The following is a 144,179-nucleotide window of genomic DNA, read 5'->3' on the forward strand; positions in this document are numbered from 1 at the left end:
TTATTAGCGGCAAAATATGTTCCCCTCGCCTAGGAACTCATCTGCGAAAAAAAGCGACGTTTGCTGCGCTCATTATTCTTTATTTTTGTAAAAAAATTAATCTGTATAATATAAAAAACCACCTTGTAGAGGGAAATTATAATGCAGTTGCAACACAAGATGCCACGCCACAGCAAAAAAGGAACAAAATGTCCCGAAAACGCCGCTCGAAATAAATTAGTCAGCTCGAAAGGGACAAGCAAGCATAAAGTAACTTGCTTGACAGCCGAGGTAACTGTCCTATGACTGAATGCTAGCTAGAGTTTCGTGGCAGTGGTCGACGTCAGTGTTGTTTACTAATTCAGCAGGCAAGTGATCTCATTCGCAGCATGTTTTCGGTACGAATCAAGTGGAATACGTAACTGTGCTACGACATCGTATATCGACCTAGCGGCGACCCGCCGTGGTTGCTCAGCGGCTATGGTGTTAGGCTGCTGAGCACGAGGTCGCGGGATCGAATCCCGGCCTCGGCGGCCGCATTTCGATGGGGGCGAAATGCGAAAACACCCGTGTACTTAGATTTAGGTGCACGTTAAAGAGCCCCAGGTAGTCGAAATTTCCGGAGTCCCCCACTACGGCGTGCCTCATAATCAGAAAGTGGTTTTGGCACGTAAAACCCCATAATTTAATCGACCTAGCGGCGGTTCATCTATTCGCCCTTTCCAGATAGGCTGGCGCCACCGCGCGGATTTTCACAGCGGTGACGCGTTCCCTCCACATGCCGTTTTCGCAACCTTTCAGCGATATTCAGAATCGCGAACTGCGGTGTCAACGGGCAAGAAATAACCGCATGTTGTCAGGATTGGGGGCTCAATCCCGTCGCTCGTGATCCGTTGTCAAGATTGGAGTCCGGCATGAATTAGAAGGTAGCTGGCCCATGCCGTCGTACAACTTATCCACGCTGAGGACGTTGATGAAGGGAAGAACTGCTTCTCATCGAGAACGAGGAATATGGGTTTATTTACAGTATTTATATCAATATAACATGACTGCTTCAGAGAGAGTGTCAGTCCAACATGACTGCTTAAGAAAAAGTGTGTCGAGCATCCGCACAACAGCAGTTTTTAAACACTCGGTCCTCCGGCGATACAAGGCGGCGAACGTTCGTTTCGTCAACGCTACCTAGCCGCCTCCCGCAGGACGGCCTACGCACACAAAGGCACACACGTTCCAATGTCCGGAGCCGACGTCAGAGGGGCCCCGTAGCACTCGGAGCCGTTCCGGGTAGCGCGTTGGGGAGTTTGGGAACAATAGTTGGCCCGCCGAACTCATTCCGGCACAAAGTCGATTTAGTCACGCTGTGGCTAGAAGTTGGCGGCGAAGCTCCCGGTATCTTGCCCTCATAGTCGTTAGCGGTTGGCAATCTTGCAGTGCAGCTGGCCATTCTTAACAGCGCCGGGAGGTTGCCTTCATGTCGTAAGTGGGTGGCAATCCTGCACTGCAGGTGGCCATTCTTAACAATGTGCGAAAATAACAGTGCGAAAATCATGCAAAACAGGTCAAAATAACTTTGCATCATTTTTCGAAGAGAAGCGAAGTTGTGGTCGACAATTCTCCACATTGGAAGACTGGGAAAAGTCAAAACACTTAATGACAAATTACCGGCCGATATCTGTTCTACTCGTTATATCAAAGGTGTTCTAGAGTGCCCTGAATATTAGATAACAAAACTTTTTCAATAAATATGATGTAATCAGCGCCATGCAATATGGTTTCGAAAAACTAAATCTTGCGAAGTAGCTATTATTAATATGAAACATAAATTAATAACAAATATTGAAAATAGAATGCACACGTTAGGTTTATTTGTAGACCCCAGGAAAGCCTTTGATTCAGTACGCCACAATTTACTAATCAGCAAATTGGAACGGTGTGGTGTATGAGGTATCGTACTGGAACATTTACGACATTACTTAACAAATCCTTATCAATAGGTGAGCATACATGATGATGTTTCATCGTATGCGGAAATAATAATGGGTGTTTCACAAGGATCGATACTTGGACCTCTTTTCTTTATAACTTATATTAATGACCTGTGTGACATCCCCGAGTCTCCTCAATTAGTGACGTTTTCAAACGATACTAACATATTCTTTAAAGCTGCTACTGTTACAGAGCTAAAACTGAAAGTTAATTATTTGTTAACTTTCAGTTTCAGGTAACAATTACGTGATGCAACTCTCTTATTGGTTACAACAGAACAAGTTATATACAAATTATATGATCTTTGCTCCTACTAATAAACCACGTAACTGCAACATAGCTATTCTTTTTGAAGATAGGACGATAGAAGATGTACAATGACAACTTTCTCGGAGTCTGGTTCCAGGAAGATTTCGCCTGAAATATGCACGTCCAGCAAATTGCTATGGAACTAAGTAGAACTGTCGGTTGCTTATATAGACCGAGCACCCTCGTTCTTCCGCGGTTGCAACATTCCTTGTACTACGCACTTTTGTATTCTCGATTAACCTATTGCATATTAATTTGGTGCACTACTTCGCAAAAAAATTATAAATTGATAGTACTGCTAAAAGGAGCATTACGTGCATTCGAGGGATATGGTGGCCTTGTACAAAACTTTAGACCCCAAGCCATCTTTTACAAAAAATTCTATGTTAAACGCAAACCAGGTCTATTACTGCAAGTTGATGCCTTCCAGTGCAATAAACAAAACAAATCACAGTATATCCTGAATGTACCCACCAATCTGCATTGCAGCTTACGGCAACATAATATAACAACACCTAAAATAAAAAGAACAGTTACGGAAAACAACTAGACAGTTGCCAGGCGCGCCTACACTGCTAAATTGTCTACATGATTTCCATAATGAAATTATTGTAGGTTCGAATAAATCATACAAAACCTTTCTCATTGCGAACAATGTTGAGTTTGTCTGATTAGAACCATAGTATAAATTATCAGTCTTTTGTTTCATTTGTTTTCGGGTTATAGCTATAGTTTGAAACAAAATACCTGAAAATGTACCTTAAGTGTATTTCTTGAAGTCACGTTCTTTTTTATCTTTTTTTTTACGGAAATACTATTTTGTATTCCGACACTCCAGTTGATTTCCGTATATCTATATGATTTATATGCTGCGTACGGCCTGTGTGCCTAATTGTTGTATAGGAGCAGAAGCCTTTGTCAGGCCGCGGGGCCTTTAGCTTCTGTTTCCTTTCTGTTGTAAACAGGAGCAATAAATCCAAATCCAAAATGGATTAGACATACACGGCAGCATTGGCGGCCGCCAATCGGGTAGCACGGAGGGCAAAGGCATGCCGCTTTTACGACGAGGTGTTGCTTCAGATATGCGACTGTGCGCCTCGCACGGGTCACAATGAGTTGCGGCTTGCAGCAGCAGCAGCCACATTTACTAGGCATGTGAAACTACCCTCCCAACATCAAGGTGCCGGTGAGCGGGCTGCTTGCGAAAGAGCGCTCACTATTTCGACGCAGCAGAAGAAAAATCGAATAAGCACTTCCTTATATCCCAAATCATATTTTTCGTTGGAACGCCCTAAACACTATGCAGAGAATGCACGCATACTTGAGGCCGGCGTTGACGTCACTTGTTGGCCACCTCTCCGCAATTCACGGTGGGCGCATGGTGCGCGACTGCCTCGACAGGCGGACCACCGGAAGCAGCAGCAGTGGCCGGGCCGGTGCCGGGGTCCTTGCGGGACAACTGAGATGAACCAAAATGAAGCCGAACACACTTTCTTCAGACAATTTGTATCCGGGCTGACTACAGACGCTAGTGCTCATGTAGTGTCTTGTGTGCCGTTCTCGTGGTAAAAGCGTTGAGAGGCGTCATCCTAATAGCTAAAAAAATGATCCACCTACAATCTGACGGTTAGCTTCTGTGAGTCTGTCCGGGTTGGCAGGTACTGGGTGATTTAACTCCACCAGCGTCCATTGTGCAGATAGCTTATAATAATTGCTCAGTATGGTCTCAAGAAATTTCGTTCGAGATTCCGAATACACGAACAACAAAGTACCGCTAGAAAGCTCCCTCTGAGTTGTCAAGACTCTGTCTGCAATTTGGTGGTGTACGTGTGCCTTACCCTAGGCGCTATGTGAATGCGAGAATTAAGAAAAAATAAACCGTCGCACTTTCGCCCGAAAGGCGAAACGTTGATTGAGACGGCAAGTTAGCGGACAGCTATACGAAGCAAGAATGGTAGTTTTATCGGCCGTATAAACTTGTAAACAGAGGCGCACCAACTAAACTAACAAGCATATGGCATCACGTGCACACAAGCAAACATGAACACGTCTCACTCGATGACTGCAGAAACTCGCCGTCAAAAACGCTGGAGCGAGGAGGCGCGGCAGCAGCACCGAGCGAATGGACCTTCGTGCTGTTTCCCGCAGCCCCCCCCCCCCCAACGCAAACTAAGCCGCGAAAACAAAGCGCATGGCGGGACTCTGTCCCCGTTGCAGATGGCTTTCAAGATACAGCGGCGCTGGTGGGTGCGCGTTGGCGCCCCAGCCGCCCGTAGTTGAACTGTGTATTGCATTTACCGCACATACATGAATGCCAGAAAGATACCGCATATTTGCTGCCAGCTGTTTGGGATCGGACCGCTGGTACGATCTGTTGGGAACTCGGCGCTGACGCCCGTGGTTGTACCTGGGTCGCAAGCCCCAAGGGTAGCGTTGGCCTGGCGGCCTGGGGTACAACTCGAAGCATCCGAAGGTCCCGGCAAAGCATGAGTCGACTGGTAACAACAAAACAACTTGTTTATTTTAACATCGCAAAGAGTTGGCGGTCAGGTTTGACCGTAGTAGAGAGACGGGAGAGCACTTCACTCAACAGAAGAAATCGGAGCCCTCCTTTTGGCGTCCGGGGGCAGCTGTTTTTATACTCTCGCAGTTGAGGGCAAGAAGGAACCCCTCAAAAGACGAGCACGTGAATGTACAATGGGCTAATGGTGACGCACACTGTCGTAGCGATGCCGTAGCACCATGTCGAGCACGATCTCGTAGCACCCTGTCGTGGCGCTGCCGGTCGGACACAATGACTGTAATGAGAGGATGGTCCCTGCTTTGGCATCGCCTGTTTCGGGCACAATGACTGGAACGAGATCCCTGCTTTGGCATCGCCTGTTTCGGGCACAATGACTGGAATGAGATCCCTGCTTTGGCATCGCCTGTTTCGGGCACAATGACTGGAATGCGAGGATGATCCCTAGGCGGTCGCATCGCCGCAGTCGCGCCTGGAAACACCTGGCGATGAGTGTTGCGGCGACGACGATCGGGCCAAAATGTCTGCCGCCCCGCCGCAGTCGCGCCGGCAAAACCACGTGTCGCAGGCGAAACGCAACAGACCGCCCCGCCGGGGGAAGGAGATCCCGATGGACAGGGGACTGCATCCGCTGTCCGGAGGGATGTCGCTCGATGATGCTCATAACCGAAGTCGGGCGTCCCTCGACGTTTCTTGAGCGCAGCGCACAGAGAACGCCTCGTTCTCTTGTTCAGGTTCGCACGGGACACTGCAAAGTGACTTCGGGAGAGTTCACATTTTTGTTCTCGTTCCCGGCAAGCGTTAGAACTACGCTGAAACTCAACCGCTCAGTCAGCAAGCACGGCACAACCCTCACTAAGCCCTGCCAGGCTCTTTCCCCTTTTTATACCACTGCCTAGTTCCTTACAGTAGTCTAGCATCACTCAGAACGCGTCCACAAATTGAAAAATTGCACTAGAAAGCATATCATCACTTTGAAACACTAAACAAAAGCAATATGTTAAAAAAAATCCTGCCTCAGGAAGAAAACATCAGTAACAAACAATTTTGAGGCTGATTCCTACGTTAGGGGCTTCGACTTAAGCCATCGGCGTTACCGTTGAGACTCCCCTTTTTGTAACGCACCTCAAAGGAATATTGTTGTAAAGCGAGGCTCCAGCGCAGGAGGCGGCCATTTTTGGGAGAGATGGTCTGCAGCCATTGGAGAGGGCAGTGATCCGTCTCAATGATAAACCTCGAGCCGGCTAGATAGCATGACAATTTCTGAACGGCCCACACGAGACATGCACACTCTTTCTCGGTGGCGCTATACGCCTGCTCACGACTGGTCAGCTTACGACTAGCATACAGGACGGGGTGTTCTACTTCTCCATTTTCCCGTTGGCACAGTACAACGCCCATGCCTCGCTCACTAGCATCGCACTGAACAATGAACCCTTTTGTATAGTCTGGCGATCGTAGCACAGGCTGGCTTGTTAGGGCACTCTTTAGGGCGCTAAAAGCTCTTTCCTTGGTCTCGTCCCAGACGACTGTTTGAGGCTCTGTCTTTCTTAGAGCATCCGTCAGGGGAGCCGCGATATCAGAGTACCTAGGGATGTACCTCTGATAGTAGCCGGCGACACCCAAGAACGACCGAATATCGGTCTTGGTGCGCGGTTGCGGAAAGTCTCGCACAGCGGCCACTTTTATTTCAGAGGGGCGGCGACGACCCTGACCAATCACGTGACCGAGGTAGACAACCTCGGCCTGTGCTAACTGGCACTTAGGAGCCTTGACTGTCAAGCCCGCTTCGCGCAGGCGGGTTAGCACTGCCCGCAAGTGTGCCATATGCTCAGACCAGGATGCGGAGAATATCGCGACGTCGTCTAGATACGGTAAAGCGAATTCTTGCTGTCCCCGCAACACTTTATCCATGAGACTTGAAAAACAGTATGGCGCGTTCTTCAAACCAAAACTCAACACTTTAGGACGGAATGTTCCCATTGGTGAAATGAACGCCGCATACCTACTAGCCTCTTCTGTAAGTGGAACCTGCCAATAACCCCTGACAAGATCTAGGGTGGAAATAAACTGAGCGCTACTAACTTTGTCAAGGCGCTCCTCGATGTTAGGGATCGGATAAATTTGATCCTTAGTGATGGAATTAAGCCTGCGGTAGTCGACGCAAGGACGAGGTTCCTTGCCCGGTACCTCAACTAAAATCAAAGGGGAGGTATAATCACTCTCACCTGCCTCAATAACACCGAGCTGTAGCATTTTCTTTACCTCAGCCTCCATAATATCGCTCTGGCGGGGTGACACCCGATACGCCTTGGATCGTACTGGCTCTGTGGAGGTAAGTTCTATATCATGAGTAAGTACAGAAGTCCTACCAGGCCTCTCAGAGAACAGACCTTGAAACTCTTGTAATAGCTGGTGTAGTTCGGTTTTCTGCTCGGGCGACAGCGGTGCTTTACTGATAAGGTCACTAATGACTTGACCGGTGTCTTTCCTGTTCGTCACTGAGCCTAGTCCCGGAAGCTCGACCGGAAGCTCTTCAGGAACGTTTATCATCATGCACACCACTGCTTCCCGTTGTCTATAAGGTTTGAGCAGATTACAGTGGTAAACTTGCTGTGCTTTCCGCTTTCCTGGCAGACTTACCACGTAGTTAACGTCCGACAGTTTCTGAACAATTCGTGCTGGGCCCTCCCACTGCACGTCTAGTTTGTTGTTTAGCGATGTGCGCAATATCATGACCTCATCGCCAACCTCAAAACGACGGGCCCTGGCTGTCCGATCATAATAAACCTTGGCCCTCTGCTGGGCCTTTGTCATTGCTTCACCTGACAACTCCTGTGCCCTTCTTAAGCGTTCGAGGAGCTTAAGTACGTACTCCACCACGACTGGGTCGTCGCCCCTACCTTCCCATGATTCTCGAAGCATGCGAAGCGGAGATCGAAGCGAGCGACCGTACACCAGTTCAGCTGGCGAAAACCCCGTAGCCGCATGCGGCGCGGTCCTTAAAGCAAACATCACCCCAGGCAGACACAGCTCCCAGTCAGTTCGATGTTCAAAACACAACGCTCTCAACACGCGCTTCATGACGGAGTGGAGCTTCTCAACGGAATTCGACTGTGGGTGGTACACGGAGCTGTGTAGCAGCTTTACCCCACACCTTTCGAGAAAAGTTGTCGTCAAAGCGCTAGTAAACACTGTGCCCTGATCTGATTGAATTTCTGCAGGAAAACCAACTCGCGCAAATATGGACAGTAGTGCATTAACTATCTCAACTGAGCTGAGTTCTTTAAGCGGCACTGCTTCAGGGAACTTTGTCGCTGGGCAGATCACAGTCAAAATGTGTCTGTACCCCGTGGCTGTTACCGGCAGAGGTCCCACAGTATCAATAACGAGCCGTCTAAAAGGCTCCGTAATGATAGGTACCAATTTCAACGGCGCCCTCGATTTGTCCCCTGGTTTGCCCACCCGCTGACAAGTGTCACATGTCCTCACGAAATGGTCTGCGTCCCGAAAACACCCTGGCCAATAGTACTCTTGCAAGAGACGGTCCTTAGTTTTCTTAACTCCTAGGTGTCCGGACCACGAACCCCCGTGTGACAAGCGCAACAGATCCTGACGATAGCATTGAGGCACGACCAGCTGATCGAACTCCACTCCTCGGCGGTCTAGATACTTCCGGTACAGGACTCCACCTCTTTCCACAAAACGCGCAGTTTTCCTGGCGATACCTTCTTTGACATTGCAGCGCACGTTTTCCAGGCTGCCATCCTTTTTTTGCTCGGCTATCAAAGCCGACCGGCTGACTTTTAGCAACCTATCAAGTCCGTCTGACGTAGGCGCGATGAGCAAATCAGTAGATAGCTCTTCTAACTTTCCCGTGTCGGGCGTTTCCTCTCCAGTATCTGGCGCCTTTAACGTTACAGACTCAAGTTTATTCAGTTCGGGCGTGCTCGGAATATCAGCTTGCTGCGCCTCTGACCCTTTTTCGTTGTTTGATAACGTCGGCCCCGCAACTACCGCCTTTGCAGCGAGCTCCCGAACCTTCGATCTGGTTAAGGCCTGAACACTAGCTTCACCAAACAAAAGCCCCTTCTCGCGCAGGAGGTGATCGGACCTGTTTGAAAATAGGTACGGGTACTGGGGTGGCAGCATAGATGACACTGCCGCCTCCGTCTCAAGCGCTCCGAAAGGTCCTTCAATAAGCACCTTTGCTACTGGCAGACACACGCTATGAGCTTCCACGGCTTGCTTGATCCATGCGCACTCGCCCGTGAACATATGGGGTTCTACGTAAGACGGGTGAACTACATCCATCGTAGCTGCGGAATCGCGAAGCACTCGGCACTCTTTCCCGTTCACGAGGAGGTCTCGCATGTAAGGCTCGAGAAGCTTCATGTTCTCGTCAGTGCTGCCTATTGAAAAAAACACAACTTTTGGTGTTGTTTCCGGACACTGCGCCGAAAAGTGACCCGGCTTCTGGCACGTATAACAAACGCCCGCTCGCCTCATCTCGAACCGCTTTCTGCGTTCGGCCTCGGCTGCCGCCGTCTCCTTAGGTTCGGTCGCACTGCTTCCACTCGCATCCGCACTACGCGTGTTCCCCTTTGCTCTCATGGGTGTGAACTTCGGCCTCTCGAACTTCGAGCCAAATTCACCCTTTTGACCGTCCTTAGCTCCGCGAGCCCGACGCGTCACAAACTCCTCGGCTAGCTCAGCGGCTTTAGCCACCGTACAAACGTCTGGCCTATCCAAGACCCAGTATCGCACGTTCTCCGGTAACCGATTATAAAACTGTTCTAGCCCGAAACACTGCAGAACTTTATCGTGGTCACCAAACGCTTTCTCTTCTTTGAGCCACTCCTGCATGTTCGACATAAGCCTATACGCAAACTCTGTATATGACTCACTTTTGCCTTTCTCATTTTCCCGAAACTTCCGACGGAACGCCTCCGCAGACAGCCGGTACTTTTTTAGAAGACTCGATTTCACTATGTCGAAATCCTCTGCCTCCTCTCTATCCAAGCGAGCGACTACGTCGGCCGCCTCGCCGGGTAACAAAGTGAGCAAGCGCTGTGGCCACGTTTCCCGAGAGAACCCCTGCTTCTCGCACGTTCGCTCAAAGTTAACCAGGAACAAACCAATGTCCTCTCCAAGCTTAAACGGCCGCATCAGGTCAGTCATTTTGAACAATACGCGTTCTCCTGCACCGTGTGCCTGACTTCCATTACGAGCGCGTTCGATCTCTATCTCGAGACGCTTCATTTCCAAAGCGTGTTGACGGTCGCGCTCTTGTTGCTCTCGCTCTTTCTGTTCTTTACGTTCACGCTCTTCTTTTTCTTTCTGTTCTTTTCGTTCACGCTCATCTTTCTCTTTCTGTTCTTTAATTTCGCGCTCCTGTCTTTTTGACCTCTCCTCCATAGTCTCAAGGCATTCCGACAGCTCGTCATCCTCAGCCTCTAACTCAAGAATAGCCTTTAGCAGTTCAGGTTTTCTGAGTTTGTCTGAGACATCCAGACCCAACTCTCTTGCAAGCTCCAACAATTTCGGTTTGCGCAACGACTTCAAATTCATGGCTGCTCTGAATGCTGCTTTCTCTACTGCTTACTATTGTCTTGCCGCAACTAACCCGGCAGCAACGACAACCACAATTACCAGCTCTGTTTCTAACACTAACAAAAGCCTGGCAAAGCTCAGAAGAAGAAAGTCCCGCACTCACCAAACCTCGCAGGCAGGAATTCCGCGCAGTCGTTCCGCTGCAGGCAACCAGTCGTCACACAGGGCTCGTTGCACTGCTCCCGGATCGTCGTTGAGCTGCTCAGCATACAGTCAACTGCATCTCTTCGCTGCTGGCCTCCGTTGTCGCGATCTCACCGCTGGCAGACAGTTGTTTGAATCGGAGGCGATCTCACCGCTGCCAACCAGATGTTTGGATCGCGACGCTGGTACGATCTGTTGGGAACTCGGCGCTGACGCCCGTGGTTGTACCTGGGTCGCAAGCCCCAAGGGTAGCGTTGGCCTGGCGGCCTGGGGTACAACTCGAAGCATCCGAAGGTCCCGGCAAAGCATGAGTCGACTGGTAACAACAAAACAACTTGTTTATTTTAACATCGCAAAGAGTTGGCGGTCAGGTTTGACCGTAGTAGAGAGACGGGAGAGCACTTCACTCAACAGAAGAAATCGGAGCCCTCCTTTTGGCGTCCGGGGGCAGCTGTTTTTATACTCTCGCAGTTGAGGGCAAGAAGGAACCCCTCAAAAGACGAGCACGTGAATGTACAATGGGCTAATGGTGACGCACACTGTCGTAGCGATGCCGTAGCACCATGTCGAGCACGATCTCGTAGCACCCTGTCGTGGCGCTGCCGGTCGGACACAATGACTGTAATGAGAGGATGGTCCCTGCTTTGGCATCGCCTGTTTCGGGCACAATGACTGGAACGAGATCCCTGCTTTGGCATCGCCTGTTTCGGGCACAATGACTGGAATGAGATCCCTGCTTTGGCATCGCCTGTTTCGGGCACAATGACTGGAATGCGAGGATGATCCCTAGGCGGTCGCATCGCCGCAGTCGCGCCTGGAAACACCTGGCGATGAGTGTTGCGGCGACGACGATCGGGCCAAAATGTCTGCCGCCCCGCCGCAGTCGCGCCGGCAAAACCACGTGTCGCAGGCGAAACGCAACACAGCGGTCTTTCACGATGCTTCCCGCCGATGCAGTGAAACGGGTGCGCTATCTTCAAGGTCGCCCTCAGAGACTCACACTGTGTAACAAAGTCAATCGGATTATATTTATGCACAATATAGCGTTTATTCCACAGTTTGGAACATTAGCTTTCAGCAAGTCTTATCTGGTTATTTTCTTGTACAAGCCTGGAAGTGGGAAGTGTGGGGTGTCTTTTGTGCAATCTTTCCGCTTCGCACCAGGTCTAGGACATTGTTATAAACTCCCCAGTATTGCATCTTATCAAAAGAAACGATTTAAAACATTCCCATTACTATTGGACATTATAGATATTGTTAGGCGCAATACATTAACGTATGCAAGTGCTACATAAAATTGGACTTTCTAACTGCTCCTCAGTTTGTATTCCTGTCAGCATTTTCTACAGGCACCACCGTCGCATGTTTCACTGACATGAAGTTCTATATTCATAATGGTGATATGGCAGTTTCTGTATATATAGTTTATATTCACCATAATAATTTTTTTTGAAGTTCAAGTGTTATGCTTTTGTTGGGGACCAGCGCTATGACTGCTAAAAAGTTTCCTACCCAATAAATGCTGGCTTGTTGCCGATGGCTTTTCCAATCGTTGATAAGGTAATAAAGCTTTCCAATGATCTATTTTACGCCTGTTTTAGTAGTAACATACATGAATAATTTGCATTGTTTCCTTGCCCACTCAATCTTGTTTGCAGACGCTACCCCTATCTTTGCTCACAGCAGTGGTCATGTTTTATTTTCTATTTTTTCAATCAAAATTGAATTCCCGTGTGCAGCCGCGTGCTCCCCAAATATCAGTTAACCCTCCTAAATTATATTCCGTGCTTTTTTTCATTTTGCTACTTTCTTCGCCTTCACTACTACGTGACAATATATATGTAGTGACGGCTTTATACGAGTATTTGCAAGACATGGTAGGAGGCAGTTAAATTTCACAGCCTGAACGAGTCCTCTCGCACCAAAAAGAATCTGGTGTCTCTCGGTGGTGCAATCTTCCTTCGTCTAATTGTGTTACGCGGGTGTCACACGGCGCATTTTTCGATCGCGATCAAGCCCGATGCGGATCGAATTTCTCGGTCGCGATTGGTTCCTTAGTGCAAGCTAAGCATTAGCCTTAGCGCAAGCCAATCGCGGACGAGAATTACGACGTGCATCCAGTAGTCTGGCGAAGCCGCACAAAATCATGACGAAGGAACAGGTCGAAATTTTCTCGTTTATTGCACTACTTTGTCGATCTTAACAACTGGCCAATTAAAGAAAAAGAACTGAATTGTTATAATTAAAAGAAGAAAGTCAAAATTTCTTGACTATTGGAAACGCATTTCTTCAAAATAAAACTTGTCTGACACTCCTTAACCTTTTACTGCACAATTTCTTTCCCTCAAAATATTACTCATGGAGTTGTAGGGAAGCATAACAGTAGCTGTACTCCCATGGAAACTAACGTTAGCGAATTTCTGTGGTTTGAACTTGCAGAAAAATGGTATGTTGCGTATTTGCAACAATATGCAAATAAAGAAGAAGTTGAAAGCAAAAGATATACTTGGTGCGATTCGTACTCAGATGCTTATTTGCACGTGACAATCATTGGTGCACCTACGACTCAGTGTGGAGCAAAAAGAAGCACTTGTACTTGCTTGTGCACTGCAGGTGGTTCCCACACTTCGTGCAGCACGTCATGCAGATTCCTGTGCAGCCAGGAAACAGTGCAGTGTTTTCGCGTTATTGTCAAAATTTCGAACACAGAACCACAGACGTGAGGCTGTGCCCTTCACGACGCGACACGACAACGTGCGGATGCACCGCACATCCTTCTGACAAAAAAAAAAAAAAAAAAAAAAGAGAGAAAGGAAATTCGAGCAGAAAACATCTTGCACACATATTGAATCGAAACGGACTTACACTCGCCGTTGTCGTGTTTCCTGCAAAGGTCGCTGCCTTCACTATCAGGAGGAATTGCTCGGCCATCCATAAAGCGTTTGGGAGCCATTTCACTTTCCCGAAGAAAATAAGCCATGTACACGTTGTTGCATTTGCGCAACATAGCAACGTTCCGTCGCCAGGAACAAACTATTACGAGATAACAATGTTTTTTTTTTTTAATCCACAGAATCAGGAGGATGTGGAGCTGAGCGTAAGAATTTTTTAATTTTTTTTTTGCGCTTTGTCGTATGGGAAAATACATATACAATTGTCAAAACTTACCTGCATCACTTACTGCTCGCAGGTGCGCCCAGCCTCCGCCACGTTTGTTTTGGTAGAAGATGCGAAGGATGACCACAGATGGCAGCACAAGGCGGCGCGTTTTTTAGGCGAATGTTGCGGAAATGCAACAACGTGTACAGGCAGCTCCAAACGGCCTTTGCTTCTGTTTTTAACGCCGTTCATCGCAATGTTGCGCAAATGCAGCAAGGTGCAATAAAGGGTCAATTCAAGCAAACTTAACAATCAAGTTTACAACTCTTAACTCTGCAATGAGAAAGGATATCGCAATTCTCTAAACTGAATCTAATTGTAAATCTAAAGAAGATCGATTGGGTGTAAGGTACACGGCTCTCCAATACACCACAAATAAGTGAAAAGCACTTTGGCATAGAACTGGGATATTTGTTCTAGTTCCTAAGCGGCAGATTTGTAAATCTTCGTGCTTCTAATATTTCTACAAGCTTGCCAAGTTTTGGCATTTTTTCTAAAGACTTAAATCTATAAATCTCAATTACGCTTCCAGCAGTGACACGAATTTACCGTTTTCTCTCAAAGGCCGCCATTCCTGCACCCATATATATCTCTCTCTCTCTTTGTAGCCTCATATTAATGCAAATATTGAACCATTTAGTGAAGCACACGACGATCATATTGGCGATAATGCACGCTTCAATAAATATGAGAAAACTGAAAAGTTATACAATCCGTAAGTTCCCTTAAAACAGTGCCAGGGGAAATCTCTGAAAAGCACCTCTGCGTTTACATGTATTGGTATAGGCGGCGTTGGAGTTGGAGCCCAGCTAAAGCTTTTTTAATATCAAATGAGAAATTTGGAGGTAGGACACTCGTGCCAGGGTACCTTCTCAGCACCGGCCGCAACGGCTGTGATGAGTGCGAAGACAATGACAAAAAGAAAATCAGACGAATTAAAGATAGTGATATTTCTCTAGCTGCATGGATCTCGTAGTATGGAATATATATATATATATATATATATATATATATATATATATGCAGTAGACGTTAGACAACGTGTGTTCGACAGTTTTTTTCGTAAAATTATACAGCATATTCAACGAACGCGTTGGTACAATGTTCTATGAACCATTATGGACGCTTGTGTCTGCTGTGTGTAGATACAGGAAACCACTTTTCTTCATGCTGTTTTACCTTGATTAATGTGCACTCTCCACACACTTGCTTTCACATTAGCACTCAGTTCTGCTGGCATTAGTACTGCAAGCAACTGTTCAGAGTGCAGTTTACATGAGGCGAAAGTGGTATTTAAGGGGGGACGCGGGTTTTAAATCGCGAAAAATGGCAAAAAAACCGATTTTTTGAAAATCACATTTTCAGTTTCTATGACCCCTTTTCTATCTGATACCCAAGTATCATCACTGTAAACCACTTAGAAGTGCTCTAAAAAATTCGTTTTGTCAGCCAAGGTGACGAAAAATCTCGCGGAAATCAAGAACAGCGTTTTTCACGCCACGATATCTCCGGAACGGCGCGACCGAGCGCCGCCATCTTGGTCTCGTTGGAAAGCGCATTTCTCCGTCTTCAAATTTGCCGCTTCAGCGATCTCCTCCATACAGAAACAAGCGCACAAAAAGCAAATGATTGAAGGTCATGCCGGAGTCTGCGATTGGCCGCGCCTGCCACGTGACTCCAGCGCGGTTCGCCATTGGTCTAGCGCGGTTCGCCATTGGTCCGGCGCTCGCGTCGTCTGCTCGGCTCTTTGCACCTCGCGAGTTTGATGTCTCCACTCGCCGTAATTTCGACGTGTCAAAACGGGCATCGCAGTAGCGTGGCCGATCCCTGCACTTGTGGACGTTTCAGACTCGCGGCTAAGCATTCCGAGCATCGGCGACGCGGACTTCGCAACCAACATTCACGCGCGGAATCCGCGGACATGCGGCTAAGCCTTTCAGCACTCGGTGTTTCGAATTCGTGACAAATACGTATCGCGCACGCAATCCTCGGAAACGCGGCTAAACATTTCGCGCATAGGGAGTCTCCGACTCGGCGATCATGCACATCGCGCGCGGACTTCTCGGAGCGTCACCTAATCATTTTGTGCACCGGCGCCTCCGACTACGCGAATAAGCGCATCGAGTGTCGACTTCTCGGAGCGTCACCTAATCATTTTGTGCACCGGCGCCTCCGACTACGCGAATAAGCGCATCGAGTGTCGACTCCTCGAGCCCTCGACTAGGCATTGCGTGCGTCGGCACCTCGGACTGCCCGAATAAGCGCGTCGAGGGTCGACTCCTCGAGCCCGCGACTAGGCATTTAGCGCGTCGGCACCTTGAACTGCGCGACTAAGCACATCGCGCGTCGGCTCCTTGTATCTGCGGCTGTGCATTTCGCACATCGGCACTTCGGACTCGCAACCAAGCACATTGCGCGTTCACTCTATTATCAGATTGTCACGATAGCTCGTAACAATATCTATCATACCACTCCTTCATAAAGAGAACCTCATCATGAGCTCTGTTCACTAGGCCCCTTGGGCTGGCACACACCTGGCTGCAGAAGTCATCGAGGCATCATACAAAAGTAAAATTCTGGAAAGCACCTAGCAGCTGCATATCTATCACTGGCTCTCTGATCCTAAGTTCCACAGCCACTGTCAGGTGAAGATGACTTGGAAGGCTACTTACACTCAGAGCCTTCATTCAGTAACATGGTCAATTATACCAAATGAAAAAATGCCTCACTGATTGTAATGGAGACTGCTATCAATCAGACAGCCTGCATGTACAACACTGGAACTATATTCATGCCCACACAGAGTTCTACACTTCGGTTTGAAACCCAGGCACCATGCTCTTTAGAGCATGGTGCCTAATAAAGTTTCTTGTGCTAGTTCAGTGGCCAGTGTACTATTATTTTGAGAGTGTGCAGTCACACATTTAGTATGGCCATTCTTACAAAGCATAGAGCTTCAAAAGGGTGCCATTTGTATTGCTGTAGATTCACTTCAGCAAAAGCTACATTTGTTTGAAACTTCAAATGCGTTTATTTCAGTTCGATGTTTTTGCAAACTGTACTCCGCCTTACGGGTGTTTTTTCTGGGTTGTCTTTGGCCAAAAATGACAAGGGTGGTGTCATTTTATTCGTATTGAAATGATCTGGGGGGTGATGCTATTTTTATTACTCTTGCACCGTCATGAAAATTACATTCAGGTATAGTACTCGCTGCTAATTAGAAAAGAATGTTCATAATAAATGGAAGATTGTTTTCTTGTCCGCAAAATGCTTCCAAATGAATAAAAATAGCATCACCCCCTACAGTAGGTCTTTAGCAATGGTGTCATGCATTTAGTTTTTGATTTAGCAAGACGGAATCATCAAAAAACCCCGTAACGAGTTTGAAATTAATTTGACTTCAGACCTCAATATTTTTTGAACTGCTACAGCTATCAAAAATCTAATTACAGATCTGAAATCAGCACGAAAAATTACCCCAGACAGTGGAGTTTATGAAAGATTCACCCAAAAATAAGAAAAACTTTTTAAGACCCACTTCCCCCCTTAAAGTGGCCGTGAAGATGCCTCCATCTCGCAGTTAAAGGGCTTCACGCGTGCTTCATCGTGTGCTTCACGGCGGCTTTCAAGTCGATCAAGGGTGAAAACGTGCTATTTCGCTTCTACAAAGCTTGGGTGATTGCCCTCGCCATGTTTACAACATGCGGCCGAGCGCGTTACATATAACCTAGTTCTGCTACCACAAACTTCGATAAGCACAAGAAATTTAGGGAGAATATCAGACTAAATGCATTTTCATGTTAGGAAAACTACGTTGCCTGCGTAATTTTAATCGTGCTCTACTTGTAGCCTTCTTATGTGAAGGTAATGAAAATTTTTAAGCTGTCCTAATCCAGTATGTAAATATTAGAAGTTGGCGATCGAATATCGACTTTTCGAATGCGAATCCAATACGAATGGTAAGCATACCGAATAGAAAAACGCAGACGTACATAGTTACAGCAGGGATATTTATTTCAATTTAATTAGGAACACACTTGTACTCAATAGACAATCAGCTATCACGCGCAATTAAGATCGTTTTAAACGCAATTTCACAACAGTAATAAAAATAACTGCACGAACAGCCGCTTCATACCTTTAAGCCTGGTGGCAAACAAGCTTTCTAAGAATGACAGGCATTTCAACAACGCAGAATAAATAGTTTAAAAGATATCAAGTTTTGGAAAAAGAAAATCGCTAACGAGGTGTTTGTGTGCCTTAGGCAGAATAAAGACCCTGTTACAAGAAGAAGCATCATAGGTTGTAACGTAAAACAAAGCTCCTACATGACCAGGCTGCAAGAAAGACTAATTGGCTGGCCATAAGCACAATATAGCCGATTATCACGCATTGGACGATAAGAAGGGGAGGCGAGGGGCCCGGTTTTATAAGGGCACCGTTTTTGTAAGAATGCCCGCACGTATTTGTTATTCAGAACCATATGAAACGAACATATAATGAAGAAAAGGATATCATAGGAAATATTATTTGTTATTTCTAATTGAAGTGCAAAAATGCGAAGGTAATGCGAAATGGAGGAAAACTCAACTTGTGTACGGTGAGAACCCAATCCACAACCTCTGCATTATGCGCTCGTTGCATTAGAAATGTTGCTATGGCGACGGCAGTTCGCACGTCTATGCATTCTAGGTTATTAATGCATTTGTACAACACACAACCCAAGCAGTGTTGGCCGGCGCCACACTTTCCCCGCAGAACCGAAAACAAAGTTGGCATTACCGGTTTTGTTTCTGCATTGATTCGAAAATTTTGTCGCTGTTTTACTTATGATAAATAAAATTTGCGATACTTTGTTCGGCAGATAGAGAAAGGCACCCGATTTGAACAATCGGTTGCTCCGAAATATTTGGTATAGTTCTCATATTCGAAAATACCGTATAGTTAATTTTCTAATGCGCATATTATATCGCACCGACTATTCATATTCGAAGCTTGAAATATTCGTTCGCCTATGTTACAGTAAATACATTAGAAAAGCTAAAGCCCTCTATACCCCTCTGGCAAATTCACTGTTTTCCTTCAGCTTCCAGGTCATTACACCAGCGGGAAACGTCTATGTAAATTATTTGCTTCGCTCTTGCTTATATAAGAGTGTTTCAATATACCTACGTTGTTGAAATCCACTTCACTGTCATAGGAACAATATTAGTGACTTCTTTGTCTCACTTCAGTGACACGCTTGAGAAATGACAACACCAGGCTGTAATGGTTCATAATGTGCGTTGGAAAACCAGATCTGTCAGTGACAACGATAACTTTCACTTACGCATTTTTAGCGTGGTTTATTGCAATGCCAAACGGGTTATCCGCAAGGGAGGCGATCTTTACAGTAGGTGCCAGATTATGGGGTTTTACGTGCCAAAACAACGATCTCATTACGACGCACGCCGCAGTGGTGGACTCCGGAAATTTGGGCCGCCTAGGCTTCTTTAACGCGCACCTAAATCTAAGTACACGGGTGTCTTGCACTTTTCGATAAATCTGAGAAAACTAAAGAGATGATACAATCCGTAAATTCCCTTAAAATTCTCCCAGGGGAAATCTCTGAACAGCGTCTCTTCGTTTACATGTATTGGAATAGGCGGCGTTGGAGCTGGAGCGGAGCGAAAGCCTCCTTTATATTAATAGGTAAAGTTGGAGGTGGGACACTCGTGCCCGGGTACTTACCCTTCTCAGCCCCGGCCGCAACGGCTGTGATGAGTGCGAAGACAACGACAAAAAGAAAATCAGACGAACAAAAGATAGGGATATTTCCGAGTCGAACAACTTCAGCATTTTGTGCACTCTATCTGTATGGATCTCGTTGCATGGAATTAGAGTGGTCGTGATGACGCCTCGTTCATTTCGCAGTTATAGGGCTTGGGCGTAGTACTTCGAAGTTAAGAGAAAGCTGGCTGTTTTGAGCGAGAAGAGGAACATTAGTCTAAATTTTACACCTTCTCGGGCCGTTGGGACGCCGCGTTCGTTCATTAGTGGTGTGGGAGAATGTTTGTGGAAATTTTGATAAGACGAACAGCTTTCGCTGTGTCCTCTGGAGTGCGTCAATGTTCCACTTTTTGTAAGGGTCCCAAATGACGCACGCGTATCCACGTCTGATGACGCATGAATAACCTACATGTTCAGTTTTGCGGGAGCATGCTTTAGTTTATGCATTAGAAAAGAAAGTTTACAAAACGCCGAGCTACAAATGCTAGACATATGAGAGTTCGAACTTGGGTTTCTTGTTATAGTTATGCCTTGATACTTGTATTCGCCATGCTGATTGAGTTCAAGAGACGGAAGGTTTTACAAAATGTAACAGATCATTGGCGATAGTGACTGCAGACAAAAAACAAAATGCAATCAACCGCAAAGAGCTTGACTTGAACTTGGTGTGGTCCAACTACGCAGGCAATGTTAACAAAAAAATTTAAAATAATATAAAGCTCCTAGAAACCTTCCTTGAGGGACGCCAGGTGAAACAGGTAATGGCTTAGACGCGAAACTGTCAATAACAACAAACTACGCGTGGTGAGTTAAAAAGAAATTGACTCGCCATCCCGACCCAGCTAAACTGGATGTCCAGCGAAGCTTTTACGAAACCACCACAACTGCTTATGGAGGCCTTCAATGCTTGATTTATGGTCCGGACGCTCTTCTTGAGCGGTTTCGTTATTGAAACGTGCGCTGTTCTGTACGTTGTATGCGTGATTCCAATGAATGCATGCACTGTTCGCTTCACTTTGCCGAGTTCTTGTAGCCTCTGCATTACGAGGGACGTGAGTCATTGCAGCCGTTGCTGATAATTTCTGCTCACTGACGGACACGAAAAATATCAACCACCGAGGGGCTAACAACTCTGCTCTAATATGCTCTAACCTAATTAACTAGGAACGGGGGAAGGCCTATATTTCTTCTGAACTAGCTTATTATGTGAAACGAGGCCGAAAGTTTCACTAAAATGTATGTAAATAAAGCTGTCCTGCTTTATCTAGGATGCTCGAAAAAGATTGAACAGCCGTTGTAAACATTGTGACTGCCGAAAATGCTTTCGCAAAACCATGCTACCAAGAAGAAAACATACCTTTGTCCTTTAAATACTGAGTTAAAAAGTTTGCGACTGTGTACTCAAGCATCTTACAATGAACGTATAAAGATAAATTTGCACATAGGGCATTCGACTAATGTACGCAGCTGTCGCGAGAGGGGCCCGAGCGGCTATGATGAGTGCGAAGACAACGACAAAAACAATGAAGCGAATTAAAAAGAATATCAGTGGTGATTCTTGCATACCTTAATTTCTGAGTCGAACGTCTAACATATCGTGCCTCTTCATACCGTTCTACTCCTACCAGTGATCGCTGTAATCACATGGAGAACGGTTGATATTGCAGTCACTTATGACACAACGAACTGTGCAAGATACCTGAATATTTAAATAAGAGAGCGGCTGCGTTGTTCCTTCTCGATGTCGCCTGTTAACCAAGTCCACAACACAGGCCATTCTCTTCAACTTTTAGTTTTCTTGAAAGCCTAAGGCCCAAAGAATGAAACGTTCCTTTCCTTCGAGCGCTTGCTAACCTTACGTGAGGCCTCCTTACAGCGAAGGACCGATGGAGGAAGCAAGCGTACTCTGAAAGCTCCCTTCACCCATGCTCACGTAAGGAGCGGTTGCCGCATGCCTGGGTTCGAGATTATCTCTTATAGTCTTTACGCGAACACCATTATTCTATTAAAAATTGATCGTCGCACAATCTTTAAATTGAAGAGCTAATATAGAGAAGCGCGGACGCTTTCTTCTAGTTTTGTTTACTAAAGTTAAAAAAATGAGCGCATTAAAGTACAAAACTTGATGTGCTCCATCAACGCTGGCACGCCGGCGTCGTGCAACGCCTAGCAACGCCTAGCAACGCCTAGCAATGCTTTCATGCCGCACGCGTGACTGAAACGAACATGCCTGGCAAGACGTACCGTGCTCGCGCTTTTCCGCAGGTGGACGACAGCGCGCATGCGCAAGCTAACGTCATGTGGTTAAGAAGTGAGGTGAAGCGCTCGTTCAGGGCCAGTAGCGGCGTAAGGACGCATGAAGGTAGCTTTGCAGCTACCTTATGCTGAGGAAGCACCAAGGAAGCCTTCACCGAGGGCCCCTCAGTAAGGAAGCTTTCAGAGTGACGTAAGGTAGCCTCACCGCAATGAAGGCTTCGGTGAGGAAGATTTCACTGTTTGGCCCTAATAGATTTATACGAATTCGATCACAATACATAAAAACTCACAAAAATACATAAAACCACACATCAAAGTCACCGTCCATAATAATAATAATAATAATAATAATAATAATAATAATAATAATAATAATAATAATAATAATAATAATAATAATAATTATTCATACTACAGGGCGCAAAGCAATTTGAAGCTTTGTGAACATGTAGCAACCTATTAATTCTTAGGCATAGGCTATACATACTATTAGAATTAATTGTTACTTTGTTATGTGTACATACTTAAATACATTGAGTCTGTGCACGGTGTTTATAGTGGGAATTTATAAAAAATGAACTGTGAAAATAGGGATCATGTAGCTGTCGCTGGTGCTTCTGATGCGCTTGCCCTCCTATTGTCAGGATTTGTAGAAATAAAGCGAAACTATGAATTAAAAGACGTACACGTGCGCGCCAACAATGACGCAGTAAGCGTTTAAGCTTTTAGCCATTGTTTTAGCCATTTCATTGTTTTCCCTTGAAAATGTGCGATCTTTAGTTTCGGCCAGACATGGATAAAGCAACCTCACCTTTCTAACGAAATGCTTGGTTGCGATATTACGAACCATAATGAGCCCATGAACATTACAGGAGAAGGTATATTTTGCCAAAGGGCAGGAAACATTTCAATTCCCAAAAACTTGCCAAAACAAACACCAAAAGACCACTTAAACATTAAGACGTATTCCTTTAAAAAATGGGCTGTACTTTACACAGGTCCAGCTGCCACAGGTATTAAATTTGATGGTATCATCCTTGTTTCAATAGTAAATAAATGCCGGATCACTGATACACATTGGTTTTATGTTATTTTGACTTTGCGTTATATCTAGAAGTTTGATGCAAGCGAATTAAATCTTCCTTCTTTTCGGATAGTTTGTTGTTAAGTGCGGCTTTCATTTTCTCTTGGAACGCGGCATGTCCCGCGCTACCTTCTTCGTAAGCGCTGTTGGCATTTACTATGTATTACCTATTCTACATCAATAATGTCGCAGGGAAAAGAGTGTAGCACGTACAAGCATATTCTGCCACCAAAGTCATCCTTTTGCGAGCAAACCAATGAATAGCCTCCTCCACAAAACAACCCACGACAGCATGCTGTATCTATCTGATACAGCAATCGATGCTTGCCTCACCGAATCAGTGTATTTCTCAATCAAAGCATCACATTATGGTAATAAACACCCATTTTTTTTCGTTACTTCATAAAATTCGTTTATTTAAAAACCTTTTTTTTAACATTTGTACCTTTTTGTGTCGAGCTTCCTCCATACATAGAGTTGGGGAGACTCCGTCAGAAAACCACCTTTTCATGTAGATAACCAATCCAAGAACCGGAAATAGGCCTCAGAGGATGCAGGTCATGGATGCAGCCTGCCAGAACCTGTTCCTGCACAAGCATTTGGACAACACAATTAGGTCAATGTATGAACACATTGCTATTGACATTGTACCGGGAAATATGACACCTTAGCGCGTCCTCATTTCTCAAGCAGGCATCGTATATTGTAAATGTTCTTTAATTATTTAGTTTTTGATAAACAGCTGATCATGTGTATCGAGTTCATAATATTGTTACGTTGCAGAAGTCGCGTATAAAGATGTATTTAAGATATTTAGAAGAGCGACAACGATGCATAAACAAGATGGCTGTCGTGACCGATTCCAACTCCACACGTCAAATCGTCTTCTGACTGGCGCCACTCTTGGTTGCGTCGTAACATAACCCTCGCCTGCAAAGGCGCCGTCTCGGCACAAACTGTAAGTGAGGTTAATTAACTCCCGGCAAAGTAAGGCTTCAGCTGGGACACATGCGCAACGCCCGTGCGGACACATCGCCAACTTGACGCAATGTAGTGTAGGGCCCTGTGTGGCACGGCAGCAGCTTTTCAGACAAGCCCACGCGGCGACAAGGCGTCCATAGGAGGACAACGGAGCCAGCAGAAATCGAACGTCCCAACGACGGCTGTCGTACCGGATCTTCTGTACGGCAACCTGGCGCGCCGTGCGAGCCCGGGCGAAGACGTCTGGAGCATATTCAGTGGGACTGTTCGTCGACGAAGGAAGCACTGTGTGAAAGGGCAAAGAAGGGTGGCGGCCGAACAGAAGGATGAAAAGTCAGCAGTCCCGTGACAAGACGATAGATAGGCGAAGGTCACGAAGGGTAACGTGTTATCCCAATCACTGCGGTCGTCAGAAACGTACATAGACAGATTTATGTCAGCAGCAATTGAGCCGCTCCACCAGTCCGTTTGTCTGCGGGCGGTATAGCGGTGAAAAGCTTGTGCTCGGCAGAGCAGCAGCGAAGTAGGTCTTCAGTTACTCGGCACAAGGTGCGGCCGCGATAGGTGAGGAGCTGCCAGGGTGCGCCGTGATGGAGGATGACGTCATGTAAAAGGTGTAAAAGGAAATCTGTCACCTCAGTTGCAGAGCTTGCGCGCAAAGCTCGCGTGATCGCGTACCGGGTCGCGTAATCAGTCGCGACAAGTGCCCACTTATTGCCAGGTTTCGACGTCGGAAAAGGGCCGAGAAGATCGAGACTGACGCGAATAAATGGTTCTGAGGGAACATCGACGGGGTGAAAGCGTCCAGCGGGCAGCACAGCAGTTTTTTTGCAGCGCTGATAGAGCGCACATGCTGCAACGTAGCGGGGCATAGAGCGACACAGGCCTGGCCAGTACAGAAGCGGCGCCGTACGCGGTCGTAAGCAAGCGAAACGCCGAGGTGGCCTGCAGCAGGGGCGTCATGCAACTTCTCAAGAACTGTCGTCCTGAGGTGGCGAGGCACAACGAGTAAAAATTCTGGTCCTTCAGGGCGTAGGCTGCGACGGCAGATAACGTCGTCGCGCAGCACGAACATGCGCAGCGTGGGCTCCGAAAGTCCAGAACTGAGACGATCGATGAGAACACGTAAGCAGTCGTCACGCCATTGTTCAGTGGGAATATCGTGGAGATCAGAAATGGCCAGGACGCAAAGGTCGGTGTCATGCGCATCATATTCAGGGCGGTCGACAGGATGACGGCAAGGAAGTCGGCGTCCTAATTGTGAAAACGACCTGACTTGTATAAAACAGCAAATAAATATTCTTGGAGCCGTAGCGCCCATTTACCCAATTGTCCAGTGGGGTCTTTAAGTTAGGAGAGCCAGCAGAAGGCGTGGTGATCGGTAACCACCGGAAAATGTGCGGACGTACAAGTCGGGGCGGAATTTGGCGACTGCGCTAACTAACGCCAGGCGCTCCCGCTCGGTCTTCGAAAAATTTCTCTCGGCGGGTGACAGGAGGCGCCTGGCGTATGCGAATTACGCGCTCCGCGTCACGCTGCCATTGAACAAGTACAGCCCAAATTCCATGGCCACTGGCATCCATGTGAAGTTCAGTGGTGGCAGATGGATCATTATGAGCCAGCCGTGGGCCATGAGAAAGCGTACGAGGGCGGAAGGTGACGTAACCTTTACATTGACCCGGACGTTAAGCTTAGTATAACGTAACCCTTACGTTATACTGTTCGAATCAAAAGCCCACGATACCCGCAGGCTTATACGGAGGTTGACAGGATGATTAAAGCTGCGAAGAATATGGTAAAGATAGCTGGTGACCCCTATACGTTATACTGCTCGATTACAGGTATACCACTAAGATAGGAGCCGTTGATGCGCTTCAAATTTGAGAATGTGCCAAGAAGACAGCAATGTTCCGGCAGGTTCGTCACGTGTTTTCTTTCCTCGTGCCTGCCTCGCTAATCGGGAGATCGCGAGAGGCAGCGCGTGGGTGCGATTCACAGCAGTCGCCGCAGACCTCCGCTCCTGCAGCCCTTTGTTTCCATATATGGTACTGGTAGACGCGCTCGTCACATGCCATCGGTGAACAGACAATGACGCGCTACTCTGGCGCCCCCTCTCGTAGCGGTCGTAGCCACAGAGCCCGACTTGCGCGGCACAACACTTCACGCTTTCGCCATGCCTTCCTCCTCCGCTTTCCTCCCCATGGTTCCGCTGCACCCTCCTCGCGCACTCTCTTCCCTGTCGCCGTCTTTTATGCCCCGCTGTGCTCCTTCGCTCGGTTACGTCGAGGGACGCCGCCGACGCTAAGCGCAGCAAGAGACGCCTAAGAGCTGAGCTCTAAAAAACTAAAGACGCAATACGGCTCATTTATTGCCTTCTGTTCTTCCTTTTCACGTCCGCCTTGAAAGCTTTCTATCTTAATTGCCCAGTCCATCTGCAGTAAAACTCCGTTGCAAAAAAAATTTGCCCCGAGTTATCGAGACCCATGCATTGGAAGTGCTACTAGTAGTCTTCACCCTTGCGAAAGCTTCGAACGGTATTGCCCCCAATAATGATTAGGATTCGCATAAGTGCAAGACGCAGCCGGGTAACAGCATTGGTATTGTCACGTAGTGACGGCGAAGAACCATAGTGGAAAAAGTTCTGAATCACGAAACTAACTCTTTACTGGGCGAACCTGTGGCCACAGAAGCAAGTTACACTCAAAGCACTATGATAGGGGCGAGCACAGTCGGCGATCACCGAAATCTGATCAGCGGGTCAAGCGCGCCGGCTTTTATACATGACTCCCGAAAGGTAGCAGCGTAAACGCTGGTGCCCGCTCGCCTTCTGAGAGTACTACGCAATTCGCATCGCGTTTACATTCAGATTACACAAGGTTCGATGACCGCACACAATGGACAGAACCAGCCATAACATTCAAGAAACTTCCGATACATGCAGGCACGTCCTGCGCCGAGCGATATTTGCTAGCCGGTGAAAAGCGGTCACTGGAGAATATGAACTGGTATGCACGCATAGCTACAACAAAACTCCGTTGCAACAAATTCGCCTCGAGTTACAGACGCCCGTGCATTGGAAGCGGTACTACTTGTTTGAATTAAATTATGGGCTTTTTAAGTGCCAAATCCACGATCTGATCATGAGGCACGTAGTAGTGGGGTACTCCGGAAGAATTTGGACTACCTGGGATTCTTTAACGAACACCTAAATCTAAGTACACGAGTGTTTTCGCACTTCGTCCCCATCGGAATGCGGCCGCCGTGGCCGCGATTCGATCCCGCGACCTCGTGCTGCGGTAGTAGTAGTAGTAGTAGTAGCAGTAGTCACTCTTGCGAGAGCTTCAGACGTCATTGCCACCAGTAATGGTTTGGTTTCACATCCCAGCAATATGCAGCGACGCAACACCATTCGTATATTGACGCTGAAATGTTTACATGAAGACAAAGGAATTAATGAACTGTACGTTATAACGAGCATTTGCATCGTGTGCTACGAAGACACGCGATTACCGGAAACTGGTTTGTTGAAATCAATATTGCAGGGCGCAATGTCAAGAGCCATACCTACGATATAATAAGGTTACTTGATTCGTAACTTGGGGCTTATACATTTTACGAAAGATTTTCTCCTAACACCGTTTGAAATGCGTAAGTTCACTCGAAGCGATAACTTGATTAGAGCTGGCCTGCTATCTTAAGTATCCCGTCTGCTTGGTGCTTGGTTCTGGCCAAACACTTGGGAGACAGAGAAACCAATTCCATGGAGCGTAGCGAAAAAACTCACGCAAACGATTCACGACAAGATCACAAGAATGGCATAGGCAGAAGGATTTATCACGCAACTGAATTACATGTGGCTTGAAATGGTCGTCTTGACAATGGAAAGTGGTGCTACCCTGTTTTTTTTTTTAAATTTTTAATAGCAAGGGTCTTTGTCTAAATTGCCACATTGAAATGAACAAACACGACACTTATGCGCACTGCCTCTCTGTGGTTGAGATGAACGCAGTTTCACCAAACAAAATTTCGTCCTCATTTCTGTGACTCCTTAAGACTTTATGGTTGACATTAATACTGAATTGTAAAGGGAATCGTAACAAAAGTCTGCTTTTCTACTTCTCAACAGGTTTCTCATTTTCAACATTATCACGTGGACCGAAATAACTGGCAGCAAATTATCACCTCAATTTTCCACCCCCATAACGCACGCGGCTTCACGAAGCGTGGCTTGCCGTCGAACACCTTTTCAGCGTAGAAAGCGTGGCGGAAAATGACGCTGGCGCCGCAGATCCCCCGTACCCACACTGCATAAGCCGATTTACACCCTTCAGACTCCCTAAAAGTGCGAGTCGGCCTCTCACATCGTTAGACCCTCACGGGTGTAAATGTGCATGTAATGGAGAGAAGACACGTTCACGCGTGTAAATCGGTTCATAGTGCACGAGCCGATTTTGTTTAGAGCTTTGCTCAATTACCGGCTGGACGCATAATCACTTCAGCGGCAGGGGTGAGACTGCTTCATTGCGCATTGTGGAGAAGCTCTGTCTTACGCCACCTTACTACGCCACAAGGGGGTGCCGCTTGCGTAATCGGGCGAGTTCAACGAAAACCGGTTCCCAAAGCGCGTGGGATCTGCAATGTATTTTTCTTTCCGGTTACCTCAGAGCTTCTTTGTGGCGCACTATAGGGCTATAAGAATTAGGTTGTAACACAAATTGCCACACACTGCGCAATATAAAATAATAAACTTGGACGAAACAAAGCATAAATCGGCTTGCTTGAGAGCAGAGGTAAGTGTACCGTGACTTAACGCTAGCTAGAGCTTAGTGGCCCTGGTCGGCATCAGTACGGTTTGCAGATTCGGCAGGCAAGGTGTCTTTGGTTGTGGTACGTGTCTTTGGAAGCAGGTAACGTGTCTTTAGTGAGAGTGAAATGGAATACGTAACTGTGTTACGATATCGTATGTCGACCTGGTTGCATTTTATCTAATCGCTCTTTCAAAATGTGCTGGCGTACCACGTGGATTCTTTCCGAAGCCTTATGACAGCCCATGCCGTTTCTGCAAAGTTTCAGCGCTCTTCAGAATCGCGACAAACTATTCACGGGCAAGAAATAACAGCATTTTCAGTGGGCCACTTGCATCATTTTTTGAAGGAGACAAGCGAAATAAGTTGTGGTCGATAATGCTCCGTATTGGAAGACTGGAAAAAAGTCCAAAGCGCGCAATATTGCCCTGTGAGGTGGGTAAACAATTATCGTAGGCAACGACGGCAGAACTAGTGCGGCACATCTGGTCATTACACGCGTGTTTTCTTACGCGGCCAAACTGAACTGGACGCTGTTACGATCGGCCTGCAAGTGTACTGCTCTGCAAAGATATTTCAGCCCGCAGCACGTGCTTCGATCGACCCGCGGTGGTGGCGCCCTTCAGAGAACCGGCGAGGACGACAGCGCTAGCCGACCATGAGCTTCCTTCGGAGAACTGGGGACTACGGCAGCGTTAATCCACCGTGCGCCTCGTTCGGAGAATCGGCGACGGCAGCAGGGCTTGCCACGTTTGGCGCTCCGTGTATTGTTGGTTGATTTGCCGGTTATTCATGGTCTCTCTGCAGCAACAAGAGCTTCCCTATCAAAAGGGCGCTTTGCGGTACGTGGGCGCCAGGATTCGTCGCAGTCTGGTGACACTCGTGGCGACTACAGGAGAAAGGCAGCTCTGGAATTTAGAGGTGCCGGCTGGGGTCAGGTGTGACCACCTGGCTACGAGGACGCGCTCAACTCGGGTTCTGGGAATCCAAAGTGCGTACGTGTGTGTGTGTGAGCCCTCCTCCTCCTTCAAAAAGGCGGGTCAACTTCGACGACGTTGGACGCTACGAATTGGCGGTGAACTGCCGTTTCTCTCACCTATTGATCTAGGGAGCACGGAGTGTTTATAAGCAGCCGTTTGTCGCTGCTAGGGCGTGATCGTCAGCGTGCTCCGTGATCGTACTCGTGAGCTGTGTGCTCGTGCTCGACCAGCAGTGTGCTGGGTGTGTTGGGAGCTTCGTGCTCGTATGCTGTATGCTTCGTCTCGCGTGCTTCATTTGGGAGTCACGCTAGATTGTCGAATGTATCCCTTGTTCTAAGTAAAAAGATGTAAATAAATCCTGCTCGCCTAGTCCAGAAGCGTACGGTGAGGGGCTAGTTGGTATGGCATTATGAGAACAAAGAAAAACTGCGCAAAAAAGAACAAGACAGATAGGAAGGAGGCGGAGCATTAAACCAGTTGTTAGTCTGCGCCTGTGTCGTGTGGTTCTTTCTCTGTCTTGTTCTTTTTTGCGCAGTTTTTCTTTGTTCTCATAATCGCCTAGTCCTGTCCCCCCCCAAGTTCCTCCCTACGACCTACAACCCTTACAACTGGCGGCAGCGGTGAGATCATCCTCCAACTCTGACAACGCCTAGTTATAATACTGACTGCTTGCGTTAGAACTGCTCGTAGGAACAAAAATCGACAAAAAGACATGTCGGTCATATCACCAGGACAGGCTGCCGGCCAGCAGTAGCCAGCTCTCGTATAAATGAAAAGCTGAATGAATTCGGCCTCTGTTTCCCTGTAACTAACATTCCGAGCAAGCGTAGTACAACTAAACTGACACAGTAAGACATGCTGGTCCTTTGTCGTGATAGTGACGTTTGTTTTAGGTGGCAGGATTTTAGTTGGCGTCTTGCTTAGCGTTGCATTACATGCAGCATGTCTACCTCACGCCGAAGACAGAGATATCCGAAAATGTTATAACAAGCAAACAAGAGTATGCGTAATGGGATCAGGTATCTTTAGCTGTATTCAAAGATCTCGCATTTGATAACTGCTCGCTACGTCATGTGATGTGGCACGGGTGCGCACTGCGCAGTGAGTTACAGAAACTGTGTGCAACACATTAATGGGGCACTAAAAAAAAAAAAACCGTAGGTCAGTTTACTCTGGAAACACTCTTTCAGCCTCCCAAATCCGTTAATATGCTGCATTACACCGATTAAAAGAAAATGAAAATGATAACCGTAAATCCATATTTTAATTTCGCGCGACACACACGGGCCGCTACGCCACTGTGATGTCATGCACATCGAAGTGCATCTCTTTCTTTAGTATTTGTAGCGTCTAAAGGAGCCAAGCTCCGCATTTGACTCCTCCCAGGTACAACGTTGTATTTTGACACCAGTATTATTTGAACTAGGCCGGAGCAAGACGGCCGTCAAAATTCATGATGCGAAGGCGAGATGTTCTGGAAGTTTCGAGGCTGCTCGCTTTAGTTCTTTCGCCTTTTTTGACTGTCATTACTCCTCAAACGATAAGAGTAACTTTCTTTCATAGGGAATAAGCCCAACTCGTAGCCCTACTTTCTGCATTGCCCTTTTAAAATGTGTCATGCGCAAGGAGCCCTTCATAAACCGCTGAAATACTTGTTTCCCCATCCTGTGGCGCTTACAAGGCGCAGCTGGGACACTTACTTTTTCGGTGTAGGTAAACAATTCGAGGAAGAATTCCAAGAGGACGCACGTCGTCAACGCGTTCATCCGGTCATTGTCCCTGCACAAGCAGTTGGGTAATGCCAGCGAGCAACCAGACATTTACTCGCGAAATGCACAAGAAAACACGATATTTATTGCGCGACTGCATCCTACATAGTTTCGTATTGCACACGCTTTTTAACTACTCGGTTACCTGGTGAATGTACCGCGTCTTTTTCTTTATACTATACGGCTTGCAACAATGCCTCGTTCGTAGCGTGACTCTTCGCAGAGGAGTTCTTAAGTGAGGCGGCCATGCTCTGTTGCATATAGACAAATCTTGCAAGAAGAATTACCCCAAATTCATAAAAACGACCTCTATTATTACAACCTAGGGGTGTGTGTTCACATGTGTTTTCATTTCAGTAAATATTGTGCAAGATACGTGCAGAGATAAACACTCGCAGGTTGTGAAATTAAGCACATTATTTATTCTCCCCGAAAGGAGAATACCGCTTTCTTTACTGAGCTGAAAATGTTCCAAGACAATTAGATCCCGACATATTCTGTGGCCGTGTGAATGAATGAATGATGAGGTTTTACGTGCCAAAGCCACGGTTTCACTATGGGACACGCCGTATTGGGTGATTCCGCATTAATTTTGACAACCAGGGGATCTCTGACCTGCCCCCAATGCACGGGACATGGGCGGTCGCACTCCATAGCACCACCCTGGTTTCCATTCTCCAACGCAATCCCAATGAGGGTTTTAAATTAAAAAAAAGTTTATTTCAATTGTTGCTCAGCCCACTGCCTTTCACAATTTCGTGCTCTCTACTAGCGAAAATAGCGCAAATAAATGATCAAACTACAAAGATGGAACTACGAAAACATTTCGCATCCTAATGTTAGTTTTACCAAAGCGGAAGTTAATGATAAACATGACACTTTGTTAATGTAGTGCTTTATTTAGTTCTTCTAAATATAGAGAACATTTTGACGCGCAGAGATCAATGTGTGCCACTATCAAAGAAATGTATGTTCTGCCTGTAGACAGCCTCGCAAAGCGGTACACTGTAACATTTACACCCTTACAAGGGAATAACGGCGTAGGCGTAAATCGACCTATGGCTCATTTACACCCTTATGACCCGATTTACACCCTTATTCACTTGTAAGAGTGTAAATAATTTTACAGTGGCGTACGCCGGTCCAGTAAATGAATCAGACACACACGGCAGCATTGGCGGTCGCCCATCGGTCAGGACAAAGACATGCGGCCTTTACGATCAGGGGTTGCTCCCCCTATCCGTCTGTGCACACTTAGTAGAGAGTTTTAGAATTGGGGGCCCAAGCGGCTTGGGCACCCAAGAAAATTGCGGGCCGGAAGTGCGCATGCGCCGAGCCCAAGCCAGTCTTGGGTTGTTCGCGTTAACACAAGACCCAAAAATCGACAACTATCGCGCCAGGCAGTCTTGGAACAGCGAGGGCGTACAGCAGATGGTCGCAGGGCAAACTTGCTGTACTCCGACTGACTTTTGCCATTTCGCGCGGTTGAACTCGCAGTTTCGCAGTTCGTCACGAGAAAACACCAAGAGCACTTGGTTTCGATTGGCTTCGCTTGGCTTAGAATTGCACACTTAATTATTAATACAAACCGGTATACTAACGCAGTGATTACGTTTCTTACGTTTTATTGTTCGCTCCTTTTGCTCAAAAGTGCATTCTGTTCGTCTTTTGTAATTATTTTTTTCTTTTTTGCTTTCGAGCACCTTTCTGTTGTCCGCACTGAGGCGCAACGGGCGCTCAACCCAACGCTGCTCGACCCAATCCTCAAACTCTGTTGCTCCTCTAAACCCAAGAGCAACCGACGCAACGCGGCTTGAGGGCCCAGAGCCTTGGGCCTCCAAATCTAAACCTCTCTACTATCACGGATCGCAGCGAGCTGCTATACTTGTACCTGAAGCGATACACGGCACGTGAAAAACGCCCACCGAAGATCAAGGCGAGTGGGCTGCTTGCGAAAGAGTGCCCACTCATTTCGACGCAGCAAATGGCAAATGTAAGCGGCAGCATCAGTATGGTGCTGAGACGGTTGTTCGTGCTGGCTTATTGGCAAATCAACCAGTTGTTTTCCCCACTACTGCGTGCATTACTCTGTTTAGCTGATAATTCGTAAACTCGTTCAAGGTACCGCGCCAATTTTTCGAGAACGGCGCCTACGTATACGTCCGCGTGTCTCCGAGGCAATGAGCGCATATATATGTCTACGAGAAAAGCTGGTTGCCTATAGCGACAGCCGCCACTTTCGCACATAGCCCTTCCTATCGCGGCGATGATACGTTTGTGCGGGTGTACATATACTCGTTTCCTCCTTGCACTGGTTATCCGCAGATTTGTCTCAAGCGGCCGCACTTGCGAGTTCATGTCACCTTTGCGGCTACCATCACGCCTCCGTTCTTTTTCTTTCTTTTCTTTTTGTCTACAGACTTTATTAATGAAAGACGGCTAACAGAAAGCTCCAGTAAACACTTTCGTTATACCTCAAATCAGACATGCTTTTCGTTGGAACGCCGTAAACACTATACACGCGTTGAAAACGTACCTGAGAACGGCGTTCACGCCCCTTGTTGGCCACCACTCCGCCGTTGTGGGCGACTGCATCGACAGGCGGACCACTGGAAGCAGCAGCGGCCAGGCTGTTGCCGGTGCCGGGGCCCTCCCTGGAAGACAGTACGAAATAAAAAAAGTGAGATGAACAAATACGAAGCCGAAAAGCCTTTCTCGAGATTATTTGCACCGGGATATACTACTGAAGCCATTACTGATGTAGCGTCTTGCGTGCTATTCTCGGGGTAAAAGTGCTGCGAAAAGCGAAAGACTCGTTCGATACATCGCGTTATCCTAACAGCCGAAGAATGAACCAGCTTTTATAAGGCCGCGAGCTTCCGTGATTCTGTCCGCGAGGGAAGGCGCGCATGTGGGAATATTACCTGCAGTATAGTGTCGATTGTGCGGGCAGCCTTTAAAAACTGCTCAGTGGCGTCAACTTCAGTGAGACGCTAAGCACAGGCAAACAATGCACGGCAGGCAAGCGCCATCTATAGTTTTCATGATAATGCACGCAATTTGTAGTGCACGTGTGCGTTGATCTTAAAAGCTATCTGAATGCCAGCATATAGAAAAAGAAACGCAAATATTGTCCTTGCATTTATTTGAAGTGCATGCATTCCAGCAAAAAATCACACATCTTTTATGCCAATTGCCTTTCGCGATCTTTTATGCCAATTGCCTTTCGCGATCCTCGTCGCCAATGGAGAGATGCAAGTGCCTTAAAGAGAGGCACCTCAGAGATCCACCTTAAGTCAAGGGGATGAAATTTATGCATGTTGTAGCGTTCATTCCCCAGTTTCTGAATACAGTTACAGTGTCAGATTCCCAAAGTCTTATCTCGTTATATTTCTGTACCACCTGGAATCGGGAAAAGTTGGCTCTCTTTCTTGAGCAATCTTTCCCCTTGACACAGGTTTAGAAGAGTTATAAGCAGCTTTTATTGCACCCTAAAAACGTAATTTCAAGTAGGCTAAAGAGATCTTTAAAGTTTAACATTTAAAGAAAAAAAAATCATCTTGACTACAGTTAAGAACATTCCTGTTAGGTTTCGTAACAAAAATTAAGTCGCTTAGCTATCCTTACCCGATTTGAATGCGAAAGCATAATGCCTTTCTAAGTTATCACCTTATATTAAAGTTACCTTAATCCACCTTGCTCTAATCTGCAACCAACATTATTCCAACGTTATCCACCTTAATTCTCTTTAATCGAACTTAATTCACCTTAGTCCACTTCAATACACCTTAATCCACCATAATCCAGTTTATACCATCTTAACTTTAATTCACCTTAACCCACATTAACTTTCATCACCTTAATCCGCTTTAATCTACCTTAATTCAATTTTGGGAGTGGGCCAGGTCTGTTTTTGTGTGTGGGCCGCCTCGGCGTCCGTCCGACGCAATTCACCGTAGGATTTCGCACTGCAAGCCGCAGCAGGTCCAGCGCCGAGGACGTGGCGGCATCACTTGGTCACGTGGGTTTTCTTGCCATCGGATGTTAGACGCCGGACGCTCGGCGGATGTTTCGCTTCATGGGGCATATAAGGCTTTCGCCTTAAAATAACTTGACCGAGATTCGGGCAAATCGCAGTAAACTTGCAAACTTGCACATTCCAACTCGTTGCGCAGTGCAAGCAAAATTCATTCGAGATCAAATCGCATTAAGTCGAAAATTTTACATGCGGAAATAGTCAAAAAGGCGAAAGATAAACAAGCTATAGACAGCGGCTGAATGATAGGTGTCGAGCGCCGACAGACAAGTAAAGCTTTTGCTTGGGCTAGTTGGTTCATGCTTGAATTAGTAAAGGCAAGACGCAGAAGACCAGGACTCAAGAAGAAGAACACAAACGACAGGACCAGACAAGGGAAGGACCGCCTAAGTAAAGACTGCGTCGGTACAATACACCGCCCTGGAAAACGAGCCACTGTAATGACGGGTCAGTAGACGTAGTTTCGATGCCCTCAATGAAGGTCCCAAAGGTGGCGTACCGGCGTTGCACATTGGCCGCATGCAGAAGTTTGGAGATGAAAAAAAAAAAAAAAACGCAGGCGGATACTACCTCCGTGTCACTCATGTCGGACGTGCCTGCTGTGTAACGGGACAAACAGTCGGTGCGCACCCACCCAGACCTGTAGACCAACGAATAGGAATACTCCCACAGTCGGTAAGCCCGTCGTCCAAGCCTTTCACTGCAGTCTTGAAAAGGTCAAAAGTCGGCCGAGGGCGTGATGGTTGGTGACGATATAAAAGAACTGATGGTAAGTGTAGGGTTCAATTTCATAACCACTCCGACTGGAGCCAGACATTAGCGCTCAGAAAAGTAGTTTTACTCCGAAGGCGACAAATGCGGCTGGGGGAACAAAATGGCGCGGCCATGAAATGAACACGCCGGAGTGGCTCCAAGGCAGCACCGACTCGATGGATCGAAGGTCCCGCGGATAGGTGGAGGGGTCAGTAGGGTCGTTAGACGAGAGAGAGCGACCGTCGCGGCTGGAAAGAAGGCCCATGAAAAAGTCACACTCTGTTGAGGAAGTCTGTGCGAGGCCTCTGAGAGAGGTCTATGGCGGCAAAGTTTTTCACAATGCAGTGAAAGTAAGAGGAACTTTCACGCGAAGCCGGGGACACCTTTTGCTCACTGCGGCACAGGAAATATCTGACGGCGCGAATTTTCCCCTAATGAAGTCGTATTCAAAGAAATGTCGACGAGATGTCCAGGCACAGTTATTTGACGGCATTTATTCCCAGTTGAGCTGCACGCCAGAGTTGCGAGAAACACCAAGAACGGCAGTGAGGCGTTGAAGGTATGAGTCCAGTGTTGCCCACTTAAACCCTTGAAGGGTACATCATGCACTCCAAAGTCGTCGGAGTGTTACATAAGGCAAAAAGGCTTTCAATTGACACCTTAAACCTTATGCTAAAGTTCAGTGCGCGCTATAAAGGCTATATTTCCCGATCCAGACTACACAGGGCGCATTGCCAATACCCGGAACGAAGGTCGATGGACAAAAAGCACTGGGCACTATGGAGATAATCAAGGGCGTTGTCTACACGAGGTAGTGGGTAGACGTCCTTCTTTTTGATGTGAATGAGGTGGTGTTAGTCAACGCAGAATCTCCACGTACCATCTTTCTATTTCACAAACACGACATGTGACGCCCACAGACTTGACGATGGGTAAATTATGTCTTCGGCGGGCACCTTGTCCACTTCTGCTTTGATTGCCTGTTTCCCTTGACGTTGAAATTTACTCGCTAAAACTCCATCTCACCGTAACAGTAACCACTTAATGCATCAATATTAATTTTCTTGTGAAACTATTACGCAAGCCTTTGTTTATTCCAGATGTGGATAAACAGGGTGTCTACCAAGTTGACATTTCCAAATTCCCTGAGTTTTCCAGGTTTTACCTGAGCACCTTTGCGAAATTCCCTGAATGAGCCAGAACTTTGTTTTATGTCAAGGCAGGCTGACACCACGTTGCCCGATGCTGTCACTCTCTAGTAAGCATGCTGAAACAAAGAAATGACTTAATCCAGTTTGAATAGTAAGGAGTAATATCTATTTTATTTAAAAAGAAAACAGAAGGAAGGTGTTAGTAAAATGCACAGCGAAAGAAATGATAAAGCCCATTCCAAATTGAGTCGAACATTTTGAAATACGAATGAAAAGGAGATGCATACATAAGTAAATATTTTTTAATATCAGCTATTTCTATCAACTGATAGCAAGCTCATATGTATGAGGTCCTGAACTTTGTCACAACTAAGGTTCTCTCTCAGCAGCTCGGAAGTCAACCTTAACTGTCCTGACATACTCTCAGCCCATACACAACATCTCAGTGTTGGGTTTCACTGCTTAAACAATTTATTTTGGTTTGGATGAGGGACACCTGTGTCTCAGCGTCAGCCAACACTTAGTTTTTTTGCTCAAGCTCCTTCAAAAAGGCGGCGGCACCCTTCCTTTCCCATTAATTCCTCAGTGCGTCGGTCCTTTCTCTTCTCATCCTCCTTCTACCACGCTTTCACCACATGGATCATCTGAAGCATCCTCTTGGTCAGTTGTACAGCCAACATTTGATTTTTCGGACTTCCGTGGGGCCGCAAAAAGAATTGAAAAAAAAAAAAACGGGCAGTCTGAAAAAAATTAATGCAAGTCTTTAACTGCCTTTAAGGGCTAAAATTACCACAGGCACGTCTGAAAAAGCTCTGAAGGCCTTCCAGTACGCTTATTAGGCATATCAGGGCTTGTACTGTGACAGGAGACGGGGTGCACGCATGTGTAATTAAGGAACACATACTGTCCCGTGACAATTGCCCCCTTCCCACGCTTGTTATGCTTCACCGCCTAACAAAAGTGTACTGAGGCGAAGTTAACTTTTGGAGACTGGCATTACGCAACGCGCTGTGCTCTACGAGCTTCAACGCCAATCGCGAGGATTACAAAGGCGGAGTCGGTGCCATTGGTGATAGCGGCGAATTCTTTCAATGAAAAACACGGCACTGCACGGCAAGAAGCTTAATAGCGAACATAGAAGCAGCTAGGCCTAACGTTGCCGCGGTGGTGGTTACGGCTGCCAGCGGATCTGCCTGCGAGAGTGCCGGTTCGAGGCGGCGAGATAATCAAAATAGCGGCGGTGGCGGCTTTAATGCCATTTCAGACCTGCAGTCAGGGCGATATACATTGACTATATGGAGTACGTGGTGATGCCGCAAAACCGTGCAAATTATCGGGCATGTCCGAAAAATCGGGCGTCTAGAAAATCGGTCGTTAACTACTCTGGCAATACATCGTGCCGATGACACGGCGTCAATGACGATTCGTTGCCATTCCTCTGTTACTGGAGCCAGCATTAACACGACTTTCGTTCCCTTTCAATAAAGTTACAGCTAATTTTCCCTGATGGAAGCACAAATTCCCTGAGTTTTCCCTGAGTTTTTCCAGACTGTTCAAATTCCCTGAGAATTCCCGGTTTTCCCGGTTTTCCCGGTTGGTAGACACCCTGATAAAGTAATTTCGCCTTTCTAAGGAAATGCTTGTTTGCGGTTTGACGAGCGAGAATTATCGCACATCACTAGGATGAAACATTACAGTGAAGGGAATATTTTGCGAACAAGTCGAAACATACGTTTCAATTCCACAGAACTAGAAAAAATCGAAGTACCATTGAAAAGTATTTATGCATGACTAAGAAATGGGCAGCTTTTTTCGCTGGTCAAGCTACTCAGGCTTCATTAAAAAGTGATGATGTCAGCCTTGTTTTACAAACGGATAGCTTCAGTCTATATAAGCTGGGCTTATTGACACATTGGCTTCGTGGTATTTTTCATTTCCATAGTAATTGCAAGTATCATGGAATTACAAAGGAAACCTTCCTTTTCTTCCGAGAGTTAATTTTTACTGCTGCTGTCATTATGCCTTGGAACGTGGCAAGCCCCATGCTACCTTCATGGTAAACGCTGATAAAATTTACTATTTCTTACCTATTCTACACCAATAATGGTTTAAAAAGGAGTATAGCACACGCAAACTTTATTTCATGCCACTAAATGTATCCTTCTGCGAGAAAACCAGTCTCTAGTTCCGCCACAAAGCAATCCATAACAGCATGCTGTATCACATCTGGTACAATTAATGCTTGCCTCACAGCGCCGCGCGAACGTATTTCTCGACCTGAATACGTTATGGTAACAAGCACTCCCTGTGTGTTTATGGACAGTTGTTTGCTTTTTGACGAGCTGCCGCCATTCAATTGAAGGTGCTCAGTTAAGAAAATTACCTATTGATGTAGACAACCAATCCAAGAACCCGAAAAAGTCCTCAAAAGATGCAGGTCGTGAATGCAGCCCGTCAGAATCTATTCCTGCACAAGAATTTAGACAGCACAACTAAGTCAACGTGAGAGCACATCACAAGCGACGTTGTGCCAGGAAATATCCGACTTGTCGAGCGCCCTCCCCCCCAAGCAGGTATCGTACTGTTTTTTGTTTTTCGTTGGTTTGGTTTCAGATAAACGGCATATTATACCACGTGGCCCGTGTAACGCGCGCCAAAATTCAACAAGATACCCAAGTGACATGTAGCTGTACAGAACCGACGTAGTATTTGCCGTTGCTGGGAGTCAGATGTATATTTTTTTGTATTTCACCTAGCTAATTACGTAATTAGTAATAAATTTTTCAATTGCTTAGAAATTGCGCTCACAAGAAGCAGTGTCCAACAGGAAACCGTAGACCATCCCGAATAATTCCCGAACGAGCTTTCTGTTGCTCAATACGTGCTGCGGAAAATTTTTTTTCTGGGCCTGAAAGAAAACCCACGAAATATGGAAAAGTTCCACGCAACTATGGTGGCAGTTTGTATTTTTTGTATTCTTGTCTTGTCCGGCGGCATGATATTCTATTTCAACACGAATGTGTTGTTCACTGCCGATCGAGCTCCAGGAAAATCTGCACCATGCAAATTCGAAAGCAAAATTTAGGGAACCACAGGTGCCGCTAATTTATTTTCTTCGCAGCCTATAGGAATAAAGGCTGAAATCAAGTAGCACTACCTAGGTGTGCATGTTTGACCAGCGTCACGCATTAGGACAATTTAACGTTGCATGCCCGTGCAAGAAAATAATTTTATTGCGATAGCAATTATGTGGACACTCCAAGCGCATTTCTGCCGTCGGCGTCGGCGTTATGTTCCGTATAAAGTCCAAAAGCGATGACATCGTCGCCGCGCACCGTATGCTGTGTGTGGGAGCTAAACGTGCGAGGATGAGCCGACAATGGCGGCTCAATCTCACTCTCGCAACGGAGGAAAGCAGGGAGGATGCGCGCCGTCTTCCTTCTCGCGCAAGGCACCGGCGGGAGGGGAGGCTGGGGGGGAGGGGCGTTCTACGCCGGCGGCTGCTGCATATGGCGTGGCCGCGACGGCCTTATTTTGAAAGTGATTTGCAATGGGAAGAGTATGCGCCGAATGCTGATAGCTTCGTGGGCGCTGTATTTTCGCCGCTAAGTTCGCGTTGCAGCGAGAGACAGCACGAAAGTCAATTCGCTCGCTGCTGCGGCCGCGCTTACTCAGTCCAGCGTTCTGACAGCAAGTTTCCGCGGTCATCGAGCGAGATGTGTTCACGTGTGCTTTAGCGCGCGGGAAAATTTCCTGGCATCCCTGCGAAATGGCGCTACATTGCAGCTTTGTGAGGCGGAGCGAATTGAAAGCGGGATGGTCGGTGGACGCCATCGGATGGTGCTGCCATACGTGCATCTCGGCGGAACACCTCTACAGGAAGGCGTTGGGCGCTTTGTGGTTTGCATGCATGCGTATCGTGTAAACTTTGTTTTCTATTGTCGCAGATATATGCACACACACACACACACACACACACACACACACACACACACACACACACACACACACACACACACACACACACACACACACACACACACACACACACACATATATATATATATATATATATATATATATATATATATATATATATATATATATATATCAGCCTCGCTATGTAGCTTTCATAGATTACAAAAAGGCATTTGATTCAGTAGAGATATCAGCATATATGGAGGCATTGTGTAATCGACTAAAATAGAAAGCACACGTAAATATCTTAGCAAATATATATAAACACTCCACAGCTATCATAATTCCCCACAGGAAAAGCGTGAACACACCGGTCAACAAAGGGGTCGGCAAGGAGACACAACCTCTCCAATATTTTCACTGCATGCTTCGAAGTATTCAAGCTGTTCGACTGGAAAGGATTAGAAGAGAATTAAGATAAACGGTGAACATCTCAGCAACCTAGGCTAGCAAATGACATCGTCCGGTTCAGAAACGCTGGTGATGAATTGCAAGAAATGATTGAGTCCAAGGCGAGAAAGTGTAAGAAGAGTATTGCTGAAGAATAATATGCATAAAACTACAGTAATGCTCGATACGTAGCAAGGTAACAAAATTCATGATTGGCAGTCTGCTTCTATAGAAACTGCGCAAGCGTACGTTTATCTAGATCAATTACACGCAGGAGGCCATGAACATGAGAAGGAAATTTACAGAAGGATAAAACTGAGTTGGAGCTCATATGGCAGGCTTTCCTAGATCATGAGCGGCAACTTACCGCTATTCTTAAAAATAAAGGTGAACAACATTGCATTCTACAAGTGCTAACATATAACGATGAAGCTCGAGAATATGGATCGCACAACTAATGTTGGAACGAAATATTTCAGGCATAAGGTAATTAAACAGGAAGACAGCGGTGTATATCAAACGGGGGTATCCGATATTATAGTTGACATTAAGGGGGGGAAATTGAGCTGGGCAGGCCATGTAATGCGTAGGGCAGGTAACCGGTGGACCATTAGGGTTACAGAATGGGTGCCAAGAGAAAGGAAGCGCAGTCGAGGACAGCAGAGATTAGGTGGCGAGACGTAATTAGGAAATTTGTAGGCTGTTAGATACAGACCCTTTTCCTGGCATCACTCGAGTTCACCAGACCACATCGGATCGCAGTCGCACCCAATTAAGTTACGCAGAAGCGCGTCTAACACGTGTTCCCGTACCTGTCAGACGAGTTGGCGACCCCCACCTCGTGCGCCGCACGTCGAGCTATTTTTCCCCTGCTTTACTCTTCCCGAAAGTGCAACGGGAGCCTGGCACGGTTCCAGGTAATCTCGATCCCGATCGAAGTTGTTTTGCAGCTCTGAAAGGTCGCTCGAAAACAACCCGTCTCCTCCAGCTGAGCGCTGGCAAACCAGGAGGCAAGGCCATGACAAGGCGCTTCCTCGGACAATGGAGCCCTTGGAGCGACCCCATGTGCCGCTTGTAACGGCACTTGCAGGCCAGGAGGCAACACCGGTGGCAAGTCATCCCTCCGACAGTGGAGACCTTGGAGCGTCCCCATTGGCCGAATGTGACTGCACTTACACGGGCGCGTATACCATTGGAGGAATAAGACGACACCTGAGCGGGCTCAACGATTTTTCTCGCCACGGGCGTCAGCGTCCGATTTGCTTCCGGCCATCAATGACTTTGTGACTGTTAACTACTTTATGCGATCACTGTAAATAATATAAATAAACCTTGAGTTTCATCTCAAAATCCTCCTCAACGTCGGCCAACTCCCGCACTCAACGGCAAGATCCAACAAGGCGTAACTTGCAATCACCTAGCACAAGAAAGTGGTAATTCGAGACCACTGGAAGAGGCCGTCGTCTTATAGGGGACATAAAATAAGCTGATGATAACGGTGATGACATCTCAAAGCATAATTGTTGATACATCTCAAGGCATAATTGCATAACGCCCTGCTCCTGAGCGCTTCGGGGGACCTTAAAATAGCCAGTAACCAGTCTTGACTCTACAAACAAAACGTTTATGAGAACCAACCCCAGTTGCTATCCAAGAACGGCTTTTGTATGCTTTCAGAGGTAGTTATTTGTGGCACTATGTTGCACTATGTGTTATGCGTGGTGCATCCCTCACAACAGTGCCGTACCCGAACACTGGAGCCAATCGTAACTTCGAACGCGACTTCCTCAAGGACAGATTAGAACCGGGTGCAGCGGCCGTCTTTGATAGCACACGTTGGGACCAGAGGTGCAGCATCTAAACCGACCGCGTCCGCGCCTTCGCTCAGAGGCCCAGTGTCTCAGCAGCAGCGTCTGAACAGGCTTTAAAAACGCTCTCTTTAGCAACGTACGCGGTGGTACCGTGCCGCCATGAAGTTTTAAATACGTGAGCATTAAAACGAGCTGTCAGCATTCGCCGCACTTTGCCTCCATCGCAGATCGCTTTTAACATAAGGCCTGCGCGGCAGTGCCATACGCGGCCGCCGCCGGAGTAGAACGCCCCTCCCCTACGTCCCCCACCCGGAGCCTTGCACGCGATGGAGCAAGACGGCATGCTATCTCCCCGCTTTCCTCCCTTGCGCGGCCGCGCCATACGCAACCACCGACGCAGTATGGTTCATCACGGTTGATAGTGTTTCGACGAGGATGGATAAGGCGCTAAAGAGCGATAACGGCTTATAATGATCGGCGGTACTTCCAGAAGAGTTGACTGTTGGGCTAGTTGGTCGTCCATATTTGAAGTAGTAGCTTAGCGCAAGAAAGCCACGGACACAAGGAAGACAGACAAGGACAAGCTCTACTCACAGTTGTGAGTCGTGAGTAGCGCTTGTCCTTGTCTGTCTTCCTTGTGTCCGTGGTTTTTTTGCGCTAAGCTACTACTTCAAATAGGGGGTACTTCCGCTTGATGTAAACGGTTGCTGCTCAATCGTACGGGGGCGAGAACCCACCAAGATACCTTATAGGCACCTTTTTTTACCCCTCCATGCAGATTGACACAAATAAAATGATTAATTGATTGATTGATTGATTGGAAAGCTATCCCTGCGCCTGGTACCGCCACCTGCAGTAATTTTCTTGCGTCATCAATTCACTTTGCGCCGCCGTCCACAGCAGCTCGTGTCGCCGCAGCGCTGTCGTTTATACTGGTCGGATCAAGTTTCATAACACTGATAATGCCACCGGGCTGTGTGGAGGCGAGCAAGTGGCACAATACTTACGCATGCTTAGACAACCTACAGAAGAGTTTCTGCGCGAGTTTTTCTTTTTCTGCTGTATTAGGCTGCACTATATTCGGTATCGACCCGCGAAAACACTTCGGCAGTCTCGATAAAACGTTGCTAGTTCCCAAAGAAGGCTAAACATGTTCAAAGCAAGACCAGAACTATGCACCGCTAAGTCTCAAAGCATGCGATAGCTTACTTAAATTGTGATGACTGTGACGTCCCACCAGCTGCGTGCGCGTGCTACCTTGCACGTGCAAAACTAGATTGAGCAGCACTATGTATTTTTACTGCAAGCTAGGTAATAGAATGCCATTATTATTTAACCACCCTTTAAAGTATTGATGTAAACGCAACATCTTCAATGTAGAGGCTGTACAACTTACTGAGGAATACCCAAAGAATGTTTTTTTTCTGTGTTTTTTTTTCTGAAGTACCACGTGACTAACGCTTAGACGCAGCGAGATTAACGCCCTCCGGCATGCCACGAACAAATCATCGATGATGCACGTAGACAGGCCTATTCAGCCAAAACGAAATTTCGTTACAGTTGGCTTTTAGGCTTCTGCTATGCCGTTTTTTTTAATGTCTAAATAGGTACTACTACAGCGCTATAACATTACTACACTGTGCCCATGCTGACCAACCATTGGGAAAGGTCAATAAACAGCAACGCCGAGAAAATGCACAGACTCGAGAAGATGCGAGTCGCACGTTCGGTCGATGCATCTCCTCCGCTAGACGACGTTAGTGCAACCATGTGAAACAGTGCTTGTTGAAGTCGCATCGGCGATTACGAACATTGAAGTTTCTGACGATGCATAACGGGATGAAACTGTCTTGCGAGTGGTGGCTGTGGCATACAGTACAAAACGCCAAAGGACACGTGTGCGTTGCATCCAATAAGGTTACTGCGCCCTTGCGTCACATTGAAACAGACGCCTCGTGTACCTATTCCTAAACATTTCCGTCATTGCGTTGCGCCTGCCTAATTGCACTACATTTGCATGAATAATGTATTTTGAGTCCCCACTGGCATTCCATTTTTTTTCCAATATTCGCGTATACACATCGGAGAGAGAGCTTCGCCATTCCTAAACATGCGTGGCATACGCCGAATTTTTTTTTCTTGCGACGCCTTTTCGTATCTTTTTTTAATGTCCCTAACTTGCTAGCCTGCTTAAATGCGGACTTCATTAGCAATTACTTTCCTATACGGGGATTTTCTTTGCAAAAAAAAGAGGAAAGATGAGGTGAAGTCTAGCGTTGCGAAGGGTAAAAGTGTTTCCGCCGAAGTACCCAAATTGGATTTACAGGACTTTACCGAGCCTTTGCCGTAACAACAGACTTAGGACCATCTTTGCGTCCTTAATTAGGAACCGCGGCTTCCGGGCGAGTCAGAGTTACCTTTCATTACGGTAATACGCATTGAGAAGATCCACAGCAGTTTTCGGGCGGTGACGGCTGCAACGCCGAGCGGAGCTCGCCGTGGACACGGCGAGTCACAGAGCAACAAGTACCAGGCATAGGGCAGAGCGTGGAAGTACTAAGGCCCGTTTTTTCATACTTTGCTAAAGTACTTTCTTGAAGTGTGCAATGATTCTTCATGTATAACAAACAATGAAGTACACTTAATATGGTTAAACGTTCTACCAATACGTAGGGGAAAGCAAATTAGTGGAGCAATCAGCAGTGCGGATTCGCAGCAACATAGCATGCGTAAAATATAGCGGAAAGCAAAGAAGCACTAATTTCGGTTATAATGACGCGCATGAAAATACCTGAGCTACAATGAAGGATGGGGTTTGGAGAAACGTTTACAAATACCAGTACATCACGGGTAATTACACCCTTTGGGCATGAGGACGTTAACACTGTTATAGAGATTCGAAGCCATTCATGTACCACATTCTTTGATTTTCATACATCTCAAGTTTTTTTTCTTATACACATTTATCGGAGTTGCTTGTGATTCATGAATTCGGTTACCACACTGCCATGTACTAGAGAGTTTCAATTCGTCCGTAAAGTGTTACCCTTTGAGCAATACCTGGTTACCGGGGAGGATTAAGACAGCATCACCGCTTGTAGGGACATATTGTGAGGCAGAGTTAAACCGTACAGCATCAGAGAAGCTGCTATTGCAGGTATATTCTGCTTTCTTTACAGCTGCACGAACTAAGGACAGTAGTTTTATCGGCCGTCTATACTTGCAAACATAGACGTACTAAATAAATTAACGAGCATGGCCTCACGCCCGCACAAGCCAACATGAACACATTTCGCTAGACGACCGCGGAAACTCGCTCTCAATACGCTGAAGTGAGGAAACGCGGCAGCAGCAGCGAGCGAATTGACCTTCGTGCAGCCACTCGCATGAACACGAACTATGCCGCGAAAATGCAGCGCCGGACTCTGTGCCCGTTGCGGGTGCTTTCGAGATGCAGCGGCCCGGCCGAGCGCGCGAGCTCGCTCGGAGCAGTACGCGCCACCCCTACCTACCCTCCCCCCCCCCCACCCCGAAGCCTTGCGCGCGACGGAAAGCGGCGCGCTTCCATCCACCGCGCTTTCCACCGCTGCGTGCGCGAGATTGAGCCGCGATTGCCGGCTCGCCCTCGCACGATTTCACTCGCACATACAGCATACGGTGCGCGGCCACGGTTTCATCGCCCTTACGGAACCTCACGGCGACGTCGACGACAGTAGTGCGCTTGGAGTGTCCATACAATTGCTATCGCAATAAGATTGCAGCTGCGCTCACCATCGACGTTGCAGCAGCGGCAATGGCATGCAGTTTCCTCACTTCTGGTGTGCACCCGGCTTTGCAGGGCTGGGTATGGTTACGTTGAGAAATCGTGCAGGCTGCGCACAAGGAGCAAGAAGTCGGAGCGTGCACACCGTGAACGAGAGGGCGCAGCCACATCAAGAAAATATCGCACTGACAGTACAGAATATGTACAGCGCGCGTGCGTGCGTGTGTGTGTGCGTGTGTTTAGCTGCACCAGCTTTTTAAAAATTGCCTGCGCCAGATAGCGCAATTCTATAATCGTTTATCTAAATAGCACAATTATATAACCCTTTAAGGAATTTACTCAGTGACGCGGCCATTACTTCTACCATGAATAAAAATGATTAATTGAATAATCAATAAAACTACGACAATTACATTTTGAATTCATTACACTACGAAACATTTCAACCTAAGAATTGTAGATGGTGAGTATGCAAGACATATAGACTGAGAACGAATTCGGAGGATTACACAGATTTCTAAATATGTGCCGTCAGACTTGCGGCAAAAACAAACTGTTCTTCCACTTACTTTTTTTTATGAAAGCTCTCTCCTATGCGTTGAAGCACAAAAGTCACTGGAGCGCCAACGCATTTCGTGGTACACTTTAAAAGTCCCTATGAAGAAACTGGCGTAGTTCTGAGAATTCGTTCCAAATGGATACGCCTTGCGAACCGAACTCACCGGCTACAATTGGTAATCTGAAATATGTGCCGTAAAGCGTGCAAAAAAAAAAGGGGGGAACCTGCGTTATTGAAATCTAATCAATTAATAGTTTTGACTTCTTCTAGTGTTGCCGGCCTAAAGCGAGTAATTTCGTTCAAGGGTGATTTTCACAAATTTAGTGCAACTAAAAAAATTCAAGGTAATTCCGCCCTGCGAAGGTGAATGACCGGCGGAGCTGTAAACATGATGGTGGGAGAACTTGTGGTAAAGACTTTACAGCATCACTTGTTGTCACTTAAGTAACGACGGTCACAATGGCTTTGTGGTCGCTATGATATACACTGATCGGAATACTCGTAACTGCAGTCACATTCTTTGATGACGTCAAATCGATACACGTACGCCTCTAGGTGGTCGGTTGGGCCGGATTGATGTGGCACCGCAAAGGATATGTCTGCAACAGGAAACGCGTAACGCGCTCCCGACGCATCCACATTGAAATCACCGACAACGACCACAGGGGCAGTGTCATTGCAACTAACCCCCGCAAAGTGAGTAGCCATGAACCTTACACGGCTGTGAGTCTTTGATGATGATAGTTTGTGCGTGCGGACACGCAAATTCTATGTTACTCTCGCCATATACAACTCCGCTGTAAAAGAAATTATAATAAATAAATAAATAAATAAATAAATAAATAAATAAATAAATAAATAAATAGATAAATAAATAAATAAATATGGAGTACGGGTATGCTTCGCCTTTAAGAGTGGAACGTGATAGCATTCAAAGATCCCTGACTACTTCTCACGCTTCCCGGCAACTGCAGCTTGTGTAATCGTTATGTTTATCGAGAAACGCTGGCTGCGAACGCTATGCTTTGTGTATGCACGCGACTTCAGAAAGGGGCCACCCTGGGTTTCTGAAGAGTGACAGCTGCTGCAAGCGACCATATCGCCGACGTCACCCTGTCAGCTATTTCTTTTTTTAGTTTTCGCGTGACAGAATTGTTTTCTCGTATATTCGAATTACAATTCGACGCTATCATGTCTGTATAGTCGTACCTTAAGATGTTTCTACGTATTTTACCTTGATAAATTCAATTAGTTCAGCAACTTCTTTGTGCCGCATGGAGGGCCTGCGTGTTGGGTATTCGTGTATCGAAATCATCTTTGCCGAAACGACGAGGGACGCGGGACGCCGAAGCCGGATTTTTTGCGACAGGGGGTCCTTATTTAACGCTTTCGCGTTAAAACACCTGGCATATCTGCGCCTTGTTTCTGTACTAATTGGGGTAGCTTTGCCTTGGAGCACACGTTGCCAAACGGTAAGGTCAAAAGTATACTTAGCTTCAAGTACTGCAGCGAAGATGGCCGACAGGGCCGCGTTTGTGTTTGTGTCGATCGCAGACACACTCCAGGTGCACATTCGAATCATGCTAGACGCCTAAATTTCCACCGTTTAAAGGGAACAACCGTAGTCGTGCACAAAATATCCCTGAAGCCTAACTCACTACAAAAAAACGAAAACAAGAAACATTATGGGGCTTAATGTCCAGGGAACTGCTAAGTGGTTTAGCAAAGACGCCGCAGAGGAGCGCTGGCGATTAACGTTGACCAGCTAGTGTTCTTGACGTGCATCTATGCATGCGCGAGCATATCTTTTTGTCATCATCATCATCATCATCATCATCATCATCATCATCATCATCATCATCAGCCTGGTTACGCCCACTGCAGGGCAAAGGCCTATACCATATTTCTCCAACAACCCCGGTCATGCACTAATTGTGGCCATGCCGTCCCTGCAAACTTCTTAATCTCATCCGCCCACCTAACTTTCTGCCGCCCCCTGCTACGCTTCCCTTCCCTTGGAATCCAGTCCGTAACCCTTAATGACCATCGGTTATCTTCCCTCCTCATTACATCTCCTGCCCATGCCTATTTCTTTTTCTTGATTTCAACTAAGATATCATTAACTCGCGTTTGTTCCCTCACCCAATCCGCTTTTTTCTTATCCCTCAACGTTACACCTATCATTCTTCTTTCCATAGCTCGTTGCGTCGTCCTCAGTTTAAGCAGAACCCTTTTCGTAAGCCTCCAGCTTTCTGCCCCGTAGGTGAGTACTGGTAAGACACAGCTATTATACACTGTTCTCTTGGGGGATAATGGCAACCTGCTGTTCATGATCTGAGAATGCCTGCCAAACGCACCCCAGCCCATTCTTATTCTTCTGATTATTTCAGTCTCGTGATCCGGATCCGCAGTCACTACCTGTCCTAGGTAGATGTATTCCCTTACCACTTCCAGTGCCTCACTACCTATCGTAAACTGCTGTTCTCTTCCGAGACTGTTAAACATTACTTTAGTTTTCTGCAGATTAATTTTTAGACCCACTCTTCTGCTTTGCCTCTCCAGGTCAGTGAGCATGCATTGCAGTTGGTCCCCTGAGTTACTAAGCAAGGCAATATCATCAGCGAATCGCAAGTTACTAAGGTATTCTCCATTACATTTATCGCCATTTCTTCCCAATCCAGGTCTCTGAATACCTCCTGTAAACACACGCTGTGAATAGCATTGGAGAGATCGTATCTCCCTGCCTGAAGCCTTTCTTTATTGGGATTTTGTTGCTTTCTTTATGGAGGACTACGGTGGCTGTGGAGCCGCTATAGATATCTTTCAGTATTTTTACATACGGCTCGTCTACACCCTGATTCCGTAATGCCTCCATGAATGCTGAGGTTTCGACAGAATCAAATGCTTTCTCGTAATCAATGAAAGCTATATATAAGGGCTGGTTATATTCCGAACATTTCTCTATCACCTGATTGATAGTGTGAATATGATCTATTGTTGAGTAGCTTTTACGGAATCCTGCCTGGTCCTTTGCTTGACAGAGGTCTAAGGTGTTCCTGATTCTATTTGCGATTACCTTAGTAAATAGTTTGTAGGCAACGGACAGTAAGCTGATCGGTCTATAATTTTTCAAGTCTTTGGCGTCCCCTTTCTTATGGACTAGGATTATGTTGGCGTTTTTCCAAGATTCCGGTACGCTCGAGGTCATGAGGCATTGCGTATACAGGGTGGCCAGTTTCTCTAGAACAATCTGTCCACCATCCTTCAACAAATCTGCTGTTACCTAATCCTCCCCAGCTGCCTTCCCCCTTTGCATATCTCCTAAGGCTTTCTTTACTTCTTCCGGCGTTACCTGTGGGATTTCGAATTCCTCTAGACTATTTTCTCTTCCATTATCGTCGTGGGTGCCACTGGTACTGTATAAATCTCTATAGAACTCCTCAGCCACTTGAACTATCTCATCCATATTAGTAATGATATTGCCGGCTTTGTCTCTTAACGCATACATCTGATTCTTGCCAATTCTTAGTTTATTCTTCACTGTTTTTAGGCTTCCTCCGTTCCTGAGAGCATGTTCAATTCTATCCATATTATACTTCCTTATGTCAGCTGTCTTACGCTTGTTGATTAACTTCGAAAGTTCTGCCAGTTCGATTCTAGCTGTAGGGTTAGATGCTTTCATACATTGGCGTTTCTTGATCAGATCTTTCGTCTCCTGCGATAGTTTACTGGTCTCCTGCCTAACGGAGTTACCACCGACTTCCATTGCACACTCCTTAATGATGCTCACAAGAGTGTCGTTCATTGCCTCAACACTAAGGTCCTCTTCCTGAGTTAAAGCCGAATACCTGTTCTGTAGCTTGATCTGGAATTCCTCTATTTTCCCTCTTACCGCTAACTCATTGATCGGCTTCTTATGTACCAGTTTCTTCCGTTCCCTTCTCAGGTCTAGGCTAATTCGAGTTCTTACCATCCTGTGGTCACTGCAGCGCACTTTGCCGAGCACGCCCACATCTTGTATGATGCCAGGGTTAGCGCAGAGTATGAAGTCTATTTCATTTCTAGTCTCGCCGTTCGGGCTCCTCCACGTCCACTTTCGGCTATCCCGCTTGCGGAAGAAGGTATTCATTATCCTCATATTATTCTGTTCCGCAAGCTCTACTAATAACTCTCCCCTGATATTCCTAGTGCCTATGCCATATTCCCCCACTGCCTTGTCACCAGCCTGCTTCTTACCTACCTTGGCATTAAAGTCGCCCATTAGTATAGTGTATTTAGTTTTCACTCTACCCATCGCCGATTCCACGTCTTCATAGAAGCTTTCGACTTCCTGGTCATCATGACTGGTTGTAGGGGCGTATACCTGTACAATCTTCATTTTGTACCTCTTATTAAGTTTCACAACAAGACCTGCCACCCCCTCTCGTTAATGCTATAGAATTCCTGTATGTTACCAGCTATATTCTTATTAATCAGGAATCCGACGCTTAGTTCTCTTCTCACCGCTAAGCCCCGGTAGCACAGGAAGTGCCCGCTTTTTAGCACTGTATATGCTTCTTTTGGCCTCCTAACTTCACTGAGCCCTATTATATCCCATTTACTGCCCTCTAATTCCTCCAATAGCACTGCTAGACTCGCCTCACTAGATAACGTTCTAGCGTTAAACGTTGCCAGGTTCATATTCCAATGGCGGCCTGTCCGGAGCCAGTGATTCTTTTTGTATTTTTTTCCTAATTTAAATGCGGCCGCCGTGGCCGCGAATGCTACCCGCGACCACGTACATGCCCCGCAGCAGAACGTCATTGCCACTGCAGCCATGCACCGCGGCGGGCCAGTAGCTCATTCTAATTTCTCCGTCATCCATTACAAGAACAATAATCAAGGTCGATCGAACTATAATCCCCAACAGTTATACTATTGGCTAAATGATCGACGGAATCGCGGGGTTTTGCGTCCCAAAAGCAACGCAGGGGTCACGCTTAACGGCGCAATAAAACAGAGTCGGAGAGACACACGCAAGAACAACGAGACACACGCAAGAACAACTAGGAATAACGCGCTGAACCAGCGTCACTAAGAAGCACAATCTTGCCGGGTTTACCGTTCCCCTAAAAGCAGGGACACAGAAGCGCCTTAAATGTAGGGCTCCGAAACAATTTTGACGACCATGGCCACCTTTCATGTGAACCCATAGGAAATCCTTATTTTGGAATGTGTCCCCACGTGAATGGAGCTGCCATTACCGGTAAGCAAGCCGGTGACTTCGTGCCAAGTATATACCGTTACATATCCCGTGAACCAGAAATATCTATTCATCTCTATTCCTGTTATACATGCGTGCCTTCCGGGTGGACATGCAAATTACATGACTCCTGGAATCGTCAAATTAATAGGCCGACACCTATGAATTTTCCGGCGATTGATGTTGCCTTTGCATTTCTACAGAAATAGTTTGGGAAAATGACGTGGAGAATGAATCATGAAAGGAAACACTTGGCGATCCGGAAGCTACACAGCGGAAACCCGTACGGCGTTTTCTCGAAAAGAAGGCTGCGCAGTGGAAGAAAAGTTCGTCCTGGTCCGGTTATCGAACGCCGGACCAACGTGGGTTCTATGACCAAGGTATATGACCTTGCTCAGTTGCCGATTCATGCTGCCTCGCCCTACGATCGCCTAGTCTCCTGTTTATGTGAGATGGTAGAGGGGCCACCTGGGAAAGGTACTGGTTCGAGTTCCGATGCCGTGAACCAGGACAAATGTTACGTAAAGTGCGAAGCTTTCTGAGAAACGTGCCCTGCTTTCGGTTGCACCTTCGATCGGCTTCTGTCGGGTAGATGACAACTGTATTTCCTTTCGGAAAGTTTGGACATCAAGAGATAGCTTTAGCTCGGGCCCAACTCCGATGCCGCCCGTTCAAATACATTTAAAACAGAGAAATGTTTTTATGGGGCTACCTCTAAACCAATTTGAATTAGCTTGTTGCATTTAAGGGATAAAGTTTAATTCTAGTGACCGTGGGAAGCATAACCTTTATGCTTCAAATTCTTTTTTCAGAAATTATAAAAAATGGTAAGTTTCAATAATATAGAAGCACGAGAGTTAAAATTCCATAAATATGCACCGAGATCATATTGCAGTTCTCCAAACTTCATCCGTTAGAACATCTAAAGCGGACATCTAAAGCGGAATGCATGATGGTCTCGTCCAATTGTTCGCTTACCTCGCGCTACCACTATCCCCCGGTAATCATGACAAACAAACTTTATAACCTCAAACCGCTACTCTGTAAACTTTTTATTTCGAATGCAACAAACCTCATCAAGTTTAGTGCAGTGCCTGCCGAGAAATACGATTTTTCCGTTCCCGTGTATTTAGATAGGAGCATCCTAATTAAAGCGTTCTCTTAAAGGAACCCTGAAACGATTTTGACGATTTTCTACGAACGTACTGAGTCGTTAGAGTAGGTCCTTCTGATCATTAATTTACGCATCTAAGTGTTCCACATAGCGCGTGTAATTTATTATAAGGTTTTAAGAATGCACATCGCTGCCGATCGCAGCACACTGCTCGGCGGAATTTTAAGCCGCCCCTGCCCATATGACGCAAATCACCCACATGACTTCAGTCGGGGGAGCTATCCGATTTACGGTAAACAAATGATGTTTGTAATAGTTGGAATGTTAGTTAATTTGTTTTTATAAAAAGAAAGTATCATAAAGCGAATGCACCAGAACAATTTTGCAGTACACTTAAGCACTTCCGGCACACAGCAAGTGTCGTCTGCTTATGTTACAACGTGCTCCGTCTTTGACGAGAGCTCCGCCGTCAGTGTCGGTCTGTCTTTTCGCGAGCATTATGATTCGACTTTGTTGCGTTGTGGACTGCAAACGTAGCGATTGGCAATATGTCAAGATGCGACATCGTGTCCCTCTGCAAGCCAGTAGACGAGCGGACTGGATGCAGCGCATCGGACTGCTGCTATCCGATCGGCGCCAAGATTTGCGCGATTGCGGCCGTCATTTTACACCGGAAGATTACTAACGCAATAGCGTTTCGCGAGTCCGGTGTTAGGGTAAACGCAAGCGCAAGGGGACAGGGCCTGGTCGTGTCACCTTGTGTGTCGTACGCGGGATGAACAGAAACGCAAATGTGAATGGTCTGCATGGTGCAGCCACTTGGTGGCATAGAGCTCAACCACACACAGTAGCAGTAACAAATGTATTCTTTGTTGCTGGTGTAAATTTTACGCAGGAATGTAATCGTTAACACGTTGCTTTTTTAAATGTTTAAAATGTTTTACACTTGGTTAGAGCAATATTAGCTCTTTCTTTGGCTGGTTAAGCTTTGCGCCAACGGGTGGCTGGACCGTAACCGATCAGGCAGCTCACATACGTCTACGCTAAAGTTCCTTCATCAGCTTGAGTTCCTGCCTCCACTGTTCAGCCGAAACGTTCAGATAGTGTGTGGTTACCGGAATAACAGACACGTTCGGCGCTGCAACAGACTTCTCCCAGAGCAAGCTGCTTCGATAGCTCTTGCTTGGGGGACGACGGCCAAGCGGCTAGCGAAGAGGTTTCGCGCGGGCGGCTCCAAAACAACCGGAAGTGGACGATGTGACGTCGCATCGTGACGCAGAACCAGTGAAGGCGGAGCCCCGGTCGCTCGGCGAACGAGTTGATGAGGAAAAGCATGGCTAGTGAGGAGGGTAACCTGTAATCGCTGGTAGCTCCATTAATATGTAACGCTTCATTTAAATTATGGTGCGAATGTTCGACTTAAGCTGTACCCTACGCGTCTACAAAATTTGTCCGAACCGTTTCAGGGGCCCTTTAATTAAGTAGGACTGCCGCGCTACTCACACGGTAGATCCGCGGCTGCAGTATACACTTAAAGGGACACTAAAGGTTACCAGAAACTCAAGTTAAAGTGGTAGAGCAATGTTCTAGAACGTCTAAGGCGTCAATATAAACGCGAACAGAGCTTTAGTAACCGAGAAATTGAGGTAAATGCATGACACGATTTGAGACCCCCCAGCGACATTCCGGTACTAGCCCGATGACGAAAGGACTCCTCATAATTTGTGTTACTAATACTCAACTACTCGTATTAAAAATATCATTTCATTCGATTATAAGACGGAAAAAAATGCTACTTGTCTACGTCTATTCGATTCTAAGAAAAAATAACATTTTGACGTTACCCTTCAGTAATATGAGTGTTCGAAAGGTTTCGTTTTCGCTCGACTCTGCGCGCTCGACTCTGCGCCGCGCACGCTTTGGAGTTTCAGTAGTTTCGTTATCGCGTCGTGCTGTGAGGGTTCTGCTGGCTCGCGAAACTTTCATTTGGAACAAGCAGCGAAAATGCCACGTCCATGTGATGTCGCGGGAAGCCCTCGTTGCTTTCCAGCTCCGGAGAGCCGGTGTCGAGGCCGCCGTCGTAGTACGCAACGACGCCGGCAGTGCGAGCCCTCAGCAGCAGGTCGCGCTCGTCGGTGCTCAAATCGCTGAAGTTGAGCCCACCATCGTGAGCCAATCTGTAGGTGTATCAAACTCCAGCGCCTTGCGCTGGAGTTTGAGGTATAGTAGCGGCACCTGGTGGCGGTGCGGGAAACGACATCTGGGTCGTGCCAGCTTGGGTCGTATTGAGCCCTGGCTGTGCCGAAGCACGTTTCTAGGCAGAGTTTTGCGTCGATTCGCACATTTTTATGCCCTGTTGCGAGTGCGAAAAGGCTCGTCGCTTCTCATAGACCACGCCGACCACGCTGCGAGCTCGCCGCAGCCTATAGTTTAACGAAAACGGACTCTCCGTGTGCCGTGGGACGTAATGTGGGACGTAATTCGTTTCTCCTTCTGCTAGCCACCATACTCCCGCTTTCGCTCTGCTGTCGGCTCTGTCTTGGCTCTGTTTCTGGCCGCGCGTTTGCGTTTTGCACAGAAAAGCCGTAGCGCCGTCTGCGGACGCCGTTCTACTCACCGATGGCGCAACGTCACTATGAGACCATGATGTCAGTACTCCTCGATCGGAGGGCGGGCGATTTGAACTGCGCTAGAGGTACGCGGACGTTTCAGAACGCATTTTCTCTTAAAATAAGTCTCTCCTTGGCACGAAACAAGCGTTTCGAGGTTTCTGTGATGGTATTTCAACAGTTTACTTTGACTTAATAGTAACCTTTAGTGTCCCTTTAAAACGTCACTAAAGTTCGTGTTGCGATGCCTGACAACAGTGAAAAGCGAAGTACGGTTTTAAAAATCCCATGAAACCTAAGCGCTTCTGACGAGTTGCGAATGCGGAAGAATCGATGTCCAATTGAACGCCGCTAGCTGAGCGGTCCATCGATCTCGTCGCGGGCAAGCGAACGCGTCGAGACGCTTGGTGCGTTTTTATTTGCGCTTACCGATGCGCAGTTAGAGCGCGGGCGAGAGTTCGCACGGACAAGGAACGCGCGGATAACACGGGCTTCCGAGAGCGAGCTGCGAAGTCATTTGGCGTCGCGGCGATGCCCTCTCCCCTCACGCAACACCTGGCGCACTACTGCGGCAGCAGGTGTTCCCTTTCGCCCGCTATGCTCCGTTGAGACGCGCTCGTAACGTGGCGTAGCAGCCAATGGGAATTTAGGTGCTGCTACAGACGCGGCCGGGAAGCCGGCTTTTTTCGCTCAATGAGCCATTTGACGCTTTCGCATCAAAAAAAAATATATATATATATATATATATATATATATATATATATATATATATATATATATATATATATATATATATATATATTTAACGGTATCTCTCATCGATGTCTATTCAGAATCGGCGGCACACAGAGCGCATAGAAGTGTGCACAAGCGGACGGTGTTCGTGCAATATGCAGGGGGGCGACATATGTTGGCGCGACGCTACTGAATTGACGCGAACGGTGGCTGTTGCGCGGCAAGAACATCGCCGGTGTGAGATAAGCACCGCCAGCGGCGTCGCAAGGTTGAATTGGCATGGCTCCATGGCCTCAAAAGGTCTGAGGCCCCGATCTCGGAGGACCTCTGCGCGAACTCGCTTTATCAATGCACGTAACACGAGGATTTTTATTGATCCAACTGATGCAGATAGGCCTGCGTAAAGCCGCGATTGATATTTCACACCGCTTGCCAAGCAACCCCACTAACGATCGCGACCAAACGCGCCTCCCTAACGCACGGCACAACGATAGGCTTTTTATCCGCCTCAGATGGTATACGGATAAACCTGCACGTATAGCCGCGACCGAAAGTATATTTGACGACGCATTCACGGTTAATATTTCGTGACTGTACCAAACTCACCTTATTAACAGTCGATACTGTACGCATGGTTTCTTTGCCGTCATCAGGACCGCCGTGGTGGGGACACAGGCACGGTGACAAGCTGCGTAAACAAGAAACGCATGACAAGGCTGGTATTATGTAGCGATTATTTCCGCTCGATTATTGCCACTCTTATCGTCCACCGCTCGCGGCCGGCTGATCCCGCTGATAACGCGGGCACCGCGCCACCCTGACATGCGCTCTGACTATACTGACAGATGGGCTGGAAGCTATATAGCCACGACTAATGAAAATACTTCGTGCGGGACGTCTCATGTTTAGCGCTTAACCAGCGCTGTTACGGGGAGCAAAAGACTTAAAACTTATTAAAAACCGGAAGTGTAAACGCGTCATCCGCGATACCGTTGAGGATATGCGCAACCTCTTCCGTTTGCGACGTCGTGTCACCGGCTTCGCGACAAAGCGTGAGCACGCCCTGGATGTACGTCACATAGGACTCGGTGCAAGTCCGAGCTCGGCGTGCAAGTTCTTTCTGCGCGGCACGACGGCGTCCGACGGGCTTGACGAACAGATCGATCAGGTTTTGCTTACATACCTCGCAGCTCGTAAGTTCCTGTTCGTGGTTCAGAAACCACACTTGTGCCGTGCCCGCCGGGTAAAATACGATGTTCGCTAGCGTCAGAGCCGGGTCCCAGTTGTTGCTAGTGCTCACCCGTTCATACAGTTGAAGCCAGTCTTCGACGTCGGTGTTGTCAGAGCCGGAAAAGGTACCTGGGTCACACGGGCCGTTTGGCGGCAGATTTTGAGGCACGGTTAGTGACCTGCTCGAAGCATTCTCGTCCCCGCCTTGCGCTGGCATTGTAGATGCCGCCAAGGAGCGTCCGCGGCGCAAATCCGTCCTGAAACTTGAAGGAACCCGCATGCACTCTCCACCAAAATGTTACGCGGAGAAAAGACTCTTGACAATATATTTACACGATATATATGCAACGGACAGAAGACAGCCATACAAGATGGAGCCCGTGCGCACGATTATGGGCGATCGTCGTCTTCGTCAGTCCCCTCATGATCGTTCGCTACTGGAGCGCCTCGTAGCAGTACTAATAAAACACCAGAGGCACACGGCTAATTTTAGCTGAAACCTCATTTTCTATTTCGCACGCAACAGATCTTGATGTGCTTCCATTGATACCAACGAACCTGTGTCTAGGCGTGACAGAAAACATACTCGACGCATTAAAGGCCAAACTTTAATGCAGATCCCTGGATAGATCCCTGGAACGCTGTATATGTAGGATTGCTTCAACCGGCACAGATAAGCCGGTACTTCGCCACGGCTGATAAAATACTTCACGCGGGTTGGCCAACCTTTTAGAGACGCCTACAGGCTCGCCTTATCGCATGCATCTCATGATGGCATTTCTATATGCTTCAGCTCATAACGGCTTCAGCTCATCATAAGGGCTAAATTTTAACGACGCGTATACTCCACTCCAGCCAATGGGCGGCATATAATTTCGGTTCACTCGCACTGATACTGATAAATGTATACCCGTGACAGATCAGATGCGCTAAACTGGCTAACCTTTAGCGACGGCCTATGTGTATACAAACAACACGCAATAGGATTTCTGTTTCAACAGGTACAGTGATCGGCCGATGCAGGCGGAACAGACAAAATGCCAAGTGTACTCGTCATGTAAGGCATCTCCAGCATTTATATATTATTAGTTAAATAGCGTCTGGTACCCGCTTCGTCCGACGCGCTTGTGCGTGCTTCCCAGCGCATGCGTAGTTCTGTTGCTCGTATACAGGAAGGTTTCAACAAATCCTCAATCGCTAGCGAGCGTCTATACTGCCCACGAGGCCTCTCTCTTCCCGACATTCTTTTTTTTTTTTTTTTGCACTCAGCACAACGATCAAAAGCGTGACACAGCAGTGTATACTGTCGAATTATATTTAGCGACGCCCGAACTCGCCTTACTACAGCAGACGGAAAGCGATAGGATTTCACTGAGCTTGATGCACACTCAAACAAAAAACACCCTTTGCGACTTGTACCTCAGATATAATCATCTGTACTGTGTGTAACTCCTTTCTCTGCACTGCGTGCCACTCCTTTCTTTGAAGTTGACAGTAGCTTGGAATCAGGGAACGACATACGCGTATACCATGCCAGGCATTGACCATACAAGGCATAGCGTTCCATACAGGAAGGCCTACCATTGCAACAGCAGGGGGTTAAGGGAAACGCAAGATCGATGAAGGCTACTGTTGAGGACGAGCTTAAGTCCCAAAGCGTGTGGAAATATTTTAGCAGGGCGGCCCCAATCATCCGGCGTCTATAGCGCTGAACCCCAGGTCGCGAGCAAACAGCGAATACGCGCTACATAAGCCTATATAACGCGAAACGCGGCAAAATAGCGGCACGCTATTCCGACGCTACACTTTCTGCATCGCAAAACGATGCCGGGAGGCTCTTTGGTCCCTTACCAAACACGGCAGGAAGCTAAAAATTCTAACCTGAAAGGTGCAGAAGGAGTCCGCGTGCTTACCGAATGCTGCCGGAGAACGGGAGTGCGAGCAATGCGCGTGCTATGTATAGGTGTTCTGTGGTGCTATCGGCTCGACAGCACGGGGAGAGAGAGACTGGGGCTGCTGCTGCCGCCGCGCTGCCGCTGACCTCGAAATATCGCCGAGCACCCACCACGGGGTATCAGCGAAGAAGTCGGTATACGAGGAGGCAAGAGTAAACTACAGAAGTGCTGCGAAATTATTAAATTCAATATTTTTTAAAAAGAAATTCTGCGCTATCACGTGCCAAAACCTTGACCTGATTACGAGGCATGCCGAAATGCGGGGCTCCGAATTCATCTCCGTCACCTGGCGTTCCTTAACGTTAGGTGACGCACGATAACGATAAAGCACGATACACGATGGCTCTAATGCGAAACATTATATATCTCAGCAAGGTCACGCAAGCTCATTTTAATTTTTTTCGGTTCACCTTAAGAAAATTATTTCGCTTATAAATTCGCCAAGATACTGCTACAAAATTAAGCTGCACCTAATAATGTCTACAATGTACAATACCGACGTGGTTGTATATATGGATTATAGTCACAACGAAACAAACTTAAAACTCAATTTCCTGATTTTGTGGAGAGTGTGGATTTATTGATGAGCTAACTTTTATGAGTTGGAAAATGCGCACTCTGTATTATCCATGTAGTAAAGGTTAATTCAACGTGAGTCGCGTGAGCGTGCGATAATTCGGGAGTCCTGACGTCCTACCGCGTGACTGGCGTGCAGCTAGAGCGGAGTTGCGCGTTCATTGGTGCAGTGATCGGTCACGTGACGGGCGCTGACCGCCGCTCTTCACAGCTGCTGCTGCTATCGGACTGCAAACACGTCTCAGCCGAAGAAAGCGAGCGTTGGTCCTCATGCGCCAGAACAGCCAGATGCAGGCAGAACCACCCTAAGAAGAGAACCAAGAACGTTCAGCTCACGAACCCGCATACTGCACTCACCATACAGGATGTTTCAGCGAACACTTAAAAAAAAAATTATTTGGTGGCCTGTGGCAGATACCCCAATTACTTTTGTGCTTGAATGCATAAAACGTCGTTCTGTTAAGAAAGTAGCTGGAACGCCGATGCATTTATCCGCAGTGTTCGGGAATTAATCTCTCGAAACAGCTGCCCTCCTGAGAATTCAACGGCTAGAACTTGTAAATTGCAATATGAGCCATTAGGTAATTAGTCCAAAACATAATTGGCGGATCTTTTGTTGGTTAGTCGACTATGTATTTCAATTATTTGCGCAGGTAATGTCCACCGCTTCGATTAGACCACCTCGAGAACTAGAATTGGGCTATCTGACACAGGCAACCTTTAAGAATTCTTGAGAGTGTTCGCTGAAGCACCCTGTATAATGCTTTTGCACCATTTAATGGGCCGTATTTCTTGCGTTCCGCCCCCATCGATATGCGGTCCAGATTCGAACCCACGACGTCAGGCTAGCTCTGCAACGCCATAGCTACCGTATACCGCGGCGGGTGTTGTTAAATATTGAATCCCCGAGCTTAATGGGAAGAATAAAGCCCGTGAAAGTGTACTTTTGAACCCCTGGCTCAATTTCGGTAAAAATTGAAAGGCAAGTTTTAAGCAATAGAATAGGGCCGACTGCCAAATGTTAACATTAGAGAATGATTAGTCACAGAGCTGCGGTTCTTAAAATGTTTAAGTCGCAAAACTATACCGACCGTAAATGACAAAGTTCAGCCTTTTCGTGCTTTATGTAATACTACTGTGGCGCCATTTGTTTTGAGCCAATACTTTTCACAGAAAAGGAGCAGATATATAATTGGTACCGCTACAAGCGCACTTACACCCTACGTGCAAGATTTTAATGTGTCTATATGAAGGATATGGCAGGTCAGAAATCTGAGTACCCAGTAGCATCCTGTATGCAGTATCTAACCCCTGAAGACTCGCCAAAACGAAGTCTGCGTAATGTGATGTAAACACGATACTTTTTTCTTGTGAAAACTCAGGAACTGTTAAAAGTATGCAAAATGAGTAAAATGAATTCAAAAGTTTGGAACTGCGATACACTTTACTTCTGCTTCACATGTGGCCTCTAGAACCCCCGACGGGTATACGGAGCCTTCTTGCATACTGCGTCCTGTGAAAATTGACTTCGATTCGCCGCATGTTTTTTGGGCGCTTTATAACTAACTCTGTTGCGTTCACTGCCAATCGGCGTGGATGCGCATTCTTCGAAGCTGCTTACTAAATGGTATGGCACGGGTGTGTGCCAAAAACAATGCCCGATTTCTCCAGCGCACTCATAATCTTTCTGTCCAAGATCTGTAATCTTGGATCTGTTAAATATATTTGTTTGTTCTATATATATCGCACGGTACAAGCATGCGGCATGACCATGCGAGGTCTTATTTCAGCGTTAGCCAGCATTTATATTTCGCGACAGACTAGGATGAAAACATTTTTGTTTTGTTTTAGTTACTGATCGACCCGTCCTCTACGACGAACTCACCCGTTTTACGGAAATTGCGTCCTCACAGACTAGCCGTCCGATCCCTTTTATGCGATCCCCTTTGGATACTATTGCTTAAAGTTTACAGGGCAGAAAAGGCAATGCGGAAGCTTATATATATCATGCTCGTTTACCAACTGCAGGGCTCGCTGTGCTGAGCAACGCCATCGCACTCATACGGGAGGCTGACGTAGACATAGCGTAGTGATTTTAAGTCTACTAGACTTGAAATGCTTAAGAAAGCGATGCCTGTGGCTGACGCAAAAGCTCTATAACGATTGGTGCTTTGGTGTTTCGGGATTGCGCTGAGCTGGCCGTACACCATCGCCACTCTTGTGTATTGTAGTTCCCACCGTTCAATCTCGCATGCGCGAGCGAGGAACGCGGTTGGGATGCCTGCCCTCTCCTGTGGCGCGCGAGCCGGGGGGGGGGGGCGACGAGGGAGGAGGGGCGTTCTTCTCCGGCGGCTGCTACGGTGCCTCGATGTCCTCCTCGCCCGCCGCTCCGTACAGAGTGGAGACAACCGCGGCGGGATCTTCATTCTGTGCTACGGCGTTGGCCACGCGAATCGCGGACGCCGCAGTAGACGCTGTGGCGGACGCCGTAGGGACGCGTTGCTGGCACTCGTGTGGCCTCATCTTCAAAGCGATTTGCGATGTTTGCAGATTGCGCGCAGTGCCGGTAGCTTTGTATTGTGAGTGACGCGATGGGGCTTGGCCAGTTGGTGTGGGCTGCTACAGATGGCGCAACGTGACCTGCGCAACAAGTAGCCGCACCGACATCGTCACCTACCTAGTCCTGCTTCCGTTTCCGGGAGCCTCGCTTGTTTTCGCTGTTTGCCCGCGATGGGCGTCAGTCAAGCCATTGCCGCTGGAGTGATCAGTCGGTGTGTTCAATGTAACCTTAACCCGCATTAAACCGTTACCCTACTATGCGAGTCTTCCTGCGTTCAGCCCAAGCCTCACATCTGGCGCAGTCGACCCCGAACCTCTGCCAAGCCATTCAGCCACGGCAGCGCAAGAACGACGGTCAGTACGCCTCTTCAGCCGCATTCGGCATTGTAGTCGCGCCCTCACGCCGCCGAAGACTCACGCCTGAAGATACTTCAGCCATTTTACCGCTCGTCTCTGTTCACTCTGCATCAGAAGAAAAGCACGGCCGTTAGATGAATACTGCCGTGAATGTTCACAACTAGCCCGGAACTAACTTGAATCCCGCGCACAACCTGTGGCTTAGCGCTCACTCGCCTAGTCTCCCGTGCGCCCAGCCTCGCTTTGCGGTGCATCATGCCAGGAATTATTTGGGAGGAGCTTGACTCAACGACCATGTCGCGGCTCGGAGTCGACCTTATCCGCGATGAATTGGCCCGGCGCGAGTTAGAGAGCACCGGCTCTAAAGAAGAGCTCATTCAGCGCCTCGAAGCTGACATTCACCAACGTCGCGAGGCAACGCCACGGTCAAGCGTGGAGAGGGCGTTTACCGCCGGCAACTCAGGTTTGACCCTTGATACCGCGACGCTCGAAAGTCTGGCACTTCTACTTCAGCAGATGCCACGCCCCTCGACTACAGTTACCACTCTGCCAGACCTATCGTCATCGATTGCTTACTTCGATCAGTCTCCAGCACAAAATGTTAATGTCTGGCTCAATGACGTCCGCCGGGTACAGCAGCTTGCCGCATGGGACGACGCCACCACCCGTCTCATTGCCGCAAGTAAACTGAAAGGCACAGCTCGTAATTGGCACCTCGCTTTTGGAAATCACCATTCAACTTGGGAAACATGGAGCGCCGCCCTGAGGGAAACATTTTCATCGGAGCTGACCCTCATCGAATGGCAGGAACGCGTCATAAAGATCAGACAGGGCCCAGGCGAGAGCCTACAAGAGTACGCTTACGCAAAGCTGCGTGTAGTTGAAAGCTGCCCCGTCACCCTTACCGACGCCCAGAAGATTGATTACCTCCTACAAGGTCTTCAAGAACCACATGTCATTGCTGCCATCGCGGCTAATAGGCCGTTAACAGTGCGTGACTTCATGTCCACGTGCACAAGCCTAGACAAGTGCACTCAACGTGCCCATGACAGGGCAAGCGTAAAGCAACCGCTGCTTCCACAGAAGCCACCCCCTCGTTCATCTCAAAGTGGCAATTCAGGACGTCAGCAATATAACTTCCAGCCACCAGCTACGCCAACAGCTACAACAGCCCAGCCAAGACAGCGCATTTCCGAGTTGCCCAAGGAACAACAGGAACGAAGATACGAAGCCATTTCTGCACAGTATGGGGCCCCAGCATTCCGGAGCGGCCAAGACATCGCACAAGCAACTTGTTACAAGTGCAAAGAGTTAGGGCATTTGGCGTCGGCATGTCCCTCGCGTAGCAACAGGGCACCACCGTCAACCATCCCTGATGCCCAACAGCCACGGGCCTTTCACAGTATGCCTGAAAAACTTGAAGGCTCCCAACATCAATGTCCATTTTTCACGGCGGCTATTGCAGGAGTCGGAGAACATGAAGCATATCCGGACTCTGGCTCGAACGTGACATTGATTTCTAAAGCCATCCTACCTTCCGCAATGATCTTGCCATGGACTAATTTCCCTCTTGCCGTCGTTGGAGGTGGTACAGCGCTACCAGTTGGGTCCGCCCTCCTTAAGATAACTATTGGCCCTATCACTGGTGTGGTTGAGGCAGCAGTTTTGGAGAACAACGTCCTACCCCTTATTCTGGGTGAAGACTGGTTTTTGGCAGCGCGAGCCCGCTTGATCTTCCAGCCACCAGAGCCCACTCAGCTACAACATCCAGCCACGGGTGTAATGATTCTAGCCACTCAGCGTCTGGTCCCGCGAATGGCCAATGCCGTCATTTTAGCCCGCTCAAAACTTTTTGCACCGGCAGAAGCAACGTTACAAGACTGTCTACAACGAGAACCCTTACCTTCGCCAGAAGAGCCTCCCTGGCAAGTTCTGGCGGCGAAGACAGTGCCGCTGGAAAGCAGCGCTGCCACACAAGTCTGCACTACGGTGCCTGTGACCATCCACCCCGAACTTCCACCAGCCAGCCTAGGCAGCCAGCTCTCGCCTGAACAGCAGTCTGTCATTGCTGACATACTGGCCAAGAACAATGCCGTCTTTTCTCGGCATGAAGATGACATTGGTCACTTTACTGACACTCAACATCGCATTGATTTGCTGCCCAATACCGTGCCGTACAGCCGCAGCCCTTACAGATATACGCTAGAAGACAGGCAGTTCCTCGAAAGGCAAATTAAAAAGCTTCTTGCTCAAAATATCATCCTCCCTGCATCTGGCCCGTGGGCATTCCCAGTCGTTGTGGTGTCTCGCAGTGGAAAGAAACGCTTGTGTGTGAATTACATTCCACTTAATGAACGTACGATCAAGGTTGTGCACCCCCTACCTCTGGTGGATGACATCATTCAGGACATCGCTGGCTGCGCCCACTTCGCCACAATGGACATTAAGTGCGCCTACTGGCAAGTCAGCCTGAGACCCCAGGACTATGAGAAAACCGCATTCATCACCCACCACGGAACTTACATGTGGACCCGAATGCCATTCGGATTAAAGAATGCACCGTCCACATTTCAGCGAGCCATGCAACTGGTATTCCAAGACCTTCAGCCTCGCCCGGATAAAAGCGGCATACGAGTATACCTCGATGACATCCTTATCTATGCAGAGTCATTCGCCACATTCGCAGACTTGATGGAAGAGGCCCTCCAGTTGCTGCATACCAGTGGACTTAAGGCCTCACTTGAGAAATGTTCCTTCGGTCTCGCTTGCATCAAATTTCTTGGGTTCATCATTTCAAGCGAAGGCCATCGCCCGGATCCAGAAAGAGCAGCTGCCATGTACCGTATCGCAACTCCCCGAAACCAAAAGGAAGTCCTTTCCTGGATACAGACAGCCAGCTTTTACCGTCGATTCATCAAGGGCTTCGCTAAAGTGGTAGCCCCTCTTCAAGCCCTTGTCAAGTCGTCCACATTTCTGTGGTCCCCAGAATGCGAAAGTGCCTTCCAAGCTATTCGCTTAGCCCTTACAAAGCCACCGCTACTTGCTCATTTCAATCAATATGCAGCAACAACAGTAACCACTGATGCTTCTGGTGAAGCCATAGGAGCAGTGTTGTCACAATTTCAGGATGGCAAAGAACGTGTTATTGCCTATGCTAGCCGATCCCTGACGCTAGACGAACGCAAGCTTCACAGTAACGTGTGGGAAGGCATCGCAGTACATTGGGCAATAACAGTGAAATTTCGTCAGTATCTAATCGGAATCAAGTTCGTCCTAGTTACAGATAACTGGACTGTTGCTTGCTTGACGAAGTGTGTGAAACCATCTCGCAGATTTACTTCCATGCTCATGGACTTGGTTGAATTTGACTTCTCGGTCAGACATTTGCCTGGACGGCAGAATGTTGTAGCTGACCATTTGTCTAGACTTTCGTGTGCAGTCACACACTCCGCTCAAGCGCTGGTTACCGCTCAAGAAAAAGACCCCGAATGCAGTGCAATTCTTCAAAGCCTTGCTAATGGAGATGCCCCGGCCGAGTTCAACCTAATCGACAACGTGCTATACCATCGGACACCTTCAGGAACATATGCTGTTGTAGCGCCATCGTCATTGCGTCCCGCCATTCTCCAGGCACTACATGATGGTGCAGGTCACTTCGACGTCAAGCGGACTTTACACAAAGTGCAAGACCGCTACTGGTGGCCAGGTATGGAAAAGACAGTCAAGAGCTACGTGTCATCCTGCCAATGCTGCCAGCAGTATAACCGTCCAACCTCAAGAAGTGTTGGTTTTCTTGGCAAAATGCCAACTTCAGATGTTCCATTCTCGAGCATTGCTATCGACCACATAACTATGCCTCCCAGCAACTCATCACGGTACATACTGAATGTGATTGATTTTGCAACTCGCTTTATTGCTCCAGGAGCCGTTCCGTCAACCTCGGCACGCGAAGTTATTCAGACTTTGCATAAAGTATTTTATTGCTATGGTGCACCTGACCACTGTCTCTCAGACCATGGGTCGGCCTTTGAGTCGACAGAGTTCAAGCGGTTCATGCATTTACATAACGTTGAGCTGCACTATTCAACAGCCTACCGACCTGAAGGGAATGGCCTCATTGAACGAAGCAATGGAACATTACTTACAGTATTACGGAAAATATGTGCTTTGGAACCTTTATCATGGCCTGCAAAGCTCCATGAAGCAGCCTTTGCGGTTAACACTTCGGTGAATTCGAGCACCAGCTTTTCGCCATTCCAGTTACTCTTCAGCTACGTGCCTAAGGTTCCTCTCCAGCAACAACGGTCGCTCCAACAAACCGGCCTTGTTGAGCGCGTCCTTGATGTAACAGCGCAACGTTCAGAGGCATCTGCCAATTCAGAAGCAGCTCAAGCCACCCGCAAACGCCACTATGATAGTACCCATCGCTCTCATAGCTTCACAGTAGGTGACCTAGCATGGATCAAACGTCAAGCGCCAGCGCCCCACGAGAAAATGGCACCGCGCTTTAGAGGGCTCTACCGTCTCACTGAGCAGTTGACTGCATCCACATTCAAGGCTTTGCGTGTGTCAGGAATGACAGCTCGCCTGCTTAACCAGCCAAGAACTGTGCATGTTTCGCAAATTAAGTTGTATGTGCCTCCGTCATCTCCTGTGGCACACCTTTCGTCCAGCCTTGAAGGGGAAACATCCGCCACTACAGTCCCTGATGACGAAACTGCCATCCACCAAACACAGCCTCAGCGCCAACAGCGTGTGCGCCACCTTCCCCGTCACTTGCGAGACTTCGTGCTTGAGTGACTATATGGACGCCAAGTTAGACCAAGGGACTTGGTCATCCGGACGGGGGTGGAATGTGAGTGACGCGATGGGGCTTGGCCAGTTGGTGTGGGCTGCTACAGATGGCGCAACGTGACCTGCGCAACAAGTAGCCGCACCGACATCGTCACCTACCTAGTCCTGCTTCCGTTTCCGGGAGCCTCGCTTGTTTTCGCTGTTTGCCCGCGATGGGCGTCAGTCAAGCCATTGCCGCTGGAGTGATCAGTCGGTGTGTTCAATGTAACCTTAACCCGCATTAAACCGTTACCCTACTATGCGAGTCTTCCTGCGTTCAGCCCAAGCCTCACAGTATATGCGCTGCGCTTTCCATGTTTCGTTCGCGCTGAAGCAAGACATGCATGAAGGTAAATTCGCTTGCTGCCGCCGCGATTCCTCACTCCAGAATTTTCGCAGCGAGTTTCCGCGCCCATCGAGCGAGGTGTATTCATGTTTACCTGTGCGCGCGTGACACCTTGGGGGTTAATTTAGTTAAAGCAGAGATCTACAGAATATCCACAGCCACCTTAATTCTACAAAAGAAAAGTAGGAAGGTGCCTATAAAGAAAGGGGTCAGACAACGAGACACAATTACTCCATTGCTATTCACTGCGTGCTTGGCAGAAGTATTCAAGCTATTAAACTGAGAAGGTTTAGGCGTAAGGATCGACGGCGAATACCTCAGCAACTTTCGGTTAGCCGATGACATTGTTCTATTCAGCAACACTGCGGACGAGCTACAACAAATGATTGAGGACGTTAACAGGGAGGGTGTAAGAGTGGGGTTGAAGATTAATATGCAGAAGACAATGATAAATAACCGGGCAAGGGAACAAGAGTTCAGAATCACAAGTCAGCCTCTAGAGCCTGTGAAGGAGTACGTTTACCTAGGTCAACTAATCACAGGGAACCCCGATCATGAGAAGGAAATTCACAGAAGAATAAAAATTGGTTGGATCGCATACGGCAGACATCGTGAGCTCCTGACTGGGAGCATACCGTTATCATTGAAAAGGAAAGTATACAATGAGTGCATTTTACCGGTGCTGACATATGGGGCAGAGACTTGGAGACTGACAAAGAAGCTTGAGAACAGGTTAAGGACCGCGCAAAGAGCGATGGAACGAAGAATGCTAGGCATAATTTTAAGAGACAGAAAGAGAGCGGTTTGGATCAGCGAGCAAACGGGGTATAGACGATATTCTAATATGCCTTAAGAGAAAAAAATGTCGCTGGGCAGGTCATGTATTGCGCAGATTAGATAACCGTTGGGCCATTAGGGTGACAGAATGGGTACAAAGAGAAGGGAAGCGCAGTAGAGGACGGCAGAAGACTAGCTGGTGCGCTGAAAATTTGCGGGTGCTAGTTTGAATCGGTTAGCGCAGGACAGGGGTAATTCGAGATCACAGGGACACATAAAATAGGCTGATGATGATTATGATGATGATGGTGACGTTGACGGGCTAGTTGGTCTGAATCCATGATAGAATGTGTAGGCGCGACTGAACAAGGACGCAGAAAGAAGCAGACAGCAGTGGCGTAGCTAGGTCGTCTGGCACCCGGGGCCCATAGGTCTTCTGCCACCCCCCTCCCCGGGTGTAGCCGGCGGAAAGAGGGGTGTCTTCAGATGTATATTACACCCCCCCGCCCCACTGGCCCCTTGCACCCGGAGCCCACGACCCCCCGGCCCCCCCTGTTGCTACGAGGGGTGTCTTCACATGTATATGACACCCCCCCCACTGGCCCCTGGCACCCGGGGCCCACGGCCCCCCGGCCCCCCCTGTTGCTACGCCACTGGCAGACAGAAAAAGACAGCACGGTCTCTGTGCATGTGTTTCTTTCTACGTCCTCGTTGAGTCACGCTTACACGTTCTATCATTGTTAATTTAGTTAGCAAGCGAATGTTTGCAAGTTTATACGGCTGATAAAACTACTATCCCTACTCGTACAGCTATCTACTACTTTGGTATCGCAATCGGTGCTTCGCCTTTCGGGCGGAACTGCTAATTTTTATAGCGCCTTCAAATGTTGTCAAGCAGACACACCCAAGGAGGGAAAGCCTCACCGCTTAATCAGAACCACAGCGCAGGGGGTACTTTAAACTTTCGTTTCCAGCTCGCTTCGGCGCTTCCGAAGCAGCCTACGCGGCCGCTGTGTCCACGTGATCCCTCATGCCACGTCACGCCGACGGTGGCGCCAGATTTTCCAGTGGTGGAGCTCGACCCTAGTGCTGACGTTAAAGGCCCCCTCAACAGGCCCCATAGCAAATTTCGGTTATACGCTGGACGTTGTTACGTGTCCTCCAGGGAGCGTTCTGCCGCAAAAATTTTTCAAACCGGCTCGTTAATAGCCGAGATAGAAATATTTCAGTGCCGCGAACTCATGATTTCAGTACGCGGGCTCCACTGCCAAGCAAGACGCTCTCTACACTCGCCCCGTCTAGCCTACGCAACATGCTACGCAATCGAAATTCCTTCCCTGCGTTCTCCCATACCGGACCTCAAGGATCGCGTGACGCATACGTCACAGGCCCCGCCTTCATTCTTTTTCTCGCTTTTTTTTTTCGGCGTACGCTCTTCCGCCAACGGCGTCGCGCGCGAGGTGTTGTCTCGATCGCACAGCGCACGATTTTCAATTCAATTCAATTCAGTTTATTTTTCATTGATAATAATTTGTACAAAGGAACTGTTGGATCTGTAGCCAAAGGCTAGTGCTCGCTGCTATTCCCTGCAGCCCACTCGTCCATCGTGAAGCACGCTCTTTCGGCACTGCTGGACTACTGCAATGCGACGCACTTGAGAGCGCGGCTCTGAGCCCCGCACTCACATTTTTTCCCCCTTGCCACGTTCGGCCTGTCTTTCTCTCCTTCTTCTTTTTCTTCCCATTCACCCCTTCCCCGTGCAGTGCTGTTGAGGTGTCCTCCTGTGAGACACGCGCCTTCCTCCTCGCCCTTCGGACCGGTTCTGTGTGGCCGGCCGAGCGGCGGCATGGAGCGGCGACTGCGTGGAGCCCCCTCTCCCCTTTGCGGCGACTGCGGCGCGATCGAGACACTCCAGCTGCTATGTGAGTGCCCCAACTTTTCGCTCGCGCGCGCGTCTCTCGCCCGTGTTTACCGTGGGCACGGCCTGCCGTGCGACACCGTGACTGATGTTGAATTCCAATGGCGGAGTCGGAGCAAGTTTTTCTGCTCGTTTCGGATCAAGTTTGTTCCAATGGCAGAGTGAGGGCAGGAGTAAGGTGTTCCAATGAGAGAGTCGGAGGGGATTCAGAGCGGGAGTCGGTCCGTGGAGCAGAAAAAGATGCTCCGCCAAAATCGGCGGAGTGGACCGGAACTCTGCGTGACGTATTTCCTTTACCACGTTTGTCTGCTGGGAGGCGCCACCGCTCACGACTCGCGAGGAAGCAAAAGCTGCTGCACGCTTGGCGAGATATCCATTCCGCACTTTTAAAAAAACAACAGATGAACGGCGCTAAAGAGACAAGTGACCGGTGCGGCGGTGCTGGGAGCAAATAGCGGAAGGAAATGACAACACGCAAGGTATCCTGGGTAATTCGTCGATAGAAGTTCCGGTTCCGCCTTGCTCCGGCGGCGCAGGTTGTGTTCCACTCGCGGATCTGGAGGCGTTGCTCTGCGCCAGAGTCGAGTGCTCGCTCGCGGAGTCCGTCGGCTGCTCCGACTCCGCCATTGGAATTCAACATGAACTCCTGCACCCCTCGGGCTGCCCTTCACGACACAGGACACTACTATATATGTGCGCTCCTGACATTCGCCGAGGCTGTCGGCCTCGCCGACCGCCTTTGGCTCCATCACATTTCCGCGGCGTGCTGCTGTTTCTGATGTACTTTCTCTCCCCCTACTTTCATTCCCTACCCCCTGTGCAGCGCGGTTGAGGTGTACTCTGCTGAGAGACAGTTACTGCGCTGCTCTTTACCCCAGCCTTTCCTTCCCATCATCAAGAATCTCCTTCTCTCTCCTGTGAGAGACAGTTACGGCGCTGCACTCATCTCTTCCGTCTCCTTTTCTAAAATCACTTCACACACACAGGCCCATAGTCATATATGTAGTAGCAGCTACAATGTCATGCGCATATCTAGTTTTTAATGATACAACCTAATACAGTTAGGTGGATACATACAATTAAAACCATTAAAAAAGAAAAACAGTGCATATGAATCAAGGGTACAGAACTGTCAGGAGAATACATGCATATACACAAAAAAACGAAATAGCATATTATACGTAGAAGTAACATATTTGCAAGGGTCTGTGCTGAAGTGTTTAGGCTTTCTGAATAGATCCATGAGGAATAATCTTGCACAGTATGAAACAAGTGGAGAACCAGACTGACGGAAATCACGTACTTTTTGATAGGTATAGCTTTTTAACAGCAGACACGAAATTGTTGGCCATTTCTACCTCAAGAGGTACTGTGTTCCAAATTTTAGCCCCATGAAACTCAAGTAGTCGTTGGCCATACGTGTTACGAGTGATTGGTAGGTTGAAATTTATATTTGTTGCACCCCTTGTATTGCGATTAGGTGTAATAAACAGGCTTGGTGATAATGAGTGATTCCCACGTAAAATATTGTTAATCAAAATGGCAACTTTAATTTCGCATGCCAGAAATAATGGTAATATACCGAGACGACAGAACAGCATGTCAGTATTATCATGTGGGCTTGTGTATGTCATAATGCGCAAGGCCCTTTTCTGTAACCGAAAGACGGGATCTATGTATGTTTTATCTGTGCTAGACCATGATTCAGAACAGTATGTGATGTGACAGTGAAATACGGAAAAGTAAACAACTTTAAGTACGCTAAGGTCAAGATATTCCCTGCATTTTATCAATAAATAGCAAGCCGAAGCTAATTTCGCGCATATACTACATATATGTGGTCTCCAGTTCAATTTGCAGTCCAATAATACCCTTAAATATTTTATGTGGTCGAGCTGTTCTATTGTTCCACCTAGAAGGTGAATTTGCATGTCAATTGTGTCAGCCCTGGAATAACGGGAGTTGAATACTATGTATTTTGTCTTATGTCTGTTTAGTGTTATTTATTACATGCAAACCAAGTTGATATGTTGGATAACTCGCTGTTTATAGTGTTCTGCAATACGCCAGGAGATTTACCCGAAAATAATAGCGTGGTATCGTCAGCGTACATGATACATTTTGATGACTTTAGTATTGTTGGGAGGTCATTTACATATAGCGAGAACAGTATGGGCCCCAAAACTGATCCTTGCGGAACTCCTGTGACTACAGTAGTATTATACTGGGAAACAAAAGAGCCAAATTTTACATATTGTTTTCGACCATTTAGGTAGCTTGAAAAGAGGTCCATTGTAATTTCGCTAAAACCATAAGTTCGTAATTTTTTTAGAAGTATGGAATGACAGACCGTGTCAAATGCTTTCTTTAAATCTAAAAATAATCCTACGGCAATCTCGTTTTTGTGTAGAGCTGTGTATATACTCTGGGTTAGTTCTAACACTGCTGATGACGTTGATCGATTGGCTCTAAATCCATGTTGGGAATCTGTTAGAAGCTTGTTTTCGTTTAGGTAGTGCTTCAGTTGAGCCGCGATGACCTTTTCAAATACAGTATTTATCATGCTAAGCACAGAGATAGGCCGATAGCTTCCAGGGTCATTGACGTCACCATTTCTATATATAGGAGAAACTCTTGCGATCTTTAAGATGTCAGGGTATGTGCCTCGCCTTATACAGTTATTAATTATTTTAGTGAGTACTGGCACAAGAATATCCATGTTGTCTTTCAATGCTTTTACGGTAATGCCATCGTGGCCAGTAGCTTTGTAGCAAGGCATGCCTGATATTATTGAGGTTATGGTATGCTCGTCCACTTGATCCAAGGAAAAGCATGCATGGATGATGGGGCAATCGACATTGCTTTCAGTAACTGGAATACGCTCCGCTAGCTTTGGGCCATAGCTAGTAAAGTACGCATTAAAGGTGTCATGTTTTTGGTATTGCCTTCTCCTTGTTTTATTAAGAATGCGTTGTATTCTTTTTTCCGCCTCCGGATAACAGCTACTACGTGGTTACGAGATATTCGATAATTTTGCAAATAATAGGTGTTATCTCTATGTTTTTTTCCATTTTTTGTACCACCAGTCCTTTTCTTTTATTGCTGTAAGTATGGTGTTATTCATCCACGGGCACAAAGGTTCCTCGTATTTGTTTTGTTTATATGTGGTACACTGAGATATCATGTGGGCTAATGCATTTGCAAAGTTTGCGCATTCGATATGAGCGTCACTGCTAAATTCATCTTGAAATTCCTTTTCCTTAATTTTTTGCCGCGGTATTTTGTAATTAATCCTGCGATTTGCCAAGATTGTCTTTTTTGCAATGGTATTATTTGCGCTGTGTAATAACACAAAAATAGGACAGTGGTCAGTGAGACTCGTATCGTATACGCCAGAATGTATGTTATCACTTACACAATACGTGGTCTATAGTTGTAGATGCACTTGGTGATAATCTAGTAGATTCTTGGATTGTATTCTTAAAGTTGTATGACTCCAGTAGGTGCGTGTATTCACAATTTGTGTCTTTGCTGATATCAATGTCAAAGTCGCCAACAATAGGGATGGTACCATAGCTCTTACTGCTTAGGGTGGAAAGGATAGATTCCAACGATTGATAAAAAACGGGCAGACTCGAGTTTGGTGGCCGGTATATTGCACCAACAACTATGCGTGAATCTAAAAGAACAAAGAGAGATTCAACCGTACTGTTACTAATCTCAGTATCGGCGATTATCCTAAAGGGTACCGTCTGCTTGATTAGTAGAGCCACTCCACCGCCGCGCGATACTGCATTCCTGGGATTGCTAACAAGACCGTATCCCGGAATGGAGATGTGCTCACCTTCTTTTAACCAAGTTTCCGTTAAGCCAATTACATCAAAGGTAAAATTATGCTGTACCAAAAAGGAACACAATGTATCTTTGTTTCTACGAAAACTTCGAATGTTACAGTGAAGTATCGATATACCCTGGGTTTTGTGGAATTCCCGTTGAACATCACGGATTGAGAACGCCATGATTGGTGTGGCAAACAAGACTTAGCACTAGAGGCTCTAAACTACCTTTTTCAGGTCGTCTTCAGAAATGATGTGCAGTACACGAGAATTCTCGGTTTTCCGCATTAGAATTTTGGCCTGCGATACCCATACATACTTCCAATTTTTCTCTCTTCTCGATTGGCGAGCTTTTGCGAGAAGAATCTTATTATCTTGGCAGAGGTGTTCATTAATGAATATGGGCTCATTCTTTTGGAAGCCAAGGGCCGATGTAGACAATCTCTCTTTCTTGGCATTCTTTATCATTTTGTCTCGGACTGCAATGGAGGTAAACCCTACCAAAATGTTCTGTTGAGCCTTGTTTTTGGTCGGAACTCTATGCACTACATCGATATCTTCGGTACGAAGTTCCATCTTCAAGAAAGTCGCTATGTTTTGCATCGTGTCTGGCAGCGATTCGTCTGCCGACACAGGAACATTTCTTATTTCCAAGTTGTTCCGACAGCTGTATATTGCTTGAGCTCGATTATTTCCTGTCGCATTTCTCTCACTTTCCCCTGCAACTGGCGCACATCGCCAATAATGCTAGCCTGCTGGTGTTTCACTTCTGATAGTTCACGGTGCACGTTGTGCACGTCAGTCCTTAGTTGCTCAAATGTCCTATTCATGTTATGTTCAGGTTATGTCAAGCAAGACTATAGCTAGTTCTTTAATGGTACCCGGCTGTTTGTCGCAAGAACCTGGCCAAATGATTTCACCGGATTTTCACCCATTACAATTTTCCTACAACAGAGCAACTTTGCAGAGCGATCCAGCAGCTATAATTTGAACCCGAGATGAACCTTTGAACGCTTACGTACCTGCAAAGATGCAAGGTCCGGGTTTAGTACATGGCAGGTGCTACTTGCTGCCTGGATCGCTCTGAAGTGATGCTGGCTCCATCCAGACAGGGCTCTTATAGCAAAGCCAAGGTGCGTCGTTTGCCAGAATAGCCGCTGCGCGCATCAGCCGCTGTAGTGACAGCGCGGTCAGCCGTTCGGGCGATAGGTCCGTCGTAGGCCACCAGTTAAGTCACCCTCTTCTTAAGCAATCTTTCGTAGATATGCCTCACAGCTGCGCCATCAGAAGAGGATTCAGCAGGCACGGCGACGCTAGATCCGTGTTGATCCGCTCACTGGGAAACGCTGCAAAGATGCAAGGTCCGGGTTTAGTACATGGCAGGTGCTACTTGCTGCCTGGATCGCTCTAGTCATGTTTCCGCGCTGTGCACAAGGAAACATGACTAGCGGTATAATTCAGTGCTACACGAATACTGAGGCAGAACAAGCGGATCGAAGAGCATGATCACGCGCTGGAACGCGGTAGAATATGGCATACACTCTTAGGCAAAGTTACACCCTTTGGCTTGCCCCTTCTGCCACACAACAATAATCGTTATCTGCCTTGATGCGTTTCCTTTCTTTAACGCTGCGAGCCCGGAACTTTCCAGTAACGAACGGCACGCGCGTTATCAGAAGGGGCACTCCAAAGGGTGTAAACTGTTCTACGCTGCGAGCCCGGTATTTTCCAGCAACGAACGGCAGGCGCGCTATCAGCATGATAGCATTTCAGCGTTAAAGAAAGGAAACGCATCAAGGCTGATGACGATTATCGTCGTGTGGCAGAAGGGACACTCCAAAGGGTGTGAACTGTTCTTAGAGTGTAAAGTTACTTCCACCGCATGCAACCAGAACAAGGCCTCAAGATCCGCCTACACTATAGAAAAATTTAGAAAAATTTTCCAACACTCTAAGAACAGTTTACACCCTTTGGCGTGCCCCTTCTGCCACACAACGATAATCGTTATCTGCCTTGATGCGTTTCCTTTCTTGAAAACGCCGCGCCTGCTGCTTTCCTGTCGGGAATGCTATCATGCTGATAACGCGCCTGCCGTTCGTTACTGGAAAGTACCGGGCTCGCAGCGTTAAAGAAAGGAAACGCATCAAGGCTGATGACGATTATCGTCGTGTGGCAGAAGGGGCACTCCAAAGGGTGTAACTTCGCCTACACTCTTAAAACGGTTGCACCCTTTGGGATGTATATTTGTCCCACAACAATAATCGTCATCTGCCTTGCTTGCGTTTCCTTTCTTGAAACTCGGCGCTCGCTACTTTCCTGTCGAGAATGCTGCGTCACACTGATAACGCGCATGCCGCTCGTGACTGGGAAGTACCGGGCTCGCAGCGTTAAAGAAAGGAAACGCGGGCAAGACAGATGACGATTATCGCTGTGTGGCAGAAGGGGCACACCAAAGGGTGTAACTTTGCCTACACTCTTTAAAAAATTTACACCCTTTGGGGCTTATCTTGTCCCACAACAATAATCGTCATCTGTCTTGCCCGCGTTTCCTTTCTTTAACGCTGCGAGCCCGGTACTTCCCAGTCACGAACGGCATGCGCGTTATCAGTGTGACGCAGCATTCTCGACAGGAAAGTAGCGAGCGCCGAGTTTCAAGAAAGGAAACGCAAGCAAGGCAGATGACGATTATCGTTGTGGGACAAATATACACCCCAAAGGGTGCAACCGTTTTAAGAGTGTAGAGTGTAGAGCTGGAAAAATACGCTGTGAGATTTGGACACCATCTACGCCATCTATATATAAGCCACCTGCAGAATGTCATAAAACGTTTTGGCTATTTTTCGCTCACGAAAAATTTGCTTTTGGATGGCTTTTGGCTACTTTTGGGCTACATTTTTGAGATCATTTGGCCATTATTTGGTGGGACCATCTGGCAACCCTGGTACTGGCCACGCCGGTCACGCGCTCGCGCGCCACGCAGTTTCTTGTGGGCGAGTGTACGTATGCATGCCGTTGCAATCCACAGTTCGTTCCGCTCGTCGTGGGCGGTAATTGTGTGAGTGCTGTTGCGCATGTCAACGATAGTCAGAAATTAGTATTGAGTGTATTGAGAAGTCGGAGTAAAACTTGGTAAAACGGGCATTGTAAAAAAGCTGCGGACACCCTTGATATGGATCTACTCGCGCCTGTTGTACTCTTTTCACGCGTGTAGAATATGCGCTCTGCCTGGTTTCTCCGTAATGTTTGATTCGGGAACCATAGCGGCCTTCGTTCGCAGATCATGATGATTCATAAATATTCGGTGTTGGGCATTCCGTTTTGATTTCTTAGAACGCAGCTCTTATTTTAATGCCCAACCACAAGGAACAAGCTTCCGATGCCGGCGGTTGACGAAAATGCGCCGAATGCTTGTTCCTCGTGGCTTAGGATTTAAATATTGTATACCTGCGCTGGAATAACAATAACAACAAAAGCACGTCCAATTTGGTTTTTACACTAAGCAATGTGACATTGACGACTTCATATCCGACGTTAAGCTATAGTGAATGCAGGCTCTACCAGTTTGCATTGTACCGAACCACACACATCGGGCATTTTGTTACGCGTTATCATTATAATTTTTTTTTTTTTGCATTTTAGGACGGCCTGGGACATACTGTCGAATTCGCGCAATGCTCTCGCACTACGTCATGCGATCGAAATTGTGCGTCATGTTTATGATTGTAGTGCTTTTTCGTCAGTAGCCGAAGTTTTGCAGTTATTTATTTTTTAAGCTTTTGGCACTCGGAAGTGAAGGAGTCATATCATTTCATTCAGTTTATATTGAATTTAGTAGGAAATAATACAGCTTTCATATTTTGCGAGACACGAGCGGACAAGCACTGCAAATAACAAAAGTGCCAAATTTAATATTCCCCATACAAAATAGTTCACAGGCCGTGCCAGAAGGTATTCCGCACTGTAGCGTACATGGCACAGATTTGCTTACAAGATGCTGAAGTACCATGTTAAAATATTATTTTACTAAACAATATGTGCATGTGAACACTGGTGTTAACCCTTGAAAGCCACAAACACCCTCATTAAGTTACCTGTACTTGCGCTGTGGCATATTTTCTGTGCAGGCATTGTGGTTTAAGAAATAGAAGCCCACGAGTGCTGTAGATAGGTTGCACAAAGCTATGTGCGAAGTTAAAGCTGTAGCTACCTTTACTTTGTTGTGCTGGGTTTTTTTTCCTCACTTTCCGGAAGTTCAGGAATCACAAAAAATTGAGGACTAGAGAATTACTTCTGAATGGCCGGCTCATAAATTCACAAGACGTGTGCTTTCCTACAAAAGTGAGAGGTAAAAAAATAAGTGGGTGGAGGGCAGCGCCATCTGGTACAGCCTTTCTGGTTCGGGCATATATACTATGCCCAGCCTCTGCTATCATCATGGGCACTTTTGCCCACTTTACTCGGAGCCTTAGTCTCATCGGTAGTACCCTATTGTGTGTTCAAGCATGTGGTTGTTGTGGTGTTGGTGTACAGTGTCTATTGTTAAATGTGTTTTCACAAGGAAAAAGTGCCTTGTGTGAAGCAGTTTTTCGAAGTATGCCTCTTGCTTTAGGCACACAAAACTGTGCGATACACGTGAGAGCCGAACTTTATGCACCTACAATCATTGCAAGCAGCACACAGTTGCCAGTATATAGTATGTGGAAACATGCACTTCCAGTCACTGTATTTATTGCATTCTGTGTGTCCTCAAATGTCGTGCAACATCAAATGCAACTGACCTGCTTACTCCATCAGCCTTGCGACTTGTTTCTGTCTGTTCAGATGATGTATAATATGATAACTATATGTTAGTATACCCAGTCATGATGATATACTGTAAAGACAGGAACAAGGGGCCAGAATGATTGGGTTAGGAGAGTGCTTGGTTTTGATTTTGCATGATACATGAGAAAAATGCACAGGAAGCAACAAATATAGTGACTGCAATTACATGTGTCTACAGGCTGTTATACCGGCAGTGTGTGTGTACCATAGGATAGGATAGATAAACTTTATTAAAAGGATAAGCAGAATAATCGCCAATGGTTGTGGGCCTTAGTCCAGGGCTCCGCTTGCTCTTGCCATCTTCTCAGTTCTCTGGATCAGCTTGAGCTGGTCATCGAGGGCCGAGCTCACCACAGTTGTAGGGGCACGAAATTGATCTCACTTGTGCTTTTAGATGAGCAAATGCTACTGTCAGTGAAGCAGTTAGTTACACTCTACCAGAGCCAAAAAATTAATAAGTGACTATATGGGCGGAACATTTTGTTAAAATGTGCATGTTGCCAGAATGTTCCTAGGAAGTTTTCCAGTTCAGTCGACATCTAGGGAGGTCCACTACGTCCCATTGGAACATTGTGGGACATTTACAGGAGATAAGTAATTTGCTGAAATTTTCGCTTGCAGATTCCCAGGAGAAGGCATCGAAAGTGTTGGGGCCACCGAGGCCTGAAACCTCCAAAGAACTTCCTCCACTAGGGAAAGGTTGTGGGGAAGGAAGCACACACACAAGGGTATAAGTGCATGTGTTTCCCATCAGAGAATGGACTTCTGGGCGTGGAGGAGAACTCGAGAGTGAAAAGGAGGCAAGATGGTTGCAAGTGGACCTTTTTCCAGTAAGCGACCCCTCTAGCGGTCCTAAAGGGACCCTGAAACGTTTTTGGCGATTTTCTACAGACGTACTGAGTCGTTAGAGTAGGTCCTTCTGATCATTGACACATCTAAGTGCTCCGCGTAAAGCGTGTAATTTATTATAAGGTTTTAAAAATGCACCTCGCTGCCGATCGCAGCACACTGCTCGGCGGAATCTTAAGCCGCCCCTACCCATATGACGGAAATCACCCATATGACGTCAGTAGGGCGAGCTATCTGATTGGCTGACCAGGGCGCGTGGTTGATAATTTTTCCAAGTTTATGGTAAATAAATCATATTCGTAATAGTTGGAATGTTAGTTCATTTGTTTTTATAAAAGGAAAGTAACATAAAGAGAATGCACAAGAACAATTCTTTAGTACACTTAAGCACTTCCGGCGCACAGCAAGTGTCGTCTGCTTGTGTTACAACGTACTACATTTTGATGAGAGCTCCGCGGTCAGAGTCGGTCTCAGTCTTTTCGCGAGTACTATGATTCGACTTTGTTGCCTTGTGGACTGCAAACGTAGCGACTGGCAATGTGTCAAACTGCGACGTCGTGTCCCTCTGCAAGGCAGCATACGAGCGAACTGGCTGCTGTGCATCGGACTGCCGCTATTCGATCGGCGCCAGGAGTTGCGCGTTTGTGGCCATCACTTTACACCGGAAGATTACGAACGCAATAGCGTTTCGCGAGTCCGGTATTAGGGCAAACGCAAGCGCAAGGAGACAGGATCTAGCCGCTTGACTGTGCCGTAACGGGATGAGCCATGAGATGAGCAGAAGGGCAAATGTGAATGGTCTGCACAGTGCAGCCACCTGGTGGCACAGAGCTCAACCATACACAGTAGCAGCAACAAAGTGTATTCATCTTTGCTGCTGGTGTGTATTTTTCGCAGGAGTGTAATCATCAACACAATGTTTTTGTAAATGTTTAGAATGTTTTACACTTGGTTAAAGCAATATTAGCGCTTTGTTTGGCTGGTTAAGCGCTGTGCCAACAAGTGTCTGGACCGTGCAGACTGATCAGACCGCTCACGTACGTCTACGCTAAAGTTCCTTCATCAGCTTGAGTTTATGCCTCCAGTCATTTGCCAAAATGACCAGCTTGCCTGTGGTTACCGGAATACCAGATACGTTTGGCGCTACGACAGAATGCTCGCAATGCACACTGCTTCGATAGCTCTCGCTTGGGGTCGAAGGCCAAGTGGCTAGCGGAGAGGTCTCGTGCAGGCGGGGAACCGGAAGTGGACGATGTGACGTCGCATCGTGACGCGGAACCAGTGAATGCGGAGCTTAGCCCCGCTCGCTCGGCGAACGAGTTGAGGAGGAAAAGCATGGCTTGGGGGAGGGTAACATCTAATTGCTTGTAGCTCCATTAATACGTAACGCTTCACTTAAATTGTGGTGCAAATGTTCTACTTAAGCTGTACCCTACGCGTCTACAAAATTTGTCCGAACCGTTTCAGGGGCCCTTTAACAACTAAATTTGATGCACAAGACCAGCATGTTCCTGTCCCTTCTAGCCTCTTTGCAGTAGTAGTGTTTGACCACGTTGTCACTTTCCTGTTCTTTCTTTTTTCTTCACTTGCATTCTTGAAGTAGCTTCTCAAAGTACCTGTTCAAGTATCCACGTATTTGCCAGTCTTCTTCATCTACAGTGACGAGAAAGCATGGACACAAAATTTTAGAGATGTGGCAGCATTTATTTGAGGTCTTGCCCAGTGTTTTGATCCCTCTGGTGAAGACGGGTAACCATCAAATGCATGATGTTGCGTCAGATGTGTTGCAGCAGGAACTTTCTTCAGGATAAATTCGCCCATTGTTAGGAGTGGCTTGACACGAATGAGGCGGTTAACATATGCATGCACATGCTTTGTCTCGATGAAGTGCGGGAACAAACCTGCAAAAGTTCTGTACTCTTACTGCGAGCGCCTTGCAAGATAAGTGTCGTTTTTCTCTCAATATGTAGCATGGTACAGGGGGGGCAGAAAGGGGCATGGCGAAAACAGCATGTCATTTTGTCAGACACATAAAGCATCATTTGCCTGCACCCCCACTACCCCTCCGCCCTTTAAGAAAAAAGAAGCGAAGAACAGTATAATGCAACACCGCGAGTATGTTGCTTTGGTCTCGTGTAGTGCATTCCAATGGGATCTGTGGAGGCACTCCTATTTTTGTTTGGCCCCTGTAACCTTACAATTGCTGAGATGCATGCAGTAAAACGGCCATCAGCCAATGGTAAAAACCTTGCGATATACATATCGCTAGATTAAAGCAGCACCAAGACTTCCAAATTCAGTCATACGGCGGCATGTGTGACTCGACAATGTTTTATACTGCTGGTGCCATACTGTTACCAGAACGCAGGCTTTCCTCGCTCGGCAAGAATCGCATGATGGCTCACTGGTAAGGCATATTTTTTTGTAATGATCATGTGTCCCCACATCAGTCGACGCGCCCAACACTTTATGCGGGTTTGTGCAATAGACAGCACAGCAAGTCGCAACCCCGTCGGAGGCCCGTCGCAGATGTTCAGCCAATCGCTCATGCGCATAGCAGAATTGGAAAAAGGCCCAGTGTTAGGTACAGATGGTGAAAGAGCCATTTGGTCATCCAGGCTATTGAATGGACTCCTACTAGATCCTGGAATCCAATGCACAATAATGGTGAAGGGCAATTTTACCAATGCGAATGAGGGCACTGGAAATATCAAAAGGACTGTGGAGTGCGACATATGCGGCAAAAATGGCGGTCGAAAACGGTTTGAATGGTGTGAAGCTGTGTGACCCGTGAATGCGGGTGACAATGTAAAGCCTTGTGTGGCAATAAACTGCAGTCAGTTGACGCCTGTCTGCCATCAGTGCCTTAATTTATACTTTCTTTGCAGTTACCGCCCAACATTTATTGCATTCTTCTATTCATGAGTATTTGTGCACATTCTGTTGCAGCTTAGATGGTACTGCTTGATCCGTAAAACAAAGAAAAAGAAAGAGGAAAATGACCTTTGCAATAATTCTTTAACCATTTCATGCTAACCTTTATTCTTGTGCCGCGAATGACCTTCCAAAATGGTGGTCAGGGGCACATTATTTTTATTTTTTTCTGTCCGAGGTGCCACTTACCCATCCAAAAGTAAATCCTCGCTTTATTAACCCTCAGATATTGCTGAAATCTTGCTGGCACCTGCTTGAATACTTGGGCAAGCTTAAAACTTCAAAACTTCGAGATGAGTTTCTTGTCCGAAAATTAGAACTTTTTTTTTTTACCATGTCTCTTTTTAACATCCCGAGATGAACAGATTGGAATGTCCAGTTTGCTACCCTGCACCAGGGGAGGCTAAAAGTGGGAAGGAGGAAAGTAAATCATAAGAGGGAGTGCAGTACAGGTGCAAAAAATAACACTTCAGTGGAACATCTCGAAACTGCACAGTTCGTGGGTTATGGGAACACCGTGTATTGAATGGCTCAGAAACAATTTTCACGACCGATTCTTTAACAAGCACATACAGTCAAGTCCTGTTACAACGAAATTCACAGGACACATGGAAAATTTCGTTGTGGCGGACCTCCTTTGACATATAGTTTTTATGTATATACGTGCATCAAAAGCCAAAGCCGTGTACGAAACTGAAACCATCGACAGGGAAATCTCTGCCGTGGCATTGGGGGGCAAAGGTTGAGACATACCAAAACCGATCAATAAAGTGTGTACTTCACCAGAGAATGCATTTAATGCTGCTGTTACAGCATTTTTCGTACATTGTGGCCGACGCCTAACCAAACATGTGTGCCCGGCCGATTGCGAAACACTCTATTTAAAGCATATGCACCACTGCAGTGAAGCAGTTTGAATTATCACAATTTCACTGCATATTTATGCCAAAGTCGGCTAGCTTAGTAAACTTGCGCTTACCGGAAGTTTTATATCCCGAAGTTGGTCAGCCTGGATTGCTTACGCTTCACGGCAAGCAAAGGCGTTGCGTGAGTCTCACACACCGTTAGGAGAGCCAACACAATGTCATTATTGTGTGCTCCAATAACTTTTCTGATGAGGTCAAAAGCAGTCGCCGGAGTTGTCTCTTGCAGATCGTCATCTCCCAAGATGACGAGACGTTGTCATTAGGTTTCTGAATGCTCTCAATGATCTGATAATCGATCAATTCCTTGTAGACTTCCACAATGGCGTCGACATTCATGAAGCCGTCGAGCTGAACATCGCAGGCACAAATTCCTTGTCCTCAAGGGTTGTCCACCATGAAGCAATTAAAAGCTCGGCTTCGGTTGAGCTGGTCATCGCTGAGGTGTTCCCAAACTCAGAGTGCCTGGAGAAGTTTGATATGATGTCACGCTTCAACGTGCTTCACGCACCAGCCATCATTTGCAGTGCCATATATAGGTTGATCCTCGTCTCTCGGGCAGGTTGTGTTGAGCAGAATGCACTGCATTAATCTGTCGCAGTACACACATTTCAGGCTCACAATCACACCTTGATCCAACGGCTGAATCAGTGACATGCAATTTTGAGGGAAGTACTTCACCTCTGTGTCCGTGAGAACAATGCTGTCAATGCGATGCGCTGAGCTGTTGTCCAGCAGTACACGCACTTCGCAGGCTTGCCTCTTCATGTTACGGTCGAAGGTGACAACCAATTCAGTGAAAATGTTTTTGTGTTGGCCACATACTTAACTGGACGACCTCTATTGCCTTTAAAACATATCGTGGCTTGGCACTTTTGCCAATTACCAGAGGCGGGCGCTTATCAAAACCTTCCATGTTGGCACACAGCAGCACGGTGACTCTCTTCTTGGTGTGTTTCTCTGTGGCAACACTGACCTTTTAATTGAAGGCAGCATCTCGTAAAACAAACCAGTCTTGTCAGCGTTATAAATATCCAACGAACTGTACTGTTCAAGGATGCTTGCGGCATTATCAGACATCAACGCCGATGCAGCTTCGCAATCTGCGGCCGCTGACTCTTCAGACAGCACCTTGGCAACAATGCTGCGTCGGGCTTTGAAGCAGCTAAGCCTCCCTGTGCTGGCTTTGAAATTGTTTCGGCCTAGCAAATGGGCGTCATTTAGGGCCTTCAGCTGCACAATCGCTCTGCTCAGGGGAATATTCTTTGCTTGTGCATCCACAAACCAACTGTAGCCTGCCCTCTAAAGCTCCTCATGTTTGGGTAGCATCACTTGTGCTGTGCAGACGTACCAGAAGCAAGTGCCTTCTGAATGGAGCCTTTGTTCTTCAGGACCATTGACAGCAAGTTCGGCGAAATGATGAAATCATGGGCGATGTTGACTCTTTTTCCTTCCGCTTTCTGCCTAGGCGAACATCTGTGCCTTCTCGAGAGAGAGAAATTTTGACGACTCATTAGTGTAAACATTTTGATTGGTTGCACACCGCAGAGAAAATGGCAGAAATTGTGATGATCCCATGTGATCTCATGCAGCCGCGCGATGACCGCATGTGGCTATAGATTGCAGTGGCTCAAATCGGTACTTTGGATTTGTCTTCCAATATGACGACCAGGCAGCTTCAGTGTAGTTACAGTTTCGTTTGCGAAAACCTAGTTGAAGCATACACACAATCATCACAGCTTTGGAAGGGCCTTCTAATTTGACTACTCGACAGTCTCGATTTCAGCTCGGTCCCTGTTTTGTTCTCGAAAAGTTGTTTGAAGCGGAAATACTGACTAAAACGCCTTCATTGTGAAGGTACATACTTTTTTTTTTATTACATTGTATGGGCAGCTGACGGGGAACTTGAAAACCTTTATTGTGGCAGACATTTCATTGTAGTGGGATTCGACTGTATACATCTAAGCACTCAAGTGTTTTTGCACTTCATCCCTATAAAGATACAGCTGCTGCAGTCAGGAATTGAGCCAGAAACTCGCTGTTTACATGAAGAATGTGGTAATTGCATCATTGAGAAGCAAAGTGAATAGGAAGAAAAAATTATGCACATTCCATGCACCGAAGTAGCTGCTAATTTAGCCTTGTTTGTAGTTCTACAAGCTTTAGGTCACACAACGTGTTTGTGTAAGGCAAGCAATTGTGTACCAATGCAAGACCATACGATGATGATCTGACAAAAATTATGCAGCATGATGATGCTGAAACCTAGATAATGAAGACAGGTGCAGTAACAATGATATAGATATGGGCGACGATGACAAGATTCAGTATGACGACAGCGGACAATCCAAAGCGGGTGCACTTGATCGAAATCAAGGTGCAATAGGTAGCTACTCGGAAAGCCCATATATGATTTAGTGTGCATCAGAGAGAGAAACATTCTTAAATGGATGCTGGAGACACCTAGCATATGCTGCTCAAGATGACGAGGGTGATGTATGAAATGATGCATTCATACCTGGCACTTAAAGCATGCACACACAGTAACTAATAATGTATCGGACAGTGTCAATGACAACGAGAACAATGCCTTCTAAACTACTACTCTCAATTTCAAATTGTCATTAACTGTAACTTATTTGAATTATTGATTGGTTTCATTTAGAGAGGAGGTTATGTACTTGCTCTCTCATAGCTGGCATACTAAGTCACCTTCTGTTAGCGTGTTAGGCCAGAGCACCTTAGCGTGGCATCTATTTGTCAAAATCATCCAATACATTGACAAATTTTTGGTTCTGTTTTAAACTATGCCTGATAAAGCTAGCAACAGGGTCAACCTCATGTTTAACAGGCTTCTCATCAATTTCCAATAGCTACGTTTTCTTGACCTCACATAGTACTTAACCATGACCACACCTGCTAGACCTATACCCTGCATTCAGAGAAGCGTCATACATCATGTTGCTCTAAACTTGTGGCATTTGCTATAGGGCCTTCAGGAACACCCGTGTTTGTTCATGCCTTCATCGCAAGTGCAATGATTAACGTCCACTGATTTTCCAGAGTTCTTCCTGCCCGGCTTACTGGAAGTTACTCTGAGTTTCAGAAGCAAAAGATTGCGCTCGACAAAAAAAAAATTGATAAAGCGAAGGTCAGTAACCTAATATGTATGCAACACGTCACACAAAGAGCATGTAGGTGTATGGGTGGTTTACTTGGCATCCAGCAAGCTTGGTTCTCCCTTTGCAAGCGAGTAAACTCAACTTGCATCCAATACATGGCCTGTGACAATTCTACATGCCACCTGCTGTGTGTCCTGCAAAGCCGTGTATGAGATTTTGACACCCTGCAGCAGCTTCTACATTGGGCAAACAGGTCAAATGACTGCCCGTACAAACATGCAAATAGCATGCACTTGAAAACAAGCAGAAATCTAGGCATTCATTAGGCCTGAAATACAGGTGCAAGCCACCCTTCCATTAGACACGTACTGCACGCAGGGACTGCTACTCTGAAAATGCAGATGAGAACAATGGCATCCCAAAGTAGTGTTCTAAAGGGAGACGCGGGTCGAAAAGTTGCGGTTTTCTAAACAGAAAATCACCTTTTTGTTTTAAGCTGCATTGTCAACTTTGGTCTATAAACTTTTATTTCTGTAAATATCAAGCCGAAATTCGCACGAGTAGTCGTCAAAAAATGCGCCTAAATGAGCGGCGGTGACTCTAGAATCCACCTGCGCCGTTTGCATCGTTCTCATGCAATCGAGCCTCACCGCATGCCCCCACCACTGCCGCGCAGCGATTTTAGAATCATCCTAAGAGTTCGTGGGGGCCTCAACTGTGCTGGAATCCATGCAGGCATCCTCAGACAAGTCATCCTCAAGGCTGCGGGGCTCCCCATCACCGACCGCATCAGTTCTGACCAAATTCGTGTCAACACCATCAACAATACCGTTCTAATCAGCACACCAAACATGGGACGTGCAGATCTCTACCACAGCATCCAGAGTCGGCAATTCAATGGTAACCCTTACGAAGTCGCCACCCATGTGGCCGATCCCATCGATACCTGCAGAGGATACATGCACTTGCCCCCAGATTACTCAGAAGATGACATCGCCTCAACCCTCCGCAGATGCAACCCAACATTGATTATTGGGGGTGCACGACGCCTGGGCAATACTGAAACCATCATGGTCATATTCCAAGGCAAAACCATCCCTTTCTACGTCAACTACGACGGCTGTTCACTTCGATGCTGCCCCTTCAGGCAGAAGGTAGAAGCCTGCACCCGATGCCGCGGGATTGGTCATCGTCAGGACGTCTGCACTAATGCCACCGACACACTCTGCCCCAAGTGTGGAATGAAAGACCACGAATGTGACCCGATATGTGTTGTGTGCAACGGAAACCATCAAACCGGCTCCTCACTGTGCAAACAAAGGTTCAAATCGCACCCTACACGTCTCAGGCATAAACAAGACACTTCACCCACCAACCGAACTCCCGGTCTCGACCACACTCGCGACTCAAGCCGGCGAAGAAGTCACAGCAAAAGCAAGGACCGCGGGCCTGGCTATGCAACCCTAGACGTCACCTGGCCAGCTCTATCATCAAGCCCTACTCTCGCCAACTCCTCGAGCAACCCACCCCAGGTAAGCTGGGCTAAGGTAGCCTCTTCCAGCTGCTCCTCAAACCAGACTGCTAATAATGAATCCCTTCTTGAAGAAAATACAATTCTAAACGCCGAAATTCAAAGACTTAAACTAGAACTCCAACCGCGCCACCCCTCTACTTCAACCTCTGAAGCCCCTCTCTCTAACACGACCCTTTCGACTCATCATCCATCAGCCCTACCTGAAACCTCTTCACACCGCCTCATGGACACTAGCCCCTCCACTGAACGGGAACCGCTTCACCCTCCCCCCAGCAAACGTAAAACTCCGAGCACTCCGCAATCAGAGGACACCCTGGACGAGACAATCTTATATTATAACAACAGGCTAACCGCTTTGGAGACTAAATTCCATAATATACTCACTGCAATTGAAAAAAATCAATACAGATTTACGCAGCCAGGAATGAAAAGCTCGACAAATTTATTGCATTCGTACAAGCACACATTCAACAAACTACAAGTTGGATAGCTGGAGTCACCGCGAATCATCCTAACATAGTTGCACCTGCTCGATCTGCCTCCCCACCAGCTCTGCTTAACAATGGCCAAAAACCCGACACGCTCCAAGTTTGAAGTGTGGCAGTGGAACTGTAGGGGGTTTCGAAAAAAGAAAGCACGCCTCCAGCAGTTTCTAGCCTCCTCTTCTGATCTCCCAGCTGTCATTGCGCTTCAGGAAACTCACGGACTAATCAGCTTCCCAGGTTATAATGTATATCAGAACAATAAGGTATCCTGGCCCGATACAGCAATTCTTATGCAAAAGCACCTCACTGCCAATCACTCCCAATTCGACAGCGTCGATATACAGCACGATTTTCTAGAAATTCTTCCTCGCAAAAATAATGTATCTGGCCTTTACATTCTCAATATCTATAGTCCACAAGACAAACATCACCGCTTTGACTCCCTTTTCGCTCAAGCCATTGCCGCTGCCACCCACCACCCCCTCCTAATTCTTGGAGATTTCAACGCACCCAACCATTTGTGGGGTCACTCCGTTTCTACTCCTAAGGGCAGAGCCCTATGGATCCACATACAAGACCACAGACTCACATTACATAACGACATCGATGCACCAACCAGGCTAGGCAATAGCGTAGCTGAGGACACTTCCCCCGATCTTACGCTTACACACAGAATCCAACACGTCACATGGCACAACTCACAAGTTAACCTCGGTAGCAACCATTACGTCATTACCATCACACTACAATTCAAACACAAACCCTTTGCACCCAAACGCCTCAGCCTTACCAATTCGGACAATTTTCAAGAGGCCCGCCAGATATTCCCACAAACAGAGGCCCACAAACAGAGGCCCACAAACATTCAAGACATTTCAGAATGGCTTCAGCAACTACACTCAGACGCCCAGACACACACTACCACTCTGCCCCCCGAAACCGCTCTCACTACGGTTGATTCCAAGCTTCTACACGTGTGGGAAGCCAAACAGTCTCTTCTCAAACGGTGGAAGAGGCAACGGTCCAACCAAAAACTAAGACTCAGAATTGCCAAATTAGACCTCCGGATCCAGGAGTACGCCACACAACTGACCTGCCAACAGTGGGGCCAGGTATGTGAAAGCATGCATGACAACCTCGATAACAAGCGCACATGGCAACTCTTGCCACACTTATTAGACCCTACCACATGGCGCATACACCACAACCATAGCAAACTGCTACACGCACACAAAAACAATCTCAACGGATTCTTCGACGACCTCCGCCATAAACATCTGCCTCCCGCGCAGAAGTATGACATGCCAAAATATACTGGCGAACCCAACGAGATACTTAGCGCTGCTATCACGGAAGCAGAGGTTTGCCATGCCCTCGCCACCCTGCGCGCGATGTGAGCACCAGGCCCCGATTTTACTAACAATAAAATACCCCGCAATCTAGACAACTCTGTCACAGCCATCACGGCGTACTTCAATCACTGCTTTGACACTGGCACCCTCCCTAGTTCGTGGAAAGATGCCAGGGTAATTTTTATCCCAAAGCCAAACAAACCACTCAACACTTCTAATCTCGGGCCTATATCACTAACCTCTTGTCTAGGTACAACACTCGAACACGTCATCCTCAACCGACTCAGTAAATACATGGAGGACAACAATCTTTATCCATCAGAAATGGTAGGTTTTCGAAAATCTCTCATGCCAAGATATCATGCCTCGAATGAAGCATGACATCATTACACCTAATAACAGTCTAGATACACAAGCAATTCTCAGTCTGGACCTCCACGGAGCCTTCAATAACGTTTCACATTCCGCCATCCTCCGAGAGCTTAATCTCATTGGGGTTGGCGGAAAGACATATGCCTACATATGTACCTTCTTATCCAACCGTATCACAATGATACACATAGGCACAGAGTAATCCCTTTCATACGCTTTAGGTAGCTACAGCACGCCCCAAGGCTCAGTGCTGTCCCCTTTTCTTTTTAATCTTTCTATGATGCCGATGGCGCAAGCATTACAGTCTATTCCCGATCTCAAGTTTTCACTCTACGCCGATAACATCACTCTTTGGACGACTGGCAGTTCTGATGGAGAGATTCAAGACACTCTACAGGCCACAGCAGACGCCGTCGTGGCTCATGCCGGGGCTATGAATCTCACATGCTCCCCTCAAAAATCCGAGCTATTTCTGCCATTCCACCGGGGGGCGGGAAAACACATGTCTAGTATACAGGTCATCCTAAACCGCATCCCCGTTACTAGAGTAGACAGGCTCCGGGTGCTCGGTTTACACATTCAAAGCAACCGGCTCAACACATATACCCTACATATACTACACACCACAGTCGATCACACCCTGTGCCTTCTAGGGCGAGTCTCCAATAAACATGGCGGACTAAAGGAGGCCGAACTTCTCTGCTTTATTAAGGCCTTCGTTATCAGCAAGATTACATTCGCAACACCATATCTACATTTCCTTAAATCAGAATCAGATAAGATCGACACTCTTTTACGCAAAATATATAAATTCGCTCTGGGGTACCCATATGTACCTCCACTGAAAGGCTAATGCTCACTGGAACTTTCAACACACTTACTGAACTCACAGAAGCCCATCTCACATCCCAATATAGCAGACTTTCTAACACTGCAACAGGTCAACACATTCTACAAACTCTTTCTATCACTCCAGCACCCATCATCAAGACTAAATACACCATTCCACATCACATACACGAGAACCTCTGCAACCCCCCACTTCCTAAAAACATGCACCCTGTGCATCACAAACAGTGCAGGAGGCAGCGAGCAAAGGCTCTCCAAAAACAATTCTCCACCTCTAAAGACGTGCTCTATGTTGATGCCGCCGAATATGGGAACAGAAATCATTACGCAATATCAGTCATTAACTCTCACGGCCAGGTTGCTGCGGCCGCCTCCATTCCTGGCTCTTCCTCGGAGGAGGCGGAGGAAGTGGCCATAGCCCTGGCCCTCACAATCCCAAATTCATCAGTTATCGTTAGCGACTCCAAAGCAGCCATACATAACTTCGGAGCGGGGAGGGTCTCTAAACCAGCCCTTTCTCTCCTCTTGGCTCATCCTTTCCATCAAACTGTGGCATTAATCTGGACTCCCGCGCATGCGGGCCTTGCCGGAAACGAGGCGGCTCATGCCAGTGCCCGAGGATTTACAGTCCAGGCTCAGGCATCAGATGTGTCGGACCTCACCACGGAGGAGAAGCCGTTTACAGCGCGGGATCGACTTATTACTTACCACGACATCTGTACACACTACCGATTAGACCGCTTAACCTTTCCGCCACTCATGGGCAAATCCCCGCGTAGGTGTGAAGTTCTGTGGCGAAAGCTGCAGACTCGCACCTTTCCGTTCCCTTACCTCCTCCACCGTATTCATCCCGCCATTTACCTTTCTCTCTCTTGTAAATTCTGTGTCTCTCCCAAAGCAGACTTAAACCACATCATATGGATGCCCTAAGCACCCCCTTCCCCCTTTCCTCAAGCAATTAATATCTAGTGAGGAGCAGTGGGAGGCTGCCTTGCGCAGCTCCAGGCCCGATCTTCAAGAGGCCATCCTGGAGTGGGCTGAGAGGATAAAGGAGGCCTACTTCAAGTAGTTCCTCCCCCCACCCTCTATTCCATTGCCCCCTTCTCTTTAAAGAGGGATAAATAAAGTTTTTCATCATCATTACCGCATGCCATTTGCAATCATCGGGGCGTGCAGCGTCAGCCCTTTCCTCCAAGGTTCAATGGCTGTCAGTCTCGTATGTTTGCGGAGAATAAAAAAAAAATGAGAAAGAAGACGAGACTTGCGTGTTTTGAATTGTGCGCCTTGCAGCGCAGCGCCGCCATTAGACGGTGGTGCTCCTTTTGTGCAGTAAAGCCGAACCACCGCCACTGCGCGTTCTTGCTAGCCGCACAGTTTCCCATATTCTCTCCCCGTTTTCTTGAGATGACTAGCCCGAAAAAGTGCAGTTTCTATGCCCGGAAGTATCGAACTCTGCACAAGTACCGAGGGAAGCGGTGTTAGATGGTTTAAAAAATGACAGCCGGGATAGACGCTCCGACATCTGCTAGGCCTACCGCTGACACCGGTCACCACAACTGTGATGAAATCGTCGCTGCTGTGGATTTCGTCAGTGCATCGCAGAAAAAGATGGAATTCTTCAAAAGTGAGTCAAGGTCGGTCGGCGCCCCTGCTGCTGGCACGGTGTTGTGTGAGTGGCGCATTGACGGCACTGGTGGAAGATTCGGCATGTCCCACTTGCCGCGAACAGAAACTCGTCGTCCGAGAAGCAGCAGAGAAGCGCAAAGGACTTTCGTCGTACCTAGAGCTACGCCGCGAAAATCCCGACTGCCCTGAATCTGTTCTTTCATTCACGCACACGTCGTCGCAGATCATCTCGGTCAGTGAGTGCGGTGACCCCGGGACGAACATTCGCTACGACAGCGGGAGCTCGCGCGACGGCTTCACCGTAAACGTGAGGGCGGTTTTGGCAGCGCATGCTATAGGTGCTGGATATGACCAGCTTTCGCGATTTTGTGCGATCATTGGCCTTCCAAAACCGCTGCGTCACAAACATTCCATGCTATATCTAAGAAGCTCCATGGCACTGCTATGGAAGCTGTTCGCCAAAACTTGGAACAGGCACGAAAGGTCACAAAGGAAGTTGTTGGCGGTGGCAATATGCCGGTCATGTTTGACGGCACCTGGCAAAAAAGGGGCCATAAAGCCACAACGGAGTAGGCGCAGCTGTGTCCCTGGACACAGGTCTTTGCTTGGACTTTGAAGTCCTTTCAAATTACTGTCTTGCTTGCAGTATCCACAAGCACATGGGGGATGATGATGAGGTATGGCAAGCCTTTCGTCGTCCTGTATGTGAAAAAGAAAACGAATGTTCATTCCGTGTAATGGAACCTAAAGCAGCAGTGCGCACATGGCTGAGGACTGTCATACGAGACCCCACTGCGCTTCACAAGTTTCTTGCGTGATGGTGACAGCAAAGCCTATACTGCCGTCTGTGGGACTGAGGTGTACGGTGACACTGTTATCGAAAAAGAAGAGTGCACCAACCACGTTGCAAAATGCCTAGGCCCTGCTCTGCGAAAAATGATGCCACTGCCACGAGGTGAAACGCTAATAGTCAAAGCCATCCAGAAACTGCAGACATACTACCAAATAGCCATAACGAATAACAAGGGTAGCGTGCACAACATGTACACTGCTATATGGGCCTCCTATTTTCATTGTTGCTCCAGTGATGGGGCCAACAGCCACAAATTTTACCCTGTTGAACCAGATTCCTGGTGCAAACATAGGCATGCTGAAGCACTGGGGGAGCACATCCCCTTGTTGACAAAAGCTCAGGGCTTGGCAATTATGCCTATATACAAGCGCCTTACTGATGATAAGCTCTTGGCTCGGTGCCTTCATGGCAAGACGCAAAATGCAGCGGAGTCGCTCAAGAGTAAGATATAGCTACTGTGTCCAAAAACAAAATTTGCTTCCCGGACATCTGTGAAGACAGCCACGGCTATCGCCGTGCTGTGGTATAATAAAAGCCGTGCCGGTTTTGAAGAAGTCCTACAAGAAATTATAGTACTTCCCCCAGAAGAGTTGGTCACATGCAGCGACCATTCTGATTACATGCGCATAAAGAAGATGAACTTGAAGCGAACCGCAGAGGCAAGGACGCACCGTCAGAGTGCAGTGAAAAGGGCTCGCACCGAGGAGACCAACCGTAGGAGCCAGGAAGGGCCAAGCCACAGCGCAGGAGCATTATAGAAAATTTGTGCGCTTTCTGTAAAGCTGCCCTTGAGTGTGACCAAGATTCATGCGAAAACAATTGCATTTTGAAGAATAGAAGGTTTTGAAACTTTCAAACCTGTTTTTCTCATTTTCAATTTTTTTTATATTTTCGTGTCTGCTGGGAAGCCTTTTTTACACTTAAAATTGGTGTATACTAACGAAATTTGGCATACATATTCTTGAAGGTATGTATACTGGCAATATCTACTTGAAATTTCAATATCGGTCGTCAGTAATTACAGTAGTACGAAGTTATGTTCCAGGGAACTGAAAAAAACAATAGTTGAACTGTCAAATTTTTTTTGTCCCACTTCCAATAACTGAACACGTTTTTTGACTAGATATTGGCACTGTGTGATCTACAAAGAGCTAAATAAGCTATAGCACAATACCTTTTGTGAAAGTTTAGTGCATAAAAATGCGCCCATTACAATCGCTATAATTTGTCATTCAGTATAATATAACTCGAGAACTGTAGCAGCTACACAAAAACTAATTGCATATTTGAAATCTGCATAACAAACTAATTGGCTGAATTTCGAAGTCTCTGGTACAAATAATTAAAAAAGTTGTTTCGAGGAGCCTCTCCCCTTAAGAGGAGCTGTCACTGCACGGTGTGACCTGCGTCTGGTACCTCATAGCCACAATTCATGGCTGTGCCAGCATGCAAAGTGGCCATTAGCCTGAAATCCTTTACTTCCATTCATTACATTTATCCTGGCCATCTATTGCAACTATATCTTCATATTATGTGCAAAATAGTTCATGACAATTCCTGATCTGAAATGCAAGGAATAGGTAAAAATTTGCACAATAATACAAAGACAAGCAGTGTACAGGATGTATAATATACTTTCTTTTATTGAAAAAAAAAGATGAAGTGCAACTATGCCACCAGCAGTTGAGTATGAAATGTTATAATCACATTCAAAAGTAAAACGGCCTTGAACGCAGAACATCGGCATTTTAAGTTTTGCAATGTGTAGTAACCCAAGGTACCGACGATTCCTTTTGGCCAATGATTATTTACTTTAAGTAATATGTGCGCAGAAATCAAAGGCAGGTGTGGTCTGTAGATCCAATGCACAATTGTAAAAAGGTTTGAGGCCCAAGTGGCTGTCGTGTCACCACACAAACTGTCGCAGCGCAACCGCATGGCACTGCGGAGCGCAGTGCCGAGGTCAACTTCTGGCAGTCTTCTCGCACAAAAATGCACTCTTTGCTTCACCGCCAGCAAGTGATCCTGCCCAAATGATGTTGACATTGTGCAGATAAGAACTGTGACTTTTAGAACACACCGGAAATCTTTAAATTTGAATGTGGATGTGACGAAATGGTTTGGGGTAGAAAACAGAACTTACCGGCGGATACCTGTTGATTTTCTAGGGCTATTTGATGCAGTTTTGCTGTCAATGCTAAAGTCAGACAAATCAAAATCGTCTTCTGAGTAAGTGCTGCTATAACCATCACAAAATTCTGACTCAGACTATCTGAATCCGTGGAAATTCGCCGTTTCTGAAGGGCAGCTGCATGCGATGTCGACACCATATTGGGAACAACGAGCACTTGTCACGCGTGGCTACAAGGCACTTTAAACATCCCCCCTCCCCCCGTGGTGAAAAAGACACACAATCGAAACTAAACAATAGTTCCTCTTGTAGGCGCTAGATGGTGCTGGCTGTCCAGAAGCTCTCTGAGCGTGGCAAAATGTTAAGTTGACACCATCGACAATCTGTTATCGATGGCTAAAGGAAAGGACAGGAAAGTGTTAAGTTCTTGACAACTTGGAAATATTGTTTAGCTCCAAAACAAGGCCCCCACATGCTGGTCATACCTCAACATATAGGTCTTTACAATACCTGGGAGCATTGAGACCTAATAAAAACGATGTGAAGTTAGCTTTCCTGGTGCACATGTGAGCATCTCTTGAAATGCCCCCAACAGGCCCCACTGGAAATTTTGGTGATACACTGGAGCTTTTAAAGTGCTGTCTGGAGAGCATTCACTGCAGTAATTTTTCAAATTGACACATTAGAGGAGATAGGAGGAATTAAAATGTTTGGTTACCATGTTGCCAGGAGGTGAGCTTGACTGCCAACATAGACCCTTTACCTGTACTAATGTCCACAAGTGACATTCCTTCCTTGCCTTCTCCAATACAGGGGACATTTAGAGGACACATGAGTCCAAATGATTGAGTTAACACTCGGAATTTACCTCAGCTATTTTTACTGCAAAGGGTTCTGACAGCATAATTGATGGATATTTGCTTCTTTGTTATGTCTTCACATGAAGGCATACTGCATGAGTGTTGTAGTGTAATGCAAACAATGTCACTACAACTTGCCAGAACATCCTGAAAAGTCGCTTGACAGTTCAATATTTAAGAACCTATAATTACCCTTGCTTCATGATGCACCAGAATGCCATGCAGCATGCTGTGCATGGCATTCTGTTGATTCATGATGGACACTTGCACTGTACTGTAAATCCATAATGCACACTTGCACGGCTGATGACTTACTCAGTGGCCTCATAGTGATGTGTCTTCATATGTTTCTTTAGGTGATGTGCCTGAACAAAGAACTTGGAGCAGACTGGTCTTTGCAGAGAATCTGTGAGTGCATGAAGGGCACTGAAATGGACGCCTGTGTGAATAACCAGATGGCTCTTCAGACTACCCTTTTGTAAGAAGCTTAGGACATGAAGGGCACTGAAATGGACACTTGCCTGTGTGGACCACCAAATGTCTCTTCAGGCTGCCCTTGTGTATGACACTTGGGGCATGAAGGGCACTGAAATGGATGCCTGTGTGTATGACCAGATGTCTCTTCAGACTGCCCTTTTGTGAGAAGCTTAGGGCATGAAGTGCACTGAAATGGACGCTTGCCTGTGTGGATCGCTAAATGTCTCTTCAAGCTACCCTATTGCATGACACTCAGGGCACTGAAATGGACACTTGCCTGTGTGGATCACCAAATGTCTCTTCAGACTACCCTTTTGCATGACACTCGGGCATGAAGGGCACTGAAATGGCTCCTCAACTCTTGATGCATAGGTGGCACTTGAGCTTGGACCTTCATGAGCTCTGAGGGTATGAATGGCACTGAAATGAACAATTGCCTGTGTCGACCACCATGTCTTTTCAGACTGCCCTTTTGTACGACACTCGGGGCATGAAGAGCACTAAAATGGACGGTTGCCTGTGTAGATGACCACGTGTCCTCAGACTACCATTTTGTGTGGCACTCGGTGCGTGAAGGGCACTGAAATTTACACTTGCCTGTGCGGACCACCAAATGCCTCTTCAGACTACCCTTTCCTGCGACACGCAGGACATGAAGGGCACTGAAATAGACACTTGCCTGTGTGGATCACCAAATGTCTCTTCAGACTACCCTTTTGCACGACACTCGGCCATGAAGGGCACTGAAATGGCTCCTCAACTCTGGATGCATAGGTGGCACTTGAGCTTGGACCTTTGTGAGCTCTGAGGGTATGAATGGCACTGAAATGGACGCTTGCCTGTATCGACCGCCATGTCTCTTCAGACTGCCCTTTTGTACGACACTCGAGGCATGAAGAGCACTAAAATGGACGGTTGCCTGTGTGGATGACCATGTGTCTTCAGACTACCGTTTTGTGTGGCACCCGGTGCGTGAAGGGCACTGAAATGGACACTTGCCTGTGTGGACCACCAAATGCCACTTCAGACTACTCTTTCCTACGACACTCAGGGCACTGAAATGGACACTTGCTTGTGTGGGTCACCAAATGTCACTAACCTTTTTTGCATAACACTCGGGGCATAAGGGCACTGAAATGGCTCCTCAACTCTGGTTGCACAGGTGGCACATGAGCTTGGACCTTCATGAGAAGCTCTGAGGGTACAAATGGCACTGAAATGGACACTCATCTGTGTGGACCCTGATGTGTTTTCAGGTATAACAGACTTCCAGTATTGTAGTCGCAAGTCACCGGTAGAGGCATTCCAGCTACGACTTTTCATCCTCAGTGGTTGTTGGAAGGGAGAATACCCTTATCCTGCACAGTGAAAACAAAACAGTGCTTACGAAATGCCAAGATAAAAACACAGATGCCATGATAATGATGAGCCTTTCATTTGTCCAATAGTTTTCGAGGGTCACCTCAGAAAAGATCAAACAAAGCATGACTGGTAGACTTTTCTGATTTGCTAAATAATAATGTATGTGATTACTTAATGACCAGGTGTGTCAAATACGAACAGATTTTTAAAAATTTTTGTGTTAGAAAATTTATTAGAGAGGAGGTGTGCAGTGTTTGTATAGGCTGCCTCGTGCTGTCTTCAGCCAAATGAAGCAGCAAAGTTTTTATGCTAAGTTGTCCTAGTGCAAAAAACAGTTTTCATTGTACAGTGAAACCCAGATATATCGAACCCACATATAATGAATTGTGTATAACGAAAGCAGTAAAATACCCTTGGAACATACTTGTATAAAATTTTAATTTTATGCATCAAATTACCCATATATCAAACTTTTTTGCGATCCCCTTCAGATTTGGTATATCAGAGTTCAACTGTAGGCTTGGTAACAATCACACAAAACCAATATACGATGCAGTGCAGAAAAGAAAAGTTGCCACTGTAAGTGATTTAGGATATTTTCTGTCTAAATACCAACCTTGGTGCACAGACATTTATACACCATATGTGTACACCCACGAGCAAAAGTACACAGACCACAGAGTCGCCGAAAAAACAATTTATTCGTAATTATCATGCATAAACGGAACCTGACGAGTGCACTAGAAAATCCCCAGCACCAAGTTTGGACTGCAGTCTTTAATTTCAAATTACACTTACAGGTGAAGGAGAAAATCAGTTTTATCAAGCAATCCCTGGTCCGTATACTTTTGCTCACGGGTGTATGTGGTGCCCACTGCGAGCATGGCAACATTTCAATTTTGTGCCCTTTATCGCAGCCTGTGCACCAGTAACAATGGCAGTATTAGTGAAAGTGACGTTATGAAAACAGTAAAAGCACAGAACGTTTGATGTTTTTATTGTAATATTGAAACAACTGCTTTCGTGGACAAGCGTAACCTACTATAACATATAAGTTCTTTGCAACATAAACTTATAAACAATATCACATCTTTGCACTGACCATACAAAAGCAACTACTTTTTTTTTTTTTTGGTGGAATGCACTGGCATACTGTTTCTCGGATGATAAGGCGGACCTCTTTGCAATGAAATCGAGTTAAGACCAGATGCTCGTGGCCGAGCATGCACCATTATTACAGCTATTTCTGGTTTTATGGTGGTAATTTGAGATCTGAGGTATTTACTACATGCATACTGCTCAGAGCCTCCAACAATGATCAACATGTCCACATAATGTGGTCATATGCTGCTTCAGCATCCCCCCTTGTTTATTTTCATTGTCCGAGTTGTTTTAATGTGCCGGTCTTCGTTTTCGTAAGCATGAAAGATATCAATAACCAATGAACAAAATACATGGGTCAGTAATCAGCACTGAGGAATAAGATAATGCGCACATGCTGCAGTAAGGTAAGCTAGGTATGTGTGGTCTAGCAAGCTATGAGCTAGCATAACTGAGAACAAGCAGCACACTCCATCGATATACTCAACGATCATGAACACCTTGGAGAATACAACTACAAAAATTCACCGACGATTACGATACTCCCTAAAGCAAAATTTGAGCAGAGCTCTATATGTTTTTGTTTCGCGCCTCTATTTAGTATTATGATTATATAGGTACGCGGTTTACATCAGGAAGAGAACACTGTGCAGCGTGCTTCGTTTCCATACAGACAATGCGCTCGACTCTGGCGCCATGCCATAGCCATTGTACGTGACCATTTGGTCCCACCCGTGACCGCGATACAGAACAGAGGGCTGGTCGGGATCAGAAGAGGCAGGAGACTGATGATGCGCTTGGTGTGCGAGAGCTCGGGCAGCATTGTGGGCGGCTTCGTTTCCAGCCAGACCTGAATGACCAGGGGCCCAGATGATCTGGACGTGGCGTTGCCTTGAGGGAGGAGTGCCAGAGAGTATCTTCTGCGCTTGGCGTGCTATCAGTCCTCTTGTGTAGCTGTGTAACGTAAGAAAAGGGTAACGTGGCAACTGAGCTTCTCATACTTCTTTCTGGACGGGCTGCACCATCTAGTGGTGCCGCCGAGAAGTTTGTGCATATCCTCTGAGACGTGTTGCACGCTGGTGCCTGCAAACGCTGATCATTGTTTCCTTGCTTGCCGCACACCCAGTGGCACATAGTCAATGTATTCATGGCGCAGCTAGCTAAAGCATTCGCGTGAAAGATGTGGATTGAAAAGCGGCACACACCCAGCACATTTGTGGTGCCGCTTACTAAAGTGTTGGGTTTCTGTTAAAGTGTTGTGACATGGGTTCTATTGCAACAAGCATTGAAGAAGTTTAAAGGATCTTTTTCGTCTCTGTAGAGCAGCACATACCTAGTTACCCGAGTTGGTGTCCAAGACTAATTGAAGAGCGGCACACGCCTAAAGGATCCAAATCAGTGTAGGAGAGTTTCATTGGACAGTAGTATGTACTCAGTCCCACATCTACAGTGACCCATGTCCGCGTGAAAGAGGTTTGTTGAAGAGCAGCACATATGTACACATTGCCACATACTCAGTGACTTAAGTTGGTCCGATGGTCGGTTTCGAACCCTGTTCCCTCAGCACAGCAGCCTGATGCGCTACCTATTCAACCACAGACTACCCAGTGACCCAGGTAGGTGAGAAAATGGTTAGACAAACATGCATAGACAGACAGGCCCCGGAAAGTACGTGATGTACCCCAAGAGCGCTGATGCATTGAAATTATGTAGATATATGACAGCATTGGTGGCCACTGCTTTCTTCTAAATCGATGTGAGCAACAAAGGAATAGTCTAGGCAGAAGAAATGGATACCAGCAAGAAATGAAATAGCTCCTATGAGTGTACCCATGCTCGACATCTTCATGACTCTTAATTTAAAAGATACTGCTCTTAGCTTAAGTACAAGGCATCCTCATAATTGTGTACCTGGACAAGTAGGACCTTCTTACAAGCGAAACCATTACCAGCTCAGAAAGACAACGTGCAGTTAGGTTTCTTTTTTTCTTGGCGCTAAGCATTAATGATGTCTCAAGAACCTTTATAGAGGAAGCATTTAGTAGACAGTGACATGTTCTGGAGAGAGACCTAAATATTCTAAATTTGTCATGCCAGCATTCTACTGCATCTTCTGAAGGAATAGTTGAAGTGAATGAGCTTTGTTTGCCTTTACATAAAAGAATACCGCATAAAGATAGTCAAAATAATGCCACTTCAATTTTCGAACAAATGTCCCTGCAACTTGATAGATTGTGCTGAAGCATGCCTTTAGTGAGTGAGTAAATGGAGCGTCAGTTAATTAGTGCATATAGTGAGACTTGTGTTCTGCAGAGCATCAGATTATACATGGATTCCCTGTTCATACTCCATATAACACACACAGTACACCTCCATGGCTGGTGACCTCAGCTGTATCACAGTGCTACATTTTCATATTTCAGCTCAAGTGAGCATGGTACCAAGGCACTTGGAGTGGATGGTGCAGTGGTATAGTCACTTGCCAGTGTGGATGCACAGGTGATCCTTCAGCTTTGGCACTTGTGCAAATGTTTCGAAGGCACCAATAGCAGTCGAATGGGTGATCGCCTGCATGGGTAATGTGTGCTTTCAGCTCAAGCACTCTTCCAGTCTTACAGTCGCAGAATTAACAGCAGTGGAGGCGCCACTGATGGTTTTTCACCCTAGGCGCTAACTGGACAGTGTAACACTTCAATATGGTGCTCTTTGGAGACATCTGGCCCTTGCACCATAAAACCCCATACATCATCAGCAACGCTTCAAATGCTGCACAAAGAATGGAAAAACAAAGTGACAAAATGCCAGGGAAACAAAAGAATGCCAATGATAAATGTTTTACTTTTTCATGTGGCTTCAAGGGTGATGGTGGTAAGATAAAAGAAAGTATAGCTGGCTGACTTGTTTTAATTTGCTCAATTATTATGGATGTTTGAATAGTAGTTTTTGAAAATAAATCGAACACGAATCAAATAGTGCCAGAAGCAAATCAAATGCCAGAGACAAAATGAATATTAAGTTTTCGAATAATGCATTGGCCTGTTGCTATTACAAAAAAAAATTTTTGTGTCCTTGCATTTACAACATCGGAAAGATTGTCATTACATTGCCCGTCATAAGCATGCTATATTAAAAGCAAAAGAGAGCACTAGAAATAAAGAAGCAATTTGTTTGCAAACTCAAAGCTTTTTGGGACATATGCAGTCGTGCATTATCATACAACATATACATAGGTAGCCTTCTCTGCCAATCAATATCTGTGCATACCATAGTGACCATGCCATAAATGCATGCCAACTGCGGCAATGGTAAAACGAATGAAAGCATTTTTTTTTTTTTTGGTTTGGATGTGCATAGATGGTGCCAGGACACAGCTGCTGCAAGTAGAAATAGAACAAAAAAAAAAAAAGACGCACCTGCTGAATACCATGTCTGAATAAAATTTTATTGCAAGAAATTGTGTTTAGCTAGAAAGTCTGGCTGCCTGAGAGATGCAGTGTGCTCTAGAACAAATGGGTCCATTGTTTAATGGGACCATCTCAGTGCAGAGAATGTATGGATTTTCCTCTCTCGCAAGAGTAGAATCACCTAGGTTTGAAGATAACCTGTGGTTGGTAGCTCTGACTCCTTTCGACACACCTGTGCATTGCACTGACATTGTTTCCACAACCACTTGCAGCTAGGGTGCCAGCTAAATGAGAGCTGTATATTTGAGTGTTCCCTTCACAGTGGTCTGCAGTGTGTGTCCACTGTGGATGGGATGAAAGTTATCACAGTTTTGCTTGGATTTCACATTTGATTGTGTACCAAGATGCCTATTAAGTGTACTAGCCGGCCCTTAGAGCTGCTCGAACATGGCTGTGGCGATTTGAGCCCTTGTTTTATCCACCTTGCAAGGATGTGGCTAATATTCGAGAAATAATCGAACACTTTAAAATATGTGAACGGCATCAACTTCAGCTTGATAAAGAAAAATTCACCGATGATTATCATACTCTCAATGCGAAATTTAATTGTTAAACTTCATTAACCTGATTACCAAGCCCTTGTCAAAACTGTGGCTGCCACAATCTGTGTCACACCCGCAACCTCTACCAACGCCATTAACAGACCATGTCTAATACAAAAGTGTTGATTTGCAGGGTGGCCGATTGCATAGTGTCCTCTTGACACTGCGGTGCTTTTTCTGCCGCTTTCCGTCTACGTGCCCTGCGTCAGTTACTGTACCTAGCTTGACTCATTTATCAATTTACTCTGCAACTGCTGTTCCACATACCACATTGGTGCTGGCATTGAGGCACCGTAGCCTTTCCTTCATTGAAGAGACCCCCAAATGATGCATACTTTCTCAAGTCGCACTGCCCCTCTCCCGCACCGTGTAGGCAAGCTGCCACGAGCGAAGAGTGTTAAAGTTGCTCACAAGTTCCGCGACTGCATCGGTGATCGAATGGGTGGGGCATCTGGTTCTACCCAATCTCTGCCTCCTCATTCTACTCCTTCTCTGGACTGTTGCGCATGAGCACAAAGTTCCGAAGCTTCTGCAATGCTATTGCAGGGAGCGAGCATTGTGGTGACTCCCTCGGAGCACCAGAGCTCCCCCCAAATGAGGCATGCTTTCTGACATCACCTATCCCTTTTCCCGCATCCCTACCGTGAGCTTTCAACCACCTCCCAATGCGGCATGCAAGACTATGATAGCAACAGCGGAAAAGTTTACAGAAGAGGCAAAGAAAGCTTCACTTTAAGGTAATGATATAGTAACCTGTGTGACAAATGAATGTTCCAAGGTGTCTTCTATTGAGAAGATATGTAAATGACAAAATGAAGAAAGCACGAGACAGGATTACTGGTTATCTCTCAATTTAAATTGCCGTGTGCAGCAAACAAATAACCAAGGCAGAGAAAAAATTCAAGGCCATTTCACCCTGCAAAGGTGGATGACCAGTGGAGCTGTAAACATAGTGGTAAGAAAACTTGTGCATCAACTTGTGACTTTATTGCATCATTCATTGTTGCTTAGTGACGACGGTCACAATGGCTTTTTGGTCGCTAAAATAGACACTGATTGTCATAGTCACAACTGCAATTGTATTCTTTGATAATGCCAAATAAATGCATGTACGCCGCTTGGTGGTCAGTTGGGCCGGATTGGTGTGGCATTGCAAGGGGTAAGTCTGTAACACGAAACACGTAAACCGCTCCATTTCCGGCCCCAACACATCCACACTGAAATCACAGACGACCACAGTGGTAGTGTCATTGCAACTAACCCATGCAAAGTGAGTAGCCATGAACATTACGGGGCTATGAGCCATTGCATTTTTTGCTTGCTTATGGGGGTATAAGCCATTGCTTACGGAGGCATGGGTCATTGATGATGATAGTTTTTGAATGCTGTTCTGCATGTTGTATGTGTGATTAGCAAGAATTCAAGCACTGTTGACCCACTTTGCTGAGTGCATATAGCCTCTGCCTTACGGTGCATTAGTCACTGCATTTTCTGATCGCTTACGGGGTATAAGCCACTGACGATGATAGTTTTGTGTGCAAACATGTAAATTCCATGGTACCTTAGCCATATACAGCTCTGCTGTAAAATATGGCAAGATGAGGAAACGTGTTCTCCTAAGAATGCATCCATACTGCGAAAGTTGTTGGCAACTTGGCAATGTTGACTAGTCTCTAAATAAGGTACCCACATACTGGTTGTACCTCAGCACACAGTTCTTTTACAACAAAGCTGTTTATGGCTAGGGTTGCAAGCAAGAACTATCGTTACAGTGTACTAGAATATAATGGTAATGTGCTCACTGCGCACCGACAACAATGGGAATAGGTGAAGCCACTGTTGTCAACTTAGAAACGTAGCTATACATTGAAATCGACAGTACGACGCCTGGTGTACCACAGGGAAAGCGCATATTGCTACACATTTAAAGAGACGGCATGAACATGCACAGCAAGCGCTGCGGCGTCAAAGCACAGACGGAAAGGGTACAAACGTGGTCACAGATGTTACATTGATCTCGACGGTATGACACCGCTCTTCTTTGCATGTGTAGCAGTACGCTCTTTTCCTGTGGCACACCAGGCATCGCATCGATGTTTCCAAGTTGACATCGGCGGCTTCATGCACCCTGTACTGCTGAGCCCACTACCCCTTATATTCTGGTCCACTGTACTATCATCGTCAGCACTGGCTCGTGCCATTGCCCTCACGTTCGTTGTCTACTTCCCTAGCTGGCTCATTGGCACCCCTAGGCGTAACTGCACGAACATGCTCCGGCCACTGTTCGTGCGTTCGTCGTCTTCTTCCATGGCTGTTGCCCCTCACACTCATGCCACTACTCACGCCTTCGTCATCGTTATTTTCCACAGCTGGCTCCGATGGCGCTCATCATGTCAGTGTTCCCATGCTGCCCCTCCCTCTGCAAAGGCGCTGATGCCACTGGCCCAATGTCCGTCGGTGCAGTGACTTCAGTCTCAAATTCTTTGCCTCAACATATCGTGAAATAAAAACACGAATTAATGCGAATGTATAAAAATAAATGTGCGTGAATACCTTTCGTCACAATAACCACCGATCAGCACAATAAATGTGCTTGCACCTTTGTTAAAAATTCTGTCACGCCTTTGTCGTGTGCTACAAAGCTTCGCTCGTCATCCATCTTCACAGAGTGGAATGGCTCGTGATATTTTATGACTGAGAAAAACAATACGTAGTTAGCTTTTCTAGTGCACGTGTAAGGTATCAATTGAACAGGCCTTCACTAGGCCCCATCAGAAATTTTGGATACAGCATGAAGTTGCAAAGTGCCATGTAGGAAGCATTTTACCGCGATGATTTTTCAAATTCCTTCATTATTTCAATAAATATTCTTCCAGGAGGCAAGCTATCCTGCTAACCTAGACATTTCCTTTGCCTCTACTAGTGTCCAGAAGTCGCATTCCTTCACTGCCTTCTGTTGTACCAGAACAGAGAAACCACGTCGTAAACATCACAAACTCCACCTCCTTTCTTTTCTTGCACCATTTTTCACAGTGCGGCACACTTCCAGTGGTGGTTTAGTGCGTTTGGCATCCTACAATTTAGCAAAGACAGTGCTTGCTTTTTGAGGCAGTTCGCTCCAGAGAAACGAGATTTCGCTTGCAGCTGTACACCACACATTGCCTCAGCGAAAGTGCACGAGTACAACACCATTGCCTCTTCTGCCATGCTTCTGTGTGATCAGATGTCTGAAATGGGTTTTCACTCGCACACTGTGCTCTGTTCATGCTGCAAAATATGGAGCGGTGCAGTGAAGACTGCGGCTAGTTGGCTGCGAAAATTGTGACTGGCATATTGGAATATTGGCATTGGCATATATTGGCATATTGGCATTGGAATGAGTAAATTAATGAATAAAGAAGTGCAAACTGGACACAGAAAAAAGGCCTACACACATAAGCAGATGAACTTATGTGGCTTTTTTCAGTCCATGTTCAGTTTGACATTCTTTATTCTTCCGTATGAAATACCAATGTCGCCAAACTGCCACCTGTTGTGAAATGTGACTGTCTGCATTGTGGCTGCTCAATAAGTCTTCTTTGGCCCTTGCGCTACTGGCATTGGTACATACTACATAAACACAATTGAGCACTGCAAACTTTGTTGTGTTTTCACATGAAGAAATAGCGCATGTATAGTCACATTAAACCAACCTAATCTCAAGTGAAAAGAAAAATGCCCCCGTAACCTTCACTGTAGCAGTCAGCAGCTACATTCCAACATGATGCAACACCCTGGTAAATCCTACTGCAATATCCTTTCAAGAAATTTTACAGTGTGGTTTAAGACAGCATGTGGTCATACTTGCCCTCCATGATGCACCAAAATGTGAATACACTCGTGCACGTTACTGCACACATATGTACAGCTAGTATGTTCAATTCGAGCTGACACATAGTCCCTGTAGTCGAAACGGTTCCAAAACTGCACCCCACGACCAACATATGAAAAATTCATTTAATAAGTACTAGCGATTGAGACACGGTTTACTTCTCAAAAATTTTCATACCTTGCGCCATTGTGCAGTCTTGGAGCCCCTTCTACTATGCAGACTGTCTTGAAGCTACTATTGAATTCAATTGTGCATTCTTACTTTTGATTCTGTGTAATCCATGATGTGCACTTAGACTGCTATAGTTGTGCCCTCTGCCGTGACATCACGGTACCAAGTTCTCATAGTCACTATTCAGGTTAGTGGCCTGGTGATCTATCTCGATCTGATACAACGGCATTGCACGAGCGCTCAAGTGACAGCTCAGGTGGTCAGATTGTAGAAAGGATGTTGGGCGTTGTAATGAGAGGGTTGTTCAACTGTGTAGGTTAGACCTGAAGTTGTTCTCCTGTGAAAATCTCCTAGGGCTATATCGACAATGAAGTCACTGTCTGTCCATGTGCTTGCCCTTCTGTGTGATGAGAGCAGGAATCCCAAGGTTGTACCATCAGAGTTATCGCAACAATTCAGACGCTTCTGCTGCAACATTTGGTTCTTGGCTGTAGCTGGGTGTTGATGATGCCTTGCTGTAACAAGAGTTTAAATAAATGTAATCAGTTTAGCCACCTGCATAACACATTATTTGTGAATGTTGGTGTATGAAAAACTTCAAATCAGATCAGACACAAGAAATGAAAAATGACCTGCAAATATCAAATCGAATATCATACATTACCAAAGTGAAAACAAAGTGAAATATGAAGGGTTTGTGGAGTATATTTGTCAACAAGAAACTTATTCAGGCTATTCAATTCATGTAATGTCTTGATCAACTGGATTGTAGTTCAACTGACTCTTGTAAACGAGAAAGAAAGAAAAGTTGACTGTATCTGGTGCGTCATGACAATGACAGAAATATTAAACAAGGAAACAGCATGCATCTACATGCTTCTAGTGCGGTGTACTACTCACTGAAGGACCTAAGCACAATACTACAGTGCCGTATAACAGGTTAACATGTTCGCTGTGGCAGCACTTTTTGCGTGATGACCTGCCGACCAAAGTGTCATTTGTTTTATTCTTCTGGCGCATCGTGTCCCATTAGTGAGTCACCAGAGAGTTATGCTCCTTTGAAGACAGTGCAGAGAAATGGCTCCGCAACGTCTCGAATCAGGGGCAACAAAAATTTTTCCTCTGCTTTGACATCTAGGAAAGATGTCACTGGCACACTGAAGGAAAGCCCTGCACAGCAGCACAATAGAACTGCCATGACCCACCCTAGAATGACAAGGCAAACAAGGCGGGACTTGTCAAGTGATAAATTGCTTTGCTACATCGGGACAGTACTTGCAGGCCGTCTAAGGAAAGACATGTTTTAATGACTGGAAAATCATGAGAATAAGTGAGCTCCTTCACGTATTTGCTAAGAAAGAGCAACAACCACAGTTTTCCTGCAGTGGAATAATTTGGAAGGTTCTCCACATGCATCAGACATTCTCCAAATCAACTTTCAGAGCTTTTGTTGTCCCTAACAGTATTTGAACAAAACAAGTACTATTAGAGAACTCCCAATAGCGAATTCTCTTATCAAATAGAAATTAAAGAGCGAGGACTATTCAATTCTTATTTAAAATGTTGCATGCCTAAATTTACAATACAAATTATGAAGGCTTGCTCCATTCTGACTGCAGGCCACTTTTCAGTTATGAAAAATATGCAAAACCTACAACAGCATGGACAAAAAAATTTGTTTGTTAGAAGCATGCGTGGTAATTACTAATAAGAGACCATCAATGCACTGTTTCCTTCTTTGGTCCCATGTGCTAATGCTCGTACTATTTATTTGATTCCTTTAAATGAGTTTTGAGTTGCACTATTTATCTGTCTTGCACTGCTTAGATCGAACTATGGTAAAACCTTTTCTTCAGCTTTCCATAGCACCGTCTGTTGAAAATATTTCTTGATCTTTCTTTTATCCTTGCAAACACTGCCGAGTTCAAATATGCTTCTTTGTATCTTGTGTGTTTCTGCCTAATGATGATGATGTGCGGTGCTCACTGACGCAATTCCATATCTGGCGCAATTGCGCCAGATATGGCTGAAAAGTGCCATGCAAGTGGTGATGGGTAGTGAATGAATTGTCAAGGAGCTGGAAATGGAAACATGAATTGCAATAGGTACGTGTAACATGCCTGTAAAAAGGTATAAAATCAGTTGCTCTAAGGTGCACAAAATATATAACTATCAAAAGAATCCTTATGAAAGTGCTGTGTCCTATAGCTATATAATATATATATATATGCAAAGGGATGATATACTAAAATTAGTTGGTACCAGTAGAACTAAGACCTCACCAGGGGCATGGAGGAATGTGCTCTACAAAACTACCATTGCAGCAGCACCCACTGGTGAGAGGCTCTGCTATGAATCTGTTGGGCTGATGCCAGGTAGCACAACATAATTTAAGGGATCTAAAACTGTTTTCACTGCAAAAAGAAAAAAACCTGTAACAAGAAATAATGCTGGTTGTTAAGGAGAGTGGCTTTTTCATTCAGCTACTGCTTCCTGACATCCAGTAAGGACGTGGAGAATGGTCAGTCTTCCACCACACGTAGCACAGCCTGCAGGTTCACCACCAGAGAGCAACTACTTGCGTGTGCCATATGTCTGCCTTATGCGGAGTTGAACGAATAGGACATTGATTTGTCACAATTTTATAGTGGGTGACAAAAGTGCCTACCTGTGAGTTAATTAGATGGGGTTTATTAGAAGTTTCGGCATATCATAAGCATTGCCAATAACCTACGTTCTTTGAATCAAAGGTTTCTAATCTATGGAGAGGACTGCAGCTATGGATGAGTTGCTAGCACATTGCTTTCAATGCCTCGGCGCTGTGACACCCAGCATAGTGTTACATGATGGTTAGAGATATATGTCATATACAGAAGTGAATAAAGACCATTTAGTAGTGGATTTTTATATTTAGGGAATTAAATATTAGAGATCCTATGACATTTACAGAGTCAGTGAATATGATGGCGTTTTGTAACTTCGCTTTCTTATTATGTTTCACAACCCACAGTACTGCATATACATTAGCTGTAAAGGTACTAATTTCAGTGGCCAGAACATCTGATTTAGAGAAAGATGGCCCGACCGCCGCATAAGACACGCCTTCGTTCGACCTAGATGTGTCAGTGTAATACTCCAGGTGCAAGTGCTTTGCCTGAAGTTCTAGAAGTGCCCTCGAACGTGTGCCTCAGGGGTGTGTTTTGTGTCCTTGATAAACGATGCGTCACATTCAACCAGCTGCCACTGCCATAATGGCAGAAGGTTTGCTGGAGGGATTAGGTGATGTTCTAAAAGTGGGACACCGATTTCTTCAATCAGTTTCATCTCACAAAGTGAGAAGGGCTCTCTCGCTGAAGGTCGGTTGTGCAAAGGTGTGGCAGATGTCGTATTGTTCCTGGCAGATGAGCATGCATGCTGACAGCTAGAACTTGCTTTCAGGAAGTGTGTAAAACTGGAATATGTCCTTTGTAAATGGAATCACGATTCATTTATTTCTATGCAGAGGCCCTCTTTTGGGCTAGATCTAGCATCTTGAGGACTCGATGCAGCCGATTGAAAAACTATAGCACCGCAGTCTAAACATGGTCCTACAAGATTCTTGTGCAGGTTTGATCACGAGGCACTTCCAGTCACTACCCCATGTTGTATGTGACAGAAGCTTCAATAAGTTCATTGTCTTCAGGCATTTATATTTTAAGTATTTGATATGAGGAATGAATGTAAGTTTTGAGCCTAGAATGATGCCAAAAAATTTGTGTTGTGCTTACAGATAGTGTACTTCTAGAGAGCTCAATAGTAGGGTCGGTTACAATTCCTATTCCCTTATTTGTGAAAAGTACACATGTACTTTCTTTGCGAGTTCAATCAAAAAGACCTGAACAAGGCCTGGTCAGCCGTTACCAAAAAGGTGCAGTTCGAAAGGTAGTTTTCGATTGTATTTAGCATGCTGCCAAGGGCGCCCCTGGTGGAAATATCTCTGATAACTCTGAAATGCCATGTCATGTCATAAGCTTGTGCAAAACCAAAAAACATGGTGGAAGAAGTTTATGTGTATGAATGCATCTCTAATGTATGCCTGAATGCAGACAAGGTGTTTTGTTGTTGCCCTCCCTTTTCAGAAGCCACACTGGAGAGGATTTAGTATTTTATTGCTTCCTAGAAGATAGATTAAGTGCCAGTTTACCATTTTTTTAAAAAGCTGGGACTGACAACTTGTGAAAGCTATTATTGGTCTGTCACTGCTGGCTATCGATCGATCCTCAATAGAGTCTTTCAAAGAAAACTGAATGTACCCAGCCACCCATATAGCATTGAAAAGATAGAGGAGTGTTTTTAGTGTTTCAGAGTGTAGGTATGGAATCATTTCAAACATGATATGGTTGCCACCTGGTTGCGAGCTGTTAAAACCATTGCGAGAAACCATAAGTTGGACAAAGATGAATGGGTGGTTGTAAGCCTCATTTCGTGCACATATGTGCTGAAGGGTGTGTCGCTCTGTGCATTCTCTAAACCTCAAGAATGTTTCCATGTAATGTGATGCACTAGAGATATATTCGAAGTGTTCACTGAGAAAATCTGCCTGCTAGAGGCTATCCCCTTGGGAATTCAGTAAGGGCAGGGGGTGGGGTTGCTGGCCTGAGCAATTTATTTGCTCTGTTCCGCATTTCTCATCAGTGTATGAAGTTATACTAGAGATATACCTCTCCCACCTCTCCTACTTAGAAGAAGAAGAAGAAGAAGTTTATTTACCACATAAGTACACTGATATATACAAAGCGGTAGGGATGGCAGGATAAAAGCTGCATAACGGCAGCTTGACTAGTCCCACCTCCCCATGAACAACAGGCAGCAACATGGCAAGATATTCGTAGTACATTCTTGTGGCAAGGTCAATATATACATATTCACAGACGCATATATATACACACATCTATACACATACACATATACATATATATATATATATATATATATATATATATACATACATACATACACACATGCACACACGCATACATGTATGCATGAAAACCAGAAATGACAACTTAGAAATAGCAAAGAAATACTTTTCAACCGACAAACCAAAAAGTTAATTATTCACAGAAATTTTTGCAGTAATGTGCTCTTGGATATATGGCGTATGTTTACATCATTTAGACTATATTTGTTAAGTGTAGAGGGAAGACAGTAGGAGAGTGCTTGAAGGCCATAGTTAGTCCGAGGGCGCGGGACTTCCCAGTGTTCCGTATATCGATTTAGGCGAAAAGAAGGATTCCGCTGCAAGTTCGCGATGTTTATGATATGATTAGTACCCTTAACCATGTCACGTTTAAAAGAACACATAAGTTGATACTCATAAAGGCGGTCTACACGTAAAATCTTGAACTTCCGGAATATGTCACGCGTATGTCCATTGTAAGGTAAGTCTGAAATAGCACGTAAGGCATTCTTTTGAACTGAAACTAAATTACCTAATGATTTCTTAGTACTATTTGACCAGACCAGGTTACAATAGCGCAGGTGAGAAGCAAATAGTGCGTTATAAACCATAAGTTTCTGTGGTATTGGTAGTAGCCTCTGGCATCTGCGCAACATACCTAACGCTTTACTAAGTTTACTTCGTAAGTAATCGGTGTGGTGGTCCCATAGCATCAATTCATGGAAGATAACACCCAATGTTTTTGCTGTAGCGGAAAGTTCTATTTTTGTGTCATTGAGTGTGAGGCATTGGGTTAGATCACAAGGCGTGGACTTCGCTCTAAAGAGGACCGCTTTTGTCTTGGAGCAGTTTAGCTGGAGAGAATTTTTTACAGACCAGTTATATATCTTGTGAAGTATTTCATTTGCAAAATTGATGAGTTCATCCTCCTTAGTTCCTGAGAAGAATAAACTAGTATCATCTGCGTAAATAATATAGGTAATCGAAACATCAATATTAACAATGTCATTTATGTAAATGATAAATAGAAGTGGTCCCAATATGCTACCTTGAGGCACGCCTTGCTTAATAAGTTTAAATGAAGATAATTTTCTATTTATTGATACGCATTGCTTTCTATTGGTTATGTAACTTCTAATTAAATCTAAAACTATTCCGCGTGTACCATAACAATTCAATTTTTCTAATAGTGTTCCATGGTTAATTCTGTCAAAGGCCTTTGAGAAATCTAGGAATACTCCCAATGTTAGTTTCCTCGCCTCTATATTTTTCAAAATTAGTTCCTTTTGTTTAAGAAGAGCAGTTTCAGTCGAGCAGCCTGACCTGAAGCCATATTGACATGGTGTTAAAACAGAATACTTGTTAAAAAAGGCAGTCATCCTAAGGAGAATAATTTTTTCTAAACCTTTTGAAAACAGTGGAAGAATTGAGATTGGTCTATAGTTGCTTAAGTTTTCCCTTTCTCCGCCTTTGTAAACCACAGCTACCCTTGCGATTTTCATCTGTTGAGGAAAAATGCCAGAGGTTAGGGAGATGTTGTAAATGTGAGTGAGGCAAGGGGTGAGCAGGTCAATAACAAAAAGAATTGGTTGTATTTTTAATCCATGCACATCCTCACTTTTAGATCGCCTAAAATTTTTGAACACATTTAAAACCTCAGTGTCATCAGTCTCATCAATATACAAAGAATGTGTAAGGGGACTGGGCAAATACATCAAGGCATCTTGATCATAAGTGCTTTCAACTAGAGAGGCAAAGTAATCATTAAATTTATTGGCGAGTGCTTCATCTTTAAGAACCTCATTACCAACCTTGAGCTCTTTAATAGTACTGGCGGGTCGCCTTGATGATATAACAGAATTCAGCTTATTCCAAGTCTGTTTTGCATCAACGATACCATCGAACATGGAGTAGTAATAGTCGCATTTAGCTTGTTTTTGCAGCTTAGTCAGGTTATTTCGATATTTCTTAAACCGCTTCAAATCACCTGGGTCACGGCTATTCAAAAACGCATGGTACAGCCTATTCTTTTCATTTATCATTTTGATTAGCTTAGAGGAGATCCATGGCTTGCGAGCGTGTTTAGGTTTTTTTACGTGCCTGTAAGGAAAGTGTTTTTGATATACTGTGCACACGATCTTAATGAAGCGGTCATAGGCGCTATCAGGTGATGAAGAGGAGAGTATGTCATCCCAGCTCAACGAGCTTATTTCATCACGAAAGCAAGAAAGAGATTGTGAATTAATGTCTTGGAAATAAATGTCTGATTTCACCGGGTGCCTCTGTTTAATTTCAACCGTAGTAATTAGGCAAATTGGTAAATGATCACTGATAGCGATACTTATCGGACCATGGTGTAGTAGGTTAGCAAAATTTGTTATAAATAGATCTATCAAGGTGGCTGTAGCAGCTGTAATGCGAGTTGGGGTAGTTATAACATTTGAAAGGCCATGCGAAAGAAGTAGATTTGACAGGTCAGTTTGTTTGCTAGTCTTTGTGAGCATGTCAATGTTGAGGTCACCTCCGAGTACCAATGTATAATTATTTTCATTAACAAACCAAAAGAATTCATCTAAATATTGAAGAAACTTGTTGATGTTGCCGTGAGGAGGTCTATACACAACAGTAAATAGAGAGTTTTCGAATTTCAAACACAGAATTTCAATGTCTTCACAGCATCGAGACCATTCATCAATATACTGATAGTCAATACTTGTTTCCACATACATGCATACACCACCGCCTCTAGTTTCTCTATTTATATAGACCACATTATACCCATCAATATGCACTATATCTGTTTCATTGCAGTACCAAGTTTCAGTCAACATAATGACAGAAAATTTAAATTTAAATTCATCTAGAAAATTCCACAATTCGTCTTCTTTAGAACGGGCTGACTGTATGTTCATATGCAGGAAACTCAGAGTCGATAGGCGCTGATGCGCAACAATCGTGCTTAATTCAGAGGGACTAGTACATTTCAGAGCCATTTTGAAACTTAATTCTCAGGAAAGAAAGACAGCCATTGCAATGTAGAAACAGTGCCGTTGGCATAGACGAATAAGACGTTATATATGCAAGACCAACTGCTGAAGAGAATATTAAGGGGAATTTAATTTTTATGTGGGTGACGCCCTCAACCACAGCACTGTAGCAAGCAAGAACATATGAGTGCGACACTGATGTACTATAGACTCTAAGGTGTACAATATTGGTCAAAAGGTTAACGTTCATAAAAATAACTGTTTCCGACAGTAGTTTAGAGCTTACATACATAAGGACACTATCAGGCACATTTGCTAGGTACGAAGCCGCATAGATTCGGAAAATGTGCGTGGGTGTCTGAAGAATCGCTCCGTTAACTGTTTTCAAAAATATAGAGAAAAGCAAGAAGAACCATAGGTTCCTAGATTGTTCTTGAGCCATTCTATCTGTTGGCACCATGACATAAATGGCGTTGAGTATGCAATAGCGGGTAACCTAACGCACCTTGTCTAGGTCCGAGTCACAGGTAACATGTAGGACAGGCGAATTTTCAGACTTCCGCATCAGTATCTTTCCCTGTGACACCCACACAAACTTCCATTCTTTTTCTCGCCTCAGTTGTCGAGCTCTACCCAATAAACGCTTGTTTTCAACGCACAGATGCTCATTGATATATACAGGATTACTCTCTTCAAAGCCCAGGGTCCCAGTGCTTAACTTAGCGGTTCGCGCAGCAGAGAGTACTCTGTCTCGTGCAGACCTAGTCGAAAACTTTATGATCACGTTTGGTTTATTTTTATCTTTAGAAGGGACACGATGTACTACATCGATGTCGTTGTCCGTGATACTTGTGCCTATACATGTGGCAATTTGTCCAACACTTCTTCTCAGATCTTCGTTTGCAACTAACGGTAGTCCTTTAACCTCAAGGTTCATGTTCCTGCTGTATTGTTTCAGCTCAACTATTTCTCTCTTTGCTTCTTTCAGTTCTTTACTTAGTTGCTCATTTTCCCTTTTACATCGCTGATTTTCAGCCTTCACTGTAGTCAGCTCGCGACGGAACCCGTCAACATCCTTCTTGAATTGTTCGAAACCATCGTTCATAAAGCCAATGGAGTCGCGAATGGCTCCAAGTTCACTGCGAATCTCTGTATTGGAGTTAGCAACACCACCGACGACATTTCTCATGTCCGTCGCAAACGCCTCAAGCTTAGCTGTCAGTTCAACTAACACTTTTGTGACTTCCTTTATAGTACCTGGCTGCTTATCAGCAAGAGACTTTGCGACATCGCGCAGGCTTCCAGAGCCAGAACCCTCCATAGCCTAAAGGCGGCACAGATATGGCATATACGACACTCTAACCAGTAGTCACAACAAGGTAAAAGCACTACAAGACTCGTGGCAGCAACAGCGACGACAGGGGAGGAGCTATGCTACAGCACAGAATAAGAAATTCCACCAACCTGCAAAAATCCAGACAAGCTGATTTAATGACGTGCGTACGTCGCCGCTGCCGCTGCCAGAGTGAACCCAGCTTTCCAGTGAAAACACCGCCCCCAATACAGAAGCGACAAAAGGCCGTGGTTACGGTACAGTCAGGCAGATGGCGGGACACGCAGAACAGTCCTGGTCCTGGTAAAGGCAAATGGAACAACGGTGAGTTGCTCACGTAGTCTGTTTTCTTGAGAAACAAACAGGCAGCCACGGCCCAGTTCGGATCCTCTTACAGGTATCAGATGAAGCGCCGGCCTCTGCAAAAATCCAGACAAGCTGATTTAATGACGTGCGTACGTCGCCGCTGCCGCTGCCAGAGTGAACCCAGCTTTCCAGTGAAAACACCGCCCCCAATACAGAAGCGACAAAAGGCCGTGGTTACGGTACAGTCAGGCAGATGGCGGGACACGCAGAACAGTCCTGGTCAGGTATCAGATGAAGCGCCGGCCTCTGCAAAAATCCAGACAAGCTGATTTAATGACGTGCGTACGTCGCCGCTGCCGCTGCTTAGCACATCAACGCGTTCTTCTTCCCTTCATTGCAGGAAAGCCCTGAAAAGACGAATAGTAGAATAACTGCCGTGACCATTCACCTGCCCTCACGTAATTAGAACGGTGCTTGTGCTGACAAAAGCACAATTCTGATCAATCATGCGAGGCCATGCGAACGCTTCGCTTTCCGAACAGTTATACAATTACACCCCTTCTTGAACACGCAACTGATTATGGCTGGTACATTCCCCCCAAACCAGCTCAATGTGTTGGCTAACGAGCCGCAGCCAAGCCAAAGTGCACTGACATACCGTCCTCATGCCGTCTTGCATGTCACGCATGTGGCATTGAAAGCACATGGAATAATGCCGAAATGCTAGTGCATATTAACTGAATGTCTTCAAAAAGAGCATCCTTTTACATAAGCAAAACTTGGAATAAAATTTTAATCAGGTTTCCTCTATCTCCTCCGCGGCTGCCATGGAATGCTGCAACAAGCACTTTTGCTGTCGCAATGCTCAACTTTTGATCGAGGTTTTGCTTCCTTGGCTTCTCTGCAGTGTAGCTCCAGTGCACTAGCGAAAGACGAGAAGAGAGAGAAAGCAGAGTATCGGTGTAATAAATTCACTTATAGATTTAGGATTCTAAACATTTCTTGCGGCACGAGATTTGCGAGACGACATCCTTTAATAGTGCGGCCATTCTATGCTTAGTTTGAAAAGTTTGTCAGGACCCTTTTAAATGCAGTGCACGATCGAGTGTGCAGTATGGTGCGCAATACCAAAATTGTCCCACAAATTATTATGTGTGTTTAAATCTAACAACTACGCATGGCTCAGGAAGTTCATCTATGTAGTTTTCAACTTTATGCAGTTAATAATTGGGAGATATGTATATAGAGCTGACAGTGAGTAGTAGCTTATTAAACACTACTTGGACAGCACGTGCCTGTAGCAGTGTACAGAGTTTCAATTCCCGGGAGGCTATGCCTCTATCGACTATAATAGCCACAGACTGGCAGATGACGAGACCGCATCACTGCAGTCTTTACAAAAAATGGCAAAATGCCGAAGAAAGTTTGTTTGCATGTGTTTGAGCTATGTTTCCTGAACACACACCACCCTGGGACTAAATTTTCAAGTGAGTTAACATCATAACGATAACGAAGAAGACCCCTGATGTTTCATTGAACTTTTTGCGTACCCATATTGAAAAGGGGGTGTTTGCTGTGTGTTTAGGGAACAAATATTAGATTACGGAGTATTTCTCGGACCTTGTAATGCACAGTTGCTCTTTTTTGGAGTGGTCGAGAGACTACCGCGGCTCCTTAGCTGCTGGATGCGCCACGTGGCTGGAAGTTGTGTCCGTCGCCTCTTCAGGGACACTGCGCTCCCACTCTTGCGAGCAAAGTGTCCGCTTTGAGGGCCTTGCCTCAAGAGACGAGACCCTGGAGGCCACCAGCGTGGAGGTCAATGGCCCCTTCTGTAATGGCAGCACAGTGGTGGCTGCAACCACCATAGGGGCAGACGGCGTTGCCGCCAGCTCACTGCACTTGGTCCGGAGAGCAGCCGGAAGCTGTTGTGACGCTGCCCCCCGACGTGCCACTTAGGCTAAGCTGTCCTTGGGCAGTTAGAACACCCGCCTCCATGCTTCCTTGAATGATTTTATCTCTTTTACCTTAATTGCCACGATTTCATCCTCTCTTTTCCACGATGGGCAGGACCGCGAGTATGTGGCACGCTCCCCATCGCAGTTCACACAATGTTGTGCGTTTTCGCAGGATTCAGCTGGATGTTCTTGTGCACTGCGTTTAGCGCAGGTCAGTTGGCCTCGCAAGTTCTGAGAACTGTGGCCAAAACTTTGGCATTTAAAGCCATGGAGAGGAATGCATGGCCTTACTTGGATATCTTAAATAACCTGCCTTGATGGTTTCTGGCAGCACACTGAAACCGAATGTGAAACTTATGTGCTTAGTGCCAATTTCTTTCCCATCGTTCCTCATTCCGATTTGTTTTACGTAGATAACACTTTGTTTTTTTTTCCATTTGTCCAGAAGGTCAGTCTCGGTCAGCTCCATCAAATGAAATTCCAGAAGTTAAACCGCGGATGTTGTTTGTTCATGATGTGGTGTGGGGTCACTGAAAGACTAAAAGACACTAGGTTACCAAGTTTTTCAAATTGCTTGTTGTCAAGAAGTTCCAAGAGGAGGTCACCACTTGCCAGTTTTGATGCCGTATAGCCTGAGCTAAACAAATGTTTTCTCAACTTCACATCAGCTGCAGTTGCAGCATTCGAGCATTGCACACAGATTGTTAAATTTTAAATGGAAGCAACGGTAAGGGTGTTACCCAGAATGAACTGTGGATTTCGCATTGTGTTTAACAAGATGCCACACATTGGTATTGATACTGATGACAGGAGTGGCAGAGTGGTGGACACTTCCAAATGACGGGAATGATTCCAAAATTATTGCACATTTTTTAAACACTTTGAATGAAATGGGAATGCAATGATGGCACCAATGGGGCAGATGGAATTAGAATGGAATGGGCATATAGTCCGCCAAACAAAAAAGATCACGCGAAATTTTATCCTGTATATCAAATGCACCCTCTAACTTTGTGAAAACTTTGCGGGAAATAAAGTGCATCCATTATGCGAGTAAATACGGTACATGTTGTAAACTCCACCTGCCTTTTTCTTTCTTATTCCACTATTGGCCCCGAGAACGAACTACAGGGGCGCTGCGAGCGCCGCTCGCGTGACGTCAGGGCAAGGACTCGCGCCTGTCGTCTGCTACAGTTCGGGCGTTGTCCGGGCGCTTTCTGCGGTGTTTTCGTTTGTTCGCCCTCGTTCTCTCTGCTTGTATACTTATGGTGGTCGTCTCAAATATATTTTTACGACGTCTTCCTTTGCGAACATTTATTCAAAGAGCTAATTTTTCAGACAACAATGCAGCTTTCAAAGGCAACGCTACAGTGCCAGCCGAAGGAGCGCAAAAGAGCCAATTGCGGGTTTTTCATGCGCGGATGGACAATCGCAAAAACATAGCATACAGGAATGCAGTTATGATACCATACCTGCTGCGGTGCAACAAGTATGTCACAAACGCTGGCTATATAGGACTTCTACAACAGTTACGTTGATTTTAATCCGCTAAACCAGGTTTGCTCACGACGAGTAGTTCATGGTATAATATCGAATTTTTGCATTTCTTCACAGAAACGCTTGGCAGCAACACGGGGACTTAACTAATACTGGAGTTTAGATTCTACAAGCACCACTTGCTTCTTTAACTGCATGCTTGTCAACATTAGGTGGTTCTTCCCGTGTTTACTTCGCGCGGCGGAAATTTGAAGTAAAGTTAATGAAGGCTTACAGCTATTTACAGAATACAAATAGGAATGTACCAATATATTTCCTTTTCCGCGATACACGTTCAACTCACTTGAGAAATTTACCGGTGCTTGTTGCTTGAGGAATATACATGACGAATCTGTTTGGCGAACTGGCACAGGCTTCTCGGCCCACTTGTTTTAGTTTAGTGAAGTATGCCTGTTGGACCGCATGGCTGCAGCCAGAAAGAAGTCGAAGCGTCAGTCATTAGTAGTATGGGACATATTGAAGATATCGAAATTCCCCGGTGGAGGGTCAGAAATCAAGTGAAAGTATACATGCAAGGCTTGTGGTGCTTTCTTTACGAATGTTTGCAATTGGATTGGAGCAAACTTTATTTAGCCTGCAGTTGGGCAAGGTTCTCTTTTATGTACCGACGAAGCGAATAGTTATCCATTTGTATAATTAAAGAACACTGGATCGAGACATGGTTAAGGTGCTTGAATTTTCCTTTTCTAGGCAATCTAAGCTGCGCTGTAGTAGCTCGATCGAGAATACTATAGCCATTCCAGTTGGCGCTGTAAAAAAATGCTTTATGGTTTCAAGTCGAAGTTGTAGTGCACTGATGGGTTTCGCGAACATAGCGTGCCTCGCCATACCAACAGTCGATTGCTACCGTTACCTGATCAGGGGTGCCGTATTGTCGATAAAGGCTACTGAGGGCCACTATGAAACATTTCATCACTTTCAATTGATTGGCTCTCGATCTTAACAACGAAACTTTTCCCTCAGGTGATTGCTGCTATGGTGTTTGAATTAACTATGTAAATTCTACTTGACGCGCCGTCGTGTTAGCAGCAATGAGCGATTCGTTTTTTGGAGGCCTGTTTCAGAGGAGGATGAAAGTAGCAGCAAACTTTTTCATAAGAAATGCGCGCCTATTTTTTAAGCGTTAATGAATGGCCATAATTGAATAGACGAACACACCAGAGTAATAAGAATCATTATGACAGCTTCGCTGGGCAGTGTCTTTCTAACATCGAATAACATGCTGACGCCAATTACCTAGATTTTTCTTCCATGTAAAATGCAATGTCTCGTAGCTAAATACTAAGGGAATGGTAAATGTTTAGCGAGGCATCATACACAACTTCGCATGTTGAATTTGCAGACATTCCTTTTACGCAAAATTTACGGAGAGACACGGTGCATATGTGCATTGCAAAACCAGTAGACCCCTTTAACGCTACATAGCTTGCGATAGCCAAGCCGCAAAGTTTCTCGACTCACGCGCTTTTGAAGAGGAAACTGTGGTTAAGGCATGACAGCTGAAAGAAGCCGACATATCCTTCAATACGTACGGCTCGAGCCACCCATACCCCAAGCATACACGAAGGGAACGAGCGCGCGCGGGAGCCGAGCGAGCTAAAGTCCCTTGAGCGGCCACAGAACACCTAGCTTGCAGCGGCGTTCTGGCCGTGACGTCACTCGCGAGAGGGCGCCACCAGGGGGGGGGGGGGACACTCCGTATAGCTCCCATTGGCCGTTTTTGAGCAGACGCTCTTTCGACGCTAGCGCCAAGGTCCCCTTCAGTTACGGCCCTAACCAATAGGCGACGCATAAACTAAATGGCGGCTCACATGATTGTTTACGTTGTCATAGCAACAGCAGCCGCGCGGCACATCCTCTCCCAAACGTTTTTCTTTCCTTTTTTTGTTTTTATTATGCCGACCCGTTCCACTCCCTTTTCCCCATGCCGCGCGCGCCGCTCACTTTTTTTTTGTTTTTACTCGTAAGCGGCGCGTTTTTTTTTATAGCGCGCTTGTTGCGGCGCGCCATGTGCCAACTCGCAAGCAATGCGCGCGCTACGCAGCGCATTGGCATTGCTTGCGAGCTGGCGCGTGGTGCGCCGTGGGCTATGCGTTGGCATGCACGCAGTCTTGCCCATACTTATATTATATCAGCATGTGCCGGGACATAAAAAAAAATTCCACTTGCAACACAACAGATGTTTAGTCTCGCTTTATTGACTTCGTTTCCGAAAACAGATTTTTCTTACAACGTGGTGTGATACACGCTAAAAAAATGAACAAAAGTGAAAGGTGCATGACATATACAAGAGTACTAAAGACAAAAGTTCACAGTTCGTGAAATAACAAAAGAAAGCGCTAGAAAACGCGAAGGCCGTTTCATGTACACACATAAAAAAAAAAGATTTTTATATAACGTCCTCAAGGCCGAAATGTAGACGAGCTCCTGATATATGCACTAAGATATGGCACAAAATTGGACGACGTGTATGACATAGTCATGACAACTATAGAAAGGGAAAACTCACTGGTAATGGCAAAAACAATGACACGCAAAATACCTGAAAAATAGAATAAAATGCTGGCATTGCTTGATTGAGAGCCATACCAAGAGAAAGCTTACTTATAAATCTGCACGAAAGTATGTGAAATCCGTGACATGTTCATTACTGCTGAACAAATTGAAAAAACATGGCAGAAAAAAATAACATTGTACTAAAAACTGAAACACACATTATCACATTATTTTGCACTTGGTCACAACTTGAGTAACGGTGGCAAGGGGAACAGCAGGTAGTCGGCTTTTGCAGCAGCACATAGAAAACATTCGCAGAAAGAAAGGCTTATTCCTCAATCAAAGACCAGGTAAAATAAGCCAACAACACAACTTTTCTTTCGACCCGAATGCAATGCTTAGCAATAAAATTACGTCACTTATGGCACTAAGTCGTACCTACTGGGCTCTCCAATAAACGCGAACTGCAAAAATCTGCATGTAGGACACTTGCAATGCTCATGCTTTCCAGAAGAAAAAAAAAGCGTATCATGCCTACACATGAAGATTGTTCGCGCGGTTTTCTCATCGGCGGTCACTGAGATAGTACACAAACACAAACAGTAATTTTTCAGCTGTTAGTAGGTTTGTAGAACGTGACACACAGAAAAAGCACTGAGGGCGGTATGGAAAGCTGGGCAAGTACTGAAGTTGCAGAATGAGACTTAGCACAGAAAAGCACGAGTCACAGACTAGGTGACCGTGAGGAGGAACACCTGTTTGCCAGCTTTCTCTACCGGGAAGAGACAAGTGTAGCACAATCAAGGCGCAACGACGTCCGGAGCCTCACGGAGCACACGAGTGGACATGTAGGGCTGTGTTCGTGTACAGGGTCGCTCAAAATATGTGCAAACACGGCGAAGCGTGGCCGCGCTCCGCGGAGCGTCAGCGCATCCGGAGCGGTCGCGCATCGAAACAATGTGGCGCAGGCGCACAGGAGTCTGGAGGCGGTGCTTCGTGTCGTCTGCTACAGCGCGGAAGCGCACCGTGCTTGCTTTGCTGGGAAGCGCACCTGTGTGCTGGCAGCGCCCTGACGTGCCGAGATGGCATTGTCGCATTTTACTGACTGCAGCGCGTTGTTGTTGGTTCCGCATGCGGCAACTCAGCAGCGTGTGTTTGCAATGCAGCGTTCTCGGTTAAATGCAGGCGTTGTTTCAAATTTCTCAGCTCTAGTGTGGATTAGTTTATGCTGTTAAATGCTCAAAAGCGACTCACGCTATGGGAGATGTCGACGTAGTAGAGGGATCTGGATCATTTCGACCCTCGGTGATTCTTATCATGCACGGATATAGCACATTAAATGACCGTCTTTCCTTTCGCCTCCATCAAACCAGGGCCGCAGTGGCCGAGATCGAACTTGGTTCCACCGGCTCTGAGGTCAGGCGCTCCCTACAGAGCTGGCGCAGCGAAACATTCTCAGCACTTGGCCGCACTCTGCAGGCGGCGTGAGGTAACGGAGCACAGCTTTGTTTTCTGTGCGTTCTTGCTAATTCGAATTAGATGTTTTAAGCAAGAGCTGCTAAACTGTGTGCACGGAGTTGGGTTCACCCTTGCTCTTCTTGGTCCATGATCAGCCTAGGGCGGAGGAGCCCGCAGATTGCTTGACACTACTTGGAATTTTACTTTAGAAATGAAAGAAATCACCGAACCTTATACGATTTTTTGAAAAGGTATCAATGTAAATTTGTACAATCGTGTGACTTTTTCTTTACTCCAGATATCCTTACTTGCACCATTAAGAAGGCTGAACAACAATGTATTTGGTTGGAAGCTCATGCCATAAGTCAAAGGACCCTGATCGTAGCACTGAAATGCCTTATCAGAATTATTTCTTCTCTGTTGCCGAGCCACTAACGTGTTTTTCTTGTCTTAGCTGACGCTTTCTGCCAGCACCGCTTTCTTCGAACGTGGTGTGCCGTAGCGTAACGCTAAGGGAACAGCCGTATGTAACCGCGCGGAAGGGGCCTAATCAGGAACAAATATTTATTGCAGGAAGCACATTTGCTATAGGCTTCCAGTCGAAAAGTCTCAGGTGGTGACGGTGGCAATAAATAGAACGCGGCGCTTGGGATATATGCCAGTTAAACGCTCCTTGCAGCAGGATACTTAGGGCCAGAGTCCTCGTAATAAATGGCTCAAGGAATGAAAGCTACAAAACCTAGGTTGATTGAAGGCTTTAGCTGGAATCACATTCAAGATCGGCACACAGAATTCATTCACAACAGAAAAATCTGAGACGAAATAATTAGCTTTAAAATTTCAATGCCTCTGCGGTCATAGTTGTTGTCAAACATAAAAAGCTTATTTCATTTACTGTTCTGATTGCTCATGGCAGACGGCCCACTGATATATACTGTTGGCAGTTTTTTTTTTTTTTACCGTTTCACAGTCAAGTTCATCGCGTCGAAAAGAAGTATTTGTTTAGTTCTCCATCACGAGATTGCTTAGTTTTGCGGATTAAAATACCAGGTGGTAATATTTTGCGGGGATGTGAAAACGTGCAAAATGCGAGAACACATAGACATGGAACTCCCAAATGCCAAGAATTATTAAGTAAACAATCGAAAGATAGTGAAATGAATTGCAATTTCAAAGAAGCGCATTACGCATCGTATTACAAAAGCGATGCTCTGTCTTACTTGGCTGAATATTGCTGTATCAAAATGTAAACGATGAAAAACCCTACTCACAACCCTACTCTGCATAGCAAACTAAGGCTCCCACTCAAGCATTGCACCGGTTGCCTTTGACTTTCTGCTGCCATCTTTCTTTTTCACTTAGTTTACCCTGAACCCTACGCAGTGTGTCCGGAAATATTATTTACTACTTACGTCATAAGACAGAAAAACATCCTACGTGACTCACGCTCCCAGAAAAATGTGCGCATTCAGTTTGTACACAGTTGCGTTCATAGCGCGTCAAAAGTTTAGATTGTATCCTGCTATAGACGCCGAAGGTGCCGGTGCTCCTCATCGGACATTTTACACATAGTAGGAATACAGTACGCATTTAAAAATCGCCAACATGACGAAACAAGCAACCATCTATCAGAACCGACAACTGGCGGGAGAACTACAACCCCGCACACCAGGTATCCTTTCATGGACAAAAAAAATTTGACATCAAGATAAAGCATCTAATTGAGAACGCAAAACTGATTGTAGAAAATAAAATTCATTTTCCACCCAGTCCGTTGAGGGTTTGCTCAGGCGTGGAGTTTTATTTTCTCGTATGTGCTGCTCTTCAACGAGTTCCGTGACCAAGGTCAGTAGCAGGTCGGTTCGCCTCCTGCGTTTATGACGGCTCTCATACAGCTGTGGACGGACCTGTATAGGGATCTACAAAGGCTCGCATTGAACCTCAGCCGCTGCCACTCCTCTTGAACAACAATCCATAGTGCGTCCGCTGAGAGGCCGTGCAGCTGTCGGCCGGTCATAGCGCTCTTCATGATGCCCCAAACGTTCTCCATAACATTTAGGTCAGGAGACTGTGCAGGCCATTCCAGCACTGCGATATCGCAGAGCTCAAGAAATGCAGCAACTCTTTTCGATTTGTGTATTGGGGAGTTATCATGCTGCAGAATGAAGTCGCCGTCCGGAAATGGGCCTTCTAGAAGGTACGGGATGAGCACGGAGCAAGAAATATTTAGGAGTGGAAACTCCGCTGTTTGCGGCGACCAGAAAAAGTCACAAGCCCGCGGAGCCGTTATCGTGCTGGCGGCGCCTGGCGGCCTGGAAAGAAATTACAGCCGTTGAGAGCGCGCCGGAGTGGCCGGAGCCGCCTGCCCGGGCACTGCATTTTTTTTTCGCTGCGGCTTCTACGACGCGCCGCATGGCGCCGCCACTGTATATGGCCCCATCGGCGCATACAACAATTGTGACCTTATCTGGTGCCCGCGCTCGCTCGCGCTGACGGGCGTTTCACCTCCTATATGTCTTGCTCCGTGGGGATGAGCACATCGTCCAGGATTGAGCAGTAGGCCTCTCCATTGAATCGTCTCTCAAGGCGAACCAGGGGTCCCAGGCGTTCGGCGGTCACAGCGCCCCAAACATTCACAGTGGACCTGCCGCTGGCAGCGACTTGCTGCATGTACTCAGGCAGATATACCTGCAGAAAACGAAAAAAAAAACTTGTTAGCGTTGGTAAAAAATGCAGGTGCAACCGGCAAGCTAGAAGGAACAAAAATATCAATTACTATCTTTTAGGATTGTCTAAAGGTCATTACCGGTTAACCTAACACAATCATAGAAAAAATTGCGAACGAGGCCATTCTTTTATAAATTCAATTGTTTTGAGGGATCATCAAATATTCCGAGACTGAGGCAAAGCATGATTCCTACGTATGCCACAGTGTAAAAATTGGCTCTCTATCGGCACCTAATTCTTGATGAATGAATGAATGAATGAATGAATGAATGAACTTTATTTCCGTCATAATGGGGCCTCACGGTCGGGGGCAGCAATTAGAAGGAGGTGCCTCCCAGCCGGCTCTCAGCACCGGAGACCGCGGAGACAGTCTGGTAGTAAGCTGTCTCCGCCTGACCGATGATGAGTCTTTGCTGATCCGGGTCCTGGCTCCGGATCAGCTCTTCCCAGGCGGCAAGGTCTGGGATGCTTTGTGATTTAGCCCCAGGAAAATCCTGACACTCCCAAATTAAGTGATTTTGCGAAGTCATTCTGTGGGAGCTACTGCAGAGCTCAGGCTACCAGTATCTTCATCGTGCAGTATAGAGTACAGAAAGAATCTGCTGACCTGAAGCCTCCTCCAGGCCCTGCACTGCTTTGGAGTGAGTGACCTATTCCGAAGTGAGAGTGTTCTCCTATCCAATCTAGGTGTTACGGTTTTTTCTTCATACGTCATGAGAGGGTCTTTATTCCCACTCAGGGGCACTTCCAGATCAGCTCGGATGTATCATTCTCGACCGAGGCTGTGAGCAGCCTCCTCCCCCGGAATGCCTCATGAGCAGGAACCCATATGAGGGAGACGTTCCTGCTTGAGGGGCATCTTCTTAGTAATTTGGCGGCTTGACTGGAGATCACCCCCTTACAAAAGTTGTGAACAGCTGCCTTAATGTCGGACAAGATGATCTTGGCTTTTGTACTGACGCACACTAGGGCAATAGCAGCCTCCTTTCCCACTAACGTATTCCTAATATTAATCGATGCTACAGTCGCTTTTTCCTCATTCCCATATTTCTTGTTGAACAATATGCTCTGCGTAATTTAAGTGTTCGCGCCAGCTTATAACATTCTATGTTAATAGATTTCAGCCGTAACTGACACAAACTCCGAAACTCCAGTTATTATGGTTGCAGCGTTCGTCATTGATTATAGCTTTGCCGTTATTTTAGAGAATTTCCTTATTTTTGTCGAAGTTTAACATGAAATTTTGCTTAATGTACGCGCTTTGCAAAGCTGCAGTTGTTAGGCCACTGAAAAAATTATTCTAGATACTTGTTAGAACAAGCATATTAACGAAAAAGCTTAATAACACTAAATACTAGTGCCTAAAATGATCCTTTATTTTAGGATACAATTACTTAAATGATTACACTTACCGGCAGTTTTCAAGCCGCCAGACTCGCTGACGCTGGTCCCATCTGGTCGTGAAAGCAGATTCGTCAGTAAAGACGACCTTTCCCCAGTGCTCCTCTGTCCATTGCTGATGATCTCGGGCAAATGCCAGGCGCGTCCCCTTGTTCTTCACGCTCACAAGTGGCTTCTGTGCAGCTATTCTTGACCTGAGGCCAGCCGCGCGCAGGCGACGCTTCACTGTTGCGTTCGGCACACCCAGAAGCCCGACAGTGTTCTTAATTTCAGTCGCACTGGCAGTGGGCTTGTCCAGAGAGGCCGCAACGATGTTCATGTCGTCGTCTTCATTGGTGACTTTGGGACGGCCTGTCCGCGGATGACCCTTGATTCTTCGCTCCTTTCGGTATGCCCGAACGATCCGGTTCACGGTCGAAAGTGGCCGATTTGTTAGCATTGATATCCTCCTCTGAGAGTATGCTTGGAGGCTTAGCGCTACAATTCGCCATCTTTCGCACTCCGGAACACGAGACATCGCTTGCTCTACCAAGGTTCGGCGAAAAATGTACTACTCGACTGTTACACCGCTTTCATTACTGAGGCAGCATAAGAAATAAGCAAGAAAAGAAAGAAATGACATCACTACTTTTAAAACTGATAGCTTGACGTTCGTAAGCCGATGAACATGAGGAATGTGCTGTGGATCGTGCTTTGACAAATCATCCGAGAATCATTCACTAGTACGGAGCAGTCGCTTAGCTTGGCACTTATTTGCAGCAGCTTATCAGCCGCGCCAGCGGATAAGAGATTGCCGTGCCCAAGCTAGCTCCCTCTGCCATTTGATACCCTTCCATAGGACTGAACAACGCGCTGCAATCAGTAAAATGCGACAGTGCCATCTCGACACGTCCGGGCGCTGCCAGCACAGAGTTAGGTGCGCTTCCCAGCAAAGCAAGCACGGTGCGCTTCAGCACTGTAGCAGACGACACAAAGCACCGCCTCCACACTCCTGTGCGCCTGCACCACATTGTTTCGATGCGCGACCGCGCCGGATGCGCTGACGCTCCACGGAGCGCGGCCACGCTTCGCCGCGTTCGCACATATTTTGAACGACCCTGTACATGCGCCTTCTGATGTCCTTGGGTCTGAGCGCTCACCTGTTGTCTTTAGGCACCAGGAACAACCTTGCAGGGCTTGTTTTTGAGGTATTCGTGCACCACTGCACCATGCACGAGCGGTACGAGTCGTGAAACGGGTGAAACATCGCGGAGAACAAGCACACAGGTACCGAGGACCACGAAACTGACGAAACTAGCCACGCCGGTCAACGCACAGCAGCGCACGCTTCGCGATAACAGCAGTTAACGAAACATGAAACGTCATGCAGTGGGCTGAGCTGGCTCCGGGCCGGCGGGGCCGCACGGCGTGCGCGCGGAGACAGTCGAAGGTGAGGGAGTTGCGAGGGTAGTAAAGAAAGAGGGCGATTGGAGAGGAGTTGGCGAGGGGGAAGGGCTCGGCCACCTGGATCGGCGCGCGTGCGCGCGACGATCTACGAGGCCATGCAAGGGAAACGGATTTTTGCGTTCGCCCATTACAGAGATGGCGCCAATTTCCTGTGCCACGGAAACCGGGGAGTGTCCCCCCCTGGCGCCACTCCTAATTCTCGCCGCTAATATTACATAGCACGCCCTAGTTCCAATAGTGGATTAGTGCATTCTCCATTCTCTGCTTTACCGAAATATGCCTTAATTGGTGATATTGCAGACAGCGTGTCATTATGTAGAAGCTATAATGCATGCAATTAAGATGCATGCAATTAAGCTCAGCACTCTGGCAGGAAGCAGGACTCCCTCAGGAGGCAAAGTGCATGACCTTTCATATGAAACATAGGCTGTATTCGCGCCAGAGGAATGGTTTCTTATTTTGCTGACACAACTGTCACTGTGTGGATTACGCACCACACTTGTCTGTTGACAATGCCCAAATATGGTGAAGGGCAATTTAACTCACAATGATGTTCATGTAGATGGCAGTTCGTTTGCAAGATGCCAGTAAATGCGAATCAGATGCCTACGTTCAAAATTTGTTGACACTGTTTTATTGCGAACACAGTTGTTTTCCACATATTTGACAGATTTGTTGTGCGTTCACATGAAGGAATACCAAATGAACAAAGTCGCTGTAATGGAAGCAATGTCATAGCGTACGTCCCTGCAACTTGTTCAATTGTGCTGGAACATCCCGCAATGCCAGTTGGCAGCTCAACATATTAGAACACATAGCAATGATTGTGCATTCCAATGCACCAGAGAGCCATTCGTTCCAATGCACAGATAGATTTGCAATTCAGACTGCTCGAAATACATAAAGTACACCAACACAGCAAGTGATTTACTGGTGCCTTGGTGTTGTGTTTTCATATGAGTGTTCAAATGACCACTCTGCACAAAGGACATGAAGCAGATTGTGCAGCGGTATGGTTGCTCACTTGTGTGGATGCGTACGTGTTCCGTAATGCTATCCTTGCGCGAGAAGCTGTGAGGGCATGAAGGGCATATTGAAATGGCCTTTCGCCTGTGTGGGTGCCTAGGTGTACTTTGAGCCTGTCCTTTCGCGAGAAGCTCCGAGGGCAGAAATCGCACTGAAATGGACGCTCGCCTATGTGGATCCTGATGTGTTCTTGCAGATCAAACAGCTTTTTGTTTCGTAGTCGCACATGTGACAGCGGTGGACATGTTCCTGCTGCGACTTGTCATCCTTGGTAGTTGTTGAAGAGGTAGAATCCCTTGATCCTGCAAAGAGAAAACAAAATTGCACTTACGCCAAAATTGAAGGACACAGATGCTTGTGCTAATAATGAGCCTTTATTTTATTTAAGAGGTGTAATCGAGAGCTCGACAGCAGCCCGTCTTGCCAGGATGAAATGACAAAAAAGGTGTACACCAACCAAATAAATCTTTTTAAAAACGACGTTGCAGCTTCCATAAAGAAGCCTTGTTCACTCTCTTTGTAAGCAAGATTGTGAACAAGGCTTCCTTATGGAAGCTAAAACGTTCTGTTTTTAAAAAGTTTTATTTATTCATTGTACGTCTTTCCTTGTCCCATTTAAGAGCTCTTGAAGGCAATCTCAGACAAGATCAGATAAAGCACAGGTGGGTGACCTGTCTGATTTGCTGAAGAATTGTATTTGATTGTTCAATGACCAGGTTTGTGAAACTCAAGTTACTTTCACCAGTAAAAAGAACAAAAATATGTTGTGTTGTAATATTGATTGAAGTGAGTTCAGATGAAGTATAGTGCTTGCATGTGCTGCCAATTCAGCTAAATAAAAGCAAAATTCTCATACTTTCAATGGGTTCATGCTAAGTTGTCATGCTGCAGAAGAAGTTTTCGTGATGTTCTTGATATAAACCACATAAAAGCAACACACATACAAAAGCGCTGCAAGAAATATATGTTACTGTCAGCTATTTCGCTTATTATCTTTCTAAATCTCAAACTTTGTGCCGATACATTTGTGCACTTAATTGCATGTGTTATCCATTGTGGCCATGTGGACAGCGACACTTAGTTTTTTTGTGTGTGTGTGTGTGTGTGTGCTCCACTACAGCCTATGCATAGGTTAATTGTGACGGCAATTAAGTAAAGATGCCGTCACCTTAACCTCACCAGGTCTGGCCATTTTGAGCTGACGAGCGCAGAACATAAAATGAGCAGTAACGATCGTGTCTACAAAGTATTACCTCGCTATGGCCATGGAAAGACCTGAAATGTCAAACCGAACGCCGTTTGTCCCTTCTCGCGGCCGCCGTGCTCCAAGCTGGAGAATGACGTACACGCGCTAGTGCGGCTACATACACTTGGGGTGCGATCTTGTACGCGTTCCAGAATCGAACGGAGGCGGTCCGTTCTTTACTTCACGAAATAGCCGGTCCGTTCCGTTGCGTTCGTCCGACAGCAGACGACACGGACTGATTGACAGCAGATATCACGACACAATTGACGTCATGGCGTTCGTCATGGTTCAAATTAACCAATCGTGTGCGGCTCGGTGGAACGGACCGCCTCCGTTCTGTTTTGGAACGCGTACAAGATCCCACCCTTGTTCGCACTGTGGCGTCACTCGTGGTGACATGCGACTTCGAAAGTTATTCAAGGCAACTTCTGTTATTTGTGTGATATGTTGCTTGAACAGACGAATTAAAGCTTCGAGAAATAATAAAACACAATAACCGAATGTCTGTGTGTTTTTGTTTTACTTCACACCACAGCAAGAGAGATGTACTTTCGTTTCGTCACGGACATCTCGGCTCGCCCAGGCCTTTGCACATATGTTGATTACCTCCAAGAGAGGGTGTGCAGGCCACCTATATGTGCTCAGCCACATTGACCACCGGCATAGAGCAGAAGAAACGCGCCCATCCTAGCGCATGCTTGAACACTTTACCGTGCTTAGATGCTATTAGTGCAAGCATATCAACAAGAATTAGCAATGCACATTTACTAAACAGTCATTTATATAATGCTGTGAAACACAGCGTCATTTGGGTTGCTAATTAAAATAGTCAGTTGTGAAGCAATGCCTAGGTGCACAAAGACAAAAAATCTTGAACTAACAAAAACCACTGCAAGAAGATGCACCAGTATTGGGAAGTAGAGGCAACAAAAACATGAGACCGAAAAAAAAAGGAAATAACATTCATGCAATGCACCCAACAACAATAATGAAAGCACCAAACACACAGGTGCAGGAAAACTTCACAAAGCGTCAGCCACCAGCAAAAACAAATATCCCAACTCGTAAAACTGTAGAATAATGGGAGTGCAAGTATAATATTTTCCATCAACAAATGACATACACGTAGGTACGGTAAGAGTGAAACAAAGCTGTTAACAACAGTAAATGCCTAAGTGTACCAGTAATAAGGTACAATATACCACAATCACAGCCTTTGTCGAAAGGAAGAATAAAGTGCAAAACTGGGTACACAGAAAAAAAGGGCTACACACATATGCAGATGCACTTATGGGGCGTTTTTCAGCCGATGCCCAGTTTGACATTCTTTATTCCTCCTTAAGACGTACAAACATTCCCAAACTGTTGTTTTCACATGAAGAAATAACGCATGAATAGGCTCATTAAACTGACCTAATCTCAAGTGAAAAAAAATGCTACCATAACCTTCACTATAGCCAGTCAACAGCTACATTCTAACATGATGCAACACCCTGGTAAATCCTACTGCAATAGCTTTTCAAGAAATTTTACAGTGTGGCTTACGATAGCATGCGGTCATACTTGCCCTCCATGATGCACCAGAATGCGAATGTGCTCGCGTAGGTTATTGCACACGTATGTACAGCTAGTACGTTCAATTCGAGCTGACACACAGTCGATCCCTGTAGTCGAAACGGTTCCAAAACTGCACCGCGGCACCAACACGTGAAACATTCATTTAATAAGTACTAGCGATTGAGACAGTGTTTACCCCTCAAAATTTTAGAGGTTGCTGCCATCATGCAATCTTGTAGCCCCTTCGACTGCGCGGACTGTGTGAAGCTACTGTAGAAAGCAACTGTGCACTCTTGATTCTGTGTAATCCATGATGTGCACATAGACTGCTGTAGTTGCACACTCTGCCATGACATCATGGTGCCAAGTTCTCATATTCAGGTTGGTGGCCTGGTGATCTATCTCAACCTGATACAACGGCATTGCGCGAGTGCTCAAGCGACAGCTCAGGCGGTCAGACTGTAGAAAGGAAGTCAGGCAGTGTAATGAGAGGGTAGTTCTACTGTGTAGGTGTGCAGCTTAGACCTGAAGTTGTTCTCCTGCAAAGAGCTCTTAGGGCTGTATTGACAATGAAGTCACTGTCTGTCCATATTCTTGCCCTTCTGTGTGATGAGAGCAGGAATCCCGGCAGTTGCATCGTTGGAGTGATCGCAACAACAGGGACACTTCTGCTGCAAGGTTTGGTTCTCAATTGGCTGTAGCTGGGTGACGATGATGCCTAGCTGTGACAAGAGTTTTAAACTATGTAATCAGATCAACCAGCTGCATAACACTTTGCAATTTTTTGTGTTCAAAAAAAGGAAAACTTAAAATCTGATCAAACACAAGAAATCAAGAAAAATGACCTGCAACTATCAAATCAAATAGCAAATATGCTATTTCAAGTTGCTGAATAAAGTGAAATGGGAAGGTTCCATGGTGTCTACCTAGCAACAAGGTTATTTATGTTAATTTATCTCATGTCTTGATCAACTGGGTTGCAGCTCAAATGACTTAGAAAAAAAAGATTGAATCGTCGCGACGGCACATCACAGTCCCCGTAGGCGTCGAAGTCTCTACAATGAAATTATTTTTGAACAGCTCTGATAGCGCCCACGCAACAATGGTTGCTTGTATACTGTCAAATGCTCATATTCTGCGGCCTAAAGCTCATGGCACGGTGCGAAAACGCGCGCGCGGAGAAAGCGAAACAGTGCGCGGACAAGCATGCAGACGCGCAGTCGGTCGCTGCGAATCTGCGCGATCGCTGCACTGAGGCTTCATTCTATTACGCTCCATTTAGTTATACAAACACTATAAGAACATATTTCAGATAGTTTGCTCTCAGCGTTTACCTATACCTTTCACGCAAGAAGCCGGTTCGGGAGACTCCATCGCGGCGACCGAGCGCAGTGGCGTTCACTGTACGTATTCGGTAAAGAGATAGCGTCTGTAAACGATTGTGTGCTTTCAGTTTGCCCAAGATTATTATTTAGACAGTAAGAAACTTCTCTCGTTTCGAAAGTACTTACAGAAATGTCCGGGAGAGCTCGCGCGTGGTGTTTTCAGTGAGGGCCGGCGCTGGGTGCACGCACGTGGCAGCAGACGACCCCAAGTGGGGTTCGCTGCTGCCACGCATGATGACGTCACAAAAAAAAGTTTAATATAAGAGACATGAAACGCTAATATTTTGGTTTTATTGTTAATTATGCTGCGTTTAAATAGATAAGTCGTTTTACTTGACGCCGTGTTTTAAAATCGAAAATGACTGTCGGCGTTTACACGCGCGTGCACGCAGTGGGGAATCGCTGTGGTTCCTAGTGGCCGTGTTGTGCGTGCTTAGTACTGTGTAGGATCTGCTAGTACGAATAACGTTGCTGTTACGAAGATAGGCAAGCTTTCAAGGAACTGTACTGTATCCATGAAGTGGCACTACATATCGCCTGCTATCGATTGGGGGTTTCGAAGAGTCGTGGTGGCACTGCGCCGCCGACTGCATGGTGCCGGCACAGATAATTCGTGTATTGCGGCGTGTGTTGCTCGTTTTAGTTGTGAGTGCGTCTTCTGATAAAACTGGATGCCATTTTGCGCTTAAACACTACGTAGAGACATTGCTCACGATCCACTGCTCGAAAATGCATAAGTCGCACACCAGTATGCATTGACGGTCGATATAGCATGCATATATACGTTTCCTCGCTATCTTTCTGTAACCAAGGGACCTTGCAAAATAGGAAAGCATTTTGTCGATGAACAAATTTCAATCATGCATTTCGTGCCTCTTTGGGCACGCAGAATCCTAGTAATTCGGGCAAGCCCACGGTCAGATACCGTGAGAATTGTGCACAAAATACAAGTACCATACGGGTAAGGAGTGGATGACACCACCATCATCCGTCTGTTTTCTGCGCAACTAATATGAATTGTGACCATTTGGCCCATATTTCAGTTCTGGTGTCAGCAAGTGTTCGTGACGAATTTTGAAGTGCGTGACATGTATACATCACAGTTGACTGCAGTGTAGGTTGCTATTAGGTTTTCGTGCACTGAGACAGAAAATTACTTGTAGAAGAGATACTGATGCGATGGCTTTTTCTTTTTCTTTTTTTTGGAATAGTGATTGTCATTATATAACATGAATGAGAATGCAATACCACTTCACTCTCTGCGCGTGTAAACGTAGTTTTAATATTTTCCGAGCGTGATATATATATGTCATCGTACCTTCTGTCGTAAATTATTTTCTGTGAATGATACCCATTCATCAGCCATGTCTTCATTAAATTTGCAGTATTTGGGGTTAATAAACATTTAACCCTTGAAAACAAGTCTTATTTGTTGTCCTTTCAACTTTACAACGTCGAATATTAGAACACAAATGCAAGAAAAGAGATATACACTGAGGTAGTGTTTGTCATCTTTCTTGTTTTTTTTATTGTTCTGCACAATGTTTTCTTAATTATCACGCAAGACCAACTAGCCGGTTCTCATAGAGCATGCTTAGCTGCAACGAAATATTAAAAAAAAAGTTATTGAGCCCTTTGATGAACAACTTCTGCTATAAGAAAAAGAAAGGGGAAAGAAAGAAGGAAAATTTCATCTATAAAGTGACCTCTCTCAATGTAATTAGAAAGTAGGATTCAGGTACTGAATTAATTGCATCAAAATCATATTTTTCTGGTACACAAGCAAGTGTTCATTGCCAGACCTGTCTGTAATTCACATATTTCCTGCATGACATATACCACAATGACGTGGTCACTCAGACAGTGTATGTGCATTAAATACAATGTTAAGGCTATTACACAGCAGTAAATATTAAGAATGACCTCTGTTATCATTATGTGGCACATTGTACTCATACTTCTAAAATGTGTAATCACTAATAAAGTTAAAAAATGGCCAGGCTTAGCTTGGTTAAGCCAAGAAAGCGTTGCATATTGTGTTGGGGCCCAGCTTTTCCTCCGGCTGTCGTGACGTCACGTCACGTGGTTGCGCTAAAGGTCAATGGTGGCTGCCCGGCCGCGCCCAAGGGCTGAACTGAGTGATTGCAATATGCAATGCATAAAACTCTAGTGTAGGGGTATGAGCCACCATAGTGGTTCATACCCCCAATGGTGGCTGCCCGGCCGCGCCCAAGGGCTCAACTGAGTGATTGCAACATGCAACGCATAAAAGAAAGAAAAGTATAATCCACATCTGGCAGTGCTCCTAGTGATCTTAAAGGGGCCCTCAAACCATTTTCCAACGAATCATAGGATGGCCTCATTATTAAAGGACATATCAGGAATCTCTTGCCACAAAATTTGTTCAAATCCTTCACATATTAGTGGAGTTAACGCATCGATACATGGCTTTCTCTCTCTTTTCATCTCGGCTAGCAAGCTGGAAGCTACACAGAGAAGAAGCCTAGAGGAAAAAGCCGTGCCCTAAAGTTGAGTGTCTCAGTAGTGAAAGGGCTTGCTGTGGCACCCCATAGCGGCTGCCCTAGTCTATGCCATGCAAAATGCCACTATCCTCTTGTACACCACATGTAGACCGGCAGTGCAAAGAATAAATTATTTTCCTCTGTTTTTGAGGTGTCATACATGTATAGGTTTTAACTAAAAATAATCAGTAATGTATTTCTGAGAATGCTCTCGCAATCCCAAAATCAGCCAATATGAAGTGCTGGTGGGATCAGCCGCTTGCACTGACGTTGCTTGATGACAGTGCAAATGCAAGAGCAACCTATTTTTTGCTGTCTCTGACATGAGATTTTAAATTTCCTGCTGTGTGCAATGTTATAATACTTGGCTCACATTTTAACAACAGCCTTTACAACAGATTGGCAATATTTTTTTGCTATTGATACGGAACAGTTGCGTGGTTGCACTGAACGAGATGAAGACGACATCTTCCCGATTGATAAAGGGTCACCATCATAGGCTTATGTGTAAATATATTGTAAATAGCCTAATGCATCAGCTACACATAACACTATGTTTAAAAAGTCTCAAGACCCCATTAGATGATCACTTCATCTGGAAGTTTAAAGTCATCAATTGGAATGCGGCCAGCCCTAACAATTTCAGGGGATCCGATAAACATGAAAATTGTCTGCAAGATAATTAGATGCATTAATGTTAACAGAAAAAATCAAGAATTCGGGAAAAGCTGCAATGAGCAAGCCTGCTTGTTACTGGAAAGATCGCATATAAAAAAGACTGGGGAGCACTGTGCTAGTGGGCTTTCCATTTCTATGTATGAAAAAGAAATCGGAGTCCTCAAGGCATACATCAAGTAATCAAATCCTTTTTTTTTCTCTTTCTAATAACGTGTCTGCCCATGTGCATATCATATACATATTTCATGACGACATTGTGGAATAAACAGCTTACATTGGTGCTTGTCCCATGTCTACCCTTTTATTTCATGCCATGCCTGCTTTTTGCATTCATAAATCACGTCATATATGCACAGATGTGTGCATACTTGGTCAGCATACAAGGCTTATATCACCTCGTTTTCTGTTTCTTTCATTCGGCACAGAGAGTGTTCGTGTATATATTGGCAAATATACCCGCTGAGATAGCGACTAATTCAACAGTAGCCTGCAATCAGCCACGTGAAACCCAGGAAAGCAGGCAAAGAAAGATTCTTTTTAAAAGTCCAAAAAAATAAAGTTCTAGCAGCATCAGTGCTTGAACTTAATAAAGCGGTCAAGCACATGCACTGTAGGAAGAGCAGATTATGAGTGAAAACATTTGCTTTATTTGATAAATCGAATGAACTAACATATTTTTTTTTTTGCATAGTTATTAGGTATACACTTTAATCTGTACAAAGCATCAAGCTTGAGATTGGTGAAAAATAAAAGTATTGTAAATGTAATCACTCTCTATTATGAATAGAACATTTAAACAATAAATTTGTACACCATCACAAGGTATTGAAATAACATAACTAATTCACATACACCAATGCCTGTCCTATAAAATTTTAATTGCTTGATGTTCGTAATTTGATTGTATTTAGAACCTTACAGTGGGCTTTTTATGTAGTAACCAGGCTCAACAGATCATTTTCATATTGATCATCAGCCTATTTTTATGTACACTGCACGACGAAGGCCTCTCGCACCAACCTCCAATTACCCCTATCTTGCGTTCGCTGATTCCAATTTGCGCTTGCCAATTTCCTTATTTCATCACCCCGCCTAGTTTTATGCTGTCCTCAACTGTGCTTCACTGCCCTTGGCATCCAATCAGTAACTCTAATGCTCCACTGGTTACCTACTCTATGTATTACATGGCCGGCCCAGCTCCATTGCTTTCTCTGAATGCGAACTAAAATATTGGCTATCCCCCTTTGCTGTCTCATCCCGACCTCTCTCTTCCAATCTCTTAACGTTATGCCTAACATTTTTCATTCCACCTCTCTTTTCATGGTGCGTAAGTTGTTCTAGAGCTTCTCTTTAACCTCAAAGTTTGTCCCATATGTTAGCACCAATACAATGCAATGATTGTACACTTTTCAATGGAAGTAGTAAGCTCCCAGTCAGGGTTTGGTAATGCCTGCTGTATGCACTCCAACCCATTTTTATTCTGTAAATTTCCTTCTCATGATCAGGGTCGCCTGTGAGTAATTGACCTGGATAAACGTACTCCTGTACAAACTCCAGAGGCTTACTGGCGATCATGAATTCTTGTTCCCTTGCCAGGCTGTTGAACCCAACCTGTCTTCTACCGATTAATCTTCAACCCCACTCTTACACTTTCTTGGTTATGTCTTCAATCATTGGTTGTAATTCATCTGCGGTGTTGCTGAACAGGACAATGTCTTCTGCAAGGGAAAGGTTGCCGAGATATTTGCTGTTGATCCTCACTCCTAAGCCTTCCTAGTCTAATAGCTTGAATACTTCTTCTAACCATGCAGTGAATAGCACTGGAGATATTGCATCTCCTTGCCTGACCCCTTTCTTGATAGGTAACTTTCTACTTTTCTTCTGGAGAACGAAGGTAGCTGTTGAATATTTGTAGATATTTCCCAAGATATTCACATATGCCTCCTGTACTTCTTGATTACATAATGTCTCTATGACTGCTGGTGTCTCTACCGAATCAAATGCCTTTTCATAATCTATGAAAGCCATCTACAGGGGTTGATTATACTCTGCAGATTTCTTGATTACCTGATGGATGGCATGGATGTGATCCATTGTAGAATATCCCTTCCTGAAGCCAGCCTGTTCTCTTGGATCTCCATCCTAAGGATCTCCACAAATGATCCTGAAAAGTGCTCCATGTGAAACACCAAAAGATGTTCTATGGATGCACCAACTAGGCCTTTCTTTAGATGTCATTGGGACATTAGTCAGATGTTGAATCCTGGCATAGTCTTGATGTTAATAATCACTTGTTTGTTGATGCTACAGTCCCTGTAGCTCTCCAGGCATGCAATGTGTCATAGAGTCACTGTGAAACTTTCAATGCTTTATTGCAACTGCTTATAATACAATGTGTCAATTAGTACCTCCAGCAAAAAATAATGAATCTATCCCTACTTTACAAACCCTAGACAATCTTCCAATAAAGATCTCTATTGGTCTCATATGAAATCCAATAGGAAAACCTACAAGTCCCATATGGCCAAGTGTACAGGTCCTATAAATATTCTTGCCGGTGCTGTGCCAGGGCAGTACAATGTTCTATAACACAAATAAAATGTGTGATAGTGATACAAGCAGTGATATGAACTTGTATTGGACAAATAAACTGCTTTATAGATCCCAATAGATGCAATAGAATTAGTGATCATAACATAAACTTGTATAGGTAGCAGTGCTCGGCAAGAAGCAAACCAAGCGGACGCGCCCAACATAGAGAATGGAGGCACAGAAGGTGTCGCTTTAATAAAGCAATTATATGCATTCCAAGCTGCATATTCGTTGTACTGTAGATGTTGGTACAATTTGTTGTTTCACTGTGTAATTTCCTAGAGATCAGAGCTGGCTGCTAGCACATCTGTAAGAATGTACAGATGGGGCTATATATAGGCCAAGATTCGTTATGTAAGTGTGGTCCTATGTGTCAGCTGTTTGGCTAGGCAGCAGCAGCAACCACGATGAGCAGAGGCCAGGAGGGTTTGCCTAGAAAGCTTCGTAAAACAATTTGGTATACATCATTCCTGTCTACACCAATCTAGAAGTTGAGCTAATACACAAATACAGGCTATTAGTTTTATCAGTGTACTAAGTCTGTTTCATAAACCACTACAGGCTATCATTGTATCAGGTCTAGTTTATACTCCAATAGATCAATACAGGTTATCAGCATCATTAGTGTATCAGACTTATCATTTCATTATCCAGTAATATGAAACCTATAGAAACCAACCAAATATTTCTATTCCAATTTTTCCTAAGGAAATATAACACAACACAAGCAGAATTTAGCATAAACACAGCTGTCCAATGTCTTTTGCGAGTGTTTACAGAAGACATTCGCAGTCCATGTGGTAGACACTGAACACTGTGCATTCCATCTATATCTTTTTATTTATATTGTTTATTTAGACATACATTAACACAGATGAAGGGACTAAAGGCAGATGCAGCTGCCTAAGCAAGGCCCTCCTACCTGTACATTGCACAGAGGTGGAAAGCAACAAGAACACAGCGAAACAATACAGAAACAGAGA

General features: G+C 46.0%; 3 protein-coding genes and 1 pseudogene across 9 annotated transcripts; 2 read left to right on the forward strand and 2 right to left on the reverse strand.

Annotated features, from left to right (window-relative positions):
- Positions 1–986: 986 nt before the first annotated feature.
- On the reverse strand, positions 987–58,943 carry LOC142558399 (uncharacterized). Its single transcript, XM_075670538.1, has 8 exons — positions 58,487–58,943; positions 47,246–47,314; positions 39,679–39,762; positions 33,892–34,009; positions 31,287–31,365; positions 23,324–23,407; positions 3,596–3,733; positions 987–1,477 (listed from the first exon to the last, which is right to left on the reverse strand). The coding sequence occupies exons 1-7, from the start codon at positions 58,941–58,943 to the stop codon at positions 3,614–3,616; spliced, it is 1,011 nt and encodes a 336-aa protein (XP_075526653.1). The 3' UTR covers positions 987–1,477; positions 3,596–3,613.
- Positions 58,944–78,834: 19,891 nt separating this feature from the next.
- On the forward strand, positions 78,835–110,269 carry LOC142592783 (uncharacterized). 7 transcript variants are annotated; one of them, XM_075704450.1, is made up of 6 exons: positions 78,838–78,938; positions 81,329–81,537; positions 98,954–99,075; positions 100,237–100,330; positions 103,961–104,036; positions 107,913–110,269. In XM_075704450.1, exons 4-6 carry the CDS (start codon positions 100,282–100,284, stop codon positions 108,007–108,009), a joined length of 222 nt encoding a protein of 73 aa, XP_075560565.1. In that variant the 5' UTR covers positions 78,838–78,938; positions 81,329–81,537; positions 98,954–99,075; positions 100,237–100,281; the 3' UTR covers positions 108,010–110,269. The 7 variants fall into 7 exon arrangements, 4 of the variants coding, with proteins under 4 accessions (XP_075560565.1, XP_075560566.1, XP_075560568.1 ...); XR_012830801.1 differs by lacking the exon at positions 100,237–100,330; XM_075704451.1 differs by lacking the exon at positions 100,237–100,330 and having other exon boundaries at positions 98,954–99,005.
- On the forward strand, positions 94,307–96,883 carry LOC142592782 (uncharacterized; annotated as a pseudogene).
- An 18,897-nt stretch (positions 110,270–129,166) lies between the features above and the next one.
- On the reverse strand, positions 129,167–131,303 carry LOC142558047 (uncharacterized). The gene is made up of 2 exons (XM_075670211.1): positions 130,756–131,303; positions 129,167–129,304 (listed from the first exon to the last, which is right to left on the reverse strand). The coding sequence occupies exons 1-2, from the start codon at positions 131,259–131,261 to the stop codon at positions 129,250–129,252; spliced, it is 561 nt and encodes a 186-aa protein (XP_075526326.1). The 5' UTR covers positions 131,262–131,303; the 3' UTR covers positions 129,167–129,249.
- Positions 131,304–144,179: the final 12,876 nt, after the last annotated feature.

Source organism: Dermacentor variabilis, chromosome 9, assembly GCF_050947875.1.
Source record: "Dermacentor variabilis isolate Ectoservices chromosome 9, ASM5094787v1, whole genome shotgun sequence".
Lineage (NCBI taxonomy): Eukaryota > Metazoa > Arthropoda > Arachnida > Ixodida > Ixodidae > Dermacentor > Dermacentor variabilis.

What these genes read in the sequence shown, in the direction of transcription:
- LOC142558399 (XM_075670538.1), bottom strand. Translation starts at nt 58,943, where the DNA reads ATGCCAGCGCAAGGCGGGGACGAGAATGCTTCGAGCAGGTCACTAACC. An exon ending in GGTTGCGCATATCCTCAACG is followed by an intron (nt 47,315 to 58,486) that starts GTATCGCGGATG and finishes AACCATACCCAG; the next exon opens with CCCTGCAAAGCCGGGTGCAC. An exon ending in CCGCTGCTGCAACGTCGATG is followed by an intron (nt 39,763 to 47,245) that starts GTGAGCGCAGCT and finishes ATTCTTGTGCAG; the next exon opens with GAATAGATTCTGACGGGCTG.
- LOC142592783 (XM_075704449.1), top strand. Translation starts at nt 81,513, where the DNA reads ATGGTTGCAAGTGGACCTTTTTCCA. An exon ending in TGCAAGTGGACCTTTTTCCA is followed by an intron (nt 81,538 to 89,270) that starts GTAAGCGACCCC and finishes GAATCCATGCAG; the next exon opens with GCATCCTCAGACAAGTCATC.
- LOC142558047 (XM_075670211.1), bottom strand. Translation starts at nt 131,261, where the DNA reads ATGTCTCGTGTTCCGGAGTGCGAAAGATGGCGAATTGTAGCGCTAAGC. An exon ending in TGGCGGCTTGAAAACTGCCG is followed by an intron (nt 129,305 to 130,755) that starts GTAAGTGTAATC and finishes CGTTTTCTGCAG; the next exon opens with GTATATCTGCCTGAGTACAT.